Source organism: Zophobas morio, unplaced genomic scaffold (genome assembly GCF_036711695.1).
Source record: "Zophobas morio isolate AGI-343-1 ecotype UQ-CSIRO unplaced genomic scaffold, CSIRO_AGI_Zmor_V1 ptg000002l, whole genome shotgun sequence".
NCBI lineage: Eukaryota > Metazoa > Arthropoda > Insecta > Coleoptera > Tenebrionidae > Zophobas > Zophobas morio.
Window position 1 is genome coordinate 12,062,653 of NW_026972107.1, and position 144,179 is coordinate 12,206,831.

At 33.5% G+C, this 144,179-nt stretch overlaps 6 protein-coding genes and 4 long non-coding RNA genes across 18 annotated transcripts; 5 read left to right on the forward strand and 5 right to left on the reverse strand.

The window, feature by feature from the left end:
- Positions 1-5,674: 5,674 nt before the first annotated feature.
- LOC135127648 (uncharacterized) lies at positions 5,675-38,631 on the reverse strand. 6 transcript variants are annotated; one of them, XR_010280262.1, is made up of 6 exons: positions 30,322-30,561; positions 18,375-19,230; positions 18,034-18,056; positions 17,436-17,977; positions 12,341-12,646; positions 5,675-5,777 (listed from the first exon to the last, which is right to left on the reverse strand). It is a non-coding gene; the product is annotated as an uncharacterized LOC135127648 (long non-coding RNA). The 6 variants fall into 6 exon arrangements; XR_010280257.1 differs by having other exon boundaries at positions 17,436-18,056; XR_010280259.1 differs by lacking the exons at positions 17,436-17,977; positions 18,034-18,056 and having other exon boundaries at positions 18,375-18,923; positions 18,975-19,230; positions 30,322-30,555.
- On the forward strand, positions 28,603-29,984 carry LOC135127636 (uncharacterized). Its single transcript, XR_010280253.1, has 3 exons — positions 28,603-28,745; positions 28,799-29,720; positions 29,772-29,984. It is a non-coding gene; the product is annotated as an uncharacterized LOC135127636 (long non-coding RNA).
- LOC135127631 (uncharacterized) lies at positions 33,878-34,967 on the forward strand. Its single transcript, XR_010280252.1, has 3 exons — positions 33,878-34,007; positions 34,060-34,704; positions 34,755-34,967. It is a non-coding gene; the product is annotated as an uncharacterized LOC135127631 (long non-coding RNA).
- Positions 37,713-39,332, forward strand: LOC135127643 (uncharacterized). The gene is made up of 2 exons (XR_010280254.1): positions 37,713-38,435; positions 39,093-39,332. It is a non-coding gene; the product is annotated as an uncharacterized LOC135127643 (long non-coding RNA).
- A 6,958-nt stretch (positions 39,333-46,290) lies between these two features.
- LOC135127668 (sushi, von Willebrand factor type A, EGF and pentraxin domain-containing protein 1-like) lies at positions 46,291-97,937 on the reverse strand. The gene is made up of 7 exons (XM_064054203.1): positions 97,025-97,937; positions 83,832-84,044; positions 83,543-83,779; positions 83,253-83,488; positions 65,093-65,250; positions 49,024-49,217; positions 46,291-46,950 (listed from the first exon to the last, which is right to left on the reverse strand). The coding sequence occupies exons 1-7, from the start codon at positions 97,725-97,727 to the stop codon at positions 46,817-46,819; spliced, it is 1,875 nt and encodes a 624-aa protein (XP_063910273.1). The 5' UTR covers positions 97,728-97,937; the 3' UTR covers positions 46,291-46,816.
- Positions 93,758-96,814, reverse strand: LOC135127675 (phosphatidylinositol-binding clathrin assembly protein LAP-like). The gene has a single exon (XM_064054216.1). The coding sequence runs from the start codon at positions 96,550-96,552 to the stop codon at positions 94,687-94,689; it is 1,866 nt and encodes a 621-aa protein (XP_063910286.1). The 5' UTR covers positions 96,553-96,814; the 3' UTR covers positions 93,758-94,686.
- A 7,114-nt stretch (positions 97,938-105,051) lies between the features above and the next one.
- On the reverse strand, positions 105,052-113,135 carry LOC135144393 (uncharacterized). Of its 2 annotated transcripts, none has more exons than XM_064076525.1 (4): positions 112,830-113,135; positions 106,070-106,275; positions 105,665-105,934; positions 105,052-105,489 (listed from the first exon to the last, which is right to left on the reverse strand). In XM_064076525.1, the coding sequence occupies exons 2-4, from the start codon at positions 106,265-106,267 to the stop codon at positions 105,298-105,300; spliced, it is 660 nt and encodes a 219-aa protein (XP_063932595.1). In that variant the 5' UTR covers positions 106,268-106,275; positions 112,830-113,135; the 3' UTR covers positions 105,052-105,297. The 2 variants fall into 2 exon arrangements, with proteins under 2 accessions (XP_063932595.1, XP_063932539.1); XM_064076469.1 differs by having other exon boundaries at positions 106,070-106,280; positions 112,830-113,134.
- Positions 113,136-113,793: 658 nt separating this feature from the next.
- LOC135127701 (V-type proton ATPase subunit D) lies at positions 113,794-115,208 on the reverse strand. Its single transcript, XM_064054265.1, has 5 exons — positions 115,099-115,208; positions 114,875-114,992; positions 114,678-114,825; positions 114,412-114,627; positions 113,794-114,353 (listed from the first exon to the last, which is right to left on the reverse strand). Exons 1-5 carry the CDS (start codon positions 115,137-115,139, stop codon positions 114,139-114,141), a joined length of 738 nt encoding a protein of 245 aa, XP_063910335.1. The 5' UTR covers positions 115,140-115,208; the 3' UTR covers positions 113,794-114,138.
- A 5-nt stretch (positions 115,209-115,213) lies between these two features.
- On the forward strand, positions 115,214-116,674 carry LOC135127680 (nucleic acid dioxygenase ALKBH1). Its single transcript, XM_064054231.1, has 5 exons — positions 115,214-115,597; positions 115,648-115,744; positions 115,797-116,023; positions 116,069-116,259; positions 116,310-116,674. Exons 1-5 carry the CDS (start codon positions 115,499-115,501, stop codon positions 116,653-116,655), a joined length of 960 nt encoding a protein of 319 aa, XP_063910301.1. The 5' UTR covers positions 115,214-115,498; the 3' UTR covers positions 116,656-116,674.
- Positions 116,675-116,772: 98 nt separating this feature from the next.
- LOC135127686 (TLC domain-containing protein 5-like) lies at positions 116,773-119,079 on the forward strand. Of its 3 annotated transcripts, XR_010280266.1 has the most exons (3): positions 116,773-117,712; positions 118,085-118,849; positions 118,909-119,079. XR_010280266.1 is itself a non-coding variant. In XM_064054253.1 (2 exons), the coding sequence occupies exons 1-2, from the start codon at positions 117,134-117,136 to the stop codon at positions 117,899-117,901; spliced, it is 720 nt and encodes a 239-aa protein (XP_063910323.1). In that variant the 5' UTR covers positions 116,773-117,133; the 3' UTR covers positions 117,902-118,069. The 3 variants fall into 3 exon arrangements, 2 of the variants coding, with proteins under 2 accessions (XP_063910323.1, XP_063910313.1); XM_064054253.1 differs by lacking the exons at positions 118,085-118,849; positions 118,909-119,079 and adding an exon at positions 117,761-118,069; XM_064054243.1 differs by lacking the exons at positions 118,085-118,849; positions 118,909-119,079 and having other exon boundaries at positions 116,773-118,069.
- Positions 119,080-144,179: the final 25,100 nt, after the last annotated feature.

The following is a 144,179-nucleotide window of genomic DNA, read 5'->3' on the forward strand; positions in this document are numbered from 1 at the left end:
GGTGAAGGATGACTTTCCGTAACGGGCATATTTATTGCATTCGTAATCAAATTGGAGAAGCGTTGATTTTGCTAGTTTTGACTTACCTGCAGCTTACAAACTATAAGAAAACGAAGAGGATAACAATGGCAAAAAACTCGTTTAATGATAAATTCCAGTTAATTTAACGTATTCCGGTTACAGTAGAACTGTTTACAGGCTATGTTTTTCTTAAACAAATCCTTCTTGCCTTAGTTTTGTTCTAAACTGGAATCGTTGGATTGTTAATTTGAAGATTTCTTGTCCGATAGTGTCTTCGTGGACAGTCGACAGTTTATTCGATTTGAATTTTTTTTAATTAACTATTGTTAAATCTGTATTCTGTTTCTTCCTTCCCACGTAACGGTTCTTTAACGGTTAGGTCAGCTCAGGTCTGGTCTGGTCGGGTCGGGTCAGGTTAGGTCAGGTTCATTTATATATTTTTTTGTATTTTGTTTCATAAGTTTTATCATCCTTTCAATAAAAACTCAGCAGTTTAAAAGTCTGGAAATCTTGCACATCAATGACCCTTGACTATGCAGGTGTCCAATAATTATGCAACAAATTCGGTAAAATTTTATGAACTAAATCTAACAAAAATTTTCATATAAAAATTTTACATCTTCTCAACGTTCATGGCTTGTATAGTTCAAAAATGTTGATCTGCTGTTTCCACCTGTCTATCATCTGTAGGGTTGCCAGATCTCATATATTTGGTATGAGTATTAGATATTTAAAGAAAATCTCATACCTCATACCAAGTATTAAATATATGAGATAATCTCATATATTTTCATTTTAACCGCCATTTCGAATTCTGTACTCTGCACTTTAGACGCAGAAACTTAAATTCGAATTCCAATAATTCAGAGTCTACTGTCTAACATGTATGCAAAGTTGTCGGCTGAATCATGACAAAAAAGTGGTGCAGAAACGTCAAATTAGAGACGCGATTAAATTAAATATTAATTCGAGCTTCTGTAAACTCGGCCTAAAACGTCTCATATATTTTTAACTGATCTCATATATATTTTTCCATGGAACTCATATATACCTTCTGAAAAAATCTGGCAACCCTAATCATCTGTCATCTGTTTATTGACAACTTTATTAGACATATCATCTCCCAAACTGGTCCATTGAGATTGCAAAGGAACTTTGGATATACTTTGTAAGGCTATCGAGTTTTAAACGATAATCAAATTTATTTGTTCATCCCCACCAACCATTTGATGACGTCTGTCAAAATTTTGCTAGGTAAATTATAGTATGATTTTATAAAACAATATACGTAATGCTTGTATATAAGCTTATGGTTTATTTTTCATCTAGATTTTTAGAAAAAGTCAAAATTGTAGCAGAGAATTTGACACTCTGCCTTTATACAAAACCAACTACTCAAAAATATCGGAAACTAATCAAAATGTATCTGTTTATCCCCTTCAAAAACTTCATGATGTTTTCCCAAAATTTTGCAAGACAATCTCTTTCTTGTGGCTTATTAATCTACTGATATTTTTACCAAAATACAATGATAGTTGAACAAAATTTGTCTATTCATGTCCGACAAAATTTTGGAGACGTCGTTTCAAATGTTTGCTTAATAAATCCGATTTAAATTGTGTAAATCGGTATGCATCTATACTTGGCATTTATTAGTACACCCAAAAAATAAATAATAATAAAATTGGTCAAATCTACTTTTACTTATAATAATAATTTATCTAAGAAACTGGATTTGTTTGAGTTTCAGATACGAGGAAAATTCTGTATAAATGACTTTAGAGCAATTTTTTTTTCAATTTTTACTTCTCGAGCATAAGCTGTAGAAATATTATAATAGGGGCGACTGGCTACTTTTATGTTTTCTCAAAGTTTCATGACCTCTAGAGTACGAAAAAATAGGTTTCTCGTTTTTGTCTGCCTGTCTGTCGTCTGTAAAATGTTGTCTTTCTCAATTTTTTCCAAGTAGATAATTTTTGAAATTACCAGATCGACTGTTGTCAAATTTTATTCGTATGTTAGGAGTATCGTGTACATGGTAAAACATTGATCAAAAGTAGTCTAATCATCCCCACCAACCATGGGATGACGTCAACTCCAAAATTTACAATAGTTATTGTTATTTCAATTTTATAAAATATCATATTCCTGTGGTTTCTGAATTCGTGTTGAGTTTTTACCTTGGACATCCAGATTTTTGAAAAAAAACATTTTGTAGATTAACTTCAAACTGCAGAACCGAATGCCCTGAATTCGTGCAAACGTATTAATGTTACCAAAAGCATAGTAAATCGTTAATCAAAATTTATCCCCGTTATCTCCTTCAAACAAATTGATGACGTCATCTCAAAATTTTGCCCCAATAAACCCTATTTAAAATATGCGAAATATTATGTCTCTATATTTATCAATACATTCATGGTCACCTTTTTTTGTCTTCTTTGTCGCTTTAATGTCACATTTTTGTGGCCCTTCTTGTTGTCTATTTTTAACCTTTTTTGGCGCTTCTTTGTCTTCAACTTTATTGTCTGTTTTGTCCTCTTTTCGTCGCTTGTTCTAACTGCTAATCAAAATTTTGACTTTTAGCATTGATGAAGTTGATGAAAATTTTGCCACTGATTTTTTTGTTCTTTTCCTGTGCTTTCCTACTCTCCTTTTTTTATGCCTTTTTTGTCGTTTTTTGTTCCCTTCTTGCTTCCCGTAATCGAAGAAAGTATTGTAATCGAGTCCATCGGCCGACTCTCTACTTTTACGTTTTCTCGATCTTTCATGACCCCTACAGTACGAAGAAATAGGACTCCCGTTTCCATCTGTCTGTCCGTCTGTTTGTCCGTCTGTCTGTCCGTCCGTCTGTCCGTCTGTCTGTCCGTCTGTCTGTCCGTCTGTCTGTCCGTCTGTCTGTCCGTCTGTCTGTCTGTCCGTGCGTCTGCCCGTCTGTCTGTCTGCCGTCCCGGATTTTAATTAGACAAATAATCTCCGAAAGTACTGAGTCGATTGTTGTTAAATTTTGTATTTATATTAGGAATATCATGTAGATGGTAACACACTAACCAAAATTTGTCTAATCATCGCCACCAATAATGTGATGACGTCACTTCAAAATTGTACATAGTAAATTGGTTTTAAATTGTATGAAAAATAACATAGTCCTACACATGTAGTTTATGATTCCGTGTTGAGTTTCTACCCGAAATATAATAATTTTTTCTTAAAATTTTGCCGGATAAATTCTGTCTAAAATATATAGAATATGATCAGTCTGTACTTGTGATTTATCACTGCAGTTATATTTTTTAGATTTGCTTCAACAGGGTCACAGGGTAACTCAAAAAAATTAATGACTGAGTTATTAAAAAATAAACGTCCAATCAGTTTAAGGAATTTAACTCGTTGCTATGGAATTTTACAATTTAACACCTTTTAATTTTAACAAGGTTTTACAAGTTTAATAGGGGCAAAATCGGTCTTATCTTAGCAAGTGCTAGAACCGCCCACCCGCCCTTATTTTCTCAGAGGATATGTCATTTGCCAAAATAAGTTTTACCTTAACAAGTACTAGCAAGTACTACCCTCTGAGAAAATAAAGGGCGGGTGGGCGGGGCTACTACTTGGTAAGGTCACACTGATTTTGGCAAATGGCATACCCTCTAAGAAAGTAAAGGGAGGGTGGGCAGGGTTGGTACTTGCTAAGACAAGACTTGTACTTGTGAAATTTAAGGGTGTTTAAAAATTGCAAATTTCCGTAGTAACGAGTTAAATTCCTAACTCTACCCGAAATATGCAAAATATCATGAGTTTTTACTTGTGAGTTATCATTGCATTCATATTTTTTAAATTTGCTTATACAGGTGATTAAAAAAAATTAATGAATGTATCAATTTATTTTATTGATTAAATCAGGGACGGCTCACTCCATTTTCCCAGAAAATTTTGGGAATACAATACTGTTATTTTTAGATTACAGTGCACCAATCCAAATTGATATATGTGTCCTTGACAAAATGTTGATGACCTCATCACAAAATTCTGTAGAGTAAAAACTCCACTCAAAAATGCTGGGTATGTTTCACTGTAGTTTAAGGTGCGAGGGAAGTTCTGTCGAAACAGATTTCGACCAATTTGTCTAGCTTTTTTGACATCTTTCTTGTCGCTTTTCTGTTGTAGTTTTTTTGTCCCGTTTTTTGGGGACGTTTTTTTTTTAGTTTTTGTCCCTTTGTTATCGCGTTTTTCAATTTGTCATGGATTTTTTTTGTTCCTTTTGCTTATTCTTTGTTCTTTTGGCGCCTTTTTTTCGTTGGTCTGTTGTCCTTTTTACAGGTCTTTTTTTTATTTTTGACTAGGGTGGTGGAGAAGGCAAAATCTTAAAACTATGATTCTCGTTGGTGCACTATACTTATAATTGATCAAAATCTTAACTATAACATTAAATATGATAAATACAATAAAATAATTGTGATTTTTTATTTTTAGGAGTTTTGTCTAAAATTAACATAAAATTTGCAAATCTAATTGTCGAGTTTTTCGTTTCTTAAAAATCAGAAGTCAGGTTTATCGAAACAGAACGAAAAATTACGTAATCGTCGTTCTGTGGGACTGAAATAACGCAGCAAAATAATCCTTTAATTATGTACACATTACACATATCTTGGCGTAATATCTTTTGGCGAGGTATTTCGAGCAAAAGCAATTAAAATCGAGATTCGTCGACCTACACCATTCCGAGGTGCAAAAATCGAAAACGGTCGTAAAACGTCTTTCTCAGTAGATTTGATAACGAGATTTCGGTTGGAGGATTTTTTGTCAGCGAACGTCGGGTCGTATTTTATTAAACGCATCAACGTTGAGAGACTCGTAAAACATAACAAGCTAAAAATTCGAGGCACACTCTGGAATAATAAAAGATAAAAGTTGATAGCCGGTCATAATTTCACCCAATTACAGGATATTCTCAACTTATCATCCACCATCTTTACGAGCCGCGTGCTAAGTACTCCTGGTACTTAATCCGACTTTTCCAGCGACAGATTTCACTTCGTGTTGCAATCCGAAAAAGAACCACCGAAATATCGATGTCACCGGTGAGGTTTTATTAAAACCCAGATCGGCTCGGTACGACTTCCTGCGCCGACCATCAGATCGAAACAAATTGATTTAATTAAAGAATATGCCTGGCACGACCGCGAGTTTATAGTCAATTAAATGATTTCAAATTAATTACAGAATTTTATAATGCCTGAAAAGCGACGTTTTAATTAATTTTTTATCTCGCCGTGGACTGTCAATTTGTTTGGTGCAACTTCGGTCGTGATCACCGATCGTTCCGATTCGATTCGGTATTAGAATTTAAAAGTGTCCGAGTTTATGATGAATCGTCGATTAAAATTTTACGATTGAGTCGCATCATGTCAAAACTGACGATTTAATTTAAAATATCACAAATATATCGCCGGCCCAATCTAAATGGCCCATTTGTCGCGGATGTTTTGACGTCCAAAAATAATGATTAAGGCGAGACGCCCATAAATCATTTTGTACCAACACGACCTTTTTGTCTATTAGGAGCGATTTTATCTGGAACAGTAATTCGATGGATGGGCCCCTCCTCCTCCCTGCCATCTGGGTCAACATTCATTCATCGGCCAAAAAGATAGAATTCACACGACACATGCTGTTATTATTTGGAACATTGAACTGACAACAAAAAGTGACTCGGACTAAACGGAAACTACTTAGGACGCTGATGCTTGTCAGAGCTTCTGAAACAAAGAGCAAGCTTGAAAAAAGTGAGGATGTGATAGATTAGATTCAATATTTCGAGTTAATTGATTGTGGACCTGTTGCGATAATGTACTTTTTTCACTGGTGTGCTTGAATACCAAAAAAGCATTTCCGCATTGATTACTGATTGCCGTTTTTTCTAACATCTGATTAGTTGTCGTTTCAGTTTTAGTTTAGTTTTTATATTTTCTCTATAGGGATTTCATTTTCTTTTACTTTTTTTGATCTGAGCCTTGATTACTTTTTTGTCATTTCCTTGGTTTAGTATTTTAATAGTCCGTTATTCGTAAAATCCAGATTTTTTAGAAGGAGAGGTTTAAAGAGAAGCATTAAAGAAATTAACATAAAAAATTAAGACTACTACAAAAATAAATAGTCTATTTCAATTCAATTTAATAAAAAGTGTTTTAATGTTTCTTGAATATTATCTACAGAAACTTCAAAACTTACTAAACAAATAAATAAACAAACACCATCTCAATGCCTATCAATCTTCTCTATATCTTATCTGAGGATTTTTTTTATCTATTACAAGAATTTTTGTTGCTGTCGTGGGAGAATTGTTTTCCCTTAACGCGTAATAAAAATTTGATAAAACTAAATGTTTTTGCCATATTGCAATTCGTTTAAATGCTTATTTTATTTTTTCTGTACTACTTTTATACGAAACTCTATCCCCTTCTCGACTTAGGAGTGTGCTTGTCAGGCCCACGATTACTCCGAGTGACGCAATTCCTTTAATGACGAGAGAGTCACGCAGAGAGGCGCAACCCCGCCCTATTCGTGAGAGTTCAAAATAAGAAAAAATCCAAAAACTAACAATTCGAAAGAATTGTTTGAACTGTTGGAGTAGTTTTTTTCACAAGGGTTATATAAGAAATTGGTCAAAAATTGTTTTACCTCGCATCTCCACAATTTACAATATGAAATATAACAATTTTTTTAGAATTCCAATATTCACAACGTGTTACTCGAACACTTCCAAAAATTAACTAAAGAATTTTATTTTATACATTTTGGTTTCCAGAAGTTTTCTCGAAAATTTTCACCGTTTTTCCGCAATTTACAATATGAAATATAACAGTTTCTTAGAATTTGAATATTCACAACGAATAACATAAAACAATTGACATGGCGGTGGGTAGGCGGAGCTTAAAGTTTGCCTTTTTTCTGGATATACGTAACAATGTTTTCACGACAATATATTTAAAACGTTGAAAATGGTAAATTTTTGTCGGGAAACAACATTTTTACAATAAAGTTCCGCCCCTCGGTCTGACAGCGAATGAAAAATTCATTACAATTGAGATTGGGGCGGGTCGGTGGGGCTTATTTTTTGGATTTTTATTCCTTAATATATAAGTTTTCCTTTTAACAACATGTTAGTTAAAAGGAAATAGGGAAATAAGCATTTTGCAATAGACTCCCCCCTCGGCTCACAACGAATAAAAACGTTATTCTTAAAAAATGTACATACTTTAATTTTCAGGACAAGAAACTGAAAATATGTTTAAAAGGGTAGGGGGTTTAAGAGCGTAATTACAAAATCCATATTTCCTGTTTTAAACACATTTTAAGTTTCTTGTTGCGAAAAGAAGACTACGAATATTAAGAAACAAAGACAAAATATAAGCCCCGCCCACCCACCCTATCTCAATTGTGATGACTTTCTTTATTCATCGTGAGCCAAGAGGGTAGAGCTTAAAATTCTTATTTGTCTATAAGAAATTATCGTGTAAAACATTGAGTATCGTGTTATTCAAGGAATACGATGTATATTAAGTAAAAAATAAAGCCGAACCCATACCCATCTCCACAAAAAAAAATTAATAAACTTTAATAAATTCATGGATAAAAGATTATCTTGAACTTATTTTAATTGACGAAAGCGTTTTTTTGCTTCTTTATAATACCATAAAATTTGATTTTGCGATTTTCATTTTTGTGATAATAACGGAAATTCTGGAAAAACATTATTAAAGTTTGGTGAGGATAATTAGACAAAGTTTTGTTAGCGTTTTACCGTTTACGGACGGGCGAACGGACGGACAGACAGACAGACACGAGAAAAGTTAAAAATAGAGAGTAAGTCGACGGACTCGATTACAATACGTACTTCCTTCGCTTACGCTCGGGAAATAAAAAGTTATTTGGACAGAACTTCCCTCGTCCCTGGAGTACAGTCCAACAAGTACAGCTTCTTGGAAAAATTGTAATATTATTTTTTATTATAACTTCTATAAGTTACAATAAAGATATGTGTGGAGTGATAAGTACAGGTAAAGAAGCATGCTAAGCGTATATTTCAAATGAATTTTTCCATAACAAAATTTTGTAATGATGTTACCAATATTTTAGGATGCGTGTATCAATTTGAATAGGTGCAGTGTAATACTAGTGAAAACAACAGTACTGTAGAGTAAAATAAAATAAAAGGTCGCAAAAAGAGAAAAGTGACTATAAAAGCGACAAAAAAGACAACATAAAAGTGACAAGAAAAACAAAGAAAGGCGAAAACACACCAAATAATGGGTTGAAAATGAAGCAAAAAGTCCACAACCAACTGAAAAAGGCGATCAAAATGTACAAAAATGAGTACAAAAAAACGACGAAAAAGCGACAAAAAAGTAACCAAAAAATAACAAAAAAATCCATAGAAAAGGGGGGCAAAAATCCATAGAATTAATTTATCCAGCAAAATTTTGAGATAAGCTCATCAAATTTTTGGAATAGTGAAAGTAAAAAATTTTGTTTAGTGAACTTTAAAACATTTGCAAGGGTTTATGGTTTTTAAATCAACTTGTAATTGTGATTTTGCAATCTAAATTTTTTTGAGAAATCTAGACGTCGAAGATAAAATTGAGACGTAATAATATACCAAAAGAATAATATTTTATAAAATAAGTGGGATTGGCTTTGCCAAATTTTGGGATTTTCACCATTTTTCCGCAATTTATAATATGAAATATAACAGTTTCTTAGAATTTCAATATTCACAACGAATTGTTGTTGAGAAATAAGCATTTTGCAATAAACTCCGCCCTTCGGCTCACAGCCAATAAAAACGTTATCAAAATTCGTAATATATACTTTTCTTTCCACGACAAGAAACTGAAAATATGTTTAAAATGGTAAATTTGTAGAGGTGTATAGGATAAAATGTATGTGTTATATATACATGTTTTCAGTTTCTTGTTATGGAGAAAAAACAATATATATTAAGAAGAGGAAAAAAGTAAAACAAGCCCCACCCACCCACCCTATCTTAATTGTTGCTTTTTCCTTGTTCGTTGTTAGTCAAGGGGGGCGGAGATTAATTGCAAAATCCGTATTTTTCTACAAGAATTACCATGTAAAACATGTTCTTCAGTGATGGTGTTGCTCAGAGAAAACTACGAGTATTTAGTAAAAAAAAAGATAAGCCCCACCCATCCGTTTCGATCTCAATCGTGATGAATTTTCCATTCATTGTCAGACTGAGGGGCGGAGCGTAATTACAAAATCCATATTTCCTCTTTTAAACACGTTTTAAATTTCTTGTTACGAAAAGAAGACTACGAATATTAAGAAAAAAAGGCAAAATATGAGCCCCGCCCACCCACCCTATCTCAATTGTGATGACTTTCCTTATTCATTGTGAGCCAAGAGGGTGGAGCTTAAAATTCTTATTTGTCTATAAGAAATTATCATGTAAAACATGTTTTTGAGTATCGTGTTGTATATCCACAAAAAAAAACTAACAAACTTTAATAAATTCACGGATAAAAGATTATCGTGAACTTATTTTAATTGACGAAAACTTTTTTTTGATTCTTTATAATACTATAAAATTACGGAAAATTTGGAAAAACATCTGATTGTTAATTATAAGACAAAAAAGTGCATAAAACTGTGCATATTTAGCAAAATTGTGCATATTTCGAACAAATTCAATATTGAGTTTGGTGGGGATGATTACCGTTTACATGATATTCATAATATACATATAAAATTTGACAACAATCGGTACAATAGTTTCGGAAATTATCTGTCTAACAAAAATCCTGACAGACGGACGGACAGATTGACAAACAGACAGACGAACGGACGGACGGACGGACAGACACGAGAAAACGTAAAAGTAGAGAGTCGGTCGACGGACTCCATTACAATACTTCTTACGCTTACGCTCGGGAAATAAAAATGGTCTAAAGTTATTTGGACAGAACATCCCTCGCCCCCGAAGTATAGTCCAACAAATACAGAGTCTTCGAAAAATGGTAATATTATTTTTTATTATAACTTCTATAAGTTAAAATAAAGATATGTGTGGACTGATAAGTACAGGTAAAGAAGCATGCTATGCGTATGTTTCAAGTGAATTTTTCTATAACAAAATTTTGTAGTGATGTCACCAATATTTTAGCAAGGACACTTGTATCAATTCGAATAGGTGCAGTGTAATGCTAATAAAAACAACAGTACAGTAGAGTAAAATTTTTGGAAAATGGGGTGAGCCGTTTTCATTCATTAATTTTTTTGAGACACACTGTTTGACTAATTCTGAAATAAAAAGCGCCAAAAAAGGCATTTACAAATGGATAAAATAAATCACAACAAAGAGAAAAAGGCGTTGAAAAGTGACTATAAAAGCGACAAAAAAACGACATAAAAATGACAAGAAAAGCAAAGAAAGGCGAAAAAACGCCAAAAAATGCGTTGACAATGGAACAAAAAATCCATAACCGAGTGAAAAAATGTCCAAAAAAGCAGGACTGAAAGGCGACGAAAAAATAATAAAAAAGAACCAAAAAATGACAAATATTCCAAGGAAAAGGGGGGCAAATTTTGCAATTTTGATTTTTTTCAAGAAATCTAGACGTCGAAGATAAAAAATTAAGATGCAATAATAAACCTGAATGATGATATTTTATTAAACAAATAGGATTAAGGATTGACTGCCAAATTTTGAGATGGTGTTATCAAACTGTTTTTGATTTGCATTTTACTATCTACACAATATTCGTAAAATATACTTGAGATTACATAACAATCAGTCTAGTAGTTTAGCTTTATCCACTACAGTTTTTTATAGTCTTATATAAAAAACAAATTACTATAATAAATTACCAAAAACTCTATAACACTATGTCTTGTTGACGCTCTCAACTCTGTTGCATTTATGGCAAATTTTAATTTATTTTTTTAACATTAATTTTAGACAAAATTTCTGAAATCATAATTGTTACTTTCTGAGCGTAGGCTAAAGAAATTATTGTAAACAAATCCAATAGGCGACTACCTGCTTCCATATTTTCTCAATGGGTCATGACCCTTATTTTAGAGTACGAAAAAATAGGCCCCCCGTTTCCGTCTGTCCGTTTGTCTGTCTGTCTGTCTGTCTGTCTATCTGTCTGTCTGTCTGTCTGCCTGCCCGGTCGCCGTCTGTGTCAATTTTTGTTAAACAGATAATCTCCGAAACTTTATCTAATCATCCCCATGAACAATGTGATGACGTCCCCCAAAATTGTACATAGGATATGCGTTCTAAATTGTATCAAATATCATCGTCCTACACATGTAGTTTATGAATCCCTGTTGAGTTTTTACCTGAAACGTCTAGATTTTGCAATTTAATTTTGAATCTGCAAAACCGATACTTCAATATTACATATTTACTTATGTTTATTTCATCTTATGGCGGTTCTCATAAAAAAAAAATAAAATTCGCAAAATCAAAGTTTATAATTTTTCGAAAATGCTGGATATGTTTCATTGTACTTCAGGGGCGAGGAAAATTCTGTCGAAACAACTTTCCACCAATTTTTTTTATTGCAGTTATCCTTTTTAATGTTACAGTTAATATCTTCATCAATTATTATTAGTATAGTAGACCAACCAGAATCACAGTTTTACGATTTTGACTCCTCCACCATCCTTGTCAACGCGTAATGCAGACTTACCATACCAAATTTTTTGCGTGTTTGCAAACAACAGTGCTTAGAAAAGTCAAAATCATAAAAAACACTATTTTTGTTGAAGCACTATACAGTACTATACACTATTTCATTATCACATCTTCCACATGCTGATTGACTAAACAAAAAAAAATAGCAATCGCACTTGTATCTTAAGTAATTAGCCTGCACAAATCAGATATCAGAATCTGTTAAGTTGTTAAAACTTCTTAAAGAAGTGTCAATAACATATCAGAAATTTGCATGCATTGCTTTATAATGCTTTTAAAGATTGTAATTATAATGTCAATGTTTAATGACTCTTTTCAAACTTTTTTTTAGGTTTGAGTACTGCAACTTGTTTCCTGACCTCTTTGCAAACCAAACACACTACAAATAAAATAAAATACAAGTAACCACTAATCGTGCAAGCACTTTAGGTTTATTAATTGATTTCAAATTCCATCGTGAGTTAGATTTTCTACTCTATTTGAAACAAGTTGTATGTGAATCGTTCCCCGCGTTAATTTATTACAATCAACTCGTATATTCAAATCAGAAACTGTTTTTATTAAATCCATGAAGAACAAAATATGACTACTTACAACTCGATACCAGTGTCGTCGTTTAGATAACAAGGCAGTTTCAGATCTTACTCCACTCGGGATGTTGACTGACGACTTCGCTAACATCGTTATGAAATGCATGTTTGAAACGTTTGATGGCATGTGCTAGTTTTTATTCTCTAGCGAACTCATGAATGCTCATTCCTGATGAAGTAAATTCAATTATCGGAGATAATTGTCCCCTGTGGCGGCGCCTGCATGCGGCCTTGCTGCGGTAAGTAGTCGCATTACCACGAGACGACCTAATCCGCCCCTGATTTGCACGATTCCAGTCCAGCGAGCGACCTTTAAAAAATCAAAACAATAAACCGCTGGCATAAATTTTGATATATTGGGACGTTCATAAAAATGGCATTTCAATTTTAATTCGCATTGCACACATGTAGATAAATATCGTTCCGGGAGGCATTTCGACTAAAAGCAATTAAAACCGAGCTTGAGTCGACCCACACGAGCGGAAAACCATCGAAAACCGTCGTAAGTGATTTTTTTCTTTTGGTTTGATGGGGAGATTTTGCGGAAATTTTGTATGTGAATTAGAACGTGGCCATTAAAAGAGTGTCTTTGTAAAGATCTATGAGCAACGTCTTTCATGTGGTTTGTTCCACTACATCTACGTGGCTGAAATCAAATATTTTGTAAAAAAAAAATCAATTTATATGGCAACAGGGTTTTAAACAGAATTTCCTTGGCCCCTGAAGTGCAATGAAATAAAAAATCTAGTTTTTTAGAAAAATTAAAAGATTTGGTTTTGTGAATTTTATTTAATTGTGGTAGCCCCTGTAAGACTACAAGGGAGTTTTTCATAATGCAATTTTGTGATGCCGTTATTTTTTAGTAAGGACAAGAAACAACAAAAATAGGCAACAAAAAAGGAACAAAAGCGGTGATAATAAATGCAGACAAACAAAAACGATAAAAAACGCGACAAACTGGGTACATAAGAGCGTCAAAAGAAAAACGACAAAAAGTGACCAAAGAAAGCACCAAAAAAGGCTTTTAAAATGGAGAAATAAAAGACCACAACATAGAGAAAAAGGTAAAAAAAAATTATTCAAAATTACGAACAAAAAGAGGCACAAAAACTAACAATAAATGACGACATAAAAAAATGCAAAAAATTGAGAAAAAAATGCAAAGAAAAATCGATTAAAAAAAGCTGTTAAAGTGGAGAAAATAAAAGGACATAAAAAAGAGAAAAAAATGCGACAAAAAAAAAAGTTAAAAACGGGCAACATTGGCCAAAAAAATGCAACAAGAAAGAGGACAAAAAGAAAAAAGTGCACCAAAAACGGGAAAAAAAACAAAAAAGAGGCTAAAAAAAGTTAGGCAAAAACTAAAGGGGCGAAATAATATAGAAAAAGGATAAAGTAGCGCCAAATAACTTTAAAGTAGAGAAAAAAGATAATAAACCATAAAAGGGACAAAAAAGTGTCCCAAAAAGAAAACGAAAAACACCAAGAGGGCTTTAAAATGGACAAAATACAAGGCCACAACAAAGAAAAAACTATGCAATATAAACCAATATACAAAATAAGAAACAAAAAAGGCACAAAAAATGCGACAAAAAATAAAAAAAAAAGATAAAAAACACCAAATCTCTATAAAAAAAAGTCGGCCAAAAAAAAACAAGAAGGGCCAAAAACCCTTGAAAGTACAAGCAAATCCACAAAATATGCAAAAAAGGAGAAAAAATGTAGAAAACAAAAGGTGAAAACAAATAGAAAAAAGGTAATAAAAAATTAATTCAAAATAAATAACAAAAAGGGGCACAAAAACTAACAAAAAAAGACAAAAAAAAATGCAAAGAAAAGTCCATTAAAAAACTTGTTAAAATGGAGAAAATAAAAGGTCATAAAAAAGAGAAAAAATGCAACAAAAACCTGTTAAAAATAGGTGACAACAGTAGCCAATAAAAATGCGACAAGAAAAAGGACATAAAAAATGCGACAAAAAGGGGACACAAAATAGAGACAAAACAGTCAAAAAAATAGACAAAAAAGGTGGAGAAATAATAAGAAAAAAAGGACAAAGCAGCGCCAAATATTTTTTAAAATGGAGAAAAAACATAATAAACCATAAAAGAGACAAAAAAGTGCCCCAAAACGAAAACAAAAAGCACCAAGAGTGCTTTAAAATGGACAAAATACAAGGCCATAACAAAGAAAAAATATGCAATAAAAACCAATATACAAAATAAGAAACAAAAAAGGGCACAAAAAATGCGACAAAAAATGAAACAAAAAGATAAAAAACACCAAATCTCTATAAAAAAAAGTCGGCCAAAAAAAAAACAAGAAGGCCCAAAAACCGTAGAAAGTACAAGCAAATCCACAAAATATGCAAAAAGGGAGAAAAAATATAGAAAACAAAAGGTGATAACAAATAGAAAAAAAGTAATAAAAAAATCATTCAAAATAAATAACAAAAAGGGGCACAAAAACTAACAAAAAAAGACGAAAAAAAATGCAAAGAAAAGTCCATAAAAAAACTTGTTAAAATGGAGAAAATAAAAGGTCATAAAAAAGAGAAAAAATTCAACAAAAACCTGTTAAAAATAGGTGACAACAGTGGCCAATAAAAATGCGACAAGAAAAATGACATAAAAAATTAGACAAAAAAGGGACACAAAATAGACACAAAACAGTCAAAAAAATAGACAAAAAAGGAGACGAAATATTAAGAAAAAAAGGAAAAAGCAGCACCAAATGACTTTAAAAATGGAGAAAAAACATAATAAACGATAAAAGAGACAAACAACTGCCTCAAAAAGCAAAGAAAAAGCACCAAGAGGCCTCTAAAATGGAGAAAATACTAGAGCATAATAAAGAAAATAAAAACAAATGTAAAAGAACAAAAAAAAGGCCAAAAAACATCAAATTTATATTAAAAAAACGAACAAAAAAGGACCAAGAAGGTCCAAAAACCGTTGAAAGTGGGTGACAAACCAGGCCATAAAATATACAAGAAAGGTGAAAAAAGGAGAAACCAAAGGTGGTAATAAACAGAAAAAATAAGTTAAAAAAAGGACAACCAAAGTGCCAAAAAATGTTCAAAATAGGTCAAAAATGGGGCAAAAAAAATGCGAATGTAAGGTAACATAAAACCAAAAAAAGCAAAAAAATGCGCCGAAAATACCGACCAAACACTACGAAAGTTACTACAAAAAAACAATTAATAAAAAGCAAAAAAGATGCCAAAAATTACTTTAAAATGTAGAAAGAAGACCAAAACAACAGAACAAAATAATAAACAGCAAAAAGGTGTTAAAAAAAGGGACAAAAAAACGTCAAAAAACATTCAAAATAGGTAACAAAAAAGGGCACAAAAAATGCGACCCAAAGGTATCATAATAGTGGAAAAAAGACAAAAAAGACGCTAAAAACCTACAAAAACCTACAAAAAAAGGTACAAAAGGACTCTAAAGAAAGGCAATAAACTAGGGCAAAAAACCGCCAATAATACGTTAAAAATAGGAGATAAGAAGGGCCACAAAAATACGACATAAAAGCGCTAAGATGGCAAAATGAATTGACAAAAACAACGAAGAAAAAGCTTTGCAAAGGACATATAAAAATGGAAAAAATTAAAAGACATAACAAAGAAACAAAAATGAGATAGAAAAGAGACAACAAAAGCGTCAAAACAACGTAAAAAATAGGCGCCAAAGAAGGGCACACAAAATAGGACAAAAAAGGAGATACAAAAAGGTGATGAAAAACGACAAAAAAAGAGAGACAAAAAACCCAACAAAGGAAAAAGGGGGACGAAAAAGAATGGTTAAAGTCAAAAATTTTCATTAGAAATTAGAAAATTCGCCAAAAAAGGCTACAAAGCACACCAAAAATCTTTAAAAAAAAAAGGAGGGAAAATGACAAAAAAGACAATGAAGATAAAGACAAAAACGTATTAAAAATAGGCACCAAGAAAGGCCAAAAAGGTGACCGAACAAAACAACTAAAAAGCTCCAAAAAAGGCATTTTCAAATGGAGAAAATAAAAGGTCATAACAACGAGAAAAAAGGTGCTAAAAAGGGACTACAGAAGCGACTAAAAAAAATAGCATAAAACCCACAAGAAAAGCTAAGAAAGGCGAAAAATGCCAAAAAAGACGTTAAAAATGGAGCAAAAAGTCCGTGACAAACTAAGGCGCCAACGAAAAGTGACAAAAAGAGGTCAAAAAGGCGACGAGAAAGCGACAAAAAAGGGACCAAAAAATAGCAACAAAGGCCATAGAAAAGGGGGCAAAAAATCTGTAAAATTTTTCCAGCAAATTTTTGAGATGACGTCATCAAGTTTTTGAAATGGTGAAAGTCAAAAATTTTGGTTAGTGAACTTCAAAACATTCGCAATTTTATAGTTTCGCAATTTTGATTTTTTCCAGAAATCTAGACGTTGAAGGTAAAGAAGTAAAGACGCAATAATAAACCACATGTTCAGAAGCATGATATTTTATAAAATTTAACTAGGTTTGACTCTGCCAAATTTTGAGATGGTGTCATTAAAATGTAGGTGTGGATAATCAAACAAATTTTGGTATACGTTTTACCATCTACACGATATTTCTAAAATATACCTGATATTACATAACAATCAGTCTAGTAGTTTAACTTTATCCACTGTGTTCTAAATAAATTACTATAGTAAATCACCATTTTTTTCTTGAAATTTGTTGAAATTATGTTTTATTTTCCACATTTTTTTTTTAACTTTTTTATATTTTGCTTGTCCTTGGAAAAAAAATAATTTCAGGACAATATCATGGAAGTAACAGTTACTGGTTCAATCTCAACGTCATCCTTTTGACTCAAGATTTTCTGAACTACTTAATCTTGAACTAAATGTCAGTTTTGACAAGTGCTTGAAACAATGACGTAGATAGCAACAGAATCGTAGTGACCGCATAATTTTGTGAAAGTAGTAGAAGATATATATAAATTATACACAATTACTTAGCAACTAGTTTTAAAAAGACTAATGGAACTATATATATTTAATATTTTTCCTGAGAGTCAGTATCCAAAAAATTGATACAGTGAGAAGAATCCACCAATAAAACGTCTCAGTATACGTACAAGAGTGCGGACGGGTCCATTTGCGAATTTAGGGTGAGGAAACAGCCAAATATTCATTCGACTGACGTCCTGAATAAATTACCACTACCGGAATTTTCACATTTTCTATAATCTCGACATCCTCGATAAAACCCAAAAAAGTCCACCACAGTACCGACAAGCCAAAGAATGCCAGCGCTGTCTTTCTTCCTGCGTACCACCAGGTCGTTTGAACTGACGAGCGCGCTTTGAAAATTAGCGAAAATTGTCAGATACCATATGAAGAAAGTGAATGATGACAGTTGTGTAGCAATCATCGTGTCGATGTCGGATCGCTTAGGGATCAGGAAGGCGACCAGGCCCTCCCGTGGCGTGACGATGGTCTCACGGTTTGTCAGCGTGGTTGTGCGGAACTGGTACTTCGAACCAGAAGGTCCATATGCGGCAACAGGTACCTGTTCAGGTGCGATCTGTCCGGTACGAGATGTTCCGCGTATATGTCGCATACCGCAACTCTTCATTTTACAGCAACGTTCCCAATCGAGGGAAAACCTCATTCCGATCTAAAAACGACTCGTTTTGCTTTTCCCAGAACTGACCTCTGACGAAGCGATCGCACCTTTTTGGGGACGCCTCAGGAATCTGTTGGGACGTCAAATTGTGCAAAGACAAAAGAATCGGAAAAGTATAGTTTTAATGCATATATTACAAAATGAACAGGTTGATTTTTACGTGGGTTGGTAATAAATTTATTGTAAATGGACATCCTAACTTTTTCTTCCGAAAAATGACTTTCTACAAAAATATCAAAATAAAAAACAAAGAAAAGTAACACAAATCGTTAGTGACATCTACGGAAAAATTTAAAGGTGACTCACTGTGTCTATATGGTAAGTCTGTAATTAATGTGTACGTTTAACATTGCTATTTTTTAATGGTTTTTCCGACTGTTTTTCTTACCTTACAAAATATTCATTTTTCTTAACATCATCGGACTGTTTCATGTAGTGTGGGTAATAAATGACTCATGTATTTTTTTCCAAGCCAAGTTTGATCTGAGTGACTAAGGCAATAGACGACTGAAAAAGATATAATAATCTCTGATTGATTTATCCATATTTATGAGACAACCACCCTTTTGGTCTATAGTTCGCCTACTAAAAGAACTTTCAAGGTAAACCTTTTCCGGGTTAGAATTTTTTTCTTAAAAAACCTTTTCATCCCTTGAGGGATAAAAACATTTCATATTTAACATTTTATAACGATTTTAATAAGTATAAACCACAATAAAAACTCAGTGAATATAAAAGTGCATTAAAAAATTGTAAAAATACACTACTAAAAATTGGGGAAAGCCATCCCTACAATTTCCCGTTTCTAGATACAGGAATTTGGGCTGGGCTTTAATGGAACAATCATTCAAGACTTAACTCTCTTTACATATAAATTGCAAACTGGAACCATCTGAGGGCTTATCACATTCTTTTTTGTTCCAGTGGTACCATAAATCTGCATAAACCAATCAGAGATTATTTCTGCATTACTTTAGTAGTTTATTACCTTGACCACAAAGATCAAATCTGAATTGAAGAAGAATGCATATTATTTTTTCATTACAATTTAATCTAACATGTAGTTAAAATTATTCTCCGAGTTGTTGATTATTCTCGTTACTCCAATTTACGAATGTTCGTCTTAAAAGACAATTTTTCGGTAGTTTTTCCCGCTATTCGGCCAACTTCTGCAGAACTTTTTTCTTCCTCCTGTGGGTGATTGATCCTTTTATCAGATTTTTAACATGAAGTTAATGGCTATCCTGAAAAAATAAAAAACGCAATGTAAATTGCTCAAGACTAAGTTTCTTTATAAGTAAAAATTTATGTTACTATTGATATGAAGAGTCTAAAGTGAATGTTGTACAAACCACAAAAAAATCTAAAAACATTAATCGAAATTCAGTTCAACAGCACAACGAAAACGTAAGAAAAAATCGCTACAATGTATCGAAAATTCAAGGTTGTATCATACTCGGTACAGTTTCGATATATTCCAGGTTTAATTAATACTGTGCAAATTTGGGGAAAAAATGTAAATCATACAACAAAATTTCGCAATTTATCTTAGAAACTATAAACTTAATTGCCCTGAAATTTTGCATATACTTTGAGCATAAGGGTATCCTGAACATGGTAAATCACTGATTAGAATTTATCTGTTCATCCCTTCTAAACATTTGATGACGTCATCTCAAAGTTTTATAAAATTATTCCCAATGAAAATGTTCAGACTTTTTTTAAACTATTTATACACGACATCTCAAAAAAATTATAACCAGAAATTATTTATTTTTATTAATATAAATCTAAAACAACTTATCTTTTTTTCTTCAAATTCAGATAACACAGAGCTATTACAAAATTTTAAATTTTCACTTGAAATTTACATACAGCATCTTAATTTTGTACTAATTCAGCTGTATTTTTATAGCTACAAAAATATGAAATTTTTTACCTTTTTCAAAGTAGTGTCGAAAATTACCACAAAAGATTTTAATGTTTATTTGGACCTCTATGTCATAAAATAAGGACAATTTATGGGATTCCTAAAATCTCCGATTTGAAAGCGAATTTTTCCAAAACCTTTGTCCGAAATCATTAACAAGCTATGTTTTTCGATTCAACTCGTTGAGATCTATAGTCCAGATTTTTTTGGAGATTTTTAGACAATGGTAAAAGCTCAGTTTTTCAGAAATATGAAATTTTTTACCTTTTTCAGAGCACCGTCAAAAATTACCAAGAGATTTTTATGTGGATTTAGACCTCCATCCAGAAGTTGTTTTCCGCTTTATTTCTTCAAAAACTTCTACCATTTCTCCAGATTATTCAAAATAACAATGACAACTTTTGAGATTTTTTAAATCTTCTATTTGAAACAGAATAACACGAAAAACTTTGTTCTAAACCAGCAACAAGTTTTCTTTTTTGATTCAACTCATCAAGATCCATATCTCTGATCGTTTTGAAGATTTTTAGATAATTTCATTAGAAACTGATTTTTTAGAAAATATGAAATTTTTGACCTTTTTCAGAGCATAGTCTAAAATTATCGCAACAGATTTTTATGTTGATTTCAACCTCGAGAAGTAGTTTTCCGTTTCATTTCTTCAAACATCCTACCATTTCTCCAGAATGATCAAAATAATAATTTCAGTTTTTGAGATTCTTAAAAGCTCTAGTTTGAAACCAAATCTTTCGAAAATCTGCCCAAAACCAAAAACAAGTTATATTTTTAGATTCAGCTCGTCGAGATCTATATCTCCGAATTTTTTGATGATTTTTAGTTAACTTCATTAGAAACAGATTTTTTCAAAAATATGAAATTTTTGACCTTTTTCAGAGCGGAGTCGAAAATTTCCACAAAAGATTTTTACATTTATTTCGACCTCCAGAAGTTGTTTTCGAGTTCATTTCTTCAAAGAATTCTACCATTTCCCCACAATTGTCAGAATATTAAGGACAAATTTTGAGTTTCCTAAAAGCTCCAGTTTAGAGCCGAATTTTTCGAAAACCTTGGTCTGAAACTATCAAGAAGTATTGTTTTTAGATTCAGCTCGTTAAGATCTACAGCGCAAAATTTTTTGCAAATTTCCAGATAACAACGCTAAAAGCTTAATTTTTCAAAAATATGAAGTTTTTGATCTTTTTCGTCGACAATTACCACAACAGATTTTTTGATGATTTCGACATATAGAAGTTGCTTTGGGCTTTATTTCTTCAAAAAGTTATACCACTTCCACAGATTGATTAATAATTAAAATAATAATGACAATTTTTGAGGTTTTTAAAATCTTCAATTTGAAAGAGCATCTTTCGAAAACCTTTGTTCTAAACATCAACAAATTTTCTTTTCCGATTCAGCTCATCGAGATCTATATGCCGGAATTTTTTGCGGATTTTTTAGATAAAATTTGACTAGAAATTGAATTTCTCAAAAAGATGAAATTTTTCAGAGCATTGTCGAAAATTACCACATGATATTTTTAGGTTTATTTCGACCTCTACAAGTTGTTTCGGATTCATTTCTTCAAAAATTCCTAACATTTCCCCACAATTGTCAGAATAATAAGAACAATTTATGAGATTCCTAAAAGCTCCAATTTGAAACCGAATTTTTCGAAAACCTTAGTCTGAAACCATCAACAAATATTGTATTGAGATTCAGCTCGTTGAGGTCTACAGCGCAGAAATTTTTGTAGATTTTTAGATGACAATACTAAATGTTCAATTTTTCAAAAATACGATAATTTTGACCTTTTTCACAGCATCGTCGAAAATTACCACAACAGATTTGTATACCTACTGATTTCAACCTCCAGGAGTTGTTTTCCGCTTCATTTCTTCAAAAAGTTCTAGTACTTCCCAAGATTGTTCAAAATAATAGTGAAAAATTTTGAAATAATTAAAATCTTCGATACGAAACAGAATCTTTCGAAAACCTTTGCTCTAAACCATCAACAAATTTGATTTTCGATTCAGCTCGTCGAGATTTGTATCCCGAAATTTTTTGGGGTTTTTTAGATGATTTCTCTAGAAACTGAATTTTTTAAAAATATGAAATTTTTGACCTCATTGTCGAAAATTACCAGAAAAGATTTTTTTGTTGTTGTTTTCGGCTTAATTTCTCCAAAAAGTCCTGCTATTTCTCCAGAATTGTCAAAATAATAAGGACAATTTGTGAGATTCCTAAAGGCCCCAGTTTGAAATCAAAATTTCCACAACCTTGGTGTCAAACCATCAGCAGGTTGATTTTTAGACAACAATTCTAAATGCACAATTTAAGAAAATCGAAAATTTTAAAGTCCTAAAATTTCCCCAGAATTATCAAAATAATAAGGACAATTTACGAAATTCCTAAAAGCTCCAGTTTGAAACCAACATTTCCAATACCTTAGTCCGAAACCATCAACAAGTTTTGTTTTTAGATTCATGTCATCGAGATCTACAACGCAGAATTTTTGAGATTGTTGGAGATTTTTAGACAACAATGCTAAAAGCTCAATTTTTAAAAAATTTGAAAATTTTGAACTTTTTCAAAGAATCGTCGAAAATTACCACAAGAGATTTTATGCTGATTTTACCTCCCGATGTTGTTTCCGGTTCCATTTTTTCAAAAAAAAAGTCTACAATTTTCCCAGATTGATCAAAATAATAGTTACAAATTTTGAGATCCCTAAAATCTTTAATTTGAAATAGGATCTTTTAAAATCTTTTTCTCCAAACCTCAACAAGTTTTAAATTTCGATTCAGCTCGTCGAGATTTGTATCTCGAATTTTTTTTGGGGAATTTTTAGATAATTTCAACAGAACCTGAATTTTTAAAAAATCTGACACTTTTGAGCTTTTTCAGAGCATTGTCGAAAATTACCAGAAAAGATTTTTTTTATTAATTCGACCTCCAAAAGTTGTTTTTGGCTTAATTTCTTCAAAGAGTCCTGCTATTTTTCCAGAACTGTCAAAATAATAACGACAATTTATGAAATTTCTAAAAGCTCCAGTTTGAAACCGAAATTTCAAAAACCTTAGTCTGAAACCATCAACAAGTGTTGTTTTTAGATTCAGCTCGTCGAGATCAACAGAGAATTTTAGAGATTTTTGGAGATTTTTAGGTATCAATAGTAAAAGTTCAATTTTTAAAAATTTGAAATTTTGACCTTTTTCACAGAATCGTCGAAAATTGCCACGACAGATTTTTATACTGATTTCAACCTCCAAAAGTTTCCGATTCCATTTTTTCAAAAAAAAATCTACGATTCGCCCCGATTGATCAAAATAATAGTGACAAATTTTGAGATTCTTAAAATTTTAAATTTGAAACGGAATCTTTCAAAAGTCTTTTCTTTAAACCAACAACAAGTTTTAATTTTCAATTTAGCTCGTCGAGATCTATATCGCGGAATTTTTTGGGGATTTTTAGATAATTTCGTTAGAAACTGAATTTTTTAAAAATATGAAATTTTCCTTTTTCAAGGCACTGCATTATCGAAAATTACCAGACTGTTTATTTCGACCTCCAGAAGTTGTTTTCGGATTCATTTCTTCAAAAAGTCCAACCATTTTCCCAGAATTGTCAAAATAATGACAATTTATGAGATTCCTAAAAGCTCCAGTTTGAAACCGAAATTTCGAAAACCTTGGTCTAAAACCATCAACAAGTATTGTTTCTAGATTCAGTTCATCGAGATCTACAACGCAGAATTTTTGAGATTGCTGGAGATTTTTAGACAACAATGCTAAAAGCTCAATTTTTAAAAAATTTGAAAATTTTGAACTTTTTCAAAGAATCGTCGAAAATTACCACAAGAGATTTTATGCTGATTTTAATCTAATATCCGTTCGCAAAACTCCCGCACTGTCAGAATGACATTATGTTGGTATGAGAAATAATCCTCTAAAAGATTTTTAAGTTTATATGATTACCGCCTTGAATTTCACATTTTCAAAATTAATTAATGAAAAATCAAATGTTTATTAACTATTTTACCTTTTTGATTTGCTGAAGTGTTCAATGTGTTTAAAGAACTTGTCCGTAATTCAAACAAATTGTAGCACCAGAAGCGTAGAAATGGACAATAAGGTCAAAAATATATATTTTTCAAAAAAAGCTTTCGTTGTCGTTCGTGTGTCATACTCTTTCTTTACTTGAATTGATAAAAATCTTCAGTTAAAGTGCTTTTGACATTTTTATTTGACAAGTTATTTTTAGTTACTAATTTGTCACTAGATTGCAATTTTGCAACATATTGTACATGTTTTTCGCATCTCACCACTGAGTACACTCAGGTCATTTTTTCCAAATCTGACACTGACAGTGCGGGAGTTTGAGTTCCATTTTTTGACCATTTTCAAAATATTGTCAAAAAATACCACAACAGAATTTTTTTTTCAAAAAGTCCCACCATTTCCGCAAAATTGTCAAAATAATAACGACAATTTTTTTATGCCTGGGGATTTAGCTCGTTGAGATGTATAGCGCAGTTTTTGGAGAATTTTAGACAATTTCGCTAAAAGCTGATTTTTTCAAAAAATGAAGTTTTTAACCTTTTTTCAGCGCATCGTCAAATTTTACCAGATTCTCCAAAAGTTGGTTTCCGCTTCATTTCTTCAAAACAATCTGCCATTTCTCTAGAATGATCAAAATAATAATGAAAATTTTTGAGATTCTTAAGCGGTCTAGTTTGAAACCAAATCTTTCGGAAATCTTTGCCCGAAACCAACAAAAAGTTATGCTTTTATATTCAGCTTGTCGAGATCTATATTTCCGATGTTTTTGGTGATTTTTACACAACTTGGCTAGAAATTAATTTTTTAAAAATTTTAAAATTATTTACCTTTTTCAGAGCATTGTCGAAAAATACCATACGAAATTTTTATGTCAACTTCGACCTCCAGAAGTTGTTTTCGGATTCATTTCTTCAAAAATTTCTATTATTTCCTAAGAATAGTAAAAAAGTGATGACAATTTTTGAATTTTTGAAAGTTCTAATCTGAAACCTAATCTTTCGAAAACCCCGCCTCCAAACCACGAACAAGTTATGTTTTTCGATTCAGCTCGCCGAGATTTATAGCGCAGAATTTTTTGAAGATTTTTAAACAACTTCTATAAAAGCTGTACTTTTCAAAAATATGAAATTTTTACCTTTTTCAGAGCATTGTCGAAAATTACTAGAAAAGATTTTTTGTTTGTTTCGACCTTCAGAAGTTGTTTTCGGATTCATTTCTTCCAAAAGTCGTACCGTTTCTACAGAATTGTCAGAATAATAAGGACAGTTTATGAGATTCCTAAAGCTCCATTTGGAACCGAAATTTCGAAAACCTGCTTGGTCTGGAACCATCAACAAGTATTGTTTTTGAGATATTTGGAAATTTTTAGACAAAAATGCCAAAAGCTCAATTTTTAAGAAATTCGAAAATTTTGATCTTTTTCACAGAATCGTCGAAAATTACCACAATAGATTTTTATGCTGATTTCAACCTCCCGAAATTGTTCCGCTTCCATTTTTTCAAAAAAAAAGTACGATTTTCCCAGATTGATCAAAATAATAGTGACAAATTTTGAGATTCTTACATTTTCAGTTTGAAACAGAATCTTTCAAAAACTTTTACTCTAAACCATCAAGAAGCTTTAATTTTCTATTCAGCTCGTCCAGATCTATATCCCGGATTTTTTTGGGGATTTTTACACAACTTGGCTAAAAGTTCATTTTTTCAAAATTATGAAACTTTTTACCTTTTTCAGAGCATCGGCAAAAATTACCATTAGAGATTTTTATGTTGACTTCGACCTCCAGAAGTTGTTTTCGGATTCATTTCGTCAAAAAGTCAAGAATACTTAAAAAAATGATGACAATTTTTGACACTATTAAAAGTTCTAACTTGAAATCTACTCTTTCGAAAACCCTGGCTCCAAACCACCAACACGTTATGTTCTCGATTCAACTCGTCGAGATCTAGAGGGCGGAATTTCTTGGAGATTTTTAGACAAATTCGTTAACAGCTGAATTTTTTCAAAATATAAAATTTTTGAACTTTTTCAGAGTATTGTATGTATTTTCACCTCCAGAAATTGTCCTCGGGTTCCTTTCTTCAAAAAGTCCTTACCGTTTCTCCAGTATGGTCAAAATAATAATGATAATTTATTATACTTAAATGTAGTCTCAAGTTGTTTAGACAGAATTTCCCTCGCCCTTGTAGCACAGTTAATTAAACGATTTCAGTTTCTTAAATAAAATAAGCTGTATAAAATCTCTAAAAAATTCTGGGATATAGATCTCGACGAACTGAATCGAAGAAAGTAATTGTTGATGGTTTGGGACGAAAGATTTCGAAACTTTCGGTTTCAAATTTGGATTTTTACGAATCGCAAAAACTGATACTTTTATTTTGACCATTTTGGAGAAATGGTAGAACTTTTTGAAGAAATGAAGGCGTAAACAACGTGTGGAAGTCGAAATCAAGATAAAAATTTTTGTGGAAATTTTCAACGATGCTCTCTAAAGAAGACAAAAAATTTCATATTTTTGAAAAATTGAGTTTCTAACCAAGTTGTGTAAAAATTCCCAAAAATTCTGATATACAGATCTCTATAAGCTGAATCGAAAAACATAACTTATTGGTGGTTTCGAGCCTTTCGAAAGATTCTGTTTCAAATTGGAATTTTAAAGAATCTCAAAAATTGTCAATAGATATTTTGACCATTCTAGAGAAATGGTAGGATTTCTTGAATAAGTTAAACGGAAAACAATTTCCGCTGTGGTTATTTTCGACGATCCACAAAAAAAAGTAAAAAATTGTAGGTATATATTTTAAAAAATCAGCTTTTAACAAAGTTGTCTAAGAATCCCCAAAAAATCTTGCGCTATAGATCTGAACGAGCTGAATCAAAAACCATGACTTCTTTATGGTTTCCGACAAAGGTTTTTGAAAGATTCGGTTTCAAATTGGAATTTTTATGAATCCCAAAAATTATTTACACAATTTTTAGTGTATTTTTTAATTAATATTTTATCATTTTTCAGGGGAAGCACATTTCACAATAAATTGTATTAACAATAAAGATACAAAAACAATCAATTACTCTCATAAAACTTATCGTTAAGTACATCTGGTAACTAATTCCTGAACAATAGTGTGTCAAATCAAAAAAATAACTTAGGTACTTTTGTACATTTGTACTAATGCATGTACAAATACGTTTTAAATAAATTCTTCACGTTACTTTTTTTACAAGGATGTGAATAAAGAAAATTAAGCTTCCATAAACTTTATACTGAAAAATATGATTACATTAAACAACGGTCTTGTTAAATAAATATTTATGACATTTACTGTGGTCTAAAATCAGCTTTGTTGAAACATTTTACTAAAAATGCGGTTTTGGCTTTTTACGTTTTGCGCCAAACCGCTCCCGCCTTGGGGTTTCCACGGTTTAACCGCGATTTATTAAACCAGAGCCCGATTCGATATAAACCGGCGCAACTTCTGACTTATGCGCTCTGCTCGATTTATTATCTTGTACTACTCGTATTTCAGTTCTAGTGTCGACAAGTAATTACTGCGACTATTATCAACGAAAATAATTTAATGGACTTAATGAATTTAAATTGACGCGAGGAAAATTAGAAATTGCACTGGAGATATAGCTGTCGGGATATGCTTTCCGGATGACACTGCTTTCTGTTTTAGATTTACAGTGGCAGCGCGTACCACGCACTTGCGTTGTGTGAAAAACTATGTGGGTATTCCTAGAAATACCACTCCATTAAATTTTTACTGAGTAAAAAAAGACCTAGAATTCTTATCATAATTGATCAGCAGATGGGAACAAGTTCGTTATTAATTGGAATAATGAGGATTTAAAAAGAAACTCGTCAGCACTGTCTTAAAATCCGGGGTTCAATAAATCAATCATACGGGTAATGTAGTCAAAATTGTGACAGACTTGATTGACAGTCAAATCGGGAAAAAAGCCGCATAATCGAAATTCATCAAAATTCTACCAGCGACGGACAGATGTGCGTATAAACTGGGTAAAAGTTCGTCTTATAGCAGTATGCGAAAACGGTACTTTAATTTATTTAGTGCTTGTCGCGGAGACAATGAACAAGTAATGGATGTTTGAGCTGATTTGGTTCAACACGAGTGATAAAGTGTGCGGGTACTTTTCCGGTACCATTATTTTCTGTCATTTTTATTTTCAAACCACTAAAAGTACAAATTTTGTCAGTACGAAACTGACCTTACATGAATTTTAGTGGTAAAGTAAAGCCGACCAAATAGTGACTACTGAGTTTTTGAAGAGTGAAAATAATTTTTAATTGCAGGAGAACTAATAATGGCATCTTGAAACTATTAAAGATATTTTCACCAATGAATTTTTAAAATAGTATATAAATTAAAACAAGTTTTTTTTTACATGAAATGTTATAACATTTAAAACGTAGCTTGCTATTTTTTCTTAAAAGTTGGACATTCCCACACAAAGTTAATTGCTTCAGGGGTTTCACACTGCCACTTATATTTATCACGAAATTATCAGCCAAAACAATTCCAGCACCGGACACACTTGTAAATAAGGAAAAAAATAATAAAAAACAAGATTAATTACAAAGGGACTGCATTCTTTGCTCACATATAAAAGGCACGCATCTGTCCGGACTTCTCAGTTCTCTGTGGTTACCTACGACGAAAAGTTAAACAAAAATCATGGACAAAGACGGTAGAGACAATAGAAGCAATCAGCTAAATCAAAACCATCCATCCTATCAAGCTGGAAGTAAGTTAATTGTTCAATAAAATTCTAAAAATTAATCACTAATATTTTTGCAGCGGTTACTCATGGCTACAATTCTCAGCAACACTACAAGGACAATAGGTCCAACCAGCTGAATACAAACAACGAACAATATTACAAGTCAAGGGCTGACAATTCTAACAACTCTAACAAGAAATAGTGAACAAACTAAAGAAAAACATGTAAACAAATACATTGCAATAAAAAATGATTAAATAAAAATCTGTCTAGAATATTGTTACGAAATAAACCCATACGCCGCCCCGGTACGACGCCTGTGAGTGTTCTAGTATGTATGTGTTTCTTCTAGTATGTAGTATGACTCATCGAGCGGGCGGCGCGGCGCTCGCTAAAGAAAAGCCTGGAAGCGGATGTCGCGACGGACCCAGAAAACCCTCGAGGCGGCATTCTTTGATCCATCGAGAGAAACGTATAGATTTAAATAGAGGCCACCGTCGGGGACGATTATCATTCATCCAATTGAGTCGAGTTCAGCGAGTGCCGATCGTTGTTAATCGTGTGAATTTGAGTTACTAAGAAATAAATTCTAGTGTAAGTATTTCCACTCTTGCAACAAACTCCAGCAACTACCAACAGATGTCACTTCGATTACTTATATGATACGTCAAGTGAATATTCGAATCTGTTACCTGTCAAACTATTTTGACAAAACAAGTATAGGCTGTTGACTCATCAAGAGCATGTATTTATCGGTAAACATATGATATCATTAAAAATAACACAGATAAAAATTACTGTATTTAAAAGTATTCCTGGTGATATGCTGCTCATCTTGTACTTTAAACGTCTTGTGCTAGCTTCACGCTGTGTTAAGTGAAATCCCTGATTTTCTATATGTGTGTTTACTAGAATATAGTCGCGTTGAGCACAAAGTTTCAACAGTTGTAACTACGGTAGATAAGATGGGCAACGCGGGTTCAAGCAATCGATGGGGACGTAAATTTTCTTTTTTAGTAGTTTAACGCGAAATTAGTGTTGTTATTTCAGATCGTACCTCTGGGTACAAGTCCCAAAAATGTTACCTTAATAACAGAGCCAATCAGTTGAACCCGAACAATTCTGCTTATTGGAAGTCTTGCGCTAGACATGGGACTGCTAATAGCGGGTGGAGCTGCTGCAATGTACTTTAACACAAGGTGTGGTTTTTGGCAGAGTAAGAATTTTTGTAAGCAAAAGATAAATAAAAAGTTGTTAAATGTTTTTACGTTTTATTAGAATTAATTCCACATATTAAAAACTATTTAACACCTAAAGCGATATGTGCCATATTAAAATCGTAATAGAGAAAGAATGTTAAATTAATTAAATTAGACCAATAGATCAAAACTGTAATTAATCATCAAGCTTTGAATTAATGATATGTCACCTTATAAAAAACAGATCTACTTTAAGTTGGTCAAGCATGATATCGCACAAGCAGTAACCAACTGCTGAATCCTTTCAACTTTCATGTGTAAATATACAAAACGACCAAAAACGAAAACATAAATTAGTTCAACTAAGAATTTTTTTGCAATTTTTTATCGTGAATGCTTACCTTAAATGTTTTTGTTAAATAAATACAAATGCTCTATTTTACACAATTTCTGAATTTAGAAACCACAATGAACATGCTGATAGAAGAATTTATCGAAACTGCTACTCCAGTAAGAAATTTGGTAATTCCCCGAGGGCAAATTATGTAGGTTATCAGCGTGAAAGATAACATTTTTTATTTGTGCATCATCCAGACTGTTATCGTAAATGAGATTAATTAACCATGTATTTCGCAACATTTTTTAAATCTACTAAATATATTTGTTGTTATTGTTCAATTCAAATTAAAAGTAGCTGTTTTTGTCAATAAAGCGATTTAAATAGTAATATTTGCTTTTTGGGGTACTTTAGTACCTACTTTAACTCTGAACCCACATTTTTGCTTTAAAAATAACGTAATGGTGGGTACCAATTTAAAAACTGTGGATATTTTCCTCAATAATCCAAAATAGATCAGAATAAAACTTAATTTTACCTGCATTTGTGGCTTATTACATTTTACAAAAATTCAGGTTATTTTCACCAAAAATTAACCTTGACATTTTTGAAAAACGCATTTAAAAGACAAAACACATAGATCATCTTTTATGATATTTATTTCAAGATAAATTTTAAGCTCTCTTATCCTGTTGACAAAATTAAATAATCCCATTGTATTACTTTGAATGAACTTTTTATTATCATTAATTTTGTTTCCACCCCCACTCTGTTTAAACACAACACATTTATGTATGATGAATCATCGTCAAGGAATATATTGTCTTTTCCCAGAAACAGGGGCGGATGGGACCTGCTGAACCAGAACGGGAAAAATTTAGACCGGCGCCTAAGAGACTAAAAGTATATAAATCCGCCCCTGCCGTGTTATTCTGTCTTTGAAGTAATTTGAAAGAATTTCGGGAACCACTCGTATTTTGTTTTTGAAGTTTGTAGTTTGAAAGCATCTCGGGGACCCCTTGTATCTGGTTTTTGAAGTAGTTTGGCAGAATTTCGGGGGCCCCTTTTACTTTATTTTCGACATAAGTAGTTTGAAAGAATCTTGAGGACCTCTTGTGTCTGATTTTGGAAGTAGTTGGAAAGAATCTCTGGGAAGTCTTTTGTTTTAGTTTTGAAGTAGTGTGAAAGAATCTCGGGGACTCCTTGTTTTTGAAGTATTTTGAAAGAATCTTGGGGTGCATTTTTTTGGTTTTTGAAGTAACTAGAAAGAATCTTGAGGACTCCATGTGTCTAATAAGGTGCCTAAAAATGATTAAAAAGTTAGTTTAATATTTTCTGCATCAATTTATAAACACTACTCATTTCCTGAATCGGCCAATAATAATGGACAACTCTTTGAAAACAATGACCAGTGTAGTCTGCGGGTCCAGCAAATTACTAAAACATCAAAAATATTAATCTGCTCTGATTATAGAGAAAATGTGTCCGTTTCCTAGAAAAATCTGACGTTATTTATGAAGAACTTCATTTGTTTTTAAAAAATAACAGATTCTACTTGACTGAGGCGTGTGTTTTTCCGCAACAATTTATTTACTATTGTTTTTATATCACCTGCTTGATAGGGATGGATATATTTTTTAACATATACATTGTAAAGCCAATATTAAACTAGCAGTTTTGCTAAAATTTCAAGGAAATTTAGTGAACCATTTCTTAAATAATAATAATTGATAAAGTAAGAAAAGTTTTCGCCGGCGAGTTGTTTATTTATTTTATTTTAGGTTCATTTAACGTTCACATCATCAGAGAATTTTTTAGATAATAAGAAATTTTTCCTCAGTACTTTATAATTTCTAGTCAACACCCCCAAAATTTCGAAAAAAATTCCACATATCTAAAATAACCTACAAAATTTGAGGAATTTTTATTTGTTGTAAACACTTTTACAATATTTTTGTACAAAATATGATGAGCCTGTACTTGTCATTTATCACTCCATTCATATTTTTTGGATTTGCATATACAGAGTGACTCAAAAAAATTAATGAATGCGTAAATATATTTTATTGATTTAATCAGGAGCTACAAAACGGAATGCTCTGACATCTTGCAGATGTTTTAAGGTTATAAAGAGCATAATAAATGTTTAGTCAAAATATATTTGCTTATCCCCTCCAAAAACTTGATGACGTCAGCTCGAACATTTGCCGAATAAATCATATCTAAAATGTACAAAATATGATCAGTCTGTACTTGTGATCTATCACTCCATTCATATTTTTTGGATTTGCATATACAGGGTGATTCAAGAAAATAAATGAAAGCGTAAATTTATTTTACTGATTCACTCAGGAACTACAAAACCGAATGCTTCGAAATCTTGAAGATATTTAAAAATTATCATAAGCATGGTAAATTTTTGATCAAAATGTATTTGGTCGTCCCCCCTAAAAAATTTATGACGTCACCACAAAATTTTGCTGAATAAATCCTATCTAAAATGTACAAAATATGGTGAGTCTCTTCTTGTGATTTATCATTCCATTCAAATTTTTTCGATTTGCATATACAGGGTGACTCAAAAAAATTAATGAATGCGTAAATTTATTTTATTGATTTAATCAGGAACTACAAAACCGAATGCTTTGAAATCTTGCAGATGTTTTAAGGTTATAAAGAGCATAATAAATTTTTAGTCAAAATATATTTGGTTATCTTCTACAAAAAACTGATGACGTCAGCTCAAAAGTTTGCCGAATAAATCGTATCCAAAATGTACAAAATATGATGAGTCTGTACTTGTGATTTATCATTCCATTCATATTTTTGGATTTGCATATGCAGGGTGACTCAAAAAAATTAATGAAGGCGTGAATTTATTTTATTTTATCGATTTAATCAGGAATTACAAAACCGAATGCTTTGAAATCTTGGGAATATTTTAAAGTTATTATAAGCATGGTAAACTTTTGTTCAAAATGTATTTGTTCATCCCTCCTAAAAAAATTGATGACGTCACCCTTAAATTTTGCTGAATAAATCCAGTTACAGTTTCTCTGTTTGACTCTCACGTATGCTGTTACGCCTGTCATCTTAAATTAAGAATGTTTATACATACACGATTTTCAGTTGCCTCTGATACGTATACGTGAGTAAATTGTTTCGTTATTTTATTGATTATTACAAATCAATATTCAAAACGACCCAATTCATTTTCCCGAAAACTTGAGAATATAATAATTTTATTCTTAGTATTACACTACATCTATCCCAACTGATATAGGTGTCCTTGCAAAAGTGTTGATGACGTCATCGCAATTTTTTTTTTAAATTCCCACTACAAAAATGTAATGAGAAAAAAAACACAATAGGCATGCAGTCGTCAAGTTTCCGACAGCGAGGGAAGTACTGTCTAAACTCTTTAGACCAATTTTTTTAATTTAAAATTTGTTCTGCAAAACTTATCTTAGTCGTATATTTTGTTACAAATTGTACATTTATACGTAGCTTTATTTTTTAAGACAGTCCACACTGGCATCACTTATCAGTAATAAATAATATACAATAAATAAAGCTTAATAAAAAAGGACAGCATTACTTTTCATGTTATAAAAAGGAAGACATCTGTATAGATTCTCATTCCTCTGTGGTTACCTACAGCGAAAGGTTAAACAAAAAACATGGATAAAGACGCTACAGATAATAGAAGCAATCAGCTAAACCCAAACCATCCATCCTATCAAGCTGGGAGTAAGTTATTGTTTAATAAAATTCTAAAATTTAATCACTCATTTTTTTGCAGCGATTACTCATGGCTACAATTCTGAGCAATATTACAAGGATAATAGATCCGACCAGCTGAATCCAAACAACGAACAATATCACAAGTCAAGGACTGACAATTCCAACAACTCTACCAAGAAATAATGAGCGAACTAAAGAAAAACATGTAAACAAACACATAATAACTGAATAAAAAATTCTTCCGTAAAGAATCTTTACTAAAAACAATACACCCTGTATACAAATTGCCTTAGCTCCCAGTATCGATTAACGCATCCCCACTCTTGCAGCAAACTACAGCGGCTACCACTAGATGGCACACCGAGCAATAATTTCACATAATTTCAGTATTGAGTCATCAAGAGCATGATATTTATCAACAAACATATGACATCATTTAAAATAACCTAAATAGAAATCATATTAAAAAGTAGTCGGAGTTAAATGCGTCTCTTTTTCTATTTTAAAAGCCCTAAGTTATTTTCGCGCTGCATCCGGTGAAGTCCCCGATTTTCTCTGTGTGTGTATTTACAAGAGTATAAAGTCGTGTTAGACGCAAACTCCCAACAGTCGCAACCCAGGCAGCTAACAAAAATGGACAAGGCTGGTGCAGACAATCGAGCCAATCAACTCAACCCAAATCACCCTTCTTATATGGGAGGAAGTAAGTTTTTTTTTTTTAATTTAACACAAAATTTAGTGTTATTGTTCCAGCTGTAACCCATGGGTACAATGACCAAAAATGCTACCGTGACAATAGAGCCAATCAGTTAAACCCAAACAATCCAGCTTATTGGAAGTCTCGATCTGGACAAGAAGCTGCCAGTGAGGGTTGGGGCTGCAACATCGTTTAGTGTTAAGATGTGGTGTTTATGAGAGTAAGAATTTTATGTAGGTAAAAATTGAATAAAAAGTAGTTGGATGAAATTTTCTAATTTCTTACCCCCTAGATTCACATATTGAGAACAATTTATTCCTTTTAAGTACGGTATTGGTGGATCTTTGGTACTGAACAACCTTTGAATAGTAGTACACTTCACTAATAATACTCTGCTTTGAGAACGAATGTTAAATTATTTAATTAAATTAGGCCAACAGATCACAACTGTAATTAATCATCAATCATGCTTTGAGTTAATGAATGTCACCTGATGCAAAACAGATCTACTTTAATTTGGTGAATATTCATATCATGAATGTCAACACAATCAATAAAACCTCTGTCTGACAAAACTTCTTATTAAAATTACTTATTTTCAAAAATTGTATGAATTTTATACGTTACCAGTAAACATCTAAAAATTATTCATTTTAAACTATTATTGGAGATAAGGAACACTAGTACTTTTTGTATCAATAGGTCAATAACCTTCAATCGGAAATTTGGTAATTCCCCGGCAGCAAACTATGCAGACTATTAGCTGGAAAGATAAAATTTTTTGATTGTGCGTCATTTAGAATGTTAACGTGAACGAGATCAATTAACAATGCACCTTGAAACAATTATAAAAATATAAGTAAAAGAAAAAACAAAATCTGAAATTGTGTATAACTGTCTTAGAAAATAAAAGTTATTAGTATTAGATTCAAAATTAAAACTATGTATAATATTGACCCATTTTTTTAATGTCAATATAACAATTTTAGGCAGTTAATACAAGCGGTTTCCCCTATTGCATTAGATGTTAAAAACCACATAAATAAACAGTGGAATCACTACATTTGCATGTAAAACTGATCTTTATCTCCATGCAAATAGTTCACGTAGTCGAAACTTAAAAACTTTGCCGTTGTTAAAATAGAAAACAGGAATATAGGTAATTCCCCTGCATTTTAATCACCTATAATTATTACGCTGCAATTAAGGAATAAACAAAAGAATCTTTTTTTTTGGTACTATATTCTTAACTAAAATAATTCAACTTAGAAAATAGGGCATAGATAAAATTATCCTAATAATGATTTTATCTCATTTGATCGAACTTTTACAGATAACAATTGTACTTTCGCGTTTTATTTGTTTGACCTTCATATATACAGTGTGTTTGTGAAAAACCGTCTGTCTGTAGCTGATTTATTTTAACATCCAACTTTTTTTTTAATAACATCCTATACATTTTTACTTGCCGGACGTAGCTAAGGAAGTGTATTAATCGAGTCCATCGTCTGTCAGTCTGTCTGCCTGTCTGGTCTCTGTATCCATTTTTATTAGACAAGTATCTCCAAAAACTACTGGACCTATTGTTGTCAAATTTTGTATGTATATTAGGAATACCATCTAAATCGGTAAATGCTAATTAAAATTTTGGTAATCATCCCCACCACCGATGGGATGACGTCATCTTTTCTGTGGGACTCAAATCTCTGAACAACGACCCCAGTATTTTGATCGAGGTCTGTTACTAAATGTATTACTATATCCAATCTCTTATAATCACGGTATGAAATTTCTGTCGATACAAAAATAACGTTCTGACTATACTGAACGAAAAACGATATCATAAATTGGTTTATACACTAATTTAATACAATTTCAGTCAAAATTTCTATGTTAATCCATCAATAAGTCTCCTCATAAATTGTTGTTTGTTAATGTCATGTAATTTCTAAAACAGTGGCGATATTTTAGTAACATTTCGAAGAAGTTTAAACATTTCTAAAATGTATAATTTTTAATTTTTTTAGGCGATGTCATCAGTTTTTTAGAGGCTATGAACAAATAAAGTCTTAATATTCTGTTATAAATCTTACTATACTAATAAAATTCTGAAGAAATCTGGTGTTCCAAACTAGTTTTTTTTTTTACTTCATCGTAAGTAATATTAAAAACGAAAATGGGAGTAGTTCATTACACCAAGATTAATTATAATTAACTTTGTATGACTAATTAACGCCTCACTTATGTCACTTCCGACGGAAAAGTACTATTTTGTGTAAAATTATTGACTAGTTACGATTATTTTTATTAAATAAAAAAAAGCAAAATCAAGAGAAAAAAAAGAATGAACATGTTTCTCAAAAATATGTTCATTAGTAGCATAGTTGAAAACCATTGGAAATACTCTACTATATACAAAATAAATAATAATTTCACTCACTATTTATACAAACAATGTTACGCACAAGATAAATTTTTGACGTTGTTCTTTTTGTCTTCCGCACGGATGTACTCAAAATTAGTCACAATTATTACGAATTAATTAAATAATTTTACAACATAATAATGTAAATAATGCTGACAATCTCTGTTTTAACAAAGAGTGCAAACTTCCTAATTGCGGTAAATGAAAGTTGGTCAACCAAACAAACCACAATATTATTCATTCGGTTGCTTTAAAGTCAAACCCTAAGTAAAAAATTGTTTATTTACTAGTGGTTCTACGAAACACGTTTTACATTAGTTTTTCCAAAAGTATCAAAGATGGAATTTGACTTGCTTTGTCTATGTTATTTATTATTTTGAAATATAAGTTAAAACACTCCATTAATTTCAGTCACACTGCGAAAATAAGTGTAGAAATTTGACATAAGTTTTAAATACAAACAAATTATTTGCTACATTTTTTTGACATACTTTTAAATATAATACTTTTTTGTTAGTAAGTTTTCAAGGCATCACTTTATATTAAATATTACTTAGGTTAAAATTTGCCTAGTATGCCGTCGGAAACATTTCTACAATACTTTAGTCATTTGAATCTAGGCTATTCGCGAAAAATGATTTTCCTGCTTTGTAGAAACACAGACACAGACTTCATTGACCACAAAAACAAAAATCCAAAATTTAGAAAACTGAATCTAACTGCTTAAAAAAATAACTGGGTGTCATCATGGCTCCATCGATCAACAAATACTACAAACAAACTCATCGTTTAAACGCAACACCGAAATGATTTTACACTCCACCTCGCAACATTGTCTTAAAATCTTGAAAGATAAACTTTTTGCTCTTGTATATCTAAATAAATAAACACAACACCGCCTCACAATTTACCAATTTTTATTTCGACGTGATAAGGTTTAGAGTGGTGTCAGTGTTCAAACACTCGAATCCAGCTAAAAATCTTCCGACTGTTTTATTAAATAATAATTTATACAAAGTGTTATCATTGTCGTTGAGTAAAATAAACAAAAAATCTTCATAAATTGTGCTACAAGCCCAAGTGAATCCCCTTTTTACAGAAAGAGACTTTGGGTCGATATATAAAGCACCCACCAATAGTGAAACAGGCGCAAGAAGCTAGTACGCGATTAGTCCGTGTTACTGTTAATAACAAAGTGAGATTGTCCTTCGAATACTCATCACGATGGATAAAAATTCCAAAGATAATCGCTCAAATCAGAAGAACCCCAATAACAACGCCTATTATTCCAGCAGGGGAGATTCAAAGTCAAGTAAGTCCCAGTTTCTTCAATATTTTGCACTTTTATTAAAACATTTAAAAAGTAACTCACCTGAATTTCTTCTAATTTTGCAATATTAGGCCGCGAAATATTTAATAAATTAACACAATAAACTGTGTAAAACTGGATCGTCACAGAATGCAGTTACGTAACTCCACATAGTGACGAACTAACAGCCGATAAGAAAAATTTGTGTATTTTGGAATAAATAAATATATGTATATACAAATCTTTTCCCTCTTTATCGATCGGTTTTCGATTGGTTTAATGCTCGGTAAACATTTAAGCATAATGGCCGACAAAAGTTAAGAATTTATACTTAACGTTTTAACGTTCAGCTTTCTTTCTTCTTTCGCCTTTTTTTGTAAAGGTTACATTTTTGCTTTTTAAAAAATACGAAGTGGGTTAAATGCAATCGCTGTGTGTTTTTTAATATAACAAATTCCGTTATTTTTACATCATTGCATAGTTTTGAGATTATTCATTAATGATTAAGATGTCACAAATCATTTTTTCTTTGTGGATGCTGTCACGGAGTTATGCATTAAATAGACAATTGTTATCTATCATTTCCACAATATTAACAAATAAAACACATATTTTGATTAATTTCAGCATAAACCCTTGACAACTAAATTCATTTTTCAGGCTCCTCATCGTCCAGTTATTCAAAGCAAGAACAGGACAACCGGTCCAAACAAATGAATCCGAACAACGATGCCTATTACAATTCAAGAGGAAAGAAGTAACCCTAGAACCAAAGCAACAAGTTACTTAATATTAATATAACTCAAATCACTTATTTTCATTAGAAATTAGAACACCAGTTCAAGTACTTAAGTATGTAAGTCAGGATAGAAAATATAGACAATATATTAATAAAACTTTTTTTCTGTGTCTTATTTCCACAACATTTGAAGTGAAATGGTCAAAATTAATGTTATTATCAGTGTAAAATTTTTTTAAGGAAGTTAATGTTTAACTAGTTCAATTGATTAAAGTTCAGTAGAATTTCACTTTGAAAAAAGCGCCTTTCTCTCTCGAATAAATTTATTTAAATTTGTGGATGCCATAATTATTTCTCGATCAGAATCTATTCTGTTTGATTGACGTTGATCGGCTGATAAATTCTTCGGATAAGGCCACTATCGATATGCATAGAGATAAAAATCTAACCGTTGTGACATACGATAAGTCAGGCGAGTGTTTCGTATTATTAATTACACTTAAGAGGGTCTAATGCATCATTAGTTTTTAAAACACACTAACACTGTAAGCGCCGCAGTAAAAGGTAATTTAACCTGGAAAAAACTTCCTCGTAAATTAGGTGATGCATTGTTAAAAATTCTAATCAATAAAATCAAAGTAAATAAAAAAGTAAAATAATGACACCAAAAATAATTTAATTAGTAAGAATTTTGGCTGGGATGAATTATGTACCGATTATTATTATTATTCACTAACTTGATTTAGGTTTATACGTGGTTACACTGGCAAGAACATTTTAATACGGTTTAACTTAGACGCGAATTTTCACATGAATCAATCCACTTTTTCACAAAAATTCAGGAAAACTAACTTTCGTTTTGAGCTTTTGTGTATTAATCGTGAAAAAAAATTTTTCGCCGCAAATATCATGTGATTCACTGTGGTTTATAATCGGATTTTTTCGTTTTAACAAACTATTATAGGTCACGGTCTACGCTGGTTGATTACACCCTCCCTTGGTCAAAATTGTATAATCCTAACCGCAAAGTTTAATGCGGCTATTATTATATCTACTATAGGTATAATTATGAACGCCTATATACAGGAAAATAGAAAAAAAAAGGAGGTTTAAAATTCTGGTCAATTATATTATTTATTATCACATGTACATTAAATGATCACAGAATTTTAAAAATATATACATTTCGTGGCCTACCAGAGGACTTTTTCTCAATTTTATAGTACCTTTCTTTTTGTTAGAAAAGTATAACACAAAATCGGAATCACCCGAATGAAAAGTGTTCCAGAATTATTTTCTAAAATTCCTGCGGCTTTATGTTGATTTGTAGTCATCGAACAAAAAACTGTTATAAAATATCTAGATAGAAAGATTAACCTAATGCCTACGAATCGCCACAAATGAATTAAAAGAACCCAAATTCGTATTGTCTGATATAAAGTTATAGAAAAGTTTTTTACTGGTTCTGATATACCGTTTTATTACAAATGTTTAATGTCAAGGAAACAAATATCCAATATGCTTTAAGCAAAAATTGGGAAATTCCTCATTGCGAGTTTTTTTTTTGTGAAATTACGCTATTAATTGTATAAACCTGGTAATCTAAGGTTCTGAGATATCATTTACATGTCATAATCTCTATTTCAACTATTACGAGTAGATGTATAAACCAATCAAGCAGACGTTAAAACAGCACACCTCAAGCAGCCGCCACTGACCCACTCTTTTCTTACTACACGAATTACCTTTTACTGTATCTCCAACTATGTATTTTCTTTTTACCGATGATTGAAGTTGCAAACTATTCTTGCCAATCGTCCGCTATTCCTTGTTTCAAAATTTTTTGGACAATTTTTTCCAGACATGACATCCAAAAATCATCCTACTTCAAGTATGGTAATAAATATACAAGTCTACTAAAAAGAAACTCAAAAGGCTTCCACGACATGGTAGAATTTAAGCCGAGTTTCGACGGTACCAATTTTGGAACGTTTCGTTCATTTTCGTACTAGACATTCTTAGAAATTTAAAAACAAAAAGAAAATTTCGAAAAGAAGATACCGGTTCTGGAGATGAGCAAAAAAATTAATTCAGAACTGTCACAGTCCAAGTCAAAAAAACGTCTACCTGTTATTAACTATAACAGTAAAAAGTTATCGTTTGCAAATACCCGGGCCACCCATATTTTTGGTTTTTCAAAGATCCGAAAATGACAAAGTACGATTTCGGCTGCAATACTTTGATGTTGTTATGCAACGTTTATTGTATTTTTTTTTTATTCAAAAAGAACTAAAAAATACATATTTAAATAGAAAATGATAAAAATTCAATAATAATAATTAAACAAAGCTGAAAAAATTAAAGTTTCCAAAAAAAGCAAAACCAATGATCATTGACACACTCTTCAAGGACGTCAGCAACCGGTATCTCCCCCTCACGAACTTGTGAGATTGCAGCCATTCTCCAGGGCATCCTACGAAATAAACTATCTACCTAGTGCTTGTTAAGGTAAGACTAATTTTGGCAAACAATATACCCTCTACGAAAATAGAGGGCGGTGGGCGGGGTTACTACTTGCTGAGATACGACTGAACAATATTAAGAGTAGCTCCCAGGCGCGGATTTTAGGGGGGGGGGGGGGCAATTTTTGTGCGATTTTACCTATCTCCCAGAAATTAGTTCTAAACAAAGAAATTTATAAAACTTTAGCTAGTATACTCTTTTTCACATAACATGGGCGACATTTAGTTGTTTTCGTTACACGTAGGTATAGTGTACAGTAGAACCTCGATAATCCGAATTAATTGGGAAAAAGGTGTGTTCGGATTAACGATTAGTTCGGATCAGCGATTTTCCCAAAAATCTGAAAGGGAATTGAATAACAACTGCATACACAGTTGAAAACAAACTTCAAGAAATAAACCTTAATTCTATTACAGAAAATTAAAGAATTCTTAACAATGGATAATAGATATGTACGTTCTAAAAAAATATTACTCCGTGATCATAAACACGCTATCTTATTGGAATCAACACGCCGGTATCTATACCCTGAATTTTTTCAGAATTTTTAGATGAATTTTTCAAAAATGAAATTTTCCATTATGTATTTATTACCTCCATATGCAAAGTTCGACCCATTCTCGACGATTTTCGAAATTTAACTAAATACATTTTCTTCTAGATTTTGGGCCTCAGAAGTCACTTCTGACTTCATTTCTTCGATAACTTAAACCATTTTTCCAAATTCGTCCAGTTGAAATATCGCAATTTTTAAAAATTTCGAAAAATTCAAATTTCACACCGAATTTTCCGAAAATATCGCTCGGTTATCATTAACATGCTATAGTTTTGGAATCAGCACGTCGGGATATACATATATCCCTGAATTTTTGCAGAATTTTTAGGAAACTTTTTTAAAAATGAAATTTTCCTCATGTAAATTTCGACCCATTTTCGACGATTTTCGAAATTTAATTAAATACTTTTCTTGTAGATTTCGGGCCTCATTTCTTCGATAACTTCAACCTTTTTCCAGAATTAGTTAATTAATTCAGTGCATTGAAATATCGCAATTTTAAAAAAATTCAAAATATTCCATACAACATATGCAGAAAGTTTTGCGCCGTTTTGCAAGTAGGTGCGTGTTTCCAAGTTCAGTTCGGATTGCAGAGTTTTTGTTCGGATTAAAGAAGCATCGACTTCAAAAATTCTGTTCGCATTACTGGATGTTCGGATAATCGTGAATTCGGATTATAGAGGTTGTACTGTATTTACAAAATGAAATGCGATTTCTAAATTTTGAAACACTCTTTAGAAAAAAGCTAAACTCAACCCCGCCCTATTTCTCTATTTCACGGATTCATTTTAACAAGTGGTAGAATCTAAGATTTAAAACGAAGTAAAAGCTGCCCCGCCCACCCACGCCTATTCCGTTTTGATCATTCATTCTTATTGGCTCTGAAAAACGGAAATTGGACTTTATATTGATAAATTAATTGAATCTAGATATTACAATTTAATTTTTACTAACCTGTTTCAATTTTTAGATTTTGAAATTTTTCGATCCACAATTTCACGAGTTTTCAATTTTTGATTTTTCAATTTTTCATTTCTTCCACTTTTCGATTAGAAATTTTCCACTTTTTTTTTTCTTAGTATTTGCTAAGATAAGACTGATTTTAGCGAATGACATAGCCTCTAAGAAACTAGAGGGTGGGTGGGCGGGCCTAGTACTTGTTAAAATAAGACTGAACGATATTAAGAGTGGTCACTGGAATGAAGAGGGGGTACGTGGGCGGGGCTACTCTTTGCTTATAACGTTCTTTGGTAAAAAGCTAAACTCCGCTTCGCCCACACCTTTTCTCTATTTCTTTGTCTATTTTCTCTATTTACTGTAAAAGCGGAATTAAATTGTTCAATAATAACTTGAGTTGGCAATTCTGTGAAAAATTTTTCTTGCTCTACTATTGCCGAACCTGAACCAAACAATTTGCGCTATCATTTTAAGCGTTCAAGATTATGACATTTTAATAATAACGAATAACAAATTTCGACTTGAATTAAATGTCACTGTTGACAACAGGAACTAAGGTGAGGTGACAGTTCTTTTAATTTCAAGCCAAATTTGTCCATACTAACTGAAACAATGATTGGCGAAGTCGCTGTATAATGAATTTAATAATTAGGTAAGTCGACTTTCAACATTATGAATTGTTTATATTGTGGTTTCCGAGTTTGTTGTTTGTTCGTCGCTGACAGCCTCTAAATTTTCAAGAAAATAATCTAGATAAGAATGAAGAAAATGCACTTTTAAAGACATTCAACATCCAGCTTTTTGGTAGTTTTTCAACAAATTGTCTAGTAAATCTCGGCAATTGTCTGATTTTTTATTGCCCAGAAACCCATGGACAAGTCCACGCAGCAAGTTCGGTTAAATTTAATTTTTTTAATCTATTTTCAAGTAATTTTCTAATTTAATTTTTTTCTTCTTGTTAAATAAGAAATATATTAAGTTATTATGATTTTAAAATGGGTCAATATTGCATCCTAATATATAATGAAAATGGATATTTTTACTTAAAACAGACCATTTTTCGATATTGAATGAAGTGTAGCTGGGAAACTTGATAGAAAATTAGTTAAAAAATAGTTAGCCAGTGTTATTATTAATCGTTTTCTAATCTGTCAACAACAGTTTATGTTCAGATTCTTAGCTGTTCCTGGTTCCAACACAATTTAACTGTCATGAAATTATTATTATATTATTAAAATATGTATATAAACCGCGTGTTAGGAAATTCACTTATTCAAGCTTCATTATTTTGTTTAACAAGTTATAACTAAAGTTTCAGGATGTTTTTACTTAAGAATTATATTGTAACACACTACTTCTTAACTGATTGAAAGAAAACGGATCTTGAAATGTTACCCTCATGGACTCGAAAATCGAGAGCGCTTTAATATTTTTACAATTTTAATAGTTTGTTTCATGTGTAGTTACATATTTTCATGTAGGTTTAATAATATGTATTTCATTCCTCTTGGTCAGGAATTTTTCTGAAGATATTTTTTACAAAATTGAACGAAAGTCGACCCTTTTCCAAAACTAAGACAAGTTATTCAAACTTGGAAAACCTTTTTCATTTTGGACGTTAAGTGCGACAGTATTTAAATGAAACTTTTCCTGGCAGATGGATAGGCCAAAGGGGTACTATTAAAAGGCCTGCCAGATCACCGGATTTTACACCGCTTGACTTTTTTTTTGTGGGGCTATTTGGAAAATCGGGTTTATATCAATAGACCGATCCACATTGAAGACTTACAGGAACGCATACGTACCGAAATTACTAGCATTCGTCCAGAAATTCTCGTTAACTCACTACAAAATTTTGTTCAGGCGTTTTTTTCACTGTCAGGAAGTAAATAGAGAGCATTTTGAGCATCTTTTGTACAAAACAGAAGTTTAATTTTGGTTTCGATTAATTTATTTCGCCATTTCAATCAGAAAGAAAGTATGATTGTGTTATATCAATGAATTAAAAAAAAAATGAATTCAAAAATTCATTAATTATGTATATGGTAGTGCCATTAAAAATAAAGAAGCAAAAAAAAATTTTTGGCGAATACTTCGTGTACCCCTATACCTAATTTCAGTTGATTTATGTAAGTGGTTCTCAAGATATTTAACCGTTTCCATGCATTCTAGCGACCCTGTATAGAAGAACCACTCTTCCATGCCTTGGCAAAAAACAAGTGTAGTATATTCTAAGCGCACCCATTGCAATAATCCAAGCCCATTTCCCTACAGCTCATATTTTCCCACTTTCACGCCACCTATATTTATTAACATTTTGCAATAGCTTACACCAGCGTGAGAGCTGACCGAATATTTTCACCCCTCTTCGCCTTCTTAATTTCACCGTGATTAATGCGACTGGCTGTCCACAGAAGCCGATTTCTTACCGTCAATTTTCGGGATTGACTAATGCGCGTTATTTAAACTTCTCTTCACGCTCGCTCCGTGTAATTACAGTTCGACTTTTCTTATTGTAAGGTATTAAAAGCGACCGGGAGTCCACAGCGTAATTACACTTAATATCAATAAGCCTCATGCGGAATTAATTTGCCTCGAGTATCGCCCTTCGCGACAATTTCTCCTCACTATTAGTTGCGCTCTTCTGCGAACTGCTAATCGTTACCGCAATCATTTATCTCATTCACAGATTCGCTCGTAATGAGCGGACCGCCGAATGTTGTTCCTCCGGTGAACAATTTCAGAACATCACAAAGCATCTGCACTGCAAGATAAATGATTGCTTTAATAATTATTATTGAGCCAATATTGCTTGCCTGCAATCTGTAATTATTTTAAATTAAATACACCGCTAACATCTAAGGAGTCAAGGTCGGTGCGCTAATATGTAGTTTGAAGGTATTAATTAAATTCATTAGTTTACAAATATTTGTAGGTATTATACATTAATTACTTTTCAGATGAATACCCGTCATGTAATTCACTCCTCTGTGATTGATTTCATAACGAATTACTAATAATTACCTTTCGATAAAAAACCGAGCCGACGAATTCGTTCAGAATTCCTCCATTAAAACAAGTCGTAGGATAAACATTTTATTTGTTTCTACTTTTTAACAAAACTAAAAATAATATCACAACACTTACACTCTTCTTAATCCATAATCAAATGGGCGGTTTCTGAAAACAATCCTGAATTTTACAGCGTAAGTATTAAAAACAGAATAAATAATTCGAGTCGTTTTTGACAAATAAAACTCGCAACTAAAATATAAGCATAACATCTGACACTAGCACTACACTTTACTTTGGTCATTCTTATATACACAGTAGTAAGAAAATAACTTTGACTCTTACAAATAAAACGTTCGGGAGAAAAAGGGAAAGAGAAGATGGAATACAGTATAACATTCAATAAGAATACTAAAAACAAACAGGTACCTAAAGATATATAAAATTAACTAAAACTTACTACAATTCATAATACACTGGCCTTAAAAAATATATTAAATCCATTCGAACATTTGGCTCTTTACCGTGTCTAAATACTAGTTTATGAACATTTTAAGGTCACGTTTAAAGCTTCCAATCAACTTGAACTAGTAAAAATTAAGACAGATCAGCTGAATTAGTAGATAATTTGAATGATGCGTTGTCGGAAATTGAGGGATTGTCTACGACTAAAGATATATTGTCTCCCCCCTGAGTTTCTTCCAATTCATTTTCTTCGAGTAATGGAACACCTGCAATATCACATTATTCATTAAAACACTAATGTTACAACAAATAAAAAATACTTTAATACAGAAAACATACATTATTTCATAACTCATGTCTACAATACGAACATAAAGACACTCAAACAGATCGACTTATTTTTGACATGAGCGACTTGGAAATTTTCTGTCCCATAACCTCAATGTTACAAAATCATGGATGTTTTTGTGTACGACATCACATAATTTCTTGCACATTTAAGGAGGATTTTAACTTTTTTATAAATTTTCTATTAACTTTTTGCAAAAATTCACACACAATTCTTTCTTTGTGTACATACCCTGATTTCAAAATTACGAAAATAAGTATGATCAGAAAAAAACAAAAAAAAATAGTTCAGAATTGACGATCTTTATTTATATTCACTTCAATCATGTACTCAGAACTATATCGTGGGAAAAAAACTTACTCTGTATAGGGAAAACTAAGTCTGAAAAATGCATCATAAAATTACGCTGTTACGAGTTGATAAATTCAACAAGAGTATATTACGTTATAAAATTTGGATAACTTTTACTACACAAAATGATGAACTGAGGCCATAAAATTGTTGGTGAGGTTCAGTGGACAAATTTTGGTTACCGTTTTACCATCTGCACAATATTCTTAAAGCACATAAAATTTGACAACGATCGTACTCTAGGGGTCCTGAAACATCGAAAAAACATGAACGTAGCCAAGTCAAAATAAAAAATATATTTAGCCCACTAAAAAAATGAACTCAGTTAAGTCATCGGAAGATTATAATTATATTTGGAGTTCTTTATGTTAATTATTAATCTAATTTTAAAACTTTTGCTTTCTATTAACTGAGACATTAAAGGCGAACATGTAAACTGAGACCCCCGGTATATTACAACGAAATTGGACAAAATAAAGTCATCCTAAAAGTGTTGGAAGTGGGTCAAATGATACTGGGCATATTATTAGAAATATTTTTTTTAACAAACTGAACTAATTGGTTATTTCCTTATTTCATCTACTCATGATATGTTTACAGTTCCACTTTCTTAAAGAAAGAAAAAATGGAGTGTTTCCGATGCCCTCAAACAGTTCCCACATTTGGCAGGCAAAAAAGTAGCGACAAAATTGAATTTAGAAATGATAACTTCCATAAATTATTTTTATTATTTATTTATTGTTCAGAACTTATTTCAAAAACTATTTCAGCGCTGAATGTGTGTGTTGATTCGGTACACACATTCATTGTAAGAATTGTGCAAATATTTTGATTGTGTCTGAAAATCATAAAGTTTGAAACAGCCCACAATGTTGAATACTCTAAAACATACACGTGTCTTAGATAACACATAGCGTTTTCATTCGATGTTGATAGCTCGAGTTTCGCACCTATTGTTAGAGATGAGTCACTTTTATGGGGTCACAGAAAATGCATTTGTCGGCTTTTTTGTAGCAAATTATACACACCTGGACACAAATACGTGAACTTTGTTATATTTTCACAACTTAAAAAAATCTAAAAATTAAATTTTACAGTTCATAAGACTGCAAACAATATGGTCACCAGTGAATACTATAATTAATACATGAAAAAATTGACTTTTTCAACTCTAAGTCTCTCAATTTTTTTAAGACAACCTTAAAACGTATTCTAAAGCTAGGACATGTATTAATGTTATCATATCTACAAGTAATTTTAGGTATATTCACCAACAGTATCATACTACTTTGACCGTTAACAAGCAAACATTACGTAACAATGTACATGCTTTAAAAAGTAGAACACTTGGTCAATCCAACCATTTTTTTCCTTTTTTTTTTATTTGTTTATTTGCATTAAAATACGTCAATGTGATAAATTTCGAACATCAGATGTGACACCGTTTATACAGGGGGAGAGTCATTTTCCGAGAAAAAGAGCTGTGCACCCATATAACCCACAACTAGCTTCTAAGAACATCTTGTGTAAATTTTGATATGATAAAATTCTGGACAAACAATCTAAATTGGCTACTGGCGCCATAACATTTTCCTCCTGCCAAAAATTAATACAAACCACACAAGATCTCCACACCTACCTTCGGTATTGACAACGGAGCTGGTGTCAAACGAAGCCAAACTTCCGCAGTGGACCCTGCAGGACGCCGGCTGCGAGCCACTGTACGAAGAAGCGGTGTCCAAGGTGACGTTGGTCGATCCTTCGGACACGGCGACCGTGTCTGTCGACCCCATGGAGTCTCCGGCCGACCTGGTGCTCGGCGTGTGCGAAGCGCTGGAATGACAAAAATTTCCAAACACTTTCGCAGAGGTTTTATGGTACGACGCGCGCTCAAAGTGGACTTCCTTCATTAATTAGCGGCGACTTACGAAGTGTGACGCGGTAATGGGATTCAATTGCACTTGAAGGCATAATTTTCGATTGCAAAACTATAAACACAAACGCGGAAATTACCGAGTTGTCAAGCCCACGGGTAATTATGGGAACGAGTGCGGTTAATTTGTTGATTTATGTACAATTAGGCGATTTGTCGCGAATAAAATCCGGAACGGAGGCTGCTGGTCGCATTTTATGCCTACACTCGGGAGGGGTTTTTAATATTTACGAAGGATAAAGTGGTGTCGATTTACCATACAGTTTCAGTTACTGAAAAATTCTTGCAATAAAATACTTAAGGCGATATTTCATATAGGGTTTGTTATCGAGTTGGAAATTTAAGCGTCTTGTGGCTACTCCACAAACAGAATCGGAACCGTAAAGGAGTCGGGAACAATACAATTTTTGCCGGGATTCGCAGTTCCAACACAACTCCAACAAACTGTAAACGGAAACGCCGTACCTAAGCGCAACGCGGTAGAGGGAGGATCAAATTTCCTATCTTGTCTATAAGCCACTAATGTCAACCAAAGGGTGCATATTTCATGAAAAGTAATTGCACTATTCAAATTTTTATTTCCGATTCCACTTGCGTAGTAACTATAAACCATGTTTTATTCTAATGACGCAAAACGTTATAATTTGTGTATTTCAACTATTGATCCTACACAAAGAGGGTAAAAGTACATAAAAAAATAAAAACGCTGAAAGATAAATAACTAAAATCCGGCAAACTCAAGAATTCAATTATTTAGAGACTACTAACGGGTTTTCCACAGCTGCACACTGCTCGTTCTAGAACTGTCTCTTTTTACATTTGATTTGGATTTTCATTTCACCGTATTTGGAGATTTTTTTCATATTGTTTTTATTTTGTCATATAGTTGTGTACATTTTATTATTTCAAGTCGTTTCTATACTTTATTCCAGCTTAAGTTAGCATAGAAAACCCAATACATTTATTATCAGTTATTTTATGCAAAAGGATTTGAAGCAACATTGTCATTTGGTAAGAATGCAACGATTTGCTTAATAAGTCGCTACATGAGTCTTTCATGTTTATCATATTTCTAAAAAGTTGTGTCGTTTCACATGTATTGCACATAAATTTCCATTTTTATGTATTAAAATTTCATTTCATATGTCATATTACAGTATATGTTTGACGTTTTGTATTAGTTGATTCTCACAGCGAAATTGCTACTTTTTACGCTTTGAAATTATAAATATAAGGGGTGAGACCACCCCTATAAATCTTTATTGTACCAACCCAATGGAAATTTTTTATCTGATTATAATTCTACAGCTGTAATGCAGTGTTATGTATACTTTACAAATATATTCGAAGGACAGCAATTTGTAGTTTATATGATGAAAAATCTCGGGCTTGCTGGTATTCAAGTTTTGTAATACAATAGACAGGAGTTCTTTTTGTATTTTATGTTGATTCGTTAATTGTTAAGCAGAACACAGAGTACGTAATTTGAAATGTAAAATAATGTTGTCAGATAATAATGTTTACAGTTTCTTGCCTTGTACCGAACAGGTATTTAATCTATTTACGGATGAAATTGGTTCTATTAATTGTTCAAGGTTTGGTCTTTTTTTTCCAACTGTTCAACGCTATGTTGGTTATGTTTATATATTAAAAATTTATCCAACGATACGTTCGCAGTTTTTTACTTTTCGATTTTTTTTCAAAGTTACTCCTACAAAACTAACGTTCAAAACTACTATGTTCTGTCACTTTTTAAAAGTGCTGGACATTATCGGTTCGACTAGAGACCAAATAAATGAAATCCTATTTAATGGTAGGACATTATCTTTAAATTACATGTTATTCCATGTTTGCTTCTGCATCAATTTTTGTTACACTGAGTTTTACATAATCCAGTAATTAGAATCCTTAAAATCCTTCTAAATTAGGGTTTGGTAAACAATGAAGTTGGGTCGAAAGGTCACACTCCTAATGATTTAAGCCTGTACTAAATTCTGTTATTGTAGGCTTTACTCATTGCTACCAAATAACAGAACATACTTAATATACAACTTCGTTTTATAAAACGTTTCAGTAGGTATTCAAGAGATTTTTAGACAAAAGTTAGCTGAACTTTATTGTTATTTAGAAATCATATTATCAATTTGCAACATTTCTAAAATTTGTCATTAAAATTTAAAATGCCGACAATTATTTTGTTACAACAAAAAAACTGAATAACAAGGTGCCATCAGCAAATGAAAAAAAGATAGTCTCCAACTCAAGCGTGAAAAGTTACTAATGAGAATAATAAACATACTTTCTGTAATTTTTAAAGTTTTTAAATATTTGTCAATTAAAAAAATTTTGTAGGTGAGTCGCGCAACTTTGAAAATTTCATCTTCTGACGAGCGAAAACCCAGTGACACTTTTTCAAATTATCTATTTAGGAAAGACCTGCACACATGGATTCACCAAAATGGTTGAGTAACCCCATCAAAATTGAAAATGAAGGATCAAGATTTACAATTCTACACGCTTGAAGTCAATTTGAGGTTTTAGATGGTTGTAACTTTTTATTAAATCAAAAAACAACGATAGAGATTATCACAAACCAATGGACGGGGCACTTTTTCAAAAATGAGTGGTTAATCAACTTATTCCAGCTTTGGTTAAGTTGAACAAAAAATGTCTGGTGGTTGTGGACAACGCACCATATCATTGAGTAGAGGCCGTGCGTTTTCAGATAAGCACAGTGAGTCATCGTCGTCTGACAAGTAGAATTCCACCAGTGGCGGAACAGTGAGTTTAGTAAAGAGAGGTCGTTTGTACACGATTTTGAAAAATTTTGTTTAGATTTGCTGCGTATCTTTATTGTAAATTAAATATTGTTATTAATATTTTTTCTTTATTTTATTATTTTATAAATTATAAAAAAGTCTGAATTTATCAAGCGGAAGTATGCCACACTTCATATTGTTAAAAATCAAATATTATCGAGAGTTTAAAAATGGATATAAACACTTATTACGGCCCAATTTCGAGATTTGCTCTTGTAGTTAGGTTATAATCAATCTAATTTGTGTTTCTATGTGTACTATTTACAGTAGATTAAAACAAAAACAATACGAATTACTACAAAATTTATTATATTATATGTTATTAAAATGGTTCTACGCCCTCGATTTCTGTTAAAACAAATTTATTTGAATTGTTTTAAAACAAAAGCAATACGAAGTACTACAAAATTTATTATTTCATAATTATGTTATAATGGTTCTACGCCCTCGATTTCTGTAGTTGAAGGTTCCTCTTCTTCGTCGCTTGAGCTCCATTCGTCATCAGAGTCACCGGTATTTACAACAAAAGACATTTCGTCTGATATTTTATCAAATAAGTGTTCTTTTTGTAGGTACTCATTGACAATTTTGTCTGTGTGGTCACATATACGACCCCAATCTTCTGCTGTAATTTCAGCAAAGCGTTGACGTGCCAACTGCTCAACGTCATTTAACCTGCAGTTCATATTCCTCGTCGCTACCCAATTTTTAACAAGCGCCCAAATTTTTTCAATTGGGTTCAACTCCGGATGATATGGTGGCAGTCTAAGCACTCGATGTCCACATGTTCACAACAATGTATTTACTGAAGCTGATGCACGCCAATGGGGGATGCGACCACCCCTTAAATTTAAAAATAGACTTGGCCCGACTCATTTTCGTTTTCCACGCAAGTTCATCTGAAAACGCACGGCCTCTACAGTTGGGCAAGCCACCAACATTATTTAGTAAAAAAAGTCAATTGCAAGAATTGCTGTATAATCATGGTATTGAATTTGAACAAAAATTTTCGAAAAAACAATTGTGGGAATTAATTAAACCTTTTAGGACAAATACACAAAAGGGTTATTTGGCAGACTGGAAAAACATATGGGAAATTTTTCGTATAAAGACATTCCTCTTTTAATTATTTCGCTAGGCGAATCGGATTCAGAGTCAGAATCAGAGGACGATGATCATGAGTTAAATTTTTATACTGAAATAATCGACATTGCAGAGGATGTTTGTTTTTAACTTCTGAAATTGTTTAACTGAAATGAATTACCATTCTTTAAATGACCGTTTTATTTTATGTTTTAATACTTTTTGTTCATTATTTCATAGTTCTGGATCTCAGTGCATATGTACTTCACAAATTTTTGAGTCAAGCACTTCATATTTTATAAAAAAAAAATCCAACAACATGAGTATATATAATTCGTCATTTAGTTGTTAATTAGGTACACTTTATTACAGTTTATTTTTGACCTCAGGACGGTTTCCTTTTTGGATATTATTCAAATAGCTGTAAAAACATACATATAGTTTGCCTTTTGATCCATGTATTCCACCATCATCTAGAACTAGAATGAACACTCCTGGAACACAAGAAGCGTGCAAAAGCGATGTAGACATTATTCAGTTATTTACTCCTTTTCATTATTCTATGTTAACTGTTAAGAATAATTATATAATATAATCAAAAATGATGAAACGGATTATTAAACTTAAAACTTAATTATTGATTATTCAAATGTGAATTTTAAATTTGATTATATTGGCTATAGTTATTAAATACTGAAATAATAATGGTTTATTTCAGTGTTTTGAATCGTACTTTTTGGAATAGAAAATACAAAGTGTGAAATTATAGTGTTACAGTTTTGGTCAGATTTTCTAACCTTACATTAAAGACAACCTAATATGATAAATTCAATTTTGTCATCAGGGGTCTTTGCATATACGAAATTGGTTGCCACCCAAATTACTAGAATTTACATGGCCTATCTTTGCCTAAAAACCTCCTGAACAAGTATTGGCAAACTCTGCTTTAATAGTTGTTTATGATGTAAGTGTTAAAAATGTCAAATTATTTTTCGAGTAGGAAAGTTTCCGGAACGAAGGCGCCAGTTCAAGTGAAGGAACCTACGCAAAAAATAATGCAGTTTTAGCACGTACATCATACAACATTTTTTATACGACTCCGCCTTTCAAAGAGAAAAAATCATTGTTGCAAATTAATATTTACACAAAAAAATCAATTAACTTATGACGATGAAACAAAAGATTACTGTTTATTAGTTATGTTAATTTAAGTGAAGTGCAGTTCTCATTTTGTATTGATTTGTAAATTAATCAAGCTTTTATAATGGAAAGTGAAACGCTTGATATTCAAGAAAGTGCTCAACGAATGAGTCAAGAATTACTACCCGCAAAATCGAGACAGCACAACATCTCCTACAACAAATTTTTAGACTGATGCAACGTCAAAAAGGTTGCAGGCAAGTTCGCAGAAGACATTGTATTGGCATATTTTGAAGAAAAGGCCCACATCTGGAAATCTTCCACTCTTTGGACTCATGTTTCAATAATAGAGTCATCTCTTCATATGAAACGAAACATAGACATTGAAAAATACTACAAGGTGTTTGTGTTTTTAAAACGTAAATCTGAAAACTACAAACCAAAAAATCAAGCATTCTAACTAGGGAACAGATCGAAACATTCTTAAATACATCCCCAAATGCACAATTTTTAATGATAAAAGTGGCTACAATTATAGAACTGTTTGGAGCATGTTATCGAGAAGAACTCTGCGAGTTGAGTGTAGACAATATTAAACATTTGGAAAATATGGTGTTAGTAGAACTTTCCGACAGTAAAACAAAAATTAAACGCATCTTCACCATAATTAGAAAGTTAACTAAATAAATTAAAAAAAAAATGTAATGAAAACGGAATCAGTAGTCTGGTATCTACGTAGTCATGATTGCCTATTTTTTATTTACATTGTGTCATTGATTTTCAAAAAGTATCAAAAATTGATTCATTTTTCGCCAATAATGAATGCTAAAGAAGATTTGGCTCCAGTTGTGGCCGAAAAGGCACAAACAATAATTGCAGACTTACTTCCGACCACATCGTGTAAAATCTGAGTTTGCCTACAAGCGCTTCATGAGATGGTGTTTAAGGAAAAAAACATTGAAACCTATTCCTAGAACGTTTTGCTGAAGTACAGAGTCATCAAAATTGATTGAGAGAGTTGGTAAACCTGAACTTGAATAATTAGGTTTATTAAGTTGTATAAAAATATTAGCTGTCAGATTTGAAGTTTCAAGTTTCAAATTTCAAAACTCAGTGGCGTCTTTTTTCGATTTTTTTTGGTAAAAAATATTGGTTGTCAGATTTGAAGTTTCGAATTTTAGATTCGTTCATTTCTGGAATTTGTTCGTAAAGATGCGAGTAGCAATAAGGTGTAGGGTGCGCATCGACCAAGGCGATTCGTACAAACGTCAAAACCGTTCGCAACTTTGCAAGAAGGTAACTTTCGTATTCACTGATTCAGGTGAGTTCGACAATCAACCCCCAGTTCTCTTCTCACGCCATTGAATTCATTGCCATATAACCTTAAACAAATCTGTCATAAGGCGGACAAACCTCACGGCAAAAACAGGGGGTACCAACTCTCTCAATCAATTTTGATGACTCTGTATTTTGCCAATTTGGCAAAAACAATGAAATCATCCACACTATGGTCGCAATATTCGATGGTAAAGGCGAGTTTAAATATAAAAAATGGCATAGATGTAGAAAAATTTTCTAAACTAAGACCGTTTTTGAAGAAACAAACAGAAGGTTACAAGTCAAAGAAATCAAGAGTATTAACAAATGACCAAATAGAAGATCTTTTAAGCCATGCTTCAGATGAAAAATATTTATTTGCGAAAGTAAATTTACAACTTAAATGAATGAAATGCACTTTATAAGTTATCCTTCAGGTCGTTGTAATTTTCGGAGTGAGTGGCGCATGCCGTTGTCAGGAATTGGTGGAATTAAGCATAGATAATATTGAAAATGCTAAATCAGGTTTACTTGTAACGATTCCTTATACGAAAACTAAAAAGCCAAGATCATTTACCGTTATGGGAGAAAAATATTTTAATATTTACCAGAAATATATAGCTCTTCGACCAAAAAATTTTCATGAACGTCGATTTCTCGTTAAATACCTAAATGGAAAGTGCCAGCGGCAAGCAGTTGGGATTCACAAGATTAGCGATATTCCACAGAAAGTAGCTAAATTTTTAAATTTGGAAAATCCCAATGAATATAGCGGACAATGCTTACGTTGCACGTAGATGCAGGAGGTGACATTATATCTCTCAAGCGACAAGGAGCATGGAAATCGAACAGTGTAGCGGAGGGATAGATAGAGGAATCAGTGAAACACAAGTAAGATATGGTGCGAAAAATGTTTCGGTTAGATAAAGCGAGTACGAGTGGAGTGATTCCCCAAAAATTACCGAAGAGGAATGAAGTAAATATAACCAAAGACGTAACTGACAATGAAATAGCAGCAACATTAGTGACGGCAAATCGTTAATGCAATTTTCTGAAACTTGTTCTAATTTTACATTCAATATCAATTTTAAAATTTAGAAATTATGTAATGTGTTTAATTATTATTAATACAATTAAAAATATTAAAGACAACATTATTAATATTTTCAAAATTGACGAAAAAATATAGTTTGAGATTAATCATTATTTGTTTTTAATCCTAACATTTAAAACACGTTTAGATCTTAGGATGAAAGTGAATGTTGCCTTAGTACCGCAGGTTTTTTTTTCCTAATTACAAAAACGTCTACTTTTAGTGTCAAATTTGCCATTAAAAGTGTCACGTTTTAAGACGGCTGGAGAAAAAATATATTTTTTATCGTTAAACATTAAATCCAGCTACGAAGAAGTTTCTGTGTGCGAATATTCATACCCGATCTTGTTGAACACCACTGGTTTGCACACAAAACGACGTCAACCGTAAAAGTTCACCAATTTTGTCAGACAACAATTCTGTCGTGTGTTTTATACCTATGTCAATTAGACTTTTTTTGACAGTTTCGATTTCTAAAATTCGGAATTTTAGTAAACATTTATTAAAGTGTCGATTTAATTGCTTTTGTTTTTTATTTTTACCCATGGTCATGTATATTTTAACACAGTCTTAAAAAATGTTGCTTAGTTTTCCCGTAAGAGCCGCCACTGCGCCGTAGTAATCCGGATAATAGGGAATCACACGGATAATTTGTCGTCATTTTAGTGTCCGTCTGCAATTCGTTCGGCTTCCATTAGACGCAAACGCATCCGCGTATCTCATCGCAGATCTCACTCGAGATAAATGGCCAAGTTTCTCACACTCAATATATGTAAATCGATTGCTATTATTGAGAAATCCGCCAAACAGGGCGTCGTTATTTACGATCACCAGGTGGAAACTCGGCAAACATAAGGAAATGTAAAGGAGGTGGTCTTTATGTTGTGGGTGCTTTTCGTTACAGTTTTCACACGCTCATCATGAGCGATTTACTCGCGCTCAAACAGGCGTATCATTTACAATAATTGAGAGATCGTTTCGCTGCAATACGTGGCAATGATTATATGGGTAAAATGACTAATGGTCGTTAAACGGTCTCCGGTGTATGGCCTGTCAATATCGCGGTGCCTCGGGCCCTCGGTCTTGTTAAAATTCTTGGCTTTCTTGGTGCAAAAATATTCGACGAAATAAAACTATGCGCGGCCAAAAAACGCAAAAAAATTAAATCGCAACCGGCGAGTAATTGTGTGAGCGAAATTATTGTTGCACGCAATTTGGCACGCCGAACGAGGCCAACGACAGGCGGCTTTATGAATGCATTTTTCGCCATTAGTTTAATCGGCTCGATCGATTCAGAATCGGGGGAAAATTGCGTTTTTGTCAACGGAAAATTGCGACACGTCCATTACCGCAAAGCCGACGTTATACGGTCAAACAAAATTACCCTGCCGGTAATTTATCGAAGTGCTTGCGTTTTATGAAATTTAAAATACGGCAATAAACATTCGCTTAATCGGCTCACTTCAAAATGTATTATACAGTTGATAAGTCGTCGCAGGTCCACCGTTATACCTGTGGACCCCAGATACGGTTTCTGTAACGAGTAGGTACACGGCCTTAAACCAGAAGCTACAAGCAACGGGCTCCTGAATTTTATTTTTAGACTTAATGATGGCCAATCGAAAGATGAGTACGACTAGATTATCATATTAAACGAATACATCAATGTGTGTGTTGTTTCAGGTAAAATATTAGAGACGTGTCAGTAACGGTTAAAAAATATATCGAAAAATGTACACCGGTCTTGTCTTGTCTACAAGAGCAGCCGCAGGCGGCGATTTTAAAAAATACATATAGCCTGTGGCCAGTGGTGTTCGTTTGCCGTCAACATACATACATCAGTGTTCAACAGAACGAACAAATTAATTTAAAAAAAAAAGCACAGAAAGATAGACAACGAACTTTTTTTAAGAGTTTTGGATGAGACTGTAGAATTTTTCTGCACTAATTAAAATTTTCGTTTTCCAACAATACGTGCTTTCCAAAAATGATAAAATAATTTTCGTACTTAGTTTGAAAATGTGGTTAACAGTTTCTTACTTTATTCATAACTCATCATTCATTCATTTTTCAAATATTCCAGCATTCTCCAGCATTGTTACGAAATGATTTATCCCCAGTTTGTTCACTATCTAAATTTAGTTTCAAGTAGATGATGCACCACCTCATTGTACTGTTGATGTTCACCGCTGTTTCAATAATATTATAATATTCGGTATTTGTCATTTGGAGGATTTGGATTTGATCTATAAAGTCACCACCAGAATTATGATTTTATTATGAATTTACCTTAAGCCGTGAGTTTGAATTCTAGAATTTTGATGATGTAATAATTCGAGTATTAAATGATACGCAGTGTAAAATAAAAGTTTTACTTTTGTTTAATGCATTAAGTTGTTCAACTTGTTACGAAATTAACCCATCCGCCGCCCCGGTACGACGCCTATGGGTTTTCTCGACGGTTTTCAAGTATGTACAGGGATGATGGGTAACTCATCGTCGTTGACGGCAGCCGGGCGGCATTCGCTAAAGAAAAATCTGGAAGCGGAAGTCACGATGGGTACTCCAGAAAAACCTCGATCGTGGAATATCTTGAAGGGAAGTATGGGTTTAAATAGAGGCCACCTTCGGGAACGATTCATTCAGTCAACATGTGAAGTCCAGACAATGTTGTTGTTCCAGTCGAAATTATTCTGTACATAGTCACTGTTAGTCGGGTGAATTAGTATTACTGGGAAATAAATTGTTGGGTTTTACACACGCCGATTTTAATTATTATCGATCAATATAACAATATAACGTTGACGAGTTTTTTTCTATTTTCATATAGTTATTTATTTTTAGACAATAATGAATTACAGAAGTGAACTCCAATACCGTCTGTCAACAATTTCAAATTTCCTTTACAACGTAACTTAAAAAAAAAACTACTTTATCATCAATATGGCGTTGATTTTTACTTCCCGTACATAAGCTAAGGAAGTGTTGTAATGGGGTTCATCCAGCGAATGACTAACCTCATATTTTCTCGAGATTCCACGACCCCTAGAGTACGAAAACATTAAGTCTTCCGTTTCCCTCTATCTGCCGTCTGTCTGCTTTTATTAGACATATAAACTCCGAAACTACTAGATCGATTGTTGTCAAATTTTATATAGTTTTTGCCAAAATTAAAAAAAACAACACAACAAAGTAAGACAATTGTATTAGCGTTTATAGACTTTGAGTTTGCTATCTCTCTTTACAACGTCTAAACCCTTCCAAAATCTCCAATTGAGTATAAATTAGTTATAACCTATCTTTGTTTTCCCCCATGTTAAACTTTAGCTTAAATACTACGATGCTGTCAGTTGTATTTTCAAGGTAGAATGCAGTATGGGTGGTTTTTTAATTTTGGCAAATACTATAATATTGTATTGACAAGTACAAGCCCAGAATCCACAAAAAAAGTTCTTGAAGGTAGATTTTAATGAGCTGAATCCAAAAAAACTCAAAATGTTGATGGTCCGGGAAAACAATCCAAGCTCGATATGATGACTGGTTTTCGGAATATTCAGATTCAAAGTTCAATTTTTAAAATATTAAAATCTGTCACATTTCATTTGGCGATTGTGGAAAAATAGGAGGAATTTTTGCAGAAATAAAGCAGTAAAAATTTCTGGATGTCGAAATCAACAGAAGAAATTCTTTTGCTATTCTTCGACTATTCGGGAGAAGATAATACTTTTTTTTAAGTTGCTTAAAAAGCACATTTGGCAAAATCAGTCTTATCTTATAAATTTTTGAGGTTTTCAATTTTCGAACTTTCTCGATTTGAGTTTTTCGAATTTTTAACACATAATTTTTCAATTTTTGTTTTCTGATTTTTAATTTTTCTTTTTTCAACGTGAAAATTTTCAATTTCTTGATTTTTCAATTTTTTGAATTGCAATTTCTCGGTTTTTGTCTTGTTTTTGAGTCAATTTGAAAAAATCTCGGGAACCATTTGTGTCTTGTTTTTGAAGTAATTTGAAAGCTTTTCGAAGATGCCTCTATTTGCTTAAAGGGTATATCAGTTGCCAAAATCCGTCTTATCTTAGAAAATACTAGCCCCGCCCACCCACCCTCTATTTTCTTGGAAGGTATGTCATTCGCAAAATCAGTTTTATCTTAGCAAGTACTAGCCTCGCCCACCCACCTCTTCTCATTCTAACGACTAATTTTATTTCCGTTCAGGATAAGAACATTCATTTCATTCAGATCGGATAAAATCAATCACTGAAAAGGAGATAGGGTAGGTGGGCGGGGCTAATTATGTTCTTCTGTCGAGTGGGAGTTGTATTAGCGTTTGTAGAATTTGAGTTTGCTATCTCTCTTTAAAACGTCTAAACCCTTCCAAAATCTCCAATTGAGTATAAATTAGTTATAACCTATCTTTGTTTTCCCCCATATTAAACTTCAGATTAAATACTACGGTGCTGTCAGTTGTATTTTCAAGGTAGAATGCAGTATGGGTGGTTTTTTAATTTTGGCAAATACTATAATATAGTATTGACAAGTACTAGCCCAGAATCCACAAAAAAGTTCTTGAAGGTAGATTTTAATGAGCTGAATCCAAAAAAACTCAAAATGTTGATGGTCCAGGAACAAAATTTCAGGCGAACATCGAAGATTCCGGAGCATTCGTAGCATTTTTATTAAGGACTAATTTAGCGCAATTCCGGAAAACCTGGTTGACGAAAAATTGTGAAAAAAAATTGTGTTTGCGCAGAAATGATACGTCTATCAGAGACAACAATCCAAACTCGATAGGATGACTAGTTTTCGAAATATTCAGATTCAAGGTTAAATTTTTAAAATATTAAAATTTGTCACATTTCATTTGGCGATTATGGAAAAATAAGAGGAATCTGGATGTCGAAATCAACAGAAGAAATTCTTTTGGTATTGTTCCACTGTTCCGGACAAGATAATATATTTTTTTATCTTATTAATTTTTCAGTTTTCCAAATTTCAAACTTTTTCGATTTGAGTTTTACGAATTTTCAATACTTAATTTTTCAATTTTTTAGTTTCTCATTTCTTCAGATTTTTGACTAGAAATGTTTCGTTTCAGTTTTTTGTTTGCTTCATTTTAAAAATTTTTCGATTTTTGTGTTCTCTCTTTTCTTCGTGGATATGTCATTTGCCAAAATCAGTCTTATCTTAGCAAGTACTAGCCCCGCCCACCCGCCCCATATTTTCTTGTAGGATATGTCATTTGCCAAAATCTACCGTATCTTAGCAAATACTAGCCCCGCCCACCCCCTATCTTCTCATTTTATTTCTGTATAATATAATTCATTTCATTCAGATTGGATAAACGCAATCATTGAAAAGGAGGCAGGTTGGGTGGGCGGGGCTAATTATATTCTTTGGTCGAATGGGAGTGGCAACTAGTAGAATTAACGATGTGAAAAAAGTACACCCTTAATCTATTGTGTTCTACTGTTGCAATATCTTCTATTAAAATCTATAAATTTACTTGTATTCGTTCTAAAATGAAATTCTTCTAGAATATTATCCCAATTTTTTGGATATTTTATAATTCCATGAGAACTTTTCGTTGTTATCCTTGTACTTCAAAATTTTTATACCGAGCGATTTTGACGGAACTGCAAAAATCACTATATATATTTAAGTTAGCGATTTTGGAAAAACGGAAAATGTCTTCACCTAATTTTCAAAAATTGTTGAAAAATGATAGAAAATGTCAAAAGTACCAAAATCTGTTTTATTTTATCAAATGCTCAAATTTTTTGAATTGCAATTTCTCGGTTTTATCTTGTGTTTGAATCAATTTGAAAAAATCTCGGGAGCCTTTTGTGTGTTGTTTTTGAACTAACTTGAAAGGTTTTCGAAAATCCCTCTATTTTCTGAAAGGGTATATTATTTGCCAAAATCAGTTTTATCTTAGTAAATACTAGCCCCGCCCACCCACCCTCTATTTTCTTGGAAGATATGGTCATTCGCAAAACCAGTTTTATCTTAGCAAGTACTAGCCCCGCCCACCCGCCTCTTCTCATTCTAACGACTAATTTTATTTTCGTTCAAAATAAGACCATTCATTTCATTCAGATCGGATAAAATCAATCACCGAAAACGAGTCAGGGTGGGTGGGCGGGGCTAATTAAGTTCTTCCGTCTAGTGAGAGAGGAAACTAATAATAGAATCTAGGATGTGTAAAAAGAAAAAAAAATCACCAATCGTAACTTTTTTCTTATCTATTTGCTATAAAATTAAATTCATGTACCTAGCGTATATCAGTTGCCAAAATCAGTCTTATCTTAGCAAGTACATATTATGTATTTAAAGCATTTCGTATATCAACAATTTGATAACGTCCTCTCAAAATTCAAATCGTCTACATCAAACATTATTTAAACTTCATAAAATGTCCTACATTTGTGATTTATGAATCCGTTTTGAGCTTTTCTCCTAGGCAAAAAATTCGAACTTTCATAAACTGAACACTGAACACGAGGATTCGGTGGAGTAGCAGTTAATTGTTTTGTATCACCCTGTATAAGTAATATTGAAAATTTTGAATCCATCGATAAGCTACAAATAAAAAGTCACAATATTTTGCGTATTTTAGACAGGATTTAATCAGCAAAATTTGAGATAACGTCATTGATTTTTTTGGCAGAGGGTAAACGGATAAATTTTGAATACGGATTCACCGTGTTAATGAGAACCGTAACACATTTGTAAGATTTCAGAGCATTCGGTTTTACAACTTCAAAGTTAAATTTAAATAATATTTTCTATGTGAAAAACTGGTTACACAGAGTAAACAATAAGGCGGTTTCATGAACTACAAGTATAGGAGTATGTTATTTTATAAAATAGCATTTATCAAACAAAATTTTGAGGTGATGTCATTAAATTGTTGCTATGGATAATCAGATAAATTTTGGTTACCGTTTTACCAACTACGGCTACACAATATTCCTAAAATACTTGTCAAATTTGACGATAATCGATCTAGTAGTTTCGGAGTTTATCTAATAAAATTCGACACAAACAACAGACAGACAGAATCGAGGGATCTATTTTTTCATAATCTAGGGATCAAGAAATGTCAAAAAAATGTGAAAATAGCCACTGGATAAGTAAAAATTCAAGCTTGTTCCAAACTAGTTATGTCAAATTTGATTCCTGAGTTCTTATGAAATTTATTTTCGAGACTTTAGAAGCACGTGCGTAAGTCACAAAGTACAGAGGCCGTATGATAATATCAAAGACCGAAATGAATGGAGAAAGTTGTGAAAATGCCGAATAGCAGCCACAGGATAAGAAAAGTCCAAGTAGAACTGTATCAGAGAACTGAAAAACTAACCTAATTTTTCGACACTGAACGCACGAACCTGAAGCGTATCTGCATTACAAAAAACACGAGTTTTACATGCTATAACAAGATAAAAACATACTCTCAAGCATCGTTTTTCGGCGACTCAAAAATTCAAGTAATCTGGTAGCTCTCTCAGCTTTCTACATTGTCGAGATTTTTTGTCCGCATTGTACCTGCGATATTTATTGATTTTCGTTTTCTTCAGGTGATTAACGAATGCGTTGTCCGTATGATAAGCATTGTTGTGCCGCCATTACAATAAATCCGAATCGTCCGCCCGAGGACAATGCATGTGCAGAAATCCAAAATTAATAACGACATCGCATTCAATGGCGGCCATTAATTTAGTCAAACAAACCTCGCCATCTCCGTGCTCTACCTGAACAAAAATAACAACGATTGCAATCATTAAAGTAAATAACTTAATCGAAACGTTGGCTTGCTTTATTACCAGCGCATAAATAACGCGAATGCTTAAATATTAAAACCAATTAGTTCTGAAAGTCCCACCGAGAGAAAACGGACGTTCGGTAGCCGGCTCGCACGGTAACGCTTGCCATAAATTAATACAGCATTAAAAACCACCCGGTGATAAATCGGACTATTAAACGAAATCTTGGCAATTACATCGATATTAATGCGTTTTGTCGGCAAAGCGGAATCGTCAACCTCCGACGGATATTTACGTCTGCGGGGCGGAATCAATATTCGAGACGGCGTTCAGCGGGGTTCTGTTTACGGCGGAGCTCCGAGTAATTGCCGTATTAATTAACGCTAAACACGGCCTGCGTGCTAATTCACAATATCATAATTTTCATAAGTCCGATTCATAAAACATCCGCGCGGATATGTTGATACACCGAAGTCGGCCGATAGATCCTAGTAATGGGCCGTTTAGCGAGACGTTCGCCTGAATATTCAAGTGGAACGTGGAATTCCTGAGGTACTCACAAAGAGCCGTGACGGGGAACATGCACCATGTCTGCCGGATTCGCCGGATTACGCGACCTCCGCCCGCCTAAATTCGGCCAGTGGGGGCGATGCAACCTGTTGGATGTGAGGTTCGGTGCTCGGTCGCGCGTCGCCTCGTCGTAGGTGGGCAGCGACGCCTGAAAAAACACAAATCTTTTACCATCTCACTGCATACACTACACGCTTGATGAATTTTAGTCAATTTTTTATAATACCTACTCTCAGAACGTTATTTTTGTATCCACTAAACTTATTGTATTGTCCTATGAAGGTAGACCCTAAATGGCGCTGTGCCAGTAGCAAGTATGTACATACTACGGACGTAATCACAGGTACTTTTTCTCTCTAGTAAGTTCTTTTACAGACTTGAAAAAGTCTATAGTCAATAAACGAAACGTCGACAAAATATTGGTTTTATTTTTGACATAGTCCTATTCCCCATAACAAAGACAAGTTACGCCTTAATGGACGAAAAAGAGGTCACTGAAAAATATTTCAATGTTCCGTTTATTTGCTTTGTTATAACCAACCAGTTTCGATGTTCCCCAACTTCAGGGATTCTGATAAAAACTAGCAATAAAATCAAATTACCCGATTAAATAAAAATAATCAAGATTTTTTTCCTTTCTCTTTCCTTTCGAATCTGCTGTTCTCGTAATGGCGTCCTCCTTGAATTTTTCATCGCTTTCATGTTTAGCAACTTTGTAAATAATTTTTTCCCATTGCTTTTCTGTGAACTCAATTCTGTCAGTCACAATCGCGATATGTTACGGAAGGCTATTGTGCTGTCCAAACCCTCACTAAAATCTAATGGATACAAAAATAACGTCCTAAGCATACTACAGTTATACAAGGTGCTGAAAAAAATGACGTATATGCTCGATGGTACTCGAAAAAATGGTTGAAAAAGGACCCGAAACAAATTTTTGAAAATATTAAACTTCAAAATTGAAGAATTATCTTAAAATAAATAAAAATAGTCAAAAGTGACATTTGTGAACAGTAAAAATTGACGTTGTGCATCGAATTTTAGCAAATTATTATTATTAATTATTATGAACAACTAATTTTTTAACTGTCTACTAGACAATACAGTTCATTAAAACATATGAAAATTACGAACTTAATCTCTCAACTTTGACTTTTAATATTTTCAAAAGTTTGGTGCAGGGTTTTTTTAACCATTTTTTTTTCGAGTTTTTCAAAGCCTTCTTAACAACGTACCATTGAACACATACGTCTTTTTTTTTTCATCATCCCTATATCATATGTCAATAATCTGAAAATCTATAGAAGTAATATATTCATATTAAACTACTTGCTTAGAATGTGAAGAGATCACAGCTTTAGCAATTCCTTACACTCAATGAATTATTTCTTTGTATTTATTTTTTACAATCCCTAAAATTTACAAAGGTAAAGAAGCATGCTATGCCTAACTTTCAAATGAATTTTTCCATTAAAAAATTTTGTGACGACGTCATCAACAAGGACAAGTACCTATATGAATTTAAATTGGATAAGTGCAGTGAGATATTAACAGTACTTAGGTTAAAAAATCAAGACGGATTCATAAATCACAAGTGTAGAAGTGTGTCATTTTATAAAATATAAATAACATTTAGAATGCATTGAATTAATAAAAATCGACATACACAGTTACATAACTTTGACAGTTTAAATTTTTTTCGTCAAAAGCAGACCGCCCTGCGTTGGGCTGTCTGAAATTTTGTTTGTTTTTTAAGGTGACTTCTCAATATTTGGAAATGTCAGAGAATGAAAATGTTTAAAAATATTCTGCAGCAATTTTTATTTCGTAGGTTTGGTATTATCGCAAGCAAAAGTATTGTCCGTACCCAGCAGCGAGGGGTATTGTATTAAGCTCCTCCGCCTTCTCTCTGCGGGTTGCCATAATTCCCTAAACACTCAGGTGGAATAAATTGGACAAGGACTAAAGTTTCCCTCGCGTGATTACAGATATTGATTGATTCCACAGTACTTTCTTCAGGTAGAAACTATGTTGTAGTATCACACAATAAAATATGTTCAACTCAGAAAGTACTTTTCTTAAGATGAAACTGAAGTTTAAACAAGTACAAACATACATACATCCGTACAAACCATTATTTTTTAACAAAAATTAATATTTACATTTATCATGGGTAGATTTTTAATGGGAAGTGGTGTTTTTTTATCAACCTGACTTGGTAAGAAATCGAATAAACTGACAAATATTGACAATTCGAAAATAAAACAAAACAAACCTCGGAATGAAATATATAAAAAATGATCTTCTATTTATCTTCTATCTATTTCAATTCTGGGACTTTTAAATACTTTGACTTTTAAATTTTTGGATTTTTCGTCTTTTCGTATACTTGATTTTAAAATTATTCGATTTTTTAAAATACTGCGATTTTGTAAGTCTTACATTTTTCGATTTTTCCATTTTTTTGGTTTTTCGATTTGTTGACGTTTTGATTGTTCGATTTTTTAAATTTTCAATTTTTCGAATTTTTAAATTTTAGAATGTTCACTTTTTTGTTGTTTCGATTTCTCAATCTTTCGATTTTCTGCTTTTTCGTTTTTAGATTTTTTGATTCTTCAATTTTTGGGAATTAATTTTTCAATTTTTCGATATTTCGATTTTTCAATTTTCGATTTAACGGTTTTCTTTCGATTTTTCGCCTCCTCGTTTTTAGATGCTCCGGTTTTTCAATTTTTCTGAATTAATTTTTCAGTTTTTCGATGTTTCGATTGTTCACTTTCTGGTTTATCAGTTTTTTTTGGTCAAAATTTTTCAATTTTGAATTTTCCCATTTACCGATTTTTCGACTTCTCGATCTTTTGATGTTTCGATTTCGCGATTTTTCAATTTTTTGATGTCGCTTTCTCGATTTGTCAGTTTTTCCACAATTCATCTTTTCGATTTTTCGATTTTCCAATTTTTCAACGTTTCAGTTTTGTATTGATTTATGTAGTTAAATTTTGCAATTTCTCAATTTCTGGATTAATGGATTTTTTAATTTTTTGACTTTTCGATTTTTCATCTTTCCGATTTCTCGATTTCTGAATTTTTGGATTTTCAAATTTTCAATGTGTAAGTTTTGGGATATTTCAATTTTGGGATTTTTCAATTTTGAGATTTTTCAACACACATTATGTATTTCGATTTTGAAATTTTTCCACTTTCTGTTTTTGTTCATTTTTTACGTATTCAATTTTTCAACATTTTGCGATTTTTTAAATCTAACATTTTTTGATTTTTCTATTTTTTTATTTTTCGATTCGTTGATGTTTTGATTTCTAGATTTTTTAAATTTTCAATTTTTCGAATTTATAAATTTTAAATTTTTCACTTTTTTGTTTCGATTTCTCAATCTTTCGATTTTTCAATTTTTCGGAATTAATTTTTCAGTTTTTCGATATGTCGATTTTTCAATTTTCGATTTAACGGTTTTCTTTCGATTTTTCGCCTTTTCGTTTTTAAATTCTCCGGTTTTTCAATTTTTCTGAATTAATTTTTCAGTTTTTCGATGTTTCGGTTGTTCACTTTCTGATTTATCAGTTTTTTTAAGTTAATATTTTTCAGTTTTGAATTTTCCCATTTTTCGATTTTTCGACTTCTCGATCTTTTGATGTATCCATTTCGCGATTTTTTAATTTTTTGATCTCGCTTTCTCGATTTCCCAGTTTTTCCTCAATTCATCTTTTCGATTTTCCACTTTTTCAACGTTTCAGTTTTGTATTGATTCATGTAGTTACATTTTTCAATTTCTCAACTTCTCTATTAATGGATTTTTTAAGTTTTCGACTTTTCGAATTTCGTTTTTCCGATTTCTCGATTTCTCAATTTTCGGATTTTCAAATTTTCAATGTTTAAGTTTTGGAATTTTTCAATACACATTATGTATTTCGATTTTTAAATTTTTAGATTTTTCCACTTTCTGTTTTTGTTAATTTACGTATTCGATTTTTCAACATTTTTCGATTTTTTTATTTTTTGATTCGTTGATGTTTTGATTTCTAGATTTTTTAAATTTTCAATTTTTCGAATTTATAAATTTTAAATTTTTCACTTTCTTGTTGTTCCGATTTCTCAATCTTTCGATTTTTCAATTTTTCGGAATTAATTTTTCAGTTTTTCGATATTTCGATTTTTCGCCTTTTCGTTTTTAAATTCCTCGGTTTTTCAATTTTTCTGAATTAATTTTTCATTTTTCGATGTTTCGATTGTTCACTTTCTGGTTTATCAGTTTTTTTAAGTTAAAATTTTTCAATTTTGAATTTTCCCATTTTTCGATTTTTCGACTGCTCGATCTTTTGATGTTTCGATTTCGCGATTTTTCAATTTTTTGATTTCGCTTTCTCGATTTCTTTGTTTTTCCACAATTCATCTTTTCGATTTTCGATTTTCCAATCTTTCAACGTTTCAGTTTTGTATTGATTTATGTATTTAAATTTTTCGTTTTCTCAATTTCTCGATTAATGGGTTTTTTAATTTTTCGACTTTTCGAATTTCGTCTCTCCGATTTCTCGATTTCACAATTTTGGGATTTTAAAATTTTCAATGTTTAAGTTTTGGGATTTTTCAATACACATTATGTATTTCGATTTTTAAATTTTTAGATTTTTCCACTTTCTGTTTTTGTTAATTTTTTACGTATTCGATTTTTCAACATTTTGCGATTTTTTAAATCTTACATTTTTCGATTTTTCAACTTTTTTTATTTTTCGATTTGTCGAATTTATAAATTTTTAATTTTTCACTTTTTTGTTGTTTCGATTTCTCAATCTTTCGATTTTTTTCCCTTCTCATTTTTAAATTTTTCGGGATTAATTTTTCAGTTTTTATATATGTATTCCGATTTTCCAATTTTTCCATTTATTTTTATTTCCGCAGGTTTCGATCTTTAGCTATTTCGATATCTCAACTTTACGATTTTTCGACATCTCGACTTACCGATCTTTTGATGTTTCGATTTCGCATTTTTCAATTTTTCGAATTCGATTTCTCGAATTTCCAATTTTTTGACGTTTCAGTTTTAGGATTTATGTACCTATTTAAATATTTAGATTTTTCAATTTTCTTGACTAATCGATTTTTTAATTTCCCGATTTTTCGATTTCTCAATTTTTCTCTCTGTGTAAGTTTTAGGATTGTTCAATTTCGGGATTTTTCAAGATTTCGATTTTTAAATTTTTAGATTTTTCGAGTTTCTGTTATTTCGATTTATTACTTACTCGATTTTTCAAAAAGTTTTTAAATCTTACATTTTTCAACATTTTCATCTATTCGATATTTTAATTTTTGGATTTTTTAATTTTTAAAATTCTTGATTTTTCAATTTTTCGGTTTTGACAATATGTATTTTGATTCTCCTTCAAACACGAAACATCACATATTTAAAAAAAAAAAAAACACTAGAAGCCCCTAAGATTCTGTAAAATTCTTTCCAAGAAACGAACTCCACGGATCCTCGACATTTTTTAAAAGTATTTTAAAAACAAAACACAAGAGGCCCCGAAGATTTTTTTATATTAAAAATACACTAGGCGCCTGCAGGACTTGCAAAAAATTGGTCTAAAGTTATTTAGATAGAGCTTCCCTCGCCTCTCAAGTAAAAATATACCATGCTTAACTTCAATTGTTTATGTTTATACATCGAAAGAATGTGACAGTTAATCGATTAAAATTATTAATTAAATTACAATGCAGCAAAACGTTCTCAATATTATTTTGAGTAAGTCGATGTTATTTCGACAATTTTTTATGTTATCATTATTAAATATAGGCGGGCGTGACATTGCTGTATTCCAAATTTTCGAGCTCCGGCGTCCTCCATAAACCAGTGCTCGTATATTGGTATTATATTATAAATGTGATGATCTGAAAACGAGAAGGCGAAAAATCGATAGAAACCGTTAAATCGAAAACTGAAAAATCGAAATATCAAAAAACTGAAAAATTAATTCCGGAAAAATTAATATTCTCCCGAAATTTTTTTTTAGACTAGTTAAAACTAAAATGCTGCCTATATAGAACAAATTAGTATTTTGGCCATATTTTAACTAATTGAGGCTGGTTTTTTAAATTTCTGCTCTAGTTACTCAATCAGCAATTTAAATGTCACTACTGACGCATGCGTCATGGGTAACTAGAGCAAACATTTTAAAAATCACACGTTATTTTATTCGACTCCGAAAATCCAGGAAAACATTGCTAAATTTCAGTATTTTTTTAACATTTTGCTTGAAAGGAACTTTATTTTGATGTTTAAAAAAATGGATTAATCTTGATTAAAAACAGGCTATTTTTATAATGCTTAGAAACCAGCACTCTGTTTTAAAAGTCGGAAAAAATATCAACAAAATGAGGAAATTTCTTTTGAAAACGGATATTACATTAAAAATAACAATTTGAATTATAATTGTTTTGCTACTTAGAAAACGAGTGCCCTTCGTTGAAACACAGACTAAAATATTGATTTGTCCTATATAGGTTTCTTTATCTTTCGACTTTACTCCCACGAAAACAAACTGCGATTTATTCTATTTAACTTTCTGGATATCTCGCCTGTCTCCTACTTCTATTTCCTGAATACCCACCCCCATCCCACAAATTTATCGATTGTTATCCCAACTGTCAAAATTTTAATCCATCATTTCCTCCTATTCCTAAGGAACAAGACATTGAAATATACGAAAACCAAGCTGTTGTTATCTTAAAACTTGGCAAAGGACGAGCGAAATTACAAGATCGTCGACCTTTTGGTAAGTCATCTATTAAACATGTCAACTCATAGAGATAGAATAAAATTCGCATCAACACTGATGTAAAAAACAGATATTTTTAAAAATTTTGAAAAAGGTTATAAATGAATACTATTACAATTACGTTAAAAAATGAATTTCGAGAATAGCTATAAAAGCACAAAGCATTTTTTGGCCTTATTTAGCACCTTTTGTCCCGCACTCAGCTCATGATGGAAAACCCACAGCGTTGCGTGAGGCTTTTAATGAAGCAATACCTATCATGTTTTTATAAATTTAGATTACTAATACTTATAATTCGGGCTTTTAAAACCCGCCATTAGATAATATCTGTGTTTAAATCCTAAAAACACTTTCATGATATTAAAAAGTCCTCGAGCAATTCGTGTTTTTCCGAACGGATGAATTTGTCAAGCTTAATGTTCAGGTTAAACTGCTGTAAGTGTGTATTTAAAGTCAAATTATAGACGTTAAACAAATTACTATAATTAATAAATTTTTAACAGGTCCGACTATGGGCCTACGCCCCGCCTCAGACAAAAGCTCCATCTTCAATAACTCAATAGCGATAATTTTTGCGACCGAATCAAAATCAGATCAAGGCTAATTGAAAATCGGTTATAAATCTGTAAGTTTCGACGTAATGAATGATAATTAGGTAATTAAATACAGCAAAACAGCAAATGAGCAAAATTCAATTAAAATAAATCCTCCAAACAATAAATCGCAATTAGTTCAATCGAACGTAACGACATTCGACTCGTTTTCGATTACGTAAGTCAGAAGCGTGACCAACCGATGCAGAAGATCGAAACCATCGAGTTAACAATCCGGGAGAGCTCCCCGAAATTATCGGACGTCTCGATCAATTTCCGACCGAGTGTTTACTCGACGCTAAATCAAACCGATAAACTCGGCAACCACTCGGCAACAAAATGACGAAAACGAACGGAAGACGCGGTTTCTTAAATCGGTGGCACTCCCCCCGATCACAATATCCAAATAATAAATTAATCGAAAAAAGAAACTGGAAATTGAGTGATTGATTCAGAAATTAAATAATGTAAGCTACCTTTTCGGTACCGAAACAATGGCGTGCCCGAGACCAACGGCAATGCTGTTCCCAGTTAATAAATAAGTACGGACCGATTTTACTGTTACACGTTTCGCGCTGACATCAATATGTCCCAAATGCGATTTTCGGATCCGCGCTGACGAGATTAAGTTCACACCGGTGTCATCCCTTCGGCCGGTCGTTGTGTGTGGCCGACATGTTAATAAGCGATTGTTTACCCAAAAACAATGCGATAATTATGGTCGTGATAGAAATTATAAGACAATCGGCTCGATCGTGGGGGATGCTGAAGATATCTGGCGCCAGATGCTGCGCAAATCACAATGGAACGGATAATACACATTTATTCAAATGAATTCTTAATGATAATGACTAACAATGGGCAAGTTCTATGTCACGACGGTATCACGATCGACTACCTGTATTATATAACTGGCATGGCGAAGCTGAGCATCAAAAATTTTGAATAATCGTCTTGTTTTTACTTCAGGGGTTCCGCAAGGGGAAATTTTGGTCCGTTATCTTTTCCGACATTGATCAGTGATGTTAGATACAAGAATTTTTAAAAACGGAATTGTGAAGGCACCCTCAGTGAACTAGTAGTCACCTAATAAATAAACAAACAACGAAAGCTAAACTTTCTGTGGTGGAAAGATGGAAAGTAGCAGTCCTCAACGAAGATAATTCCCGTTCTTAACTCATATTAGCGACTATCAATAATAATTACCGCGTAGCAAACTAGGCAAACGTCTTCCCTATATGGCGATACTTTTCTGTACCACGGCCACACAATTCTAATCAGATATTATATTATATATATTGAATTGTTATCGTCAACTTTCATAACAACCATAGAGCGACAGGTGAAACCAGTAGCAAGAGACAAATTAGGGCAAATTCCGCCGTAATTATCAGCTGATTCTGCCAGTTTAGCAAGGTAAGTTCGCAATAAAAAAATAGAACACCCCTCTCTTACATATCCACGAATTTACTCACTAATTGTAATTCAATAATAAATCTTACACAACGTAAAATAAGAAAGCTGTCGTGTGGTGTTTAGATTTACATTATTTAAAGGTGATTAAACAATTACGTCACGACATTATACGACACAAGATGTATTAATCCCATTAATAACACGTACATAGAAAATACGGCAAGCCCTGACCCAATTCTGGAAATATCTGTGGCATGATATTTGTTCCCTATCGTAAATATGTTTTTTGATTTTTCCTCGGTTGATATTTGTCTGACGCGTGAACAAACATAAACATGTATATAGTCACAAAAAATACTTACACAGCGTAATACGGAATTATGTAAGGAGCGTTATCAAACCACCATCTTTTGAATTAATTTGAGCGCTACCTTACACTAAGTACACATTTACCTGAACTCAGCTTGAGGCCAAACTTTTCCTATACAATCCCGTTAAAACTGCACATTACCCTTCTAAATTATCAGCTATGTGTAATCTGAAACTGTTTAATAAATTTGTAGCGCCACGGGCGAAAGCCATTATTTTGAGACAAGATATTCCTGAACTCTATTTCAAAGCCTACAGGAATAATAGATTATCTGATCTAGTGAGGAATGTAAGACAATATGCACCTCAAAGTTGTTCGTTTTTTCTTCGCGAGTGAAATGTACGCGTTCATGTCACCAGCATCATTTTAAATACAGATCTTAAGTGCTAGACTAAGTGCTCCCGGCTACCGAACCCATAAATTACCAATTTAGCACTATCACGCGATCGCACACTAATTGCGTTGACTTTGCCTTAAAGGTCCAAATCACTTTTTGTTAATCGTTCACTTATCAACGGAAAGCTGTAAATTGAGATCTTGTTTAAACTCTGTCGACGACATAAAGTGCTGGCTTGATTTTTTTGACCACTCATGACAACATTATTCTGTGGTAGCTTATTCAATGGCTTATTTTTAGAGCGATCAAAAGCTAAAATTTTTGGATAAGTTTACGGGAAATTTTTGTGCCGAATTTAATTGGCGGGCATATCTTTTGTACAGAGCGTGAATTGCCAAATTCATATTAGAAAATGAAAACTTGAAACGCAGATAATTCTAAATTTAACATTGGCTCGTGCATCTGATGACCTATTTTGCAGTGCGCATTCTGTTGACCAGTTGGTCAGTTTTGTCGTGTTGCTTTCTTATCGGGTTTTAAAATACTACGTCTCTCACAAACAACGTACCAATTTAAAAAATATGTGTTATAGAGGGCATAACTCACAGTTTCAAGAAAAAAAATGGTTGAAGGTTATTTCGACAAGACTTCCCTTACCCCTTATTAAAATAGTTTAACAGATCCCGCTTCTTTGAAAAATGAAAAAATTGTATTTTGCGAACTGTTATTTGTGATAATCTTTATACACTAAAACTAATGTAGATAAGTAATACCAGTAACAGTGTAAGAAACTAATTGATTTTCTGTAAATGTGTTTTGACAATCTATATTTTTTTTGTGTTTGTCTACCACATCTAACTATTTTATGGCACTGCATTTTTTTTTAGAATTATTGATTCGAACACATTATATTAAGAAAGCACACTTGTACTTATATATTTGCTGTGGAGTGCACTTGTCCTTACGAAACGGGCAGGGGTGGCTCCTGAGTTGAACAGTTGATGAACCAGGGCACAAGATGCTCCAATATCCAAATATCGAAAAAATGATACTATTGTACTTGTGTTTTTAGTTTACATTGAAATTTGTTCGGAAAAAATGAAATCTTGGAAAAATTTAGCAAGTCAAAAATGAGTCATTTCTCTATAACAGAAAATCTGATTTGTATTTGATTGGTTATAATAATATCAATTCAAATTTTGAAAGAGATTTGCGTTAATTTCTGTTGTTTATCATTCATTTCACTTTCTTTGCAACGTTTCGACAGTAAAATATCATTATCAAGGTAAAGGGCCCCGTTATGCCTGCATTTGTAGCGAGTTTTCCAAGCAACATTATTATTCAGTAAAGACAGGTATGTCAATTCCGATATGTGAAGTGTAATACTAATAATAAACCCCTGTGGTTGAAATCTGATCAATAAAAAAATATGTTGAACACAGTTTAAGATAAAAAAAGAAGGCAACCACCAGTCAGCGCTTCGAACGCGAGACCTTGGAGTAAGAAGATAGAGAGACACTCAACACTGCTGCGGAGACGTAATTAGGCTACCACTTGTGCTGGTATAAAAGATGATCACACAATTTGGACTTTTTTGTGAAAATTTGAATGTTTAGGGGAAAAACTCAAAGCGAATTCGTACATTACATGTGTAGGAATATATTACTGAAACCGTATAACCTTTAAATCGTTTTAAAATAGAATCTTTTGAGATGACATCATCAAATTCTTGGTGGAGATGATTAGCCAAAATTTGGTTAGCGCTTTATCATCTATACCGGGTGTCTGGAAAATGGCGGATTAACTCTCCGCTACGCTCTTAACAATCAACTGGTGAGTCTTGGGAAAATAGAAAAAAAAATCCTTCTCACATTTTGATGGAGTTAGAATAATTTTAAAATTGATACAAATCAGCAAAAATCGAATAAGCAGTTAAAATTATTTGACATATCAAAAATTGTCAAAGTTTTCAAAACACTACTTTTTAAATTTAAAGGAATCTGGTGTTTTGTTCAGTACGTTATACAGGGTGTCCCAGAATTCGCGCCATTCCCGTGAATGACATGTTCCCTGTCCCGAACTGTGCCGTAATTCGCAAAAAGAATTGTCCAGGCTTTAACGGTGTGAGAACTGGAAGGCGATTAAGTTGACCAATAGAGAGGCTGCTTTTATATCCGAACGTTTCTATGTTCAAAGTTACCTATGCCAAGAACAAAAAATTGGGTAATACTAAAGTTGAATGAATTTTTTCCGAATCCCCCTCCGTCAATAAAAGGAAACAGAAGTGTGGTTATAAATTTAATCATTTTGAAAATTGTTTGTCATAAACTGTCACGAAGTTCATCACTGACCTGAAGAGACGCTTCTGCGCCAAAGATGACTGATTAATGTACACAGAGACGTCAAGGTTTACTTTAAGGCCAGTAGCATGGGACAGAAGTTATTTCTGCGGCCATTCTAGTTAAATTGTGTTTAACTGGGCTGTACATGTCATAAGAGAAGCTGTTTCATTTCATCGTAGGCAAATAATACATTTATTACTATTCTACATAGTGTGGATACCGAAGAGCAGGTATTAGAAGTCATTTCCTTAGAGCCCCGTGAATAATGTGTTGTTTTTTTTAACGAAAATTAGTACATTTTCAGAATTCACTATGCATCATATCCCTGATATTAAGTTTATCGTTATTTCTAAAAAAGAGTACCACATGTCTATTCAAAGAACGTTATTAAGTGTACTAAAGAGAAGATGGATCTTTTCAGCCTAGTCGGAAAGGCCGTGCTGGGGCTCCACGGAATGTACGTGTAGGTGCTGAAGAGCAAGTGTTAGAAAACATGGAAGCGGATCCTAGGAGAAATGTCCGCTGCGTAGCGCAAATGAGTGGATGCTCAAGATCGACCACTCATCGTATCCTACAAGAGAGAAGACTGCATCCTTACCATTACACGAGGGTGCAGCATCTGCGACCAGCCGACTACCCGCAACGAGTACATTTTGCTCAATGGTTACTGCGACAAAATGAACTAAATCCTGATTTTTCACGGCGCATTCTTTTCACCGACGAATGTTCATTTTCCCGAGAAGGAATGTTTAATGCACACAATTGGCATTTCTGGGCACAACGAAAATTCACATCTCACTAGGGTGAGAGCATATCAGGAGCGATTTATTATTAATCTATGGGCTGGAATCATTGGTACTAGTGTGGTACAAATTTTAATACATCTGATAAAATTATCGCTAAACTCCGTTCCTGTTTATTTCGGTGGGGCTGTTTGTGTTACCTGATTACCTTAATGGGGAGGTATATGCTAATTTTCTACGACTAGAGCTTCCGACGTTGTTGGAAGACGTTCCTTTGAATGTACCGCGGAATATATGGTTTCAGCACAACTTTAAAGAAACTGTTTTAAATCATATGCAACATCAATATTATTCTTGAATAAGTCTCTGTTTTCATTATCTCCCCCACTTGATTGACACCACAGCAGGTACCTATGATCTCAATACACCAGAGAAGTGGAGTCTCGTCTATTTTTTCGTTGCTTAGATTAGGTATCAGCAACAAAGCTGTTCAGTAAAAATTGATACTGTTTATTGAAAATCATAAGCACCGATTAATCAAAAGCGATATTTATGTTTTAGTACACTTAATAACGTTCTTTGAATGGACGTGTGGTACTCTTTTTTAGAAATAACGATAAACTTAATATCAGGGATATGCTGCATAGTGAATTCTGAAAATGTACTAATTTTCGTTAAAAAGAACAACACATTATTCACGAGGCTCTAAGAAAATGACTTCTAATACCTGCTCTTCGGTATCTACACTATGTAGAATAGTAATAAATGTATTATTTGCCTACGATGAAATGAAACAGCTTCTCTTATGAAATGTACAGCCGAGTTAAACACAATTTAACTAGAATGGCGGCAGAAATAACTTCTGTCCCATGCTACTTGCCTTAAAGTAAACCTTGACGTCTCTGTGTACATTAATCAGTCATCTTTGGCGCAGAAGCGTCTCTTCAGGTCAGTGATGAACTTCGTGACAAACAATTGTCAAAATGATTAAATTTATAACCACACTTCTGTTTCCTTTTGTTGACGGAGGGGGATTCGGAAAAAATTCATTCAACTTTAGTATTACCCGATTTTTTGTTCTTGGCATAGGTAACTTTGAACATAGAAACGTTCGGATATAAAAGCAGCCTCTCTATTGGTCAACTTAATCGCCTTCCAGTTCTCACACGGTTAAAGCCTGGACAATTTTTTTTGGGAATTACGGCACAGTTCGGGACAGGGAACATGTCATTCACGGGAATGGCGCGAATTCTGGGACACCCTGTATACGGGGGTTTCGGGAGTCCCAAAAAAATAATAAAAAAATTCTTTATAATGTAGATTAGGAAAAAAACGTAATTTTATAAAAGTAAAATTGGCAACATTGCACACACCTAATGCGTGAATACCTCCGGCTTATTTTCTGATTGCTTAGTAACGATGGCGACTGAAATCCACCTTCGCTTTATATCAGGCAAACATTGTTGTCAAATGGAATTTTATCAAATTATTACAAAAACAACACAACCATATCTTTTTACATTCTAACTGAAATAGTAATTAAACATGGTCATGGGCGAGAAAAATATTAACTAAAAATTTTATTACTAGTTATTGTGATAATGAATGAGTTGTTTAATTGTTAAACGTTGCAAAAAAACCAATTTTAAAATCATTATAACTCCACCAAAATGTGAGAACGATTTTTTTTACTATTTTTCCCAGACTCACCAGTTGATTGTTAAGAGCGTAGCGGCGAGTTAATCCGCCATTTTCCAGACACCCGGTATAATTAATATTTTCTAAATTTGCTTATATTCTCAGAAAAATTAATAACTGAGTTGTAAAAAAATAAATATCCAATCAGATGTAGGAATTTAACTCGTTACTATGGAAATATACAATTTAACACCTTTTAAATTGAACAGGTTTTTACAAATTTAATAGGGGCAAAATCAGTCTTTTCTTGGCCAGTACTAGTCCCGCCCACCCGCCCCTATTTTCTCAGAGGATATGTCATCTGCCAAAATAAGACTTATCTTAGCAAATACTAGCAAGTACTACCCTCTGAGAAAATTAAGAGCAGGTGGGCGGGGCTAATACTTGCTAACATAAGTTTTATTTTGGCAAATCACATATCCTCTGAGAAAATATGGGTGGGTGGGCGGGGCTAGTACTTGTTAAGATAAGACTTATTTCGGCAAATAACATATCCTCTGAAAAAATAGGGGGCGGGTGGGCGGGACTAGTATTTATTAAGATAAAACTGATTTTCCCCTTATTAATCTTGTAAAAACTTGTGAAATTTAAAGGTGTTAAATTGCAAATTTCCATAGTAATGAGTTAAATTCCCAAATCTACCCGAAATGTGCAAAATATTATGAGTTTTTACTTGTGATTTATCATTGCATTCATATTTTTTAGATTTGCTAATACAGGTGATTCAAAAAAATTAATAAATATGTCAATTTATTTTATTGATTAAATCAGGAACGGCTCACTCCATTTTCTCAGAAAATTTTGGGAATATAATACTGTTATTTTTAGTACTACACAATCCAAGTTGATATACGTGTGTTGATGACGTCATCAAATAATTTTGTAAAGTAAAAACTCAACGCAAAAATACCGGACATGTCACTGTACTTTAGGTGCGAGGGAAGTTCTGTGGAAACAACTTTCGACCAATTTTCTTAGAGGATATGTCATTCGCCAGTCAGTCTTATCTTAGCAAGTACTAGCCCCACCCGTCTGTCCCCTATTTTCTTAGAGAATATGTTATTTGTCAAAATCAGTCTTACCAGATACTAGCCCCGCCCACCTGCCCTCTCTTTTCTTAGAGGGTATAACATTTGCTAAAATCGGTCTTATCTTAGCAGGTACCAGCCCCGCCCACCTACCCTCTCTTTTCTCAGTGGGTATGTCATTTGCCAAAGTCAGTTTTATCTTAGCACGTACTGATGACTAACTTTAACAAAAAATGACCAAAATTTGGAAACATTACGAACTTACTTATATGCACAAAGCAGGAATTTTGAACATCTTCTCTAATGTTTAGTTCGTATTGTACTCCCAGTTTAAAATAGTTTTTATGAAAGGTCCATTGTGTCGAAGTTGATGATGGGGACAATCGAGTAAATCCCTAGCCAGAAATAAGAAAGTGGTCGGTTCCTTGCAAGGAACTCATATTGTGCGTCGTGGGGTAATAATGAGCTGATAATATTTATTATCTTGTCATAAAAACCACTTTAAGCTGGGAGTACAATAATGTTTTAATAGATTTTTCTTTTGTAGGTTTTGTTTTTGTTTATAATTTATAAATGCCTCATTAAAAGTTTTTTTTATTAATAAAAAATAACGGCTTGTTTTATTAATATTAATTCACAACGATTAATGACTACTCGTTGTTATGGTTATTGTCCTAAAAAATAATAATAAAAGGTGGATTTCAGTCACCATCGTTACTAAGAAATCAGAACGCATTACGTGCGTGCACTGTTGCCAATTTTACTTTTATAAAATTACGTTTTTTTCGTAATCTATATCATAAAGAAGTTTTTATATTAATTTTTGGGACTCCCGAAACCCCCCTACATAACATACTGAAGAGTTAATCCGTCATTTTACAGACACCCGGTATAATATTCCTAATATGTATATGTACAAACATAATTTTAATCTTCCGACAATCGGTTCAGAATTTCGGAGATTACTATTATTAGACAGACAGATGACAGACAGACGGAAACGGGAAGCCATGTTTTTCTAGGGTTCATGAAACGTGAAGAAAACATGAAAGTTGCAGGTCGCCCGATGGACTCGTTTACAAAAGTAAATCTGACTGTGTGATAATGAGCACTTTTCAATACATACACCTTTTGGCAACTAAAAATATAAAAATCAGGAATCTCTCGATTAACAATGGAATTTCTTATTTAACAACGAAGTTTTCGTGGCCACTCGACATCTTAACTCCATGCAGTATCAACTTAGTTTACCTTAATTTTACCTCATACCCTGCAATACGTTTACATATAAAAAAAGTAAAAAACCCAACGTTAAATAAGAAATTATTTATTAAAACTTGGAAGAGTTTGTACGGTGTTCTATTAACCACCACCAAATTTTGAGTTTCACATGTGAAGCATGTCAATCAAATTCAAAGTCAATAAAAAAAGACATCTAAATGGCGGCACAATAGTAAAAACTCTCTTTTCTGACGTCTGTGGAATAAGAACATTTTGTGGTATTGCTTTGTTCGACGTTGTGGATGAATACTTTAAGAATAAGTGAAGAAACTTAAAATCCCCGACAGAGAAAAATGAACCCTTAAAAAGTCTAAAATAAATTAAGATTCGCTGCGACGGTCGACGAGCTATCGGGAACATAACAATTAAGAACCATCCCGATTAGACCAGCTTTCACCAGAAAAAATCGTATTAAAATCGGTTCATCCATTCGGGAGCTATGGTGCCACAAATAGACACACAGAAAGACAAAGGTTTCGTTTTTTCGACGGGGGTTAAAAATAACTGGCAACGTGATTTTTTGATCAACAACGATATTGGAATTTTGTAATTTGTTCCGTGTTTATTTTCCGTTTGGAAGATCAGTCGTTCGTCCAGAAAGAAAAAGCGTTTCCTAGATGGTGGGATGGTTAATTAAAGGAAAGAACGTGACATATTGAAATATTACTACTTCAAATTTATTGAACTGATATTTCAGACATTATTTCTCTCAACCTTGACGTGTTCGGTAATTTTCAAAGACAATCACAATAAGGACATAATTTTTGCAGAAAAACATATTTCCAACATCTAACGGGATCGGTTTTACTCTTTCGAAAATAAATTGTGTTTGGTCCAATTTATTCACATTTTTGTTTCTGCCACATTTTTATTAACACAAATGCTCAAAGACAAAAAACTTCAGATCAAGTGTTTGTCTTGACGTATTTGTCCATTTATAAAAGTACCAACACTTTAAGAAGCAAAATCGATCTATCCTTTTCTTCCGCAAGGTAAAAGTGGCAGTTCATCGTAGTCCCAAGTAGTTTTTTCGCTCCCTGAAATCGACTTTCGTGTCAACTTGTGTCAGTCCAAAAAGGACGCTGCAAAACCATACGAGAAAGGTTTCAAAAAACCTCCTGTTTTTTCTTAAGTTTGCCAACTACAAGTAACTTACGATCCAAAAAGTGTAGTTCGAGAACGAAGAAACAATTGCGAAGGTAATATAAATGAAGAAAACAGAAGACAGGAAGAACGAAGAAGAAAAAACGTGTACCAATCGATGAGGGTGTAAGAAATTGGAACCTGCGCAAGACCTACCTACCTACCCTACTTTTGGGGAAAAACACAGTGATATACAGTATTTGACTTCACGAAAAAATAGGCTTGTATAAGCCTGAGCTGACCTGACCTGGCCTGGCCTGACCAAACCTAGCCTGACCTGACCTGTATAAGCGTGAAGAAGAGAACAATCTGTGTACTTGAGTCCAAAAATTGAACTGGCAGCTTTAAAGCTTCACAAAAATATAAACATTCTGGCTTCTTCAAGTACCACTTTTAATACATCAACGTTACCTGTTCATTCTGCATTCCATCCGCAAACGCAATCAGCGCCAACCTATCCGGATGGTGCAAAAGGGTAGCGTGGTCGCTCAAATCCGCCCTTTGTACCGGCGGCGCGATGGCCACAGCCCTCGACAACGATTTGCGTCTCCTGCACGTCGTAATCAAGCAAATCACCAACAGCAATCCCAAAACTCCGGCCCCCGTGGCCCCCGAAATCAGCACAGCGTTGATGCTGTTCACCTCCACTGCAACAACAACCGTTGATCAAATCCCCAATTAGTCAAACCGACAACCCTTACAATAGTAATTATTACTGGGTGTGTGGTAGCACGTGGGCGGCTCCATCGGTAGCCAGCATCCTCCCGGCGAGCAGGCCAAAATCTCGTTTCCTTGCAGAGTGTAGCCCGGCAGACACTGGTAGGAAATCTGAGATTTTATCGGATACTTGGTGAAAGATACATCGTGGAATTCGGGATTCAAGTTATAAATGACAGCGTAGGAGACCGCCGGAGGTGGATCGCAGTCGTGTGCCGGCACTGAAAATGTGCCGTTTCACTTTTGATAATAACATGGCTTGTGGGAATTTACCGCAGATGGGAGTGCTTCCTACCCATCTTCCTCCGATGCACCGTAATTTTCCGGGCTGACATGGAGCTTTCGTGTTCCTGTACTTGCTGAAGCAGTGGATTTGGACGACGGTGCCGGAGATCGCCAGATTTTCGGACTGATAACCCTGGACGAGGTTTGTGTAACTGTGAGGGACCGTAGGCGAGGCCGGACACGGAGCGTCAGATGGATCTTCTGGAAAAAAAACGAAAACGGTGATTTAATCAGGCGTAAACACTTTGGAATTTCGTGAGAATTTCGGTTCCATTATAAACTCATTAAGGGATTGATGAACAACGCTTGATTGTGTCTAGACGAATCTACAAAAGCACAACAGCATAGTGACAATAAAAATCTGCAAACACAATTTGAATCAATGATCCCTAGCTTTTGAAGCAAGTCGGGATGTTTTTGCCAATAATGGTTTAGCGGCTAGCTTCACGGATTTAATATTTTTTCAGAGATGACGTCATCAACTTTCCGTAGGGGGTGAATAAACAAATTTTAATTGATCTAAAGAGGAAAGCTGCATTTTCGCGTTCTGCAATATCACGAAAGCATAAAATTAGGCACTTAACCCAAAGACTATACGACAGGTAAGTAAAAAGAAACCACGGACTTAATCAGGCGTGAACACTCTGGAATTTCATGAGAATTTTTGTTTCATTATAAATTCATTACGGGGATTGATGAGCAACACTTGATTGAATCTATTGTCTCGATAAATTCACGTAAGCACAATAACACACTCGATAAAAAAATAATAAAAGTTGCTGACACATAAATATTTTTTAAATATGGGGGTTCCGACTCAAAAAAAATCGCCAAAAACTGTCTGTTGCTTGCCGCCATCACATCTTGAATTTATGAAACCGTCGGGATATATTTCAGTTAATACAAGGTAAGAAACAGGAACACTTCCAGTACGGGAATATTAATAATGAATATTTTGGGCCCTCCCACGTTGAAAATGTATCATAAGCAAGGTAAGCGGCGGTATCAAAGAGCGAGGCGGCGCTTATAAAGCAAACTCGAGCAAAGATAGAGTACAACAGCGGGGGCGGACATGTTCCTTTATTTAGGGACCGGCCAGTTTTAACTCGTATCGTGATAAAGGAGGTGCGAAAAATCATTTCGGTATAAAATGCTCCCTTGAATTTTAAATATTCTTCCGAACGTATTAATTACATCTCTCCGATTATTATTAATTGGCTTTATTCGTAGTGTGTCTTGATGTCTAAATGTAAAAGTAATCGCTTCGGAAGTTTGGAAATTATCTGGCTAACAATATCATTAACACCTAGACGAACTGTGGACTTCCATTTTTCTATTCTACGAGCCGTGAAAGGCTAAATAAACATAAAATTGGTCATTCGTCAGAACGACTCCGATAGAATACTCCTATTCAATGCGATAAATTGCTCCGCAAACCTAGTGGGTGAACTTAACGAAACTTTATGATCTGAAATCGACCGATTTTTATTGCTTAGCGATCCATTTGTGGCATGATTCATAAAAGTGAAGACAATTTCAATAACACACAAGGTACAAATAATAGGTCATTGTTGATCTTATTTATTTATCCACACAAAACATCGCTTGATCTACTTAGAAGAACGTCTAGTAAACGAAGTCGACTTCCTGTCGCGCCTTAAAAAGATTACGGACATATGTACGGATGCCCTAACGCATAAGAAATATAAACATAATCAGCCAAAACATGCTCGAAAAATACAAACAGCTCCAAAACAATCTACCCATCGGCGAGTTATTGGCTTTCATTTTTGTCATACTTTTGACCCTTGTCCCAAATCCGAACAATAGCCCGCTGATTACAAAAACAGGCACCGGGAAGCAAGAATTTCTAAACTGGTCCCATCACAAGAACGTTTCGTTATTCGTTGACATGTTTGGTCTAATGAGTGGTAATTATGCGGTGTCTAACTTAATTAAAGCTCGCGTCTCTATAACGTATTGATGATCATGGAATCGGACGTGGGAGTTTGGCGATGGAACTTTTCACTCTTCATGAAGGTCGAGTTAATTACCCATCCCATCTGGAACACGTCCTAGCACGACGATTCCTTTTGTCAAACACCAACGAAATGTTAAATCGTCAAAGCAGCGCTCTCCAAGCGATGAAGTAATGGCCTTTCTTTTGAAGTTGAGTATTTAATAGATGACATACAAGTTACATTGTCTAATTATGTTTCCCACTGTAGATAGCCATCGAGATGAGGACAAAAACTTTTAGCGCGCGACTCCACGAGGCTCGATGATGACCTTACATAATCAATTCATTGTGTAAAAGAATGGTGATTATCTCGCGCCTTTTGTATTACCCGCTATTGAACCGAAGCGATACTATATAATTCTTTGTGAAAAGAATGACATCAATGGAAGACACAAATTTTTTGATACGAATTGAAATCACATCGGATGCGCATTCACTTTTATTACAAAACGTGTCATATCGCAATGATCAGAAATTAAAGACAACATATAAGGGTAAATCCATGTTGGGCTGGCCGCATGCGTTCCTCCAGAAGATAATATGAAGATACAGTTATTAAGAACACATGACATCGACTTTTGGGTTTTTGTACATCAATTAACTTACTTCAAAGTACATAAATATTTTTAAAACATGGTATTAACGGTTATTTTGAAAATTATATATCAGAAGAAACGACCTTAAAATGGACAATGCACGCAACGAAAAACAGGCAGCGACAAAGAAAGTAAAATCGACAAATCACTCAGATCGTTCAACAACAGTCCTCAGTTTGCCAAAGTTCAAGTTTTGAGTTGTTGGTGAAAGTTGCGGGTCAATTAAATGTTTCTTCCGTAAGAAGTTATCTATCGGTAGATCACTTATACAAAAAAAAAACAACAACAAAACCCCATGAACGTTTGGAAAAAAGAATCACCACGCTTGCTGCACATTTAATAACCATTCACTTTCTAAAATCGAATCGAGAAATGACATTTTTTTTTAATTTAAAAAAGTCGACAATGTTTTTACTAAGAATTATAGAGTTTTGTAAGCTGAAAACAGTGGTGAAAATCTTGTTCCAAAATTTCCAAAAATAATTGAGAATTGGTTTTTAAAGAAACGTGATGAAAAATTTCATGAAAATAAAAAACCAATTTACCTTAAATAATACTTAAATACAGCAATTAGTCTAAAAGCAGTTTGCGTTCATTTATGCAGAACACAGCTGCGATTTCGTTAAAAAAATATGTGGAGTATTAACTTGCATGTAATCACGAATCTAAAGTAAAATTTAATTTATTAATATAATAATGAAAGTATTGCTTATTACAACATAATTGGTCATTGGTGGTCAAATTATATATAATTTTCAAAAAATATGAACGTTTTATATTCATAAATTGATTTTTAATAGTACGCTTATTAAGTAAAATTATCTTTTATCGAAAAGAAATAATAAGCAAGTAAATAGTTGGTTAAGATTTGTTACCACCTAATTAAATGGATTTTTAGAGAAAAAAATAAAAATTGTAACGTCTAGCCTATAATTTTCCTTATAATTTCCTTACTTGAGAACGAACGAAATGAGTTTGTTAAACTTTCCTTCATAAATGGACAAACTGCGAAATTGGTCTAAATCATTCAGACAAAACTTCCCTTAACAGTCAATTCCGTCTCTTAAGGCCAGTCAGAATGTAATATCTGCGTTATTAACTGAACGAAATTATGGTCGATTTTTTTGTTAGAAAACATACACAGTAAAAAAAAGTGTCGTAGAAGTTGCTGACTTTCATTTTTACTATATCTCAGTCCCAACAAATAAAGTCAAAAATAGACCTACTACGATTTCTAAAGTTTTACAAGCTGAAAACAGTGGTGATAACCCCGTTCCAAAATTTCCATAAATAACTGAAATATAGTTTTTTTTAAATACGTGATCCAAAAATTTCAACAAAATTAAAAAATATATGATAATAAATTGTTTAAAAAAAACTACCTTCGCAGTTATATAGTGAAAGCTATGGGCAAGTTACGTTTAAAATTTCATAACAATTAGTATGTTAATAATGGAGATTCCACTCTGAAAATATATTGACAACACCATAAAAGCCAAACGTAGCGATTCCTCTTAAACTATTTTTAGAGCATGTACGAATTAATCGGATTTACATTTCAGTCCGTAGTAGAAAAAATTGGTCCAAGGTTATTTAGAATCGCAATCCAACAAATCCCGATCCTTCGAAAAATGATTTAAAAATTTTTATTTTGCGATTTTTATTTTTTGATAACCTCTATAAAATAAGGGGACTAACGAGAAAAAATGTACTCTTAAAAAACATGTTTAACTTGGAATGTTTATGGTCAAACTTGGAAAGAATTCGACTAAAAGCATCATCATTATGTTAAAATGAATTTTGGTAAGGGCGGATTCATAAACATACGTTATTCGTATACTATTTTATAAAAGCTATGTTGTTTATTGTACAAAATTTTGAGTAGATGTCATCACGTCGTTGGTGGAGATGATTAGACAAATTTTGGTTAGCATTTTACCATCTACATAATATACCTAATATACATACAAAATTTGACAACAATCGATGACTTCGGAGATCATCTGTTCAACAAAATCCGGACAGACGGCAGACAGACAGACGGAAACGGAAGATCTATTTTTTCGTACTTTAGGGACCATGACACATCAAAAAAATATAATAGTAGCCAGTCGCCCGATGGACGCGATTACAATACTTCCTTAGCTTACTTAAATGTTTGCCCATAATAATATTTTCTGGGAACATTAAACATGTTGTTTGGCCACCATTTTCTTTTGTTATACAATTATAGTTTAAAAAAATAAATTAATTATAGATAAAATTTATAATCCGATTAAACCTGTCTTTCAATAAGATTGTTGACAAACCATGGGACAAAGGTACAAAAAATTTAACGAAATAATAATTGAGCGAAAGTTTGACACTTGACTTTTATGAAAAATTGTTACAATATTTAGTCGTAGTGTGTTTTATAACGTCTAATTTTAATCTGTTATTAATTAGAAAGTGCAATGTTATTAATTTTTGTTTTGTTGTTGTTTTTACGACAGTAAAATTCGATAATGATGAAAAGTCTTAACAGATAACAAATAACCTCCAAATAAATTGGCATAATTTTATAACACTAAATAACGTTCTTAAGCTCTATAATTTCGTTACAACGAAACAATTTTTTTGAGTTATTCACTTGACTTGGAACAACTTAATTCTAACTGTCAACACAATGACACAAGTATTTGTTGTTGTAAGAGTGAAATTAATAAGAATCGATCAAACCATACTTGTAATTTGACCCGCTGACCACTCCACACTAATTAGTAACTTTAGGAATACACGAGACACTTCCATGGCAACCGAATATCAACCAAAGTGTCAACTGGTTTCTGTTCCGGTACAAACTCGGAAGCGTCACAGCGTTCCACAAAGCCCCAGTTTTCATGCTCTTAATAATGTACAGTCCATTTTCATCACGTACTGCGGGACTGAAAAACAAGATTAATTTTGGCGCTTGCTTAATTACGTTTTGTGTGCTCGTCGGATGTATGTTGTAACTTTTTTTTAACACAAAAAAAGGTTTTTTTCAGGAAATAACCATGACAAATATCAGTCGACATCTAAGTTCTCGCCGACAAAATTAATTAATTAGCTCATTCAAGTGCGCTGCTTTACGCATTTTTATGGATCAAAATTCCTCGGCTAACGGCTCGCGACATCACTGTCAGATTCATCCGCAAAATCGCTAAAGAGCGCATGTGAAAAAATTGAGAACTTTATTTTTAAGTTGGTGCTTGCCTTTGCTTCCACCGCCAATTAAATCCTTCCCGAAAATACAAATATTTATCGATATAGAGGAATTATTTGATCCGGATCGTGACATTTCGTGCTACACATTGTCATTTCGTCACAACACGACATGCGAATTCTTACATGACTCACATAAAGTTACGGATTTACCCATAAATTAAAGCCATAAGTTAAAATCAATTAAAAATAACTCCGCTGAACCGTATGACCCATAATTAACCAACATGAAATAAATCATTAGCATATAATGCTAAAACTGTTAACAAGGAATAATTTACAGCACTGCAAGGAACGCATATTACCAGGAGGGACATTTTGCATACGGTAAATCGTGTACGCAATAAACTCAACATCGCATTTTCTAATACCCAATACGCCCAGTTCGGCGATAAAAAATTAATTAAGCGAGGCGAGACGGCATTGTTTCGAAATTTCGGGGTCACCTCCGCGAATATTTACTCAAAAAACACGGACCAGACTCGTGTTTAAAAAAAAGTTCCGTGGAACGTTCGTCTGACTGCTGACCCTACAGTACCTGTCGCTAAATGTATGATTTTCACTTTTCGAGCACGTCTCTGACGACTGAAAAAGTCGATGGTACCAATTAACATCAGCTTAATTGACATCTTGAATGGCACTTCTAATTACGATTTGCATAACTGATAAGTGTTTCTTCGACAAACACTACGGTTTGTTCTCTTGACACTTTTTTTTTCGGTAGTCGGATACGCGAGGGGTGTTTGTACCAATTTGTTTATGTATAACGCCGTAATTACATCGTGCATGAAGTTAATGCATTCCCTCAGCTGCTGACGATGGTAATCGAGCACTGGAGCGGATATTGCAATTTGCAAGTACAAAATTTGCAATAAATTTTCATTACGTTATGGCACGAAATTGACTTTCCATAACACTTTAGCTGTCTTCTTTTAAAAACCCTTCTAGCAAAACGCTAAAAAGGTTTAGTATACAATGAGAACTGGATCAACTGTCGGGCTATACTAGATTGAAAATATTTGTATCTACACTGTGTTCTAGACAAATTAAAGGAGAAAACAATATTACGTAATATCAATTACACCATTCCAAGTCATTATAATATTGTATGGTTTGAAGCTTTCGTTAATTAAAAAAGATATTTAACGTTCTGTAAACCGGCTACACTAGTGGTGATTTATCAATACACAAATTAATTGAACCGCGTCAGGAATTTGTCAAAATATCATCATTGTTTTGGAAAGAGATCACACTATTTTTCACAAAGTATCAAAAATGTTTCTTCATCCATTAAATTAAACATGATTGACAATTACACTTTAACAAAATTCAATCAATGTTACGGTCGTACCAAAATTTCAAGAAGTCCCTTTATGTAGACTCCAAAAATTTTTATTAAATTTCACTCTATAAATTTACATAGAACAATTCGTAACGCTAAAAATTGTTTATAAAAAAGTATCTTACGCTTTAAACGGCAAATGAGATGTGCTTAACAAAATTCTAGGGTGACGTCATCGAGTTTTGGGAGGGGATGAATACACAGTTTTAGTTATAATTTTATTATTGCAAGTTAACATCGACCGCCTCACCGCACGCAAATCGTGACATATATTTTAATAAAAGTTTATTCAAGTTTATAAGGTGGGTTTAAAAATATGCATTTTCATATGTACAATGTAACACTAATCGTAGTGTTACATTAATAATTGTATCTCCCGAATTTTAGACGAATTACGTAAAACATGTCTGAAATAAGCAATGAATACAACAATCTAACTTTCTGAAATATTTTTGTATTGTATTACTCAAGTACAAGTGATACCGCATTCAGAAAACGTCAAATGTTTTTTTGAAAAAGATAAACAAATTTTGTTAACTGTTAACGTTTGGAAATTCCTAAATCTAAACTTATTTTTAGGACAACTCCAAGACGTAAAATTAAAAATAGAGACTAATCATTAAAACACCGGTAATTGAGCTCGTTCTGACGCACACTTAAAATAACGTTTATTTAAAATTTTGAGATCTTGGTTATAGTTTTTCGACTTTGGCAACTAATCTGAAAGTATATTTCATTTTCAAAATACTCGGTACAGTAGTTCAGGAGATTTTTTATCTAATAAAATAAACAAAATCCGGAAAAAAGGAACGCGAACTTCGTATTACAAAAATTGTGACTGCATGTATAAATATAACGGGTGTTCAAATGAAAAAGTCATCAAGTCGGCGTCGTCTTTTGATAGAAGAAAACGTGGCTAAAACGCATGCGTTTTATTAATCCATACTGTTGTGCATAGATGACCTATTAAACGAAAAAGTTAGGTTAAATAATAGAAATACTTCAAAATGTTTACAAAAATCGAAGTTAACTTGATGACTTTTTCAATTGAACACCCGACACATTACACAGTTACAATTATTATTTATTGCGTTTTCACGTAAAAAATACTCTTCATGTCACGTAGTTTTTATAAGCTGCATAAATACTTCATTAACTACGTTCAGAACGTACAAAACTACTCAGTAAAAATTTTTAACTTTATTAGCTTTAGTCTGGTGTAATTTTAACTTTCCAAGTTGGCTTTCAGGTGTCGTAAATGCCTGACACTTTTTGCATACAAATGATTATAATCACGGCTGCCTTTAGGGTTAATACATTTTTTGGCCTTTCATGACACGACACATCTAAATCACTTGTAAATCTTCGTTTCAACAATGCCGCGAATAATTATGGAAGCACACATATGAAATTAAAATGCTTACAGTAACAATCGAAAACGACGTAAAGCTCCTTTTCCACCTTATTTTCCGGAAAAATTTATTTTTACGTCCATCAAGTTCCATTTTCTTGATTAAAATACTTAAAAAGAAAACAACATTATCTGAAAATGTAACATTTTGATTGTAATAAATAAACGTTAAGCGTTGCTGCATTAAAAAAAGATATAAGACACCCCCGTCTTATTTAATAATTTAGAGCTACTTTGATTGTTCTTTTTTACAATATAGCGCGCTACCTTAATTTAACTTTTATCTATCTAGTCACAAATTGGCCTCGACTTCCATTATCAAAACGACGCCAAAGATTCAATCAAATTCAATGCCTTGAAAAAAAATCGACGAGGATGGGATTCGAACCCACGCAAGCAGAGCTCAAATCCAACGCCTTATCCACATGGCAACAAAAACTTTTGTAACGTATTTGTGACAAAAATCAAGAGGACTCATAAACTGCAGGTACAGGAATATGTTATTTTATAAAATTTAAATAGGTTTGAATAGGCACAATTTTAAGGTGACGTCATCTTGGTAGGATGATCAGACAAACTTCATCTACAAGATATTCCTAACATCCATCTATGATTTGACAACAATCGGGAGATCTACTTTACCGTACTCTAGGGGTCACGAAATGTCGAGAAGCATTATATTATTTTTTAGGCTTACGCTAGTGAAATAAAAAATTAATAAAAATTATCTTCCTGAAAAATATAATGCATCACTGTATTCTGAATGCGTTTAATTTCTGTGGGCACTACAATTCAGCAATCGTCCATAACATTAAAAATTCAAGGTTATTTTGTAATACTGTTCAATATAAACGAAAATTATCATAAAACCATTGTTTGAAAAACCATGTGGTATTATTAAATTTGTAAACTACAATTTCATGCAGTATTTCTCAAAAACTTGTAAAATAAATCTTTTACTTTTCAATGATATATTTTTTTTTATTGTTAAGCACATTTTCGAAAAGAATTAAGATATACATCAAAATCAATACCTGTATCCCTATAAAATATCCGTGACATCCCGACACGTCTTGATTTTTTTTTACAAACTTACCAATTCATCATTTATTTATTTCCTGCACCATATATTACGTCCATGCACGTATTCAATCAAAATTTCATTAAATTTTCATTAAGTCTGAAACACTCGATTACCAAAAAAACAATGCCAACGTAGGAAGTGGTAATGTTACACGTTGATGAGTAAATACGAGTTTAAGGTGTTGCCGATGGAGTGGGTTATTCAAAACATACACGACAAACACATAAGCATAATTTATTCAATCCAACAGCTTTGTCTCTTTTTATATTGTCACAATTGATTACAATAATAATACAGATGTTGCTAATGTATAAATAAAACTAAACATCTAAACCTAAACGATGGCTACTGATATTTGGTATTTGATACCTTGCATTGGGTAAAAATTAATTACTTGATAGATATGGCTCAATGCCAGTTAATAATCGACATTAAATGCTCCTTATGTTCTAGTGTGTCGTATTCAGTACATGAGAGAAATCAATTACATTTTTGCCATTCTGGAAGAATCTCACTAATCATAATCCAACGCAAACACAATAAGTCTTTTGTATAACAATTTAACACTTACAAATTATATAATTTATGCAACTGCATAGTAGAGCCATTTTTTATTATGTACACAAACTTAAGACAAAATAAATAAACCAGGAACAAGTAGACATATCACTTTAAAATTAAAAAAATATATGCACAGACAATGGACTAGCTCTAATAAGTAGAAAAATAATATTTTTGTTCATATTTTACAAACTTATAATAAATATTACAGATCTTCGTCTGAGGAATGTACAAGTTTCTTAAGACAAAACTAAAGCCACTTAAAAGAATTTTGTTAAAAAAACCAAAGCTTTCCTACATTATCTTCAGCATGGTTTAACTTAGCTGGTAGTTACTCTTGAGTAAGGTTAATAATTAAAGTTAAGTTTTTGAGTACTATGACATTGCACTTTAAGTTACCTATTAAACCTTCATGGTTGTACCTAATGCATAGAAAAGACGTAAACAAAACAATAGAAATATATATACAAACAGTATCCACATAAAAACCTAAGCAATAATTTAAAAACCCAATAAATAAAGCTTTGGAACAATATCATTATATACAAAATAAACATTAAAAAATTCGCTAAAGCCTTAAACATCACTACAGATCTCCGAACGGATCAAAGCTGACTTCCTGTTTGGCGGGTTGTGTCGGTGGCGGCTGCGCGTTGGCCATTTTTGGACTACCTTGCACGGGCACTTGCACGCCGCCCATCGGATACTGCATCGGCTGCCCCATCATCATCATCGGCTGTCCCATCATGGGCTGGCCCATCGGCTGCGCCATTGGTCGGTAGGACGCCGCGGTGGTGGCGCCCATCGGTTGCGGCTGCCACCCGCCCGCGCTCTTTGGCTGATTCTTCGGCGAGTTCCATTGATTGGACCGATTCCCTGAATCCATCGTTAGATTTTCCACTAGCGAAGTCAGACTGCTTTCCAGGTCACCGGTTAATATTTTAGAAGGCGGCGGGGGTCTCTGGGGTTGGGCAACGGACTGGGCCATTACCGGGGCTTGCTTGGAGGTGTCAGCACCGATGGGATCAAAAACAGAGGGTTCGTTCGTGTTGAAGAGCCCGCTCAGATTATTCGTGGCGAAAGTGGTCTGGGTCGGCGGCGACTGAAATGGGGCGTTCGACGGAAACCCGTTGGCCCACATGTTGGCCGTCGACGCCGCGGGGGCGGTCGAGGCGGGGGCCGTCCCGAATAGATTCCCGTTGGAAACGGGGGCGGCGGTCGACGTGGGGGCTGAAAAATCGGCAAACGGATTACCTAGCGACAGCAGATCGTCGAGGGCGTTCGTCGACTGGGCGGCGGGCGGCGGTGCCGACACTGTCTCGGCGCCGAAAAGGTCCAAGATCGGCTCCGTTTTGATGGCGGGTTCTTCGCTCAGGAACGGGTTGGTGCTGGCGGCGGTCGGCGAGCCGACGCTGGCTTTGTATTGGTTCAAGACGGCCTCTTCCTCTGCGAGCGCCGCTTGCTGGAAGGAGTCGTCGACGGCGGACCCGAAGGCGTTCGACGTGTTTGACAGGACTGACACTCCTGACTTGAGATTTTTTTGGTTGCTTGCGGCCGTTGGTGTGTTGCCTTCTAAAGACGCCAGGTGCTGTTCTAGAGCATCTAGTAGGCTGTTGGGTGCCCTAGTGAGATCGGGTATGTCGCCTTTGTCGATTCCAATGTTTTCGGCGACTTTGAGGAATTCGCCCACGCGATCCATTCGGATAAGGAACTTCTTGTATAAGTCTAGCGCCTCCCGGCACTGTTTTTTGTTCATTTCGAAGTACTTTTCTAACAAATTAATAATACCGTCGTTATAGCAAGCGAATAATCTGATGAGATCACGAAATAAAAGCATGAAACACATGTTTATGACTCCGTTTGTGAGATCATTTGCAGTACAGTCGAATTCTAAGAGAGCATCTAACTGATTCTGGAGTATTGGCAAGGTTTTTAAGAGATTCTCTGAATTCATGGTGCGCAAAGTGCCTTCTTCTTTCCCTCGTTTCACTTTACAAAAATCAAAAGCTACGGCTCTATATGAAAGCGCTTTTTCGTTTAAATATCTAGCGTATCGACGAATAAACGGTGACATGTCATAACCGGTCCTGGCCCCTACTGCACTCTGAACGCCCGTTTTATCTACAAAATTTGATAATTGAAAAGACACATTGCTCGAAGCCAAATATTGGGTGAATCTTTCGTTTCCGTAACACATCAAGTGGTGCGTTGTTATCAACGATTTGTAAACTACCACCCAACTCGTGTTCTGTGACCTTTCAATGAGCAGATTGGCCATTTGTGGTATCGACACGTTAGGCTCATTTGTGCAATGGACTAAGTAATCTAAGTGTTTTTTCTTAGGGCCCAAGAGTTCCTCGGTTGTGGCTTTACATACCGATTTGGCTAAACCCTGACCTGCTAGACTGTGTTTCGCCGCCAGTAAACGATCGTTTATTGTTTGACCCGCCATTTTATCTTCACTTGGTAGCACTTATCACACACGGTACAAACAGGATTTTCACGAAATTTTTGACTACTCGAGTTACTCGCTTACTGATTCAACAGAAAAGGACGGGTCGATCGTGAAAATCCCACCGGCGAATCAATAAAATGTTTAGACACAAAAATGGACGGCCGACACCTAACGGCCATCTCGCGAAACACCGCCAAACTGTAACCACTGCCGCCTCCTCTTCCCGAAAACGAAATAATCAAAAACGTTATCGTTTTAAACGGCGATAAAAACCACTTTTACGATTCTTGAAAATAATAACACAATTTAATAACTCCCAAAATTTGTTTTACACGAGCGAAAATCTTACCTGCCATCTAGTGAGCGTCACCCACAACATACGCTTACAGGAACCTGTTTTACAAAACAAGCACTACAAGCCACACAATTTTCAAAAATGTACACAATTTTAATTAAAGCAAAAACCTACCAGCAATGGCTAGTGAACAGACCGGTGGTATTTTGGGCGACCAAGTGCCATCCTCCAAACACTGCTGCACAGGCGTTCCCACCAAAACATACCCGGATTTGCAGCTGTAGTGCAACCTCTGCCCGACTCTGTAGCCATCAAACTCTCCAGTCTTCTCATGCACGAAATACCCATTAGTTATGTCCTTTGGAGCTGGACAATTTGTAATTTTCTGCACTGACTCACAAATAGCATAAGCCCCCGTCCAAATCCCTTTCTCACACACCCGATACTTGCTTTCTTTTGGCATCAAATTAAAGCCGTCACCACACGAATACGTGGCTAAGGTACCTTTATGAAACAACCCCTTCTCGTCCTTCTCCCCTTCGATCTCCAGAGACCCGTTTTTGATGTAAGGGGGCGGATAGCAGCGTTTGCTGCACTGGGGACGGGGTAACTCCTCCCATTTACCCTCAATGCAGTACACGTTGGGGGCCCCGTCCAGGTCGTAGCCTTCGTTACATTTAATTACGGCGACTTTATTTGCAGCGTCATCGATTATTCTGACATATCCGTTTTCGATGGCCCCAAAAAAGGGGCAATCGGCTTGAGATGAATTTGTTGTGGTGTACGTTCTTTCTGACCACGGTGGGAATTCCGTTGTTGCACCATCAGTGGTGGTCTTCATGAATACCACAAAAGTGGTGATGAAGGTCAGGAACATGATGGATGTTGAAGCAACGAATTCGGAAATCACATCACACAAGTTTTATTAGGTGAAAATTGTGTGTTATTTGAGTTTTTCGTAAACACTGTACACTGTTTTCGAGTTATGTTTTTGTGGTTAGGGAGTTAAGGCAACCATTGCTGTGGAAAACAAAACACTTTTTGACAACTGGGATCGATCAGCTGTTTTGTCAAGGTCGTCCATTGTTTTGTAAACAGGGGGGTATATGAAATTTTTGTAGGAATAACAATGATTTCAAGAATATTAAAATCAGAGGGAGAATTTATTTATTGTAGTGATTGAAAAGTTAAAGTCAGATATTGTGGTTGCCTACAGGCCTTTCGTCTTGAAAACAAAAGTATTGTTGGTTGCATATACAAAATTTAATTTCCTTTTATAAAATTTAAAATCTTAAAAATATTGCAAATAAAATACCATAACTGAGAAATGCTACACAAAGAACAGATTTATATTTACTTATACATTATAATAATAGCGTATGTATAATGTAGGTATCACAGGTAGGTGTATTGTATATTAAGTGGTATAACGTCATATAAATAGAATTTTAGACAGTAGGGACAACTACTGTCGACGCCTTTGATGTTTTTGAACTAAATTTTAAGCCACCAATGGGTGGTCGTTGTGTAAACTATTTCTAGATGCCGCCACACAATTTAAAGAGTTATCACAAGCGTTTCATTTTTAAATTCTAAACTTGATTTGTATACGCAATTTACAACGCACCACTTTGCTCAAGTCTAAAATATAAATAAAACGTGACAACAACCAGTCCAATAATTTCGGAGATTAACTGTTTAATAAAGTCGACATAGACGAGAAACAGACGGAAACGGGACCTATCTTTCATACCCTAGGAGTCATGAAACGTCGAGAAAAGAAAAGCAGCTTACGCTGGGCAAGTAAGGAATCAAAAGAAAAATAGTCTTTTATTTTGTATTAAATATTTTATTCTAGTCAGTGGTCAATTTATTTTTAAGGTCACAATATGTATCATATTTCCGTAATTTGAAAATAAAATAAAAATGTTTTAAGCTAGTGACTTTTTAGAAAAAAAAATCTTGACAAAATGTCTCTCGTATATGGTGCAGGTTCTTTTGGTTAGCATTATACAAGTGTTAGGTAATAAAAAATTTACATGTAATGGACTTGAAACTCATTTATTCATGTGCCGCCTTATTTGACTTTTGGCTAATTAATTAATCTTCGATTAGTTGTCAAACTTTGACTCAAATTTGAAGTTTTTTCTTTCTTTAAATCACCAAGATACGGACATGAACTCTAGTGATTCTGCGGTACAGGCATAAGGTACAGGCAAAAGATGAGCAGGAAAAGGTGGAAGGACTGGAGGAGGAGGATGAAGGTGATTAAAATTATGTAGAAATATTGGGATTTAATAAACATAATATTAACTTTTCACAGCGTTGTATTTTATGTCGAAGATTCATTACTAGACAGCGGCTTTCTGTCGGGCTACGTCACTATTATCGGTGGGGATGCGCTGGATCGCCGGGACTCAGTAGCGGGTGATAGATAATCACTAATTTAATCGTCACTTATTCCATAAATACAATTAACGATTTATTAATCAAACGGCTAAGTAAATGAGAACGAGAATTAACAGCAAAGATAACGAAGCAGCGTTATTCTAATCTCAAATAAATGAAGTGCAGTCCCTAACTGCAATGAATTCCCATCCCATCCCGTACGAGCCGTAGCGAGTTTGGCCTTGCCCAGCCCGACATAAATCCGCTCTCTATTCATTACATATCAACACCTTAAAATTTTACTTTTAACAGTCGAAAGTTTGGAACCTGGGGTCTTTCGATAATAAAAAATCTATAACTAAGATTATTTTAGTTTTTAAAATAATTAAAATTGATTTATTCATCATAATTTTTTATTCATTCTCCTAAAAAAACTGATTACATTAATTTAAACAGTTCTTAAATAAATGTTTATTAAAAAATAAATAGTTCTGACATGTGATCCTCTTTGTGTTTTAGTAATACATATTCTTTTACTTTTTAAAATAGTTCTTTGGAAATTAAATGTTATGGTATCATCTTAAAAATGTTCGTTAGAAAAAATAAACTGCTGAAAAAAATCAACGAAAATTGATGTATCCACCACTTATCAGAAACAGTTTTTCTAATTTCCTTAAGATTTTAGAAACAGTATCATCTTACAATGTGTGTATAATAGTTCAATACTGACGTTTATTTCCAAACTATCAAAACCAAACAACTATCTACATTTTAGTTAATACAATAATAATAAAGTAAATATCACAGTGCTATAAATTTGTATTGTTGGTTGCGTCGTAAATTTTTTAACTGATGGGCTTCTCGTGAATAACCTGTATATTGATATAGAAAAAAGAAACACACGTAATTTGTGGCCAAAGGAAAACAACCGGAATTTTGTTCGGAAATAAGAAAGCTACAAAGTCACTTATGTCATTATATTAGAAGAATTCGTTGACCAAATACAGCCATTGTTGTTTCCGGTTATGCAACTTAACGTACACTATACTTACGTTACGTTACGTTTACGTACAATACATAATCTACTAGGTACATCGGTGGCGAGATTTCGAATTTTCGAAGAACGCTGGCGCCCGGTTTCTCCAGAACTTCTTCGTAGTTGGGTAAATAAAATTTCCGAAACATATAGACGAAGTCGTCCCAGGAATACTATAGCGGTTGGTTATTCCGGTACCACCCTGGTCAGCATCTCCGGTAGCACCATGAGATCACGTTCAACGAAAACGCAAAATGCTCCAGGAGCTTTTTGGTCCAGTCCAGAGTCCAGGAAAGCCATGGGTCGGTATCTCCATTGAAGCGCATTCGGCTTTTCTGCACCAGGTCCAGAGGATCCCAACAGGTATCCCCCCGGTGCGTGTAGCACAACGCTGACTGAACCGGCTCAGGCGGAATGGTGTCGATAATAGTGACGATTCGTGTTTCTCCAATATCTTATGGGGGTTTATGTAGATCGATTACTGCCGCTGAGACACGTTTAGTCGGTCTTGGCGATGAGGTCCTGTTGCTTTCACGCCTTGTGGATAGCGCCTTTTACGCGGGACGGTTGCTCGGGTGCCAACTCCTTATCCCGAGAGAGACCACCTAGGGTACTCTAAGCTGAAGAAACGGATATCCAGGGCCTCGTGATGGACCGTGAAAAAAATAAATGATACTCCGGTTCAAGTTTAAAAATGTACGGTCTTGTAAATGAACTTAATCTATAGCCTAAAGCACAATGGCTTGATTTTTTTTTGGGAATTGGTTTTTTTCGCTTAACTGTACTATCAAGGTGCTAGATTTACACTTGATCCAAGTGTGGACAAGTACCTTAAAATTCAACGCAAGTGTAATAATAATAACTCACCAAAAACCAGGCACAGCGAGGAGCAAAAAGACAGATAAGAATGGTTTTTATGTTCGCTTCTTAAGAAGTACAATAAATCGCACTGTGTGGACTTATAGATTTCTAAATACCGAAATTATATTAGTCTCTACTAAAAAATCACCTTATTGTGTAGAATAACAACAACCAATTAATAACATTAAGTTTTGGCTAATTTAAACATCACTGAACGGAACCTCAAAAACCAACTGTAGGTAAGCAGAGAAAAATGTTGTGTCTCGGTGGGAATCGAACCCACGTCTCTTTGCTTTCCGAGCAAGTATGACCGCTACACCACAAGGCGACTTATCTTTCTCTACTTACCAACGTGTTATTGTGCCGCCACACCAACCACACTGCATACGTGCGCATCGACGGTCACTGTTGATAAAATACGTGGGAAGTTACAAGGAAAATTAATGCAAAAATTTTAAATTTAAATCAAAGTTAAATATAGTCAGTTAATAAGGAGGAAGAGACAATGTTGGGACTAGGAGACGATGATTAAAATTATAAACATTAAATTTAACTAACATAGTAATGTTTCACAACATTTTATTGAAACTTTTTATGTTTGTTGTTTTTTAGAACTACCTAGAAGGGTAGTTTATACAATATTTCAACTGATATTAAGTTAATCACGCATTTAACGAGGCGTTTAGCAACGTCTGACTGGCGTAGTGTTAAGAATTTAATCGCAATCAAATATGTATTTAATTGCGCTGCCGTAAACCGGGTTCTAATTATTATGGATTATAAATCTAGAGTCTAGAAGATTTCCTTAGTCCAAATTCACAATTCAGTTTCCAAAAATATTTTAAACGTATTATGCTTTGAAATCTTGCAGACATTTTAAAGCCATCGTAAGCATGGTAAATTGTCAGTCCAAATAGGTACATCTGTTTATACTCGCACCCCCCAAACCCCCCCCCCCATATAATAACACAACAAATACTAAACGTGTTTACGGGTCTTTACTTTGGCAAAATATTATATGACGTTATCAAAGTTTACTTTCCTCTCTTTCTCAATTGATAAAATGGAAAGATTGTTTAGTTGCGCTTAGCTCTCATATTGCGGACTTTAAGCACGATTTTATCAGTTTTAATTTTGAAAAGCTTCTTTCACATAAAGCCACCGAAACATGGTTAAAAAAATCTTAGACAGCGCGAGACTCGGAACAGACACAGAATAGCCCCATTTTAGGATGAAACTGAAAAACTTCAATGTAGTCCACTGAACCGCTTCTTGGGAAGAAATGCTGGCAGCTTCCAAGTGGCGCCTTAGTCGCAAAATTTCCAAAATTATGTCCTCTGCAGAAAATTCATTGCAGATTTTTGTCAGGTTTGGAACTATTCCATGAACATCTTTTTTTGATGACGTTGGAGTGGGATTTATAAACTTACTGTTGACGTTGCTTTTAGAACTGAAAATAATCATTTATAAACTCCGTTGCCAAGTTGCCGTCGATACTAACTTTGATGTTCAACTTTTGCCCTATTTAGGGGTCGTAGAAAAAAAGTGGAGGATTTAAAAGCTGATTACTACAAAACTTTACCATTTTAGACATGTTTTAAGTTTCTTGTTGTCGAAATAAGTCTACACATAGTAAGAGAAAAAGGCAAAAGGTAGCCCCGCCCACCCGCCCTGTCCCAATTGTGATGTTTTTTTTATTCGTCGTGAGTCAAGAAGGTGGAGCTTAACTGCACAATTCTATTTCTCTACGAGAAATAAAAAACATGTCTCTGAGTATCGTGTTGTTTAAACAATATTATGTATATTAAGAAACAAATAAAGCCAAAGATTAAGCCCCACCCATACCCGCCCCGATCTCAACTCTGATTGTGATGAATTTTTCATTCGTTATAAGATCAAGGGGCAGGGCTTAATTGCAAGATCCATATTTATCTACAAGAATTTACCATTTTAGATATGTTTTAAGTTTCCTGTTCTGAAAAGGCGACTACGTATATTAAGACAAAAAGCAAAATATAAGCCCCGCCCTATCTCAATTGTGACAATTTTTTTTAATTGTCGAGAGCTAAGAGATGGAATTTAAATGCAAAATTATTATTATTTCTCTACAAGAAATTAGCATGTAAGACATTTTTTGAGTATCGTGTTATTCAAAGAATACTAATTTAATCCTGATTTAATAGTAATGAAGTTTTCATTCGTTGGCAGACCTAGAGGCGGAGCCTAATTGCAAAATCCATATTTCCTTACAAAAACGTATCATTTTAAACGTGTTTTAAGTTTCGAAGAATTAAAAATTGTCACAATTGAGATGGGGTAGGTGGGTGGGGTTAAGATTTTGCCTTTTTTTCTTAATATACATAGTATTCTTTGAACAACACGATACTCAAAAACACGTTTTTAATTTTTTGTAAAGAAATAAGTATGTTGCAGTTAATAAAAAAAATCATCACAATTGAGATAGGGCGGGTGGGCGGCTTACATTTTGCCTTTTTGTTTTAATATGTGTAAACTTCTTTTCACAACATGAAACTTAAAACATGTTTAAAGTGGAAAATTTGTGTAAGGAAATATCGACTTTGCAAATAGGCTTCGCCTCATAATTGCCAAATACACATATTTCCTTGCAAAATCCATTTTAACCATGTTTTAAGTTTCTCTTCATGAAGAGATGGCTATGTATAGTAGGAAAAAAAAGGCAAAATATATTATAATAATAATTAATTAATTAAAAAATTGTAGGTATTGCAAACATTAAATTATTAATATCTGAAAAAACGTATGTTATGTATAATACATAACAGAATTTTAAAAAAACTCTACGTGAATCTTTAAAAAAATCATTCAACAAAGTTGAACGTCATACCCAAAAACAAATGAACGGTAAACACTAATTTTTCAAATCAATGTAGTATGTTTAAAATGATTTAATTCGAAAAAATAGGACAGCAAAGGCTTGGGCTTGCATTGCATTATATGTATTGCATAGTTGTGACTATTAATGGCCACATGATCCAAGTATTATGAACAAAAACCTGGGGTACTTTAAGGATCTATTTTGGGACAGTTATTTTTTAACCTTTACGTCAACGACATCGGTTTATTCCTTACAGTGAAATATTTGATATATGCGAACGACTTTAAATTATTTCTTGAAGTTAAAGACAAAACAGATTGTGGAACTTTTCAGCAGAATTGTTAAAATATGCTCCGAAAACAACAAGTAGAACTACTAGTAGAACTCATATTTGCATACACATTACACAAAATTAAATTACCGTTCATTAAAATTACAAAAGCACTGCTAGAACTCACCCTTTGCAAAAGACGTTTTAGTAATTGAATTTGTCAGACCATTTTTACTCACTCCTAATAAGTCGTTCCCTTTATTATGAAAAAAAAAAAAAATGAATAGAAAAAAGCAGACAGAGCTTTTTTGTAATTCATGAAGAATTTCTGCGATATTAAGCTTGGCAGCGAAACAGCATATTAAATACGCAAGCAGAGCCTGAAAAACTTTTAGGAAGCAGTTTTGTTAAGTTTTAGAGTTTTAATTAAGTCCACGCCGGCAGCTTTCCTTCTCGCCATCATTAAAGATTAATCAATAAGGGACGTTTAGTTCCACCGTAGTGCTTTACCAAATAATGGCCGGAATCTCCGATATGCATTTGATTAAAAAGCAGAGAGCTTTCAAAGCACCTGACCTGAAGTGCAAATTCTCATAAAGCCCATTAATAAGAAGTTTTGCGAGCCTGGTTTGGCAATTATCGTTAATTGGAGTCGACGCGAAAAATTCGAGAGCTTATTAGATTCTTGACCGTAACCTAGGTAACGCTCTATGGCATTTTCAATCATCTCCGACCTATTTCTCACCACTTGAGATGCAGCACGTGCCAATAAAAAAAAACTCCAGGAATATTATTGTCCCATTTTATTAGGTGGTTTCTCCATGTCATGGATTATTGTTAAAAAATAGCCCGTTGTCACAATGATTGCCTCGTTACATTAAGCTATTCCACATTTATAACATATTTATATAGTGACCAGCACTATGAACTCGTAACAAAATGTTTAATTCTGCATGGCAGTGGCAGCATTAACATTTTCCAACAAATGGAAAAATTAAAATGAAACCACAACAGAAAAAGTGGCCATTTTTTCTTCAACCGTCGGTCGTTTTATCAGAGATCAGCTTTATCATCACTTTGTAGTAATCATGGGGAGATTTCGTGTCGTACATTTTCTGCCCATTCTCATCCTTGTAATCTCCATATTTCACGCTCTTCTCCACAATGAAATCGAGACATTCGGCGACTCTTTGTGTGAAGAGGCTTGTAGCGTCCACCTTTATCAACTGAAACAAGGATAACATTTACAATACACTCAGTAATTAACTAAGTGTTTATACATATATAAAGTGTAAAGTCGAAAATTGTGCTAATATTTTCACTGTACTGGAGAAGTTGTTAGCTCTGGATAAAACTCATCCCTGTTTTTAATAATTGTGAAGTTAATAGAAGAAAAATTACTTTAAATCCGTGTTCCTTCGCCACCATTTCGCTCCTCCGAAACAGCTCCTTGGCAAGCCCTTTCCCTCTAAATCTCGAATCCACCGAAAGTATTCTCAGTTCGAAGATTTTGTCGACGTTGTATTTGCTGTACAGGTCGGCAGTCTTATTAACATTATTTAGTAAGCCGAAGATTCGCTGGTATTTGATGTTATCGATGGTCTTCATATCCTCCAGCGCTTTCTCCACGTCCCCTTTTCTGGCGATTCCGTTCAAAGCCACCCCAGCTATCTGAAAAATGTCATTAAACTCGAAGTTAGGACGAATTCCGACTGTGAGCTACAACCCGTTTATTGCTTCCCGTCTAGCTATATACGAATTTCAATAAAACGCTTGCTTGTTGTTATGGGGGAATTATTTACGTACCTCGCCGGTCGCTTTATCTAACGCCATTACTGAAAGACCATCTTGCATAGTCATTAAATCGTGGTGCTCTAAAAGCTCGCAGGGTTTGCCGTGGACGCACAGTCCTACGGAGGCGTTTAAGGGCTCGTCGGGGAAGTTGTGGCGAAGGTGGTGGATGACGTCTTCGAATTTTGAACTGGGGATGGTCACGTACTCCATTTTTAAACCTGTTCTAAAGAAAAGTGTTCACGAATAAATTTTTCTCACAATTAAGTAATTCTGTGTCTAGTAGAGCATCCTCAACTAAATAATCAGTTTGACTTTTGAAAAAGTAAATTTATCACAATAAACTCCTCAAATATACAGGATGTTTCGTTTGAAAATTACTTAACTTAACACACTATATTTTTTTGTATATTAAGACAAATTTTCCAAAAATAAAATTTTCAGTAGTCAATTCTTTAAAAAATAAATTACCTCAAGAAGGTTTTGCTATATTTACCACAGGGTAATGAGATCCTCGGATTCCGAATCAAGGAACTGTGGAACATTCGTTGCATTTGAATTATTACAATTTTCAAATTTCGCATCGATATTTGAAAAACTTTTATTAAGTACAGTAGACGCCGCTTAATATGATCACGGTTAATGTTATCAACCGCTTAGTGTGATCATAATGGCTTGGAACGGGCCCACGCAATACCAATGCATTACAGTTTTTCCGTTTATTGTGATCAATATTTCGCTTATTGTGATCAATCTCCCAATTCTTATACAAGCTTTTTTGAAGAAACGAGACGATTGAAAGTACTATTGTTTTTAATGAACTTTTATTGCTCTCAAAAGATACATTCGCTTATACTACTCACTTTATAGAGCCACAATCAGTGACAGACTTTAGTAATCAGCGCGTTTTCGTCTTTTGAATCAACGAATTTTTCCTGTTTTAAATTTGAGTAGTACTTATGTAAAAATGAGCACGTCAAAACGACGAGATCTCAACTTATCAGAGAAAAAAAATTTTCAGCCCGTTTTTTCTAAAATAACCAAAGGAAATCAAGAGTTCCTTTCTCAGAATGATAACCAAAATTAAAAATAAATTCTAATGTTTATGTACCTTCATTTAGCAGCATAATGAACACTCTCTTGTTCATGATTTTGATTTGTTTCAAGTTTTCCTGTCTCTGATGGTGGTTTTCGCTTATTGTTATCAGTCGGTTAGTGTGATCAATTTGTCTGAGTCCCAAAGTGATCACATTAAGCGGCGTCCACTGTATGTAATTTAAAAAAATTTCATAGACACTGTGTATAACACATTTATTTATATCTCCATAAAATATTGTAACGCTGGTTTTAAAAATAACCCAATTGCGATTTTTTTGTGAGCCCCTTCACTGCTAAAAAATTTAATAACATGGCAACGTCGCATAGAAAATACAAAAATGACCTCAGAAGAGGTTAGTCAAAATATGTAAAAATCTATATAGGTATTCTTAAAATTGGTCGAAGTTTCGACAGAATTTCTTTCGCCCCTGGACTGCACAATAAAACATATCTCCGCCCACCCACCCGTTCTCTAATTTTTTTATCTTATAGATACATTTCGATTAACAATTTACCATGCTTACAGTAACTTTAAAACGTCTGCAAAATTTCAAAGTATTCAGTTTTGCAATTCTTGATTTAATCAATAAAATAAAATAACTCAGACATACATTTTTTGTAGACAGCCTGTATAAGCAAATCTAAAAAATATTAATGCAGTGATATAGGACAAGCATAGACTCATCATATTTTGGACATTTTAGGTAAGGTTTATTGTTTTTCATCAAAATTTTGAGCTGACATCAATTTTTTTGGAGGGGATAAGTAAATATATTTTGATTAAAAATTTATCATGCTTAAAAATTGAAAGGAATCAGAAATATTTTTCAACTGTTTCATTTCTTGTTTTTCTGTTTTTTTTTTGTTCGATTTTACAAGTTTTTGATTTCCATTTTTTCAAGTTTTAATTTAAAATTTCACCAAAAAAGTCATCTGCCAAAATCAATCTTATCTAGCAAGTACTAGCCCCGCCCACCGACCTTTATTTACCTAGAGGATACGCCATTTTTCAACTTTCGAAGTTCTCGCTTTTTAAGTTTTCAATTTTTTGATCTGTCTTTCGATTTTTGATTTCCCTGGGCAACTGTAAAAACTTCGATTTTTTAATTCTACAATTTTGGCAGTTTTCCGATTTCTCCAGTTTTAGATTTTTATTTTCTCGATTTTGGTTTTTTTTTTATTTTTCGATTTTTGAATTTTGTGATGACGCCATCGAGTTTTTGGTGAATTATGTAGTTTATCAATTTTTAATTTTTCAAGTTCATTTTCCGTTCCTGATTTCGGTCCAAATTTATCAGAATTTGGAAATATCCAAAAATTTTAAAAATTAGAAATTGTGAAATTGAGACATCGAAAAATTAAAATGCAAAAATATAAAAATTAAAAAAAATGATAAAATCGCATGGAATCAGAAAGATTTTTCAGTTGTTCATTTCTTGATTTTCTGTTTTTGTTTTCGATTTTACAATGTTTTGATTTCCGTTTTTTTAAGTTTTTAATTAAAAATGTTTTCATCTTTATTTTGAATATTTAATTTTTTCAGTTTTGCAATTTTTGAATTTTTTGAATTTCCAATTTTTTAGTTTTTCTATTTTAACTTGTCTAGTTAATTTTTCATTTTTTCAATTTATTATTTTTAAAATATTCAAGAAAATGAAATTTTAAGAATCTAAAAATTTCAAAATTAAAAAATTGAAAAATTGTAACATTGCGTCATCGAAAAATTAAAAAGGGGCAAACAGAAAAATTCAAAGATTGAAAAAATCTCAAAATAAAAATAGAAAACTGGGATAATTCTGGGATAATTCAGGAACCTTTTTCAATCGCTCCATTTTTTAATTTTCAGATTTTTTTTGTTTTTAGATTTGCATTATTTAAAGTTTTTTATTTAAAATTTTTTACATTTACGATTTTTCGACTTTTGAAAGTTTCGTTTTTCCAGTTTTGAGGTTTTCCAATTTTTCAATTATTCAATTTCAATGTTTATATTTTTATTAAATTAACTTTTACAGTTCTTTCAAATTACTTCAAAAACTAGACATAGGTGGCCCACAAGATTCTTTCAAACCACTTCAAAAACAGAACAAAAGGGGTCATCGAGATTCCTTCAGATTACTTGAAAAACAAGACAAAAATGGTCCATGAAATTCTTTCAAACTACTTTAAAGACCAAGTATAAAAGGTCCCCGAAATTCTTTCAAACTATGTACGTCAAAAACAAGACATAAGGAGTTTTCGAGTTTCCTTCAAACTACTTCAAAAACACAACACAAGTGATACCCGACATTCTTTCAAATTTTTTCAAAAACAAGACAAAGTTTCCCCGAGATTGTTTCCAACCACTTTGAAAACAAAACAAAAACGCTACTTCAAACTACTTCAAAAACCATACATAAAAGGTCTCTGAGATTATTTCAGATTTTTCAAAAATAAAACCCAAGTGATTCCAGAGATTCTTCCAAATTACTTTAAAACAAAGCAAGAGATAACTGAGATTTTTATTTTTAGACTTTTTGATTTCTCGATGTTTCAGTTTTCGGATTTTTCAGTTTTTCGATTCCTCAATTTTTCGATATTTCAGTTTTTAGATGTTTCAATGTTTCGATACTTTGAGTTTTCGATTTTTCGGTTTCTCGAATTTTTGCTTTTTCAATTTTTCAATTTTTCGATTTTTTAATATTTCGATTTCTCAACTGCTTAATTATGCGATACTACAATTTTCCGATGTTTCAGTTTTACAATTTAGCAATTTTTTGATTCTTCAACATTTCAGTTTTTAAGTTTTTCAATTTTTCAAATTTTTAAGTTCCTAAATTTTCGATTAATCGATTTCTCATTTTTTCGATTTTTTCATTTTTCGTTCGAGAAATCGGTCTTTCGATTTTTCAGTTTTTCAATCTTGACTTTTTTAATTTTTTTATTTTTCGGGTTGTTATTTTTCAATTTTTAGATTTTTCAAGTCTTTCAATTTTTAGATTGTTTGAATTTTTAATTTTTGGACTTTTCGGTTTTTCCATTCTTCAGTGTTTGGATATTCCAGTTTTTCTACGATTTTTCAATTTTTCCATATTTCAGTTTTTAGATCTTTCAATGTTTCGATTAATTTTCTACTTAATTATGAAATACTACAATTTTTTGATTTATAGATTTTCCGATGTTTTAGTTTCACGATTTAGTAATTTTTCGATTCTTCAACATTTCGATTTTTAAATTACTCAATTTTTCAAATTTTTATATTTCTAAATTTTCGATTAATCGATTTCTCATTTTTTCGATTTTTTCATTTTTCGTTCGAGAAATCGGTTTTCCAATTTTTTGATTTCCCAATTTACCGATATTTCAGTTTTGAGATTTTTCAGTGTTTCGATTTCTTAATTATTCAGTTATTCGATTCTTCAGTTTTTCTTCACAGACGGACAGACAGACGGAAACGGAAGACCTATTTCTTCGTACTTTAGGGTTCATGAAAGATCGACACGGACAGCGGAGAGACAGACAGACATATGTATTTCTACTGTAGGGGTCATGACACATCGAAAAAATCTGGAAGTAGCCAATCGCCCGATTACAATATACAGGTGTTTGTATTTTTAGTGGTTTATTTTTATAAGCAAAAAGTTAGGACAAAAGATTTTACATGAAACACTCTGTATATGCTATATTGCTAATAGTTTTTATTGGTACTAACACACATAATTAGACAAATCTCTCTTAATAAATAAAGCAATAAAAGCAGTTTTAAGGAAGGCAATTATTAAAATATTTTTTTATGTATTAATTTTTAAAATATCAGGTAAATTCGATTAAAATTGGATAATGAAAATGCGTACAGTATTTTCATTAGAACTATTTTTTAAGCAAAAATTTGAAAATTTCGATTTCGCCAAGTTGTTACGTCGGCGGGAAGTTGAAATTAACGATGATGTTTTTATACAACATTTTAAAAGAAGATAAAAAATTGGGTTATTAGGATTTACAAGAACATTTTATTTTTGATATACGACGTATTGTCATTTCTCAAAATTTTTAACAATACAATGTTGCAAAAAAAGACACAATAAGCTTATTTTTAACAATTAATTTGTAATATTTTGTAGATATTTAGATAAAAAAAAGTATGTGTTTCACAGAAGTAACATTAAAGTTGAACCTTGGTATACAGAGTGTTTATAGAAAAATAAAATATTAGTCAAGCTTTGCAGTGTAAAAAAATAGAAAAGTGGAATAACTTGAGAACGTCGTAATGGAATTTCTAAAATAAAGTATTTTTGTAAAATTTGGAGGCCAATCAGAACGTGATGGAAAAAATTACATCTTAAAACATTTTAAAAATAGACCATCTGTAAAATCGAATATGATTTTAGTTTATGCTGTTCAAAATTAACTAATTAATTAGATAGATACTATAAAAAATTGTCAAATGGAACAGTATTTTTAAGAACGAACTTTAAATTTTTAAATCGACAGTGTCAGCAATGTTAAATTTCATTAATCTTAATTTCTTTTTTGGTACCTAATACTGTTCTAGTACCTACATGACGTGGACGAAAAAAAATGTAATTTGTTTATAGCATAACGTTGAAGTTGGCTACAGATTTCTAGGAAATAAATTCTACAAAAATAATCTCGACATTATAAAGTGTATTTTGGAACATCATAAACTAATTCGTACCGCTTCCGGTTTCATAGCATAAAGGAAATTTTTATTTTTGTTTTGAAAAGCCTTATTATTTAATATGATTATAATAACACGAAATTTATATCTAGTTACATAACAAAACACAAAAAATGTTCTTAAAAGTTGTTCTATTATTGAATTTATTTCCTATATAACCAATCAAGATGAAATAGCCTGTATCGATAGGAAATGCACTAAGTACGCAGAATTAAACTTGCAATTTATTGACGCACAGAATTTACTGCCAGCTGCAAGTCTTCAGTTTTTACTCTCACAATTTCACGATGTTAAATTGTAAGAAAATTCAAATGTGTTAAACGCCTCGATAAACTGACTCGTCGTAAAGAACATTATTGTTTATTTACCACAAGTCACAGACGTAATGCAACTTATCATTTTTGTTTATCACTTTTTTAACGATTCGAGAATCATAAAACAGAATCGTTATCTTGAAATCATACTTTAAGGTTTTCCTTCGCTCAATGAAAATTGTGTTAATAGAGCATAAAATTTTCCTTGACAGGCTATGATTAACATTACATGTGTGTAACTCACGACGTTACGTAAAGCTACTCCCACTCGACAAAGTAATCAAGAAATTTAAAAACTGCTAAATTTTGTCACCAAATAAAACAAGAAAAAAACTTTTGCAATCCAAACACGTAAAAAGATCGTTTACAAACAATTCGTACAGACAATTCCGTACACGCCATAAACTTACAATAAACACTCTGTTTTATGAAAGAGCACATAAAGAAGGCAGTTATTCTTTCTATAAAAAATATATCAAATGTACAGCAAGTGGATTTTTATTGCACCTCGTTACCAATTTCATTTTAATAAAAACACATACTAAACAAAAAGTATACATTGTAATAAAATCAAAATAAAAAGTTTGTAAAAAATTCGCTCGCTGTTTAGGTAACACATCCGTAAAACCCGAATCCTGTATTCTAAAAATCTCCTAATGCACGTTTAATATCAGATAAAGTTACTAACCTTTGGTGCTACGAGCTTCACATGTAGTTTGTACGAGCTTTCGTGTGGCACTAAATTCACTAAACGTGATTTTCAGTCCTCTCTTGGATCCTGTTGCTTCTAGCAACGCCCGGGAATTGGTTTCCAGGCCCGGATTAATCCTAATTGGATTTTGTGTGTGCAAAGAAACGAATAAACTTTTCCAACCGGATTTACACGGTCTTATTGTAACCAATTAAGGGTGTTTGCATCGCTGTCGCAGTTTCGACGTGTTGTTGGGAGCTGTTGGAAAATCTCCAAAGCGTTAATTGAAACGAAAACAGTACGGACGTCGGTGTTTCTTGAATTGAAATATTAACAAACATCTCTGTCCTCGTCTCGGGTATTTCTCCGTTTAGAATTAACAAGTGGGTGTAATTATGGAATTGTTAATTCGGCAGAGGAATTAAACTTGCGATTAATGAACGCGCTAAATTAAAGCGACATTTTTTCTTCTAATAAAACTGTTATTATGTTATAAACAAGTGGATGCAATGTGTTATACCATTATTTTTATTAGGAGGAATTTTTGTCGTCCGTAAATGATACTGAAATAAATATATCTAGTCTTTTGGAACATTTAAAACCTTTTACCGCTTCCTCTTTTTTTAAGTTCATTATTAAAAATTTAAAAAGCTGCTATAGTTTCTTTTAAAAACAAAAATATATTTTATTTTCTAGTTTTTTAAGTTGTCACATATAGGATTAGTGGTTTTGAAATCGTTTTGACTATTTTGACATGTTTGTCAAGAGGAAACTTTTAATTAAATCCTTAAAGTCCTAATTTTCTGACAACGATTATAATTGTACGGTATTAAGCTTTTTCGGCAACGTGTCCACTTCAGTGGTGCGTAATTATGGCCTACTGCAATACAAAACGTTTTCAATCCTACTTTCCGCAGCTGGATAATGATAAAACTCTGCCACTCAGTAAAAAAACATACAGTTTTGTCAACTATTTATTGATAACTTGATACATATTTTAATAGCTTAACTGAACTTAATTAACGTCAACAAAACTTTACACTTACAACTAAAAAGTATATGCAATATTGTCTCATTGCTATAAAACAGACACCTCACGACCCCTACGCTAACACTTTCAAAAAATTTATACACCTGGTCTTAAACCGACCTGGACTTAAATTAGCAATAAGCATGAAGTTAACACACGTTTCTAATGTGCAATACTGTAAAACAAAATAATATCATTCACAATGAAGCAAGCTTACGCTAACTTTGTACAGAAAATTTTAATATTTTGAAAACATTAAAAAAGTACAATTATAGATTAGAAAAGGAGGTCTTCATCTCCTTCATCTAGCAAATTAGCGGCTTCTTTAAGCTGCTCACTTTCACGAAGTGCCGCTTTTGCGGCATCAGCCTTTGCGCGAGCGATTTTTTTCTTATCTTGAATTTTTTTCAAGCGATAGAATTCCTCACGTTCAAGTTCATCTAGCTCAGAGATGATGTAGGCCAAAGTGCGCTCAATCCTTGGAATGATCACTGTAAAAAAAAAAAGAAAAAATAAGTAGAAATCAGAGTTGTATATAATAATAATTACCATGCTCAATGGCATTTACTCTTCTGTTTGTGATTTTAATAACTTCGTCCAGAGTGACGAACGACGTCTGCAATGACGCCAACTCAACGAGTAACTTAACAGCGCTTTGGTAATTTTTCTTCAGTTTAGCCAACTGCTGACCTCCTCTAGCCAACCCCGCGAGTTCATATGTATCAGTTCCATCTTGATAGCACTCAAAGACAGGCAATGTAACACCTACAAACCACCAAATAAGCAAATATATTACCCAAATAGGTTGAACATACCAGCTACATTGTCTTTCTTTGTCCGAATTTTAATCTGCGCTTTCGTCACGTTCTGTAGCACCACTTGATTGAAATCCCCGGTTGCGAATTTTGCTTCAGCCAAAGAAAACGCCGCCTCTTTCATCACTTCACCCATGAGGGTTTTAGTCTGAAAATTTTAATCTCAGCACAGATATGTCATGAGTGGTTCAACCAACCTCAATAATTTTACTCAAAATCATGCGGAACCGCATCTGTAATGCGTCCGCTTTCTTCTTGAGCAGACTGTGACCCTTTTGGGCCCCCTTTAGCCTGGCTTTCATTAACATTTGGGCCCTGGAAAAGAAAATCGGTCACTCCCATTTTTGAGATAAAATTTGGGAGTATGTTTAGCGGGTTGCATTTTATGAAGGAAATTACGATTATTTGAGTGTGTACATACCCTCTTGAGGGGAAAATTGGCAGCTTATCCTTTCCAGACATTTTTTTGGACTATTTTCATGCACCTCACCTCACGAGTTCAAGTCAGCTGACCAGGTGACATATGACAAATGTCAAAGTGCGAGCGCCATCTATTACGTCAGAAAAGTGCAGATCTCTTACATAATTGTTGCATCACGTAACAGATTTCTTTAAACCAGTTAGGTAAAAACAATTCAAATTGCATAAAAGAGTAATTAATGTAAATTAAAGCATCTACTTTATTGCTAAATTAATAACCCCAGTAGTCGTAATACGAATAATAATAATGTCAACTCGGTTGATAAAATAGGTGACGTTGACGTTTGACATATAGTTGACAAGTGCCATAAATAATAACCTATTTAAATAATTTTTGCAGTATGTTTAAAGACGTTTTCAGATATTATAAGTCAAGAAATCCTCCCCCAGAACTTACAAAAGTATTAGACTTTGACAACGTCGACACATTAGAATCAAAAGTAAGTCACCTAACCTTACTTCCGCCAACACTAAAAATGTCCCGTTCTAGATTAAAAGAGTCACAATAAAAGACATTCATGACTTGAAAAACTACGGATTGCAGCCAGCCAAGACTTGGGAGGCCTATGAACTAATTGAACATCCTGGTAACTGTAAACTGCGTAAGTAACAAACTGACACTAACTTGATAAGTTTAAGGTTTGATATTTATTAAAAACCCATTTAGCAGCATAGGTCAAAGATACTGGACAGTGCGTTGTTTGCAGGACTACACGAAAAGACCAAATAAAACGAACTTAGATTCTTTTAAGTTGGTCCCTGAAGGGAAAGAATGGTGGGATGTTTGTCAGAATAATCATGATAAACTTTTATTGAACAAACTACGATGGGTTACTTTGGGGTATCACCATGACTGGGACACAAAAGTATGTGAAATCAGTAGTAGGGACTACATTAATTATGCATTGTAGATATACAGTGAAGACAATAAAGGAGAATTTCCTAAAGATTTGTCAGAACTGAGCAGACATGTTGCTCAAGCACTTGACTTTAATTTTAATGCAGAGGCAGCCATTGTTAATTTTTACCACATGGACTCGACGCTATCAGGTCATACAGACCATTCGGAACAAAATTTAGAAGCGCCATTGTTGTCTTTTAGGTAGACTGAATATCTTTCTTGTTTAAAGGAATAATGTAATAATGTTTTAGTTTTGGGCAAACTGCAATATTTCTTTTAGGTGGTAAGACAAAAGAAGATGCACCCACAGCCGTGTTCATAAGGAGTGGCGACATCGTCGTAATGAGTCAAGACTCCAGACTGTGTTATCACGGAGTTCCTAAAATTTTACAAATGGACTCACGTTTTTGGGATTGTTTTAATCAAAATAATTTAGTAAATAAGGAATTTAGGGAAGTTGTGCACATTTGTAAAGAGGAAACTTTATGGAAACCTTTTGCTGACTATTTGAACAGCTCAAGGATAAATGTCAATGTCAGACAAGTGTTAAAAAGGGGCCAGAAAAGGTTGTGTTCAGAGTCTGAGGACAAGAAATAAAAAACGTTTTAATTGTTTACTGAGAATTTATATTTTTCTATTCACACAAATTGATCAAAAGTCAATTGTAACTAATGTATGGTTTAATTGAGTGAATTGTGCCACAAGGGCATATGTCAAGAAGGCCCAAAATGTCCCAAAAGTTCACAGAAATGCTGCAAAGCTTGGCAAAAACTTTGTTCTTTTTGCTGCGTGGTTTAATAAGGTCGTATTGTTCCAAAGTTTTGGATATATCAGCAAAAATGTCTTCATCAAGAATAGGGTCCTTGAAGTTATTTCCGTACATTGACTCTCTAGATTTCTTCTTTTTCAGGGTGTAGGAAGAAGTGGAGGGGCTCTTGGTCAACGCCATATTAAACTTGTGACAATTTAATGTTTTTGTTTTTATTTATTTATTCTCCGCTGTCATTGTTATGATCCATCATAAGTGTCAAGAAAAACATGATTGTGTGCCAAATTTTTGTACTTGTAACATAAAATGGTGGAACAAGATATCGTCATAACTTCCATTGATTTAAAACTCCCTCCCGATCCCGAAGAAGAATACGTGACCCCATACAACTCGTTTTTGGCCATTGTAATAAGTTTTATGTTGTGGGCCATTTTCTACCAATGTATGCGTTTTCTTCTACCTTCAAAATGTCGGGAGTACCACTGCCGCCTTCTTAGTTTTCTGCATGGTATTATATCTGCGTTTGTTGGGGTCAATCAGTGCTTCATCATCGACGTGCCGTTTCAACATCCAGAATGGCGGACCACCAGTAGCCAAAGATTCTTAATGGTATGCAGTTTGGGTTACTTTATTCATGACTTAGGATGGATCCTTTTGTATGACAGAAACTCAAAACTGATGATCGCTCACCACGTATACAGTGCTTTTGCGCTACAGAGGATGCTTTACAAGCCGAATTCGGGGGCTCAAGCCACCTGCGCCCTGGGATGCATGGAAATTACAAATCCGCTTTTGCAGACTCGATGGTTTTTGCGAAGTGAAGGTTTTTACCCGTCATCGGTCTTTACTTCCGTGGAACTTACCTTTTTCCTCGTTTTCTTTCTGGTGCGTATTCTACTCGGTACGTACTTTCTTGTCGTTATTGCCTTCCAGCCTAAAAACGACTGGGACTTTAGAATACTCTCTCTCAGCATCTACGTCATGTCGTGGATGTTTTTGATCAACATGTCAAAATACTTCGTCCACAAGTACGGCTTGGGTTGCAGGGGGCTAGAGATTCTCATCTCACCATAACGGCTTAATTGTAACAGATGTAATTGTAAAAAGCATGAATAAATTGTTTTCATGTACGACAACACAAAAACGTGTTTTATTAAAACGTGATTAGCCATACCAGCAAATTGTTGTAACTGCAGTTGATTGCAACATCATGAAAATTTATTGCTGCTATTTACTGGTAAAAATTAAATTCCATAGGGAAGAATAATGACGCCACTTCAATTAATGGATGGTATTAGTGTAACTACGATCAGATGGAATTCACTTTATGACAAATACTTATTGATGGAATTTATTGTCGAGCCGATACAAAAAGTAACGCCATTTCTCTTCCGAGTGTAGTCACCAACCCAGCAACTAAGGAGGGACTCGACCAATTTGCAATTTAAATGGTGCAATAATTGCAGAATCGTTAAGGTGGTGCCATATTAGATCAATTAATCTCTTACTTCATAATAAATTCCGCATTTATAAATACGCGAGAGCCGCTTGCATCTTCATCAAGCTTGAATAACAAGTATTAAATTAAATAAAATGCAAACACTGTGATTCATGTTTAATAATACTTTAGAAGCAGAGTTAATTTATGCATAAATGGATGAATCAAGCATACAATTAATAAACATAGATATATTTTTGTGACCACCGTTGTTTTTAGCATGAAATGACAGTTCAATCTGATGCACAATACCGATAACCTAAAGTTTGAATCATTTTTAGTGTTCTGATTAATAAGAATATGTAGATCAAAGAATGTGTTTAGTGGTCACAGATTGCCCTCTAAAATCGGAGCTAAAAAATGTTTCTGGATTTCTGGGTTTTTGTAAAAACGAGAAACGCATTAGCAAAGATCCTGCATTTGCTTCAACAAAATAAGAAGAGTTTGGGAATGAACCTGAGGTTTTATCCATAAATGGAAAACGAAATGAAGACGCGACAAAAAGAAAGGAAAAGAGGAAGAATGTAAGTTAGTAAACTGAAATGGAAAGTTGCGGTGAATGTCTCATCATCGTGTATTTCAGTTTTAGTACGGATGTAGACCTGATCTCGATTCCTTGAACCTAATTCCTACAAGGATTAACGCTACAAGTGATCCCCATGGAATGACATTCTTCAGTGTTGTAATTGTTTTGTTTCTATAAAATTCTGTAGTGCTCTAATGCAAAGTAAATGCTACTTTTTTAGCTTGGTAATTATATTTCATTAATACCTAAATTTTCTTTATTACTTACTTTTTTTAATGTCAGCTTCTTTGAAATTTTATTCATAACTATTCTTGTTTAATACTAAATAAAATATATACAGTGTTATTTACTCATTATATAAATTTTATCCTAAAAATGTATAATAAATAAAGTGCTTTTTTTATTTTCGTGTGTTTTAAATAATACTTTCAGTCCCGACACCTACTTCCACCCCCGCAAAGGAGCCATCCAACTGCACGTCCTGATTCATTGGTTTTAATAAGTCGGTATTTGAGATAAACAATCACATGGATAATAATGACAATGAAGAAAACTCTTCATTCGGGTGTACCCAGTCGCTACTTTCGCCACTCAATGTCGTGCACCTGTTTCCGTTAACGCTAAAATTTCCCGAATTTTGACTATTGTCTTTTGAGTATTGTTACGTTGAAAGGGTGAATAAAATCGGCGTGGATAAAACCCAACAAAGTATTTCTTAATAACTCGAATTTACACGACTGAGTACACAGCGGTTCCGTACAAAATAATTCCGGCGCAACTTGGCTGGCTTCTCAACATTCGCTGCTGCCCCCTCCTTAGTTCTGATTGTCCCGATCAGAAACATCAGTGGTGTCACTGTCGACTGTCGTACTTCATAAGGTGGCCTAAGTGAACAAATCTTCGTTTTCCTCTTCAGCCCTCGTCGAATCCTGTAGACGACATCGTTGATCCTCGTCACCTCGTCACGACTGTATAGGAACCTTCCTAGTCTGATGACAACTTCGGGCAACAAGCATTCCTTCTTCGGGGGTTATAAAATCAGACCAAATCTCCGGCATGGAATCCTACCGAGTTGTTCCTAAGATCGTAGCGTGTCTTCATTTTATCACTCGCCACTTTATTCTTGGGGGAAAGGGGGGAGCATTTCGTGAACGCTCGGCAGCTTCTCCTTTTTTGTTTCCTTATTCCCTTCTTCGGTCACTGGGAGTAGATCCTCTACGTCTTCTGCACTTCTTCTAAAAGGCGAACCGACGTTGTGTGGTCCGTAATCTTCGGTCCTTTAAACGCCGCGCAGGTCGTCTTTGACCAGCTCTCAACAGACCCGGTAGAATCTCTATAATTTTGGAAAGCGTCTTGTTGATTCTAAAATGAGTACCAGAACTCCCATTGTGCATCTCTCGAAGTACTTCCTTGATTCTGGTGACTGGAACCACCAACTGCATAGTGACATGCCTTCCATCCGAACTTTCCCAGGCTCGTTTAAGCAATCTGTTCTCGACAAGCAAGGAGTCCCATTGAGCCCATAACGCCTTGAAAGTCTGATATTTCCGACCAGCCAGATCGTTCCATCCCATCTTCTTTCCATCTGAGGAGTGGCCCAATATCCTTGTCTTCCTCCTGGCCCTTTCTACACCGAGCTGTTGTCCATTCAACATCTTCTATGATTGACTTCTTCCTGCTCAACCTCGTCGCAGTGTATGCAGTTCTGATAAGCGATCAATCTTGCAGGCTTCGCTTCAATGCAACGCTGATTCAGCTTGAACTCTTCATTTCCAAGACGTAGGACTTGCCTCACTGGATCAATTGTCAATCCGTGGCGGCTTATCAAATCCATTCTCAAAATGAAGTCATCTTCCATGCTAGCCACAAGAGCCCGATGTCTTATTCTCAGCTGACCAATACAGATCTCTACCGATGCTTCGCCCATGATCGGCGTCGACTCTCCAGTTACAGTTTTCAATCTGATCGTTTCGGGTATAACTTCTACATCTTCAGCTCTGACGAGTCCTTTACGTACTATTAATACCTCAGCGCCAGTATCGATGGTGACTGCTGCTGGATTTGCATAGATCTTTTCCGATGTAGTTGAACCACTACCTCTGGTGAAACTTCTTATTTTCACTTCGCTGATGACCTTATTCTCACCTACGAACACCGAACCCATTCCTTAGAGTACTGGCTCCTTTTAGATATCGGTAAGGTCTCTATTGTGTGCTTCTTCTTGTAACTGGTAATGAGTACGACAATCACGTTTGAGGTGTCCCTGACGCCCACGTGTATAACAGTCCATGCTTTTCTTAGCAGGCGCACCGTTCTCTCGTCCTTGAGCTAGGCCATTTTTTATTTCATGTGATAATTGTTCTACAGCTTCTCTATCTTGTTGTTTTCTTCTTTCTCTGGTTCTGCTACGCTGAGTTTGTGGCACGTTTTTGAGGAACTGTACCGAGCCTCCACTTCCAGCGCACGAATCAAGGCATCAGATCATGTCTGATACCTTGATAGTTGTAAGACCTTCTTAACTTCAACGTCGCGAATGCTATCTATGAAGGTTTCTGTCGCAAGCCTCTCTTGAATAGTCGGTGGTGGTTCGGATTATGCTAGATGTACCATTTTTTTGACATCTGCTGCAAATTCTTGTAGAGATTCCCCCGCTTTTGTATTGTTGTTTTACCATAGTGTCATCACTTGCTATATATGAATAGAATTTGCCATACTGTTTTCAGAACACAACGTAGGTTCCCTGTTTTATAAATTATTCACACATTTTTATAACAAAATAATGACTTTCGTGTTATATTTTTGCAGTTGTTATAATTTTTTTTTAATACCAAAGTGCATTTAATAATCGACTCTTTGGTCGTTTATAATCACTAGATTAATCGTTTTAGTTACGTATTGTATTTTTTGCAACAAAATGTAAAATAAAAACATTAAGCAAATTTGCTATTTTTTTAAAATTCGTTTGTAACGACGTTTCTACGGTTTGTTTTCCTCCTCTTCAGGTCTACCAATAGTACTACCACCGACCAGCTCATATTTTTGAGGGAGCGATTTAGATAAAAATAAGTGTGGAATTATTAAACCACAAATAAAGTACTATGAACTTTTTAGTGGGGACAAATATCAGTTTCTGTATGTACAATGTAATGTGTGTGTGTGTGTACCCAGAAGAATTTCGGAGAAATTAGATAAATTGTTTTTGTTTGAATTTAAGCAATCAGTTCTAAGTTTTAAACTGTAAAATTTTGCTTTGTCTTTTCGAAGACCTGCACGTATAAGGTTAAAAATTGATGTGTGTTAATATAAGTGCAGAAGTATTTAATTTTTTACGTACATTTTGAACAGAATATATTTACTTACTTTGCAAAAACTTTTGGTGGGTATGGTCAGAGAAATTATTTTGATCAGTGTTTTATCATCTGAAGAATACTCTTAAAATAATGTCTAAAATTCACAACCAAAAGTAGTTTCCAATAGTTGTCAAATTATAGGCAGAAATGGGAAACCTAGTTTTTCATATCCTAGAAAACATGAAACGTCTAGAAAACATACAGCTAGCCATGCGCCAAATGCACCCTATTGCAATACTTCCGTAGTATGCACTATGTAATTCAAAGTAGATAAAACCGGAATTTTATTATGGAAAGGGCGTCAAAAGCATGGAACTGTAGAAAAAGTTAATATATAACGCGCATACCCGCATTTGTTTGCTTTAATATTTCTTTTTTTTTTTGGTGAATTATGTACATCGATCATCTTCTGAATGGTAGTATAAAAAGTTGATCGATCAATTACATTGCACACATAAGGAAGACATGAAAAAAAAAAACACAAGATTGATTATCATCATATAATAATAACAATAACATTTTGCTTCCAGAATAAAAAAAAATATATAAATTGTTTTTTAACCATCCTGTACATGTAAGTATTCCAACAAATGAAAATATATCGTGCGATCGAAAATAAAACGAATTGGAGTTGGCGTTGCCTGTCAAACTTTAGGTGGCTCCGTTTGAGGTAAATCCGTGTCAATATAACTTTTTAACCAAGCACTTTTTGCGAATTGAATTTCTGTTCGATGTGTTTAATTTTAGACATAACCAGTTGACAGACAGATCAACTGACAGAATAATGTAGTGTGCAGGAGTAGCTATACAAATGGTCTCATAGCAAACTGTGATCCTTTTTATTTTCAATCGAACAGTCACCAACGACATTTGATTTCAAGGCATTATTTTTTAAACAAAACATTTATAAACAAATGGAAGTTGGTCGATTTTCTGTTAAACTTGTTAAAATGTCAAGTATTTATGGAACAGTCATCAAAAGTTTTCGGGGACAGTGCCGGAGTGTGGGTGATTAAAATATGACACGTTAATGAATTTATAAACACAGGCTACACAAGAATTTAAAAAAATATATAGTGATCTTAAAAAAAAGTTGGATGTAGTAGACAAACACAAAAAAATTATAGGTTGTCAAAACACATTTATAGAAGAGTCAGCGAAAAATGTTTGTCAATTATATAAAATAATTCTTTTTTGTTCAACGATTTCAAACGGGAACACAATGTAGTGTTTCTTTAACAGAAGTTGGTCTGCTTCATTAAGTAACAGCGCATGTAACCACAGTTCTAACACCGCACTAAATTCTCCCGATTAAGCACATGTACCAGGTTGGCAGCATACAGCACAGCCCAACACACTCGAAGAACACCCCCAGGGCCCGAATTCTTCCCGACCCCACCTCGTACCGCAGAAAAATCGTTTAATTTGCGGCATGCATTGTAGGAGTTTCTTCGAAAATTAGATTAGCAGCAGCAGGTATTCGTTTCGTGTAATCTCGTATCTGATGCACCCGATAAGAGTGCAGTGGGTGTGCTGAACTGCTGAGGGATTGTCTAATTAAAAGTAGATTTTTGGTATTCGTTTTGTATCCAGCAGTAATTATTGTCAACGCCAAACACAATTATTTCCTTCTGTCACTGACACTCAATTGGATTTCCATCGAATGGAAAATTAAAATTGTTAATCACGGACCCGTGTAATTAATCAAATGCAAAACGAAATCAATTTCGGATTACTGTCGTCCATGCATTCCGCCACATACAATTAAATTTGTTATTAGTTTTGGCGGCGGAAGTTTTTGCGAGTTGTTGGAGGAATCTCTTTTGCTAGGCGAGGGCGTCGGGAGCGAGGATGTCACAGAGTACAGCTCGGGACCTAAATTAATCAAAGAGGGAGAGGTGTGATTTTCGCTGTTGCAAGCTGCGAGATCAAAGTTGTTCAAGTAGCTAAGAACCGACCGGGCCTGGGTGTATTATGCAAACCGATCGTCCCGGCACAGATTTGCATAGATACAGTTTGGGAGATACAAGGCCTGAGCTTTTCATCTTACGAGGGAGGATTCGCACCACTTCCATCAGGTTTTTGCGATCTTAACGGACGCAGAAGTAATGTAACATGTTAATTACTGTTTAAACCTTAGTCTGCTTTTTGTGAAGGGTCTCTGCCATACCCTCCTACAAGGTAATTCGTAACTTTATCTATCTAGCCGTGAAAGAAAGCACATTATTTTGTAACATATACATATACCTATTAATTTTTTTTCAATAATGCGATTTTGCACTGATGTTAGTTAAAATTATTTTAATTGGCTAGAAAATTAAATCCAAACTACTATTAAATTTTTATTGAATTATTATTATTATTAAAGCTCGGAATTATATGCAGAAAAAAAAACATGTAAATACGCGCATATACAGTATATGCAGAGAAATTTGGCATTTTATGCAAAAATTGCTAAAATATGCAAGAAATATATATCATACCAATTAATTCGTAGTTGTTATTTATGAAACTTAAGTTCTGATTTAATTTAGGACTATTTAAAATCTCTTTAGCTTCCTTGATTGTTGCAGATGAACTATTATCAAATTTTGACTTGATTTCTTCCATCTCACAGGAATATTTAAAATAAAATAAAGCTGCGTTAAGCTACGAGTATGTACCCCAACGTGTAATGACAGCATCTTCATATACTTGTACTCTTAAAGGAGCCTTAACAAAAACCTTTTTCATATTAAGTGGCAGCATCAGAAAGCATTAATACTATTTTATTAAATGGTATAGCATTGGGTTAAAATATGTTGGTTAAACTTTTTTGAACAAATTTACCACTGATAATAATTGCAGATATTTTGAAATTTTGGTGTGGTTTCTAAATTCTGAAATCCCCTTTCTCCGTTCTGTCTTGGTAATGAAAATCTCTCAATTGATGACTTCTTCTAAATTATGTGAATGATTATCTAGTTGAGATGTTTAAATTTTCCAAATAAATTTTTGACGATTTAATTATTCCAAAAGAATATGTTAGTAATGAAAGAAAGAGTGTAATCACTGTTTTCATTAAATTCTTACCATTTAACTGTGTTTTCAAAATTAATTTTAATCTTGCCAGATATTGTTCTTTGAGCTTTGTTTTAGTTTTGGTGTGATCACTTATGAAAAAAAAAAAAAAAAATTGGGTTATAATAGTTATTAGTTTAGTTTATTAGTTTATTAATATTATGACCCAGCAGACTAAAGTCCAATTATAGGGTACCAAAGTGAAAAGATACAGTATCTGTACGTACACAAATGACTACCTACTTACTAATTAAATTAAAAATAAATACAAATTACAAAAAGCAGTTTACAAATAATAACAAATGTACAACAACGATTATAAAATATCAAAATGAGTTTTACAAAGTTTTTTAAACTCGCTAAGTCTAAGATAAAAAATATCTATTTTTTTATCAACTTTACATATTTCATTGTAAGAAATACACATATTATATACAGGCGAGTGCAAATGTTGATTAGTATGTGGTGTTTTGTACGAAAAAGTTAATAAGTCTCTATTAGAAACTTGAGGAACAGTAAAATTTAATTGTTCTAACAATAGAGGGGAATATGTAATACCATTTACAATTTTATACAAATAGATAGCACAAAAGTAATTACGTGTAACTTGCAATGGACATAAATCAAACTCATTTTATATATAGTGTTTGTTGTCGAACGCCTTTTCTGATTGCTTGAATCTTACATTTCTCAACACCGAAGCTCATCCCAGTGTCACCGGAAAACTGTTCTGTTTGATTTTTTAGATTTTTCAATTTATTTTTCGTAATTACATTTATTTTTATATTTTTATTGGCAGAAAGTTTCTATGGCACGCAAAAGTGTTGTCGGTACCTAGTATCGAGAGGTATACGACTGCTCCGTCTCCCCACTGTAGGTTTCCATAATTCCTAAACACTTAGATAGAATAAAGTAGACAAGGATAAAAATTTCCTCCTTTAATTACAGAAAATGTTGATTTCGAAACGAAAACTTTTTGGGACAACATTTTAACCTAAACAGTAGAGTGATTTTTGTAGATTTTAGATTGGAAGTAGTATTTTTTATTAATAGATCAACCTGATCCAGGGAGCAAATTGAAAAAACTGACACAGGAGCATTGGGCGAAATTTTAGGGTGAAACATATAAAAATTAACATAACGTTTGTGTCTGTTCAAAAGATGAAACATGTTCCCGGTTATTTTATTGTTTTTTAAGCTGTTTTTAATTTTCATGTTTTTCTTTATTAACTTTATATTAATAATTTCTTCCATATTATTTGTTTTCCACATATGTATTTGAGTGCAAAACCGAATGCTCTGAATTCTTGAAAAAGTTTTAAGGTTATCGTAAGGATGGTAAAAGATTAATCAAAAAATTAATGACCTCTTCACAAAACTTTGTCGAATAAATGTTATTTAAATTTTATAGAATAACAAACACCTGCACTTGTGGTTTATAAATTTGTGTTAAGTTTTTATCTAAAAATCATCATTCGCCTAAAATCTTTTCTAGAAACCAACATCATTCCCCAACAACAATTTGGCTTCCGGTTTCAACGTTCCACAATGAACTCCTTCCTGGAACTCCATACCGAGGCCTCCTGTTTTGCCAACCTCAAGGAGTGCACAATCGCCGTCTTTTTAGATATCGAGTGGACCTTCGACAAGGTCTGGCATCATGCTCTTAGACTCGTTTCTACATAACCGTTCCTGCAGAGTCAAAGTTCACAACACCCTTTCACAACCCGTCAACATAAGAGCCGGAATCCCTCAAGGCTCCGTTCCTTCCCCCATTCTATACTCCGTATACTGCAGTGATTTTCCGTTTGCACACACGTCCAGAACATACGCTTAAATAGAAATGTATTAAATTCTAAAAAAAATCCTAGACATGACTTATTTTAGCAGGTACTAGCCCCGCCCACCCTCTCTTTTCTTACAGGATATCAAATTTGTGAAAATCACTCTTATCTTAGGAGATACTAGCCTCGCCCACCCACCCTTACTTTCTTTGGAAGGCATGTTATTTGCCAAAATCTGTCTTATCTTAGCAGGTACTAGCCTTCTAAGAAAATAAAGGGCGGGTGGGCGGGGATAGTGGTTGCCTAGATAAGGCTGATATTGGCAGATAATATACCTTCTAAGAAAATAAAGGGTGGGCAGGCGGGGCCAATATTTGCCAAGATAAGACTGATTTTGCCAAATCATATACCCTCCACTCTTCATCAGGGTATGTCATTTGCCAAAATCAATCTTACCTCAGTAGGTACTAGCCCTCCCCGCCCACCTGCCCTCTCTTTTTTTACAGGGTATCTAATTTTCTAAAGCCACTCTTATCTTAGCAGATACTAGCCCCGCCCACCCACCCTAACTTTCTTTGGAAGATATGTTGTTTGCCAAAATCAGTCTTACCTTAGCAGATACTATCCCTCTAAGAAAATAAAGGGTTGGTGGGCAGGGATAGTGTTTGTTCAGATAAGGCTGATATTACCAAATAACATACCTCGTAAGAAAATACAGGGTGGGTGGGTGGGGCAAATATTTGCCATGATAAGACTGATTTTACCAAATTATATACCCTTCACCCACCATTCATTAGAGGGTATGTCATTTGGCAAAATCAGTCTTACCTTAGTAGGTACCACCCCCGCCTACTCGCCCTTTATTTTTTTAGAGGGTATTTCATTTGCCAAAATCACTCTTATCTTAGCAGGTACTAGCCCCGCCCACCCACCCTCTCTTTCGTTGGAATGTATATTATTTGCCAAAATCGGTCTTATTTTAGCAGGTAGCTGTAAGAAAAGAGAGGGTGGGTCGGCGGGGTTAGTACCTGCTAAGATAAGACCGATTTTGGCAAATGACCTACCCTTTAAGAAAATAGAGTGTGGGCGGGAAGGGCTAGTCCTACCTACTGAGGTAAGATTGAGTGTGGTAAATGACATACCTTCCAATTAAAGAAAGGGTGGGTGGGCGGGGCTAGAACCTGCTAAGAAAAGAGTGATTTTGGCAAAGAGAGTTGATAAAGCTGATATTGCCAAATAACATGGCCACTAAGAACATAAAAGATGGGTGGGCGGGGCCAATACATGCCATTCACCCTCCATTCCTCAGAGGCTCATTTGGCAAAATCAGTCTTATCTTAGTAAGTACCAGCCCCCCAATCCACCCTCTATTTTTTTAGAGGGTATGTCATTTACCAAGATTGGTCTTATTTTAGCAGGTACTAACTAACCCCCCCCACCCGCCCTTTATTTTTTTAGAGAGATCTTATTTGCCAAAATCAGTCGTTCTTAGCAAGTACTAGCCCCGTATTCCCACCCACCCATTCTCTCTTTTTTTCAGAAATTAAGAATATATGTTATAGCAAATAAGAAGTATAACAAAAAAAAAATGCAATGAACGCTTTTTTTAAAGCCTACATTCTATTAGTTTCCATTCTTACTTTACAAAAGAACATATAATTCACCCCGCCTCCATTTCAGTGATTCTAGTCTGAATGGAAGGTGGAACTCAAATGAAGAGATATAAATTCGTTAGAATGAAAACAGCGTGCGTGGGCGGGGCTAGTATCTGTAAGATAAGGTTGATTTTGGTAAATTATATACTCTCCAAGAAAATAAAGGGTGGGTGGGAGAGACTATTGCTTGCTTATAAAAGATTCTGTAGGAAAAAGTTAAACGTAACCCGCCCTCTATTTTCTTACAGGGATCTCATTCGCCAAAATCAGTTTTATCTTAGCAGGTACTAGCCCCGCCCACCCACCCTCTATTTTCTTGGGTTTTTTCGTAATCTACATCATAAAGAATGTTTTTATTATTTTTTGGGACTCCCGAAACCCTCGTACATAACGTACTGAAGAGTTAATTCGCCATTTTCAGACACCCGGTATAAAATAATAATAAATGAATAGAAGGAAAAATGTTGGTTATTAATGAAAAATCGATCTCAGTGCAAAAGTAAGTTTTTAGTGGCAAAAACAACGCCGCCACCTCTAGATAAACCTGTATATTCCATAGAACAAACAGTTGGTGTGAAAGAATTCACTACAATGTAAACCAAGATTCTGTGATAAAGATAAAAGCAAAATTATTGGCTGAGACATTGTAAAATTCAACACACTTTACAATTTGGAAGACAATGTTTAAAATTTAATCGATGAAATTTTTCAGGGTCCAGATTTGTTATGACCACGGGTAGTTTATTACATACCTACCAACCAAAATTTGTGTGTTCATTCTCCCCAAAATTTTGATGACTTTAGTCTAAAATATTTGATATATTTATAAGTTTATTAGTTTAATATTTACAGAAAATCGACCAACATTTAACTATTTATTCTCTCTAGAAATCTGAAACGGTACCTTCAACCACTATTTGATAAATGTTTTGTTTGATTTAAAATAAATCCAGTCAGAGTTGGCTTTTAGATAATTTGTTTAGGTGATACTACTGCATACCACATTATTTGAACGCATTGATAAAGGGTAAGGTTATGCGTGTGGCCTGGGTAGAATTTATTCGACAAAATTTTGAGCTGACGTCATCAATTTTTTGGAGGGTATAAGCCAATATATTTAGATTAAAAATTTATTATGCTTGTCATAACTTTCAAACATCTGCAAGATTTCGAAGCATTCGGTTTTCCAGATTCAAAATTAAATTGCAAAATGTTGTTTCATAATTTTGATTTGTTTTCCGATAATCTGGACGTTTCCAGTAAAAACTCAATACGGAGGCATAAACAACGTGTCTAGGAATATGTTATTTTATACAATTTAAAACCCATTTACTACAATTTTGAAGTGACGTCATCATATTATTGGTGACAGACGGACATACAGACAGACAGACAGACGGACAGATAGACGGAAACGGAACCTATTTCTTGGTACTCTAAGGGTCATGAAATGTCGAGAAAACGTAAAAGTAGAGATACATCAAAATATCGAGGAAGTAAGCTAGGGAAGTATTGTAATAGGGTTCATCAGAGAAATAGCTACTTTCATGTTTTCTTAATGCTTCGTGATCTCTAGAGTACGACACAATACAATATATACTTTATGGGAGTTACGAAAACACGCCTCAACCATGGATTTTTCTTCTAGCATGTTTTTTGGAATATTTCGAATATTTGAAACCTTTTATTTTTGACAAATTTGAATTTTTGACAATCGCAGTTTTATTCAAATCAAAAATACTACCCTAGTCCATTCTGATCTGAATATTTTTTCATCAGCAACCAAAATTTTAAAGACGTAAAATAAAAATTTAGAGATTTGAATGCAGATTTGTTTTTAATAAGTAAAATAAACTGACTGAGAACAGACTAATGTTAGGATATTTTTTCTATTTTTTTTCTATTCTTCCCTACTAAATTTAATATCGCTATACTTTTTTCTGACTTAAATCCATTATGTTTATACATTCGAGAGAAGCTCGTACCCAGTGCATTAAATATTTCTTTAAAAAACCATTTTCAGCAAAAATGTTTCAAATGATAACACGAACCCATTACTCCAGCGTAAGAGAAACCTCATAAACACGCAGCAATGTGCAAAACACCATTTAATATATTAGCATGTTTATAGGATAATTTAATAATGAAACAAAAGTAAAAACGCCTGCTGACGCATTTTATATTTTAAAACGAAAAAACGTGGCCGTTTTACCCCATACAGCCGTAATAAAGTTTGATGCTGGTTCAGCATCAGACACAAGATGGCTCAGTAAATAAAACTGCCGAGATTTCGCCCTAATTAATTTCCGTGCCCCATCGAGTAATGTCAGCGCTTTTATTATTAAAACAGCAAGAATCTTTTTCATCCTGCAGGTCTGATTGGGCCAGTTGTCGGTGACGTTTGCGATTTCACGGTACGTCATTCGCAGATGGCGCTTTCGCGCCAATTCTGTCCGGTTTCAAAAGTAATTAACTAAATGCGCCGTTTTCTCGCCTGTCCACAGCCAATTACAAGACGAAATTACAATAAAATCTCTTTATAATGGCCATTTATATGCTGATGAGTCATGCACGGTGGAAAAAAGTTCGTTTTTCGGCTGATTCGCTCGCGAGAAAATTTCGTATTTCATGGAGATTTCGCACAAATTAAAGCAAATTCACGTGCAATTTTCGGCATATCGTTGAGGTCGCGCTGTTTAAAAATCTCCCATTGAGAGTGCCAGATAAAACTGGAACTGCAAATGAGAATTTTAAATACAGATTTTACATTCGTTTCAAATGAATATTCATTCGAAAAGGCTCTTATCATGGACCGTCATGGCTTTCCAGAAATTCAAATTTGCACTGACAAACGCGTGGAACGATTAGATAAATGTCTGACTTCTCGGATGATTTATCAAAATGGAATAGAAAAAGCGGGGACTGGATAAGTTCCCGACCGAAACAAACCTCTGGTTGACACTTTGCCCCGGAGCTAACACAGACGCGAGTTTGTCTTTGCAGTCAGCTATTTCCATCTATCTGCAAAGCAGAAGAGAAAAATGTTCGACCAGTTTTTATATTTATCGCCACTTCGAGCAAAAATTTACCCAAAAATTAATCTACGTTTTATCAACAGACTCTGAAATTTCGGATGAGCTAACAAAAACTTTTCTATTCATTTCCTACCAAATTTCACTTCAAAAATTTTATTTGTGATTCAACAGTTTAACCTTATTTATCACTTTCGTGTTTTCATTTCTCGACCATCAGAGTTTATGATTTATTTATTTCATAGATCGCACAACAGACTTCTTTAAAATTTTGTTATTCATAGCTTCCATAAAGTTGAAGACGTCATGTCGTCTCAAAAAATTTTAACTCAATATTTACTGAAAAATAAATTAATATGTTTTTTGGAACAGATTGAGCAGGGTATTTCAAGAACGGTTTCAGTTGATTGACTTACTTAATAAAAGAAACGTAAGAAAGTGGAAAAACTTTGTGATTTTGTATTGGCTTTAAAAAATAAAACTCGTAGCCGTGCTTAAATGGTTGTAAAGTCATAAAGAACTCTTGTGGAATGAATACTATTAATTATTATAATTCTTTTATTCAACAAATCTTATGAGAAATGGAAACAAATGGGAAATGCGAAATCAGATGTGAGGAATGAGAAATGAGATGTGAAAAATGAGAAACGCGAAATTGCGAAATAAGAAATTAAACGTGAGAAACGAGAATTGAGAAATGCGAAATTACAAGTGTGAAATCAGAAATGTAAAATGAGAAATTCGAAATGCGAAATGAGAAATGAGAAATGCGAAATGCCAAATGAAAAATGAGAAATGTGAAATACCAAATGAGAAATGAGGAATGAGAAATCAGATAGGGTAAATGTGTACAAGAGGACGCACTTAGTGTAAAACTGTCAACAACTTTTTAATTTTTTTGGATAGACAAATTTTATGATATGGGTTCGTTATATACATGTTTAGAGATCAGATATATTTAACTGTACGCCCCAACACCACTATATTTTAAGAGTAATTTCAATTTTTGTCAAGATGTGTAAATGCGCACTGTTAGACAGTTCATTGCACAAGAGTGCGCATTTGAACGCTTATGAGTACGCATTACATTTTATGAAAAAATATTTGTTTCTAAGGTGAAAATAAATGGGAATAAGTGACTACAGACTACACATAAAACGGGAGACCTATTTCTTCGTACTCTAGGGGTCTTGAAAAGACGAGAAAACGTAAAAATAGAAAGTCGGTCGACGGACTCGATTACAACACGCTCAGGAAGTAAAAATAAAAAAAAAATTGCCATAACCACCACCCCACAACTCGAGAAGCAGTACAAAGTAGTAGAGTTAAATAATTCATTACCGTATGATATGTATCTCCAAGACTATTAGACTACATATTGCAAGCAATGCGTACGCTTATACAATACCTCGCTGCGCACTCTTGTACATTTGTACATAACCTAATGTTTTCAAAGTTAAAAGCTTTTGATGGACAGAAAGTGTAAAACTGTTAGTGTATAACGACACCTTAAAAGTTACAACTAATGAAAATTATTACTGTAAAATAAAAGAACTGGTACGTACCTTACAAAAAACTAAAACTATGAGCGGTAAAAATTACATCCACACAACGTGTGAACATAAAATCGTCAGTACGACCAAACTATAAACTATATTCAGGTCACTTTTGCACCTTTATCTCAGGTTTAACATTAAATTCTGAATGGTATAACTTCATCTTACCCAGATGGCACTAATAAGCAGAAATCATCAGTGCGTACTCTTATACATATGCGCACTCTTGTACACATTTACCCTATGCGAAATGAAAAATGGGACGTAAGAAATGAGAAATGAAATGGGAGTAATGCAAAATGAGAAACGAGATATGGGAAATGCGGAGTGAGAGTAATAGGAAATGCGAAAAATGAATCACGAGAAACTTGAGAAGTAAGAAATTAGAGAAATGGGAAGTGTCAGAAATGAGAAACGTGAAATATAAGAAATGTGACAAATGAGAAATCGGAAACGTGAGAAATGAGAAACATGAGAAATGAGAAATGGGAAACGTAGGAAATGAGTAATGTGAGAATTGACAAAAGTGAGAAATAAGAAATATGAGAAATGGGTAACGTGAGAAATGAGAAGCATGAGGAACGGAAAATGTGGGAAATGGAAAATGAGGAATGTGGGGAATTAGAAATGGGGAATGTGAGAAATTGTAAAAGAGGGCAATGGGAAATGTGAGGAATGAGTAAGAAATCAGTTGTGGGAAATGAGAAACTAGATGTGAGAAATTTAGAACACAAATGCGAAATGAGAATTCTTTTATTCAACAATGTCTTATGAGAAATGGGAACTAATGACAAATGCGAAATCAGACGTCAGGAATGAGAAATGAGGTGTGAAAATGAGAAACCCGAATTGATAAATGCGAATTTGCGAAATGAGAAATTAAACGTGAGAAATGAGAATTGAGAAGTGCGAAATGAGAAGTGCAAAATGAGAAATGTGGAAAGAGACATTCGAAATGCGGAATGTGAAAAGAAAGATACGATATGAGAATTTGCGAAATTAGAAATGAGATGTGAGAAATGAGAAATGCGAAATGTGGAATGCGAAATGTGAAATGCGAAATAAAAAATGGGAAATGCGAAATGCGAAATATGAAACGAGATATGAGAAATGACACATCAGATGTGAGAAATGAAAAATGGGACGTAAAAAATGGGAAATGAAATGGGAGAAATGTGAAATGAGAAACGAGATATGGGAAATGCGAAATAAGAGAAACAGGAAATGTTAACAATGAATCAAGAGAAACTTGAGAAGTAAGAAACCAGAGAAATGGGAAATGTGAGAAATGAGAAACGTAAGAAATGAGAAGCATGACAAACAGAAAATGTGAGAAATGGAAAATGGGGAATGTGGGGAATTAGAAATGGGAAACGTGAGAATTGAGTAATGTGAAAAATGAGAATCGTAAAAAACAATAAATGTGAGAAATGAGAAATGGGAAACCTGAGAAATAAGAAGCATGAGAAACGGAAAATGTGAGAAATGGAAAATGGGGAAGGTGGGGAATAAGGAATGGGGAATGTGATAAATAAGCAGGGTATAAATGTGACAAATGAGAAATAAGGGATATGAGAAATGAGAATTGGGAATGTGGGAAATAAAGGATGTGAGAAATGAGGAATGTGACAAACAGGGAACGTGAGAAATTGTAAAAGAGGGCAATGGGAAATGTGAAGAAGGAGTAAGAAATCAGATATGGGAAAATGAGAAATCCGAAGTGAAAATGCGAATTTGCGAAATGAGAAATTAAACCTGAGAAATGAGAATTGAGAAATGCCAAATGAGAAGTGCATAATGAGAAATGTGAAACCAGATGTGAGAAATGAAAAATAGAACGTAAAATATGAGAAATGAAATGGGAGAAATGTGAAATGAGAAACGAAATATGGGAAATCCGAAATGAGAGATATAGGAAATGTAAAACATGAATCATGAGAAACTTGAGAAGTGAGAAACCAGATGAATGGGAAATGTGAGAAATAAGAAACGTGAGAAATAGAAGCATGAGAAACAAAAAATGTGAGAAATGGAAAATGGGGAATGTGAGGAATTAGAAATGGGGAATGTGATAAGCGAGGAATGTATAAGTGATAAATGAGAAATGAGGAATACGAGAAATGAGAATTGAGAATATGAGAAATAAGGGATATGAGAAATGGGGAATGTGAGAAATTGTAAAAGAGAGTAATGGGAAATGTGAGGAATTAGTAAGAAGCCATATGTGAGAAATGAGAAACTAGATGTGATAAATTGAAATCAGAAATGAAAAATGCGAAATGAGAAATCCCAAGGTAGAAATGAGATGTGAGAAATGAGAAATGCGGAATAAAAAAATGAGATGTGAGAAATATGAAACCGGAAATGCGTAATTGTATATGGGAAATAAAATGTGAGAAATGCGAAATGAGATGTGGAAAATGCGAAATGAGAAATGTGAAACATGAAAAATAAGAAATGTGAGAAATGAGAAATGGATATGCTTGTAATGGGAAATCTGAGAAATGAGAAATTTGAGAGACAAGAACCGTGAGAAATGTAATCAATGAGGAATGAGAAACCTAAGAAGCATGCGAAATGAAATCCATGAAAAATGAAAAATGGGAAATCAGATAATGAGAAATGATGAGAATATGAGAAATCAAAAATGTGAAAAATGGGAAACATGAATGATCAGAAATGTGAGATATAGGAAATGTAAGAAATGGGGAATGTGAGAAAAAGGGTAAATAAAGAATTTGAGAAATGAGAAACGAGAGAAAAGGGAAATGTGAGAAATGAAAACGGTGAGAAATCGCAAAGGTGGGAAATACGAAACATGAGAAAAAGGAAATGTGAACAATGCGAAACGAAAAATGGAAAATGTGAGAAAACTGAGATACGTAGAAATGAGAAATGTGAAACAGAGAATGTGAGAAGCGACAAATATCAATAGTGAGAAATATGAGAAATAAGAAACGTGGGAATTTGGAAATGTGAGAAATGGGCAACGCAAATGAGAACAAAAACGTGAGAAATGAGAAACGTGCGAAATGGGAAACGAGAAATGCGAGGACCGAGGATTGGGAGAAGAGAGAATTGACAAATGGGGAATGTGAGAAATGAGAAATGGAAAATAAGAAACGAGGGAAATGAGAACTGTGAGAAAACGTGGAAAATAAAAAACGTGAGAAATAATATGTAGGATGTTACGTTTCCCAAATTTAACTACGACAATCCAATTCGAAAATTCTTAACCAATACAATGGCAGAATTGTTTGAAATTTGTCCAATGGTATTCACCGAAAAATTTTTTCAGTGAAAAACATTCTTCTCTCAGGCAACAACATTGTTTTTCAGCGAAATAAATTATGTCAAATTAATTTGTCAAACTTGTCAAATGAACTTTAATAAAAAAATGATAATACAAATTACTTTTCTGTTGGCGTTAAAGGCATAATCTTCCAAAATACTGGCCACCTCGTTCATTTCGACTGCTTTATTTATAGAAAACTTGCGTATTTCACAAAATTATGTAAACTGCTTCCAAATTGAATCTTGCGTTCTTGCAGTGTTTCGGCACTGACTTTCTTTGACTGCATTTCGAATTTCAAACACAATCTTGTTACCAAATCTTGCTCCCATATTTAAGAAAATCAACCAGCAGCACACACAAAATTTGATGTTTAGAAATTTATTTACATTTTGCCTTGATGTTTTGTTACTATTTAGACTAGGTAGGTATGGTTACCCAACTACTATGCTAACTATAAATTATGTGAATTATTGTCCGTAAAAAGTAAATAAAAAATTTCTCTTTGGATTGTCAAGCCGAATATAACTCGTGATCTGATTTTTTCTGCAAAATTTGTGTGAAAATGAACTCGTAGCTGTTGCTTTTGGAAAATCTCACTCGTCTCCTTCGTCGACTCGTGTGATTTTCCTCGCAACAGCTACTCGGTAATTTGTGTCACAAATTTTGTCGGAAAAGATCACCACTTGTTATATTATATTTGACAAATGATTTTTAAACAAAACATTTTGAATAAGTATTTGAAAATAATTTGAAGCAGCTGTAACCATAAAGGATCTCTACATCTGATCATTTGGAAGTATTTTTTCTGTAATGCACAGGAACACGTATCATTCCAATGCCAAATTGTTGAGACATCTGTATATTATTTAAACAATTTTAAACGTACCTAACTACAAGTAGGGCCCTCTCAGAACACAATACACTTTTAATGCTTTTAGCCTGGTTTTCAAAGTAACTTGTGAAAAGTTAAAATTTTTAAAGAATTTGCCCGAGTTTTCGAACTCACCCTTTTTTAAAAAAGTCAAAATTTTAAGAAATATATCCTGTTTTATCAAACGTGAATACGGTTTCGGCCAAGAAAAGTTACCATTTAAAAACACTTAAAATTCGCTTTTTCACTGTTTTTTCTGTTGGGCTACTTCAGAACAAAAATGAACATGATTTTGGCCAAACAAATTCCCCTTTTAAAAACACTTAAAATTAAGAATTTTGCCCTGTTTTTAATGTATATTTTAAAATTAACATTTTTCAAAGATTCTACCCTGTTTTGAATTTTATACTAGTAGGCCCCCTCAGAACACAACACATTTTTAATACTTTTAGCCTGGTTTTCAAAGTAACTTGTGAAAAAATTTAATTTTTAAAGAATTTACCAGAGTTTTCAAAGTCACCCTTTTTTAAAAAAATCAAAATTTTAAGAAATATATCCTGTTTTATCAAACGTGAATACGGTTTCGTACAAACAAATTCCCCTTTTAAAAACACTTAAAATTAAAAATTTTACCTTGTTTTCAAAGATTTTACCCTGTTTTGAATTTTGTACTAGTAGGCCCCCTCAGAACACACTTTGTTTTTTTGATGATTTTACCCTGTTTTAATAAGGTAGAAGGCATGCTACAGAAACTCATGTAGATGGGTCTGTTCAGCACAACAGTTCAAATTTCGCTTCGCTCATGAGGGCTTCGCCCGAATTTAATGATTCTAGAAATCAACCCATTGAACACGTTTTTAATCAATTTCAAATATTGATAGATTTTTCTGACGGGGTAAAACACCCTGTCTGTAAAATTGATGTGAAAACTATTTGTTAATGAATAATAGATGAATATAAACTTTATTTAAAAGAATACAAAAAAATACAAAACGGTATACACTCTAGAAAATGACCAAGTCTTTAAGGTCATTTAAAAAATATAGGAGTACATATACATATTTCAACTATGCATACAGCATACCTTAGGTGAATCACAGACGATTAATTAGTTTTATTATTTGATCGATAAGTCCACATTTAAATCCGAAAACTGTCAAGTCAAATTTATCAGACTTAACTAACGTATTCGAAATATCATCAAATTCATAATACATTTTATCTTTAAAGTAATATAAATTTCTATATCTGAATGCTCTGGTTATATTTGGAGGTATTCCAGCAAATAATTCTGAAATAAGGCCATTTTTCTTTGATCTAAACAAACACTCATCAAACTCAATGTACAAGACTTTGTCATAAAATATATATGTTTTTCCAGAATAAGTTCTAAATATTGCATCAATTCTTTTTCCTTTTGGTATTCCTAAATTTTCAATAGATTGACCGTTATATCCACTTTTAACATTAAAACTTGGAAAATCAATTAAAAGAAGAACCGAAGGCCAAGACAAATCTGGATCAAACGTTAAAAGAACTAAGAAAAATTGTTAAAGAAAGAAATATTAAAGGTTACTCAAAAATGAAAAAGGCAGAATTATTACAAAAAATTGGTGAGCAATCTTTTGCATTCGAAGATAGTTATTTTATAGAATTTTCAAAAAAACCTAAAATTAAAATAATAGAAACAAAAGCTGAATACAGCAAAAAATGGAAGAAACATAAAGTTTACTATAAAGTTATATTATTGAAAGACAGGCGAAGCCTGCCCAGAGTCGAAGAAGAAAAATCATCCGAGTCTGATCTTTCAGACATAATTATGAAAAAAATTACTGCCATTAGAGAGGCTTTAAATGAAATGATTGAAATAGTAAAAGAGAAAACAAATTTCAAAGAAGGAGACTTATTAAATATAGTAGTTAATCACAATGATCTTTGGTCCCCTATTTCCACAGGGTTATCAAGAACTTCTGAAATTTATAATTTATTAAACAAAATGCAAAGTATCTTAACTTCAAATCAAGATTTAGATATAGTTTACGCGTGAACGTCGAAACATAAAGTTGCTAAAAACGAAAATGGTCAGCTACCTGATAAAATATCAAGAGGAAAACTCTCCTCAGTTAGAAAATATTACGGTTTTCATAAAACCAAATTTGGTTTCGTTTCGTGATTCCAACGGCAAACGTATTTCGATTCTCGAAGACATTGACATCCAAACATTTGATGATACAGTCGCTGGGGAAGTGACACTCTTTGTACGTGGAGGAGACAACATACATTTGATATTTATGGAGCCCTTCCAACAGGAGACATTTATTGCTGCGCTCGCAGAAATTTTAAGACACAGGTGAGAAAGTACATATACATGTACATAGCTATAATCTTATGTTTTGTTCATTCATTTATAGCAATAATTCAAGCCCTGATTCCAAAGATTCGGGAAGATCCACTTTGTCCTAATAAATGAATTTTGTAAATGAATTTGTGAAACATTAATTTTTTGTCAATTAGTTGAATATATATTTCATTAACTTTCAAAAAAAAATTTTGTTTGAATAAAAAATAGTCTGTTTTTTTTTTTTTAAAGATCCACCACCTGTTGCTTTATGCTGGATAGACACTAAATTCCCCAAATTTACTAAATGATAATTGGCAGTTGGCACCACTGCATGTCAAGGACAGCTGTCAGTGTCAAAAGCGAAAAAAAATTTCAAATTCAAATCATGCCAAGATGTGACATGTAAATGAACCATACATACCCTCACTTATTTATATTTTCCTTAAAAATTCCCTAGCCACGTTGCCGCCTATTTTTTAGGACCAGGTTGCCACATTGGTGGATCTTTAAAAAAAAAAACAGACTATACCTTCAACTTTTAATATTATTATTATTATTATTATTATTATTATGTGTGTAAGTTGGTCAACAGGTAATACCCAATTATAGACCAACGGTTAGCGGATCATCAAATTGATCTCTCTCAAACAACAGCTATAAATTACTGTTGTCCCTATACAAGGTGAAATCTAAAGTCAACGCGTAATTAGAGATTAATAATTAAAGAGCAGCCAGGAATTTTTACTTAAAGAAATCTAACATGTTTTGATGGCAGTTATAGTTAGAGCACATTTCATGTAGAGGAGAGTATTTCTGAATGTCAATCCTTGGCGTCGGCAGATAGAAAAGTTGTTGAAGGCGGGATGATGGCCTGGGAACCCAAAAGTGAAGCTGTTCCAAAAGCTGTGGACAATCGATGCCATAATGTATTAGTTTTTTAAGAAAATATAGAGAAGCTCTGATACGTCTAGTCTTTAAGTCATTATATCCAAATCTGATCAACAGGTCAGATTAGGGTAGGCCTCTAGGAGGATAATTAGCGTCTATTTTGAATGCTAAAAACTTGAGAAAACGCCTCTGGATTTTTTCTATAGATTGAATGTAAAATTGAGCTGACGGAGCCCATACAATACTGGCGTATTCAAGTTTTGATCTTACGAAAGCACAATATAACGTATTAAAAGTAACGATGTTATTGAAAGAACTGGACGATCTGATGATAAACCCAAGGGATTTAAACGCTTCAGCAATTATATTACTAATATGTAGAGAAAATGTGAGTTTAGAATCAAACATTATTCCAAGATCTCTGAAGGAATCCACTCTTGATAAGATATTCAAGTTAATAGTGTAATTGAAACTAAGCTTACAACTTTTATTTGTTAGAGACATAATGAAGCATTTGCCAAAATTTATAGGTAACATGTTAGATTTACTCCAGTTTTCAAAAGTATGAATATCTTCCTGTAGAATTTGACAGTCTTCAACATTAATTATATGACGAAAGATTTTTAGGTTGTCTGCGTAAATTAAAACTTGAGAACTAATGTTTTTAATAACATCGTTAATGTAGACATTGAAAAGTAGCGGACCTAGAACAGAGCCCTGTGGGACGCCGGACGGGACCAAAATTGTTTCGGATTGATGTTGAAGGTACCTCACGCATTGATATCTACCAGTTAGGTAAGATGCCATTAATTTCAGTAAACAATCAGAGAAGCCAAAGTTGCGTAATTTTATCAGTAGAATTCTGTGGTTGAGTTTGTCAAACGCCCTGGAAAAATCAGTATATATCACGTCCACCTGCTGTTTAGCATCGAAACTATTGGCTACGAATTGGGTGAAACAACTCAAATTCGTTACAGTAGAACGACCACTTATGAATCCATGTTGGGATTCCGTTAACCAATTGTGCACATTAAATGAGAGAAATTTATGAAGAATCATCTCAAAAATCTTTGAAAAATTGCAAATCAATGAGATGGGTCGGTAATTCTCTATTAAATGTCTCTCCCCTTTCTTAAAAATTGGTGAGATCACAGATAATTTCCAGACGTCTGGGAACGATGCAGTTTTCAAAATAATGTTAAATGTAACTGATAAAGGATAAGAAAACACTGAGGCACAGTCATGTGATAAAAAACCTGGTATATTATCATGGCCACTAGTCATATTAGGTTTGATAGTCATCAAGGTTTCAAAGACGTTGGATTCCGTAACCGAAATAAAATTAATGGAATTATTGCTGGACTCATCAATAAACTCATCAATAGAACTTGGACTAAAATCCGAATAACTGGAGTGAAAGTGTTCCATAAAGGCATTTACAATGGCTTTGGGATTACGCAAAATATTATCCAAATAAATCATTTCAGAAGGTATACCAGAACGCATTTTCAGACGACTAATATGCGCCCAGAATTTTCTTGGATCGGTCTTAATAGTGGCTTCCAGATTTTGAGTATACAACTGATACGCGATTTTGATGCCATGTTTAAGCTCGTTACGAATAGTTTTAAAATGCTGTAGATTTAGTTGGTTTTTGTGGGATTTATATTTACGCCATAGTCTCCATTTTCGCTTGATTTTTCTAATAATACTACAAGTGAACCATGGTGGAAACGAATTATTACAATAATGCTGAGATTTGGGTACATAAAGATCCAATATGCTATTAAGTTTGTTATAAAAGAGGCAGCAAGCAGTATTAACATCTTTAACGTTCTCCAAGAAAGACCAACTTATCTCATCTAAATGACGATATAAATTTGGAAAGTCAGCTCTACGAAAATTCCAGCGTTTTTGTGAAGATTTAGAGTTACTTATAACCTTTACTTTCGGTTGATGATATTCCAAAGAAATAAGCAGTGAGGGGTGGTGTGTATCTTCAGGTAGTAGATAATCTTCCGCTTTATCGATATAACACTGTATGTTTGAGAGCATTAAGTCTAAGTATCTATCATTGATGTTGGCGACGCCGTTGCACTGTTTAAGGTCGAGAAAATTTAGAAATGAAATTAAGATAGATAGTTTGTTATTACCAATAACGACGTCTCCTAAGTTTGTGTGATATTCTGGTATATTAAAATCCCCAATAATTAAAATATGTTGATCATGTAGTTGAATTAGATCACTTAATAAATTGAATAATAATGAGAGTTCTTCAATGGCTGTTTTTGGTTGAACATATATAACAAAAATATAGAAGGAAGAATAGTCATAGATACATTTAGTACCGATAATGTCAACCGAGTTCAGTTTGTCAAAACCGTGGGAAGATAAGTCTATTTAAGTTATCGAAACGTGTTGTCGGAATGCAATTAATACTCCACCGCCTCTAGTAAGATTTAGTTTGTGAATCTTCTGTCAGATCTAAGAACATTGAAAATCAAAGGGCAGAACTCAGAATTACTAACCGAGTCATTAAGCCACGTTTCCGAAAGACATATGATATCAAAACTGCAAGATAGTAAAGAATTATAGAGATCATTTAATTTTGAATTGATACCACGAGTGTTTTGATAATAAATGGATAAAGAATGCGGCATAGAGTTGAAAGAAAAATTATTTGTAGAAAGAGAAGCAGCATAAGAAGAATTAATTACATCACCACCAGAATTTAAATGGGATTCATGAGAGTCAGAAGACTCAGACATCACAAACAAAGTTGGTTGCTATATTGAGACGCCAAAAAGGTCACTTTTAAGTTTGTTAATAGCTAAGATATGAGCATGGCAGCTATTATGATCCCAGGTAGCATGATCAACCTTAATGTCCTCAAATTTACCGGTGGATTTCAGATTAAGGCAGTTTATGCAATTGAGAGTTTCAGCCTTACACTCTTTTAGACCATGACTTTCTGAACAACGCGAACATATTAACTTGCTCTTACAGGCTTTAGAGGAGTGATTAAACCCATTACAATTAAAACAGCGTGAAACGTCTAGTCCGCAGTATATCGAGCAACTATCAAGCCCGATTAAGCAGTGACCAACACTGACCGCCCTTTTGTAAGTGGGTATGTCGACTTCAATTATCGCCTGGTACCTATTATGTTCACTATTCTTAATTGGATAGAATTTTATTAAATTATAATCATTACCTTCCTCAAAAATAAATTCGTTTTGCTTTACTAGGTAATTCAAAATGTTGTCTTCATCGATCTCATTTGATACTCCAGCAATTCTAATACGAGGTCGCAGAGTTTTAGTTTCGCGTATATCATAAGCTGAGAAAAGTTTATTTTTGATCAACTGTTTAAATTTTTTAGGATCTTGACAACCAAGTAAAACGCCGCCATCTTTGAGATTTTTTACCTTACTAATGTTCACAGATGATTCAACGGGGTCGAAACTGGACAGAATGTCGGACTTAGTTTTATTGG

Bases quoted from the DNA above. Each gene is read 5' to 3' on its own strand.
- LOC135127675 (XM_064054216.1), bottom strand. From the start codon at position 96,552: ATGGCGGGTCAAACAATAAACGATCGTTTACTGGCGGCGAAACACAGT.
- LOC135127668 (XM_064054203.1), bottom strand. From the start codon at position 97,727: ATGTTCCTGACCTTCATCACCACTTTTGTGGTATTCATGAAGACCACC. The intron at 49,218-65,092 runs GTGAGTACCTCA...TTGTCATTCCAG, and splicing joins GTTCCCCGTCACGGCTCTTT to CGCTTCGCACACGCCGAGCA. The intron at 46,951-49,023 runs GTAGGTGTGGAG...GTGATATTGCAG, and splicing joins CTCCGTTGTCAATACCGAAG to GTGTTCCATTACTCGAAGAA.
- LOC135144393 (XM_064076525.1), bottom strand. From the start codon at position 106,267: ATGGAGTACGTGACCATCCCCAGTTCAAAATTCGAAGACGTCATCCAC. The intron at 105,935-106,069 runs GTACGTAAATAA...GACATTTTTCAG, and splicing joins TAGATAAAGCGACCGGCGAG to ATAGCTGGGGTGGCTTTGAA. The intron at 105,490-105,664 runs GTAATTTTTCTT...TCCTTGTTTCAG, and splicing joins CGAAGGAACACGGATTTAAA to TTGATAAAGGTGGACGCTAC.
- LOC135127701 (XM_064054265.1), bottom strand. From the start codon at position 115,139: ATGTCTGGAAAGGATAAGCTGCCAATTTTCCCCTCAAGAGG. The intron at 114,993-115,098 runs GTATGTACACAC...TTTCTTTTCCAG, and splicing joins CCAATTTTCCCCTCAAGAGG to GGCCCAAATGTTAATGAAAG. The intron at 114,826-114,874 runs GTTGGTTGAACC...TAAAATTTTCAG, and splicing joins TTTTGAGTAAAATTATTGAG to ACTAAAACCCTCATGGGTGA.
- LOC135127680 (XM_064054231.1), top strand. From the start codon at position 115,499: ATGTTTAAAGACGTTTTCAGATATTATAAGTCAAGAAATCCTCCCCCA. The intron at 115,745-115,796 runs GTAACTGTAAAC...GATAAGTTTAAG, and splicing joins TGAACTAATTGAACATCCTG to GTTTGATATTTATTAAAAAC. The intron at 116,260-116,309 runs GTAGACTGAATA...ATAATGTTTTAG, and splicing joins GCGCCATTGTTGTCTTTTAG to TTTTGGGCAAACTGCAATAT.
- LOC135127686 (XM_064054243.1), top strand. From the start codon at position 117,134: ATGGTGGAACAAGATATCGTCATAACTTCCATTGATTTAAAACTCCCT.